Source organism: Callospermophilus lateralis, unplaced genomic scaffold (genome assembly GCF_048772815.1).
Source record: "Callospermophilus lateralis isolate mCalLat2 unplaced genomic scaffold, mCalLat2.hap1 Scaffold_43, whole genome shotgun sequence".
NCBI classification, from domain to species: Eukaryota; Metazoa; Chordata; class Mammalia; order Rodentia; family Sciuridae; genus Callospermophilus; species Callospermophilus lateralis.
This window is the reverse complement of record NW_027514380.1, coordinates 3763736-3907914: the sequence shown is the minus strand read 5'-3', so window position 1 is coordinate 3907914 and position 144179 is coordinate 3763736. Positions and strand designations below refer to the sequence as shown.

Sequence of the window (144179 nt, the reverse complement as noted above, 5' to 3'; positions counted from 1 at the left end):
TATCTGAGACTTATTAAAATAAGAAATCTGTTATAGATAATACATTTTAAATATTAACTCCTAAAAATGTTATGTAGTGAAAAATAGGACCACATTATTAACATTGCTTATTATATGCAATCTATTTATTTATATGCAATCTATTTCAAAGGAATTTTTCAATATTTTTCCAATTTTAGATTTTTCTTTTTAAATTTTTCTACTTATGAACTGGCTTTTAAAAAAGAAAACAAGGATTAAGAAATATTTTAGGTAACATTACAAAATGATGGATGAATTATTAGTTTATTTTTCCTACAAATTAAACTTGAACAGATGTGAAATGCAGGTGTAGATCATCAACACTTTATGATATGCCTGCTTTTAGTTTTCTTCTAATGCCTGATTGCTTACGAGTTAGTCATGTGTGGTGTTAGAAATTTTTGAAATACTGCTTAATCAGTTGTTAATTAAGAATAAATCATCACATTTTAGAGAGATGGTAAAATACCCTTTTCTGATGAAATGGCAATTGCTCTTTTTCTTTGCTTTTGTTGTACAAAATTGAGCTCCGAGATTTGGATGATTAGAGATTACCAGCCACAATTATGATGTTCTGTTTTAACATTGCCCTCTTTGTGAGATAGTATGACCTTGTTGATGCTTTTTAAAAGCATAAGTGCTTCTTTGATGTTTATATTATGAATATCGCTCATGATTGATATTTGGAAATTAGTTCAAGGAAGGCTTTACATGAATGTAACATAATTGCATTTCTTTGTGTCAATGGATTTTATCACTATATTTAATGGTTTGTTGCATACTTTGCAGGATAATGAATTTCATTTCCTTGCATTATCCTATAAATAACCTTAAACTTTTAAATTAGGATAATCATAGTTGCTTTCTTAACCTTGCAAACATGTACTGCTCCATGAATTTAAGAATTGGAATATATATCTAACTCGAACTACATCAAATATGACATATCCATATGTATGCATTCAAACTGTTTACTCAGAAAGACATACTTCATACCTCTTAGATAATGGTTTCTTCTACTTGTGTTCACTATTAACCTTTTGTCTCCATATTGCTAGAGATGCCTTTTTATAGCTCCATGAATTTTTATCAATTCATTTAAATGGATATACTTAACAATGATTTTTTAAATAAAGCAAAAACTTGAGCTTATATATGACATTCATTGACAGTTGCTCTAGAGATGTATAGAGTTTTCACTGATAGTTATGTTTGAGAAGTTTTTTTGGTTTTTATTTTTTTTATTGGCCTTGGTAAATATACTGAAACTTTGAAACATGCACATACACTTAAAAATTTTTTTTGAAGATTACCTGGGAATATACAAAACACTCACCTGCAAAACTTGACAAAACATTAACCTAAATCAAGCAGGCACAATTGAAATTGAGTATTTGGCAATTAAAGTACATATATTTTTTTTATATTACATCATGACCTTATGACCCTTCATAATCATTTAACTTGTTATGTGGTAACCGGAGCTCAGACTTTCCAGAATATAATGTTCCTATCAGTCCAAAGAAATGAAACCACTTGGTAAAACTGACAGATTTTAAGTCAAGGAGATTTTTCTTTTTATGTCATACATTATTTGGATGGGTAACTAATAATCACCAAGGATGTTAGTATTGATATAATAAATAGAAGCATATATTCTTGCTACTTGTTGTTGCCACGGGAAACACCCTATGATTATTGTTTTAGTTTTTAAATTTCAATTATTTTATTTATACATGTAATAATAAAATATCTCTATAGTAATAAAATTGAAATTAAAATAATAAATCCATTCCTTATATATTAACTAAATATATATTCAGGTTCACTGTAGGCAATTTAGTCTGTCCTTTAATTTACTTTTTCCATTTTTAAAATTAGACTTAGAATGTCCCCTTCTTTCTGATAAATTTTGAAAACCTAGCATGCTGATTTTTTCCTAAAACTTCAAGTTTTTCATATTGTTATGAATTTTTTGAATCATTTGTTGTTTTTCTTTTTTTTTTTTTTTGAAGTAAAGCATGGTCCTTTTTGTTTTTACTTAATGACTAACTAGCTAACTGAGGCTGCAACATAAAATAATACTGGTGTTTTTCCAAATGATTAGAGATACCCTTTTATATAATCTAAATATTTGAGCCTCTATACTATTCTACTCTGCTCCATGACCTATTTGTCTCTTTCTTCATTACTATAATGATTTTCTTTCATGGGAAGTATTTTAAGACAATTTTGTTTTATATTATATTCTAATAACTCTTACATGAATGCACACACCAAATAACAGTTTTTATTGCACAATTATCATAATATACTGACCTCTTTACCTACCTTATTCATATGAACACAAATTTTTAAAAAGTCACTATACATACATATGTACATGTATATATGTGTATATATATATATATATATATATATATATATATATATATATATGAAAAATAAATTTATCACACTAACCATTAAATTAATAAATATTGAATATACATATGACAAATAATAATTTTGAAGAAATGTCAAGAAAATAATTTCCTAGGCCTCAGTATATAAAGACAAACATTTTATAGTTAACAAAATGCTTAACTATGATAATATAATAATCTATATATTAAAAATTAAAAGATTAAATTTATTGAGTTTTATGGTAGAATGTGAAAATCAGAATTTTCAGGGCATCTTAAGTTCATTTAATAGGGCTATAGTTAATTCCTCAAAGATGGTGGGATTGGAGACCATGAGTTTTAGGGCTAGGTTTAATGGTAAACTTTACATCAAATTCAGAAACATTTATCCAAGATGTCCATTCCCACTCTGTTAGGGGGGAAATAGTTATTAAAATCTAGCATATTTTTGAGTTCTATTCCAGAAATAAGTGTCTTTCCTGACAGGCAGGTCTGCCTGGGCATATCAGGACTAACCCTGACCATTTAGCAAATAGTACCATATTAATACAAATTTATTACTGTTACGTCTTGGAATTCAATTGTAAAACTAAAGCAATAATAAACTACTGTCCAATTGAAATTAATTTAATGCCTTTCAAAATATCAAAGTAAGGGACTCTAATCCTCATCTGATGTTTTGACTGCTTTATTTGGTATGCATATTTCCTGGGAAATCAAATTTTATTTTTGCATTGCTAATCCATTTCATTTCAAGCTGTGTTTTGATTTTTCAAACCAGCAAACTTTCACATAGCTATCTAAATTTCTCATTTAGATGAGTAACTATAAAATAAATCCTAATTCGAATATTCCTGAGCAAATCTTATTTTAGAATGCATCAAAATAGGAAGCAGTATTCCTGAAAGATTTAACTGCTGTGTTTTAGGAAAGGAAAGATTGTGCTGTGCACACCTTGGGGCAGGTCAGCCGGTGAAAAACCTTTTGGCTTTGCTGAAAGTTAGTGAAACAGATACTGCTTCACCTTCTTTATTTATGTCAAATATAATATTGCCAATTTATTATTCATATATTCTTGGGAAGAGACCGTTCACATCTTTTATACCTTCCAAACATTTGCCAAATGAGAATATTCTAGTGATTTCTATGCATTTTAATTCATCTATGTGAAGCCTGAAAACATCTAGAACAAGGGAATTGAACTCACCCAGTTAATCAAAATTGATTGTTGAGGGCTTCCAGATTCTTTCTACTAACCTCTCACTCCTTGTGAAGGGATTTTATTGTCAGTAGTTAATATTTTATGGGAATGCTGTCAGCTTCTTACAGAGCCCAAAGGAGTTATATATTTTTTCTGAAATAATCATAATTCCCATCAGTATGTTTAATGTCAGCACCTGTAGGATTCCTTTGATTTTTAAGGAGAAAAAACATAAAGAATTCCAGGCTCATCAAATAAGAATAACTGTGAATGCTTCAGGAAATTCCTATTTCTCTGGGTGAATGCTTGGGGACCAGAGGGACAGATATGCAATGGATGCCTCTCAGTGGTTTACAGGTTAACCTGTTTTTTTCTTTGCCTGTTGAACTGTGCCAGGAAAGAGAATTTCATGTGATAGCTTTGCACATAAACACAAGTAATTTAAACTAAGGCAGAATGACACACACACACATGCACAATTATTGTGGATAATGGTGTTCAGAAAATTATCCCACTAATTATAATATCTCTGCAAAATACTATACATGTCTCAAAATACAAGACCACAAAAGAGTCTTGGAATATGTTCTTTGTTACAGGCTTTACATCAACTGGAATCTCATCAGTTTGTTTTGCTAAGTACCACTTCTTTTTTATTCTTTTTGCTGAGAACTGTGAAAAGAAGCATGAAAATGACCTGTAAAGGCAAAGGGGCATTTGGGTTGATAATTAATCTTTACAAATGACAAGCAACTGATTTAATAGTGAAAAATTATTCAGTTAACTAATATGATTGACCTTTTAGCAAAATTGAATGAATCATCCAGTTTTGGCTTCAAACAAACTCAAGCACTAAGCATATAGCAAATGTTTGATCTATTGTTGATTTTGCTATGAGAAATGTATGCTGGACCCTATTCAGCTTTGAAGATCTTAACAAATGTTTTCTTCTAAAAAGCATATGAACTCTTCACTTATCCGAAACTTCCTCCATCATCAGGTGTTTTTGTGTCAATCACTTGTCTATGTTTTATTAGAATCGGGTTTAAAGAGAAGTTCTGTAATTGGTATTTGTTTCGCAGATAGAATATTGAAAATTTAAGATCTCACTATGAAGTTGAGATATGGTCGGGGGGGTTATTAAATTTGACTTTCTAATGTAGGAACTTTGCAGTAGCCATTATCTCTATTTATGCAGAGAATCTTTTATTTCTTGCACAATAAAGGCCTTATTCATTATAAGATAAATGTTTGGCAGAGCAACTTTATTTTTCTATTTTTCTATGTAAAAATTCTTGATACTTTACATCATAGGATAGCATGTTCTATATTGATTCTTTTGAAACAAATTATCTATTTCCTTAGAAAGGCATTACAGGCCATGAAGATAAAGTTGAAAAAAAAAGATAAAATTTTAAAGTAGTTATTTCAGATATCTGGGAATAGTCTGCTTCTTTGATGAATTTAACAACTGTCCTAAGCCAAAGTCAACACCATAATTAAGATTTTAGAAAATGAATTATAACTTGGTTATGAAAAGTCAAAGACATTGTAAAAAAAAAACCCAAAACTTTACTTCCACATTTAACATTCTGACAAAGTAAATAGACATGACATGATTAAGAAGGGCCATCTTCATATTCATGGACATTTAAGTTATACACTAAATAAAACTTGAAATGATCAGCTGAAAAAAAATTTAAATTAATGAGAAAATTTAGTTGGGAGGTATATACAAAATATCGTAAGATGGAATGATTAAAACAGCAGTTTTAATACAAAAAAAATGGCCAGATCAGTATACTAAAACTTCCAAATTATGTTTGGGCTAGAGCTTGAACCCAGGACCACATATCTATAAACTGTTTTATTATTAAAATATATTGCATATTATGAAATATTTTAGATTATTCCAAGTGATAATATGATTTTAATATTGAAAATCATTAGTATAAATAACTGCATTGGTGGATTTTTCTGACATTAAATAATTGTGAAGTAAATTCTACTTAAATATATCATATTTTAATACACTGTTGGTTTAGTTTAGTTAATAAAAATTTAGGATTTTATAATTATATTCATAAACCAAATAGAAATATAATTTTTCTTTCTGCTATTGCCTACAATGATTTAGTTCTGTACATGGTGTAGATTAAAAGGTAGAAAATCCCCCATCTTTTAAAAAAGAAAAAAACTTCTAATACACAGTTTACTTAAATGTAGGCATAACCTATTCCAAAAATGTTAGTAAAACACATCTAAAAGTTCTTGAGAATTTTTTTAAAAATTTGGGGTGGGTGGAGTTCTGATTACCATTTCAAATTCTTATATGATTAAAATTTTATTTTCATACTCTATTTCTTGTAATCTACTTATATATTATTTTTTAAAGTTTTAGCTAGAATTTTAAACATAATAATGCATTGTTGCTAGTTTTATTCTTTAACAAAATATACTTTTTGCAACATCTACAGATATTTTTTGTTTTCCTTTCTATATTTTTTCATCTCCTCATCTCTTTGTCTTCGAATTTATGACAGGAATGTGTCTTCTCAAAGCTTATGGGTTTGTTATTATTTTTTTTTGTTTATTAACTTCATGTCCACCTCCTTCTTGCTTTAAAAAATCTGTTTGCTTTTGTAATATTTTCCACCTCTATACTTTTTAGTATATTTATAATATTTGCTTTATATTCATTTTCCTTTTACTGCATTAATGTTGCTTCTTCTGTCATATGATTTTATATTCAATGCCTTTCATTTTTAAAATGTTTGCCTTTCTTCCTACATTTTGTTCATGAAGATTCACCCTTGACTAGAAATGCCTGCTTTCTGGAGGTCCAGAATCCTGGGGCTAATTTTATTTCTTACTCAGAACTTCAAATGGAGTGGGTATCCTATGGAAGGAAAGCCTCAAGGACTGCAAACCTGCCTCAACCACTCTCTGCACATGCTCCCTTATATACTTTATAATGTACATTAATATTTTCATAAATATTAACCTTCTTGGAAAGATAAATAACTATCATAGGAAGATAAATAATATAGTACAATTGTCAAAATCAACTAGAAGCTTCATTGATATGTCCAAAGAACATAACATGTTCTTTTTTTGAATATTTTCTTTCCACTTTTAAAATAATATTACTTCCATATCATTTTATTAGGCTTAGGTAAGCATCGCCATTGCATTTCAATTCCAAAGTCCTGTGTGTCCTACCTATGAAATAGACTAATAAAGATGAGCAAAAACTCTAACTTGTTGATTCCTACCAAATATAGATGACCCTCGAACATTTATTGAAGAATCATGAATTGAATTAACTTATCGCTCTTAAAAAATTTACCCATTCCCAGTTCCAGATTCCATTAAAATAAAGAAATAATTAACACGTGGTGAGAAAAAAATATTCTTTATTCCATATGTTCCCTCCTTATTAGAGTTTTGTGTTCTTATTCAACCCTAATCTCATATGTGTTATTTTCAAATAATGCATTTGGCTTATTATAAACTACTACAGGAAAAGAGATTTTTTTCCTTATAGGGAAAAGAGATTATGATATTATATTGATGACTTCAATACTTCTTTATATCTAAAAGAGAACCATGAAGATAAAAGATAATTAAAATACCCATTAGTGATTTTTTCACTTGTCCTACAATTGTTGATTATAACAATGCTGACTTGTTTCTAGGGCATTTTTTTTTGTCATAGATTAATGAAGTTTACCTAATTTTGAAGATATTGAAAGACAATATTTAAATGGAGTAAGAGGAATTAAGTTGCACTTAATTGACAAAAAAATCAATTCAAGAAGTTGACAAAGTACCCAATAGGTGTGAGTCATACATGAAGAAATTCTTGAAATCCCAACCACACTGGAATAAGAATCCGTATCTATATCAACATAGAATCTCGGTGCTTTAGAATGTTGTCTCTTGGGTATTAATCTTTGATTAAAGATTCCTAATAAGAAAAGCATTAACTTCTATCAACATTTAGCACTTTATTAAATAATAGATTTTCCAATTTATGATGATCTTTCTTTATTATATAACTTTATAGCAGTTTGATACGATGAGTATTTTTCCCACAAAGTGTTCCAAAACAAAGAACTCTCAGTATAAATTTTCTTTTTATTGTAATCACTGAAACTTGGTATAGAAAACTGGGAGTATTTTAAGGTTAGAAATAAACAAGTTTGCTCATAAATGTATTTATCTGAAAAATATTTATTCCACCCCTGCCATATACCAGATAATGTTTTGAGTGCTGACTTATTTTCAGTGAAATAACAGAAAATGTCTGGCTATTATAAGCATCAGAGTATTAGAAAAAAAAGATAGCCACTCAAAAATTATACCCTGAATTATTTAATTTGAATATTGATACTAGTGAAAATGATAAAGCAGAGAGCACTATAAAAACATATGAATGGAGTGTGGGAGAAATTTACTAGCTGTACTCAGGCAGGAGACGTCCTCTTCAAAAAAGTACACATTAAACCTGTGTCTGAAGGATGAGGGAGGGTAGCCAGAGTTAGGGGGAAAGCAAACAGAAGAAGAAGTTTTTAATTCTCCCACTCTCCTTGTCTATACCCCTAACTACACCCCTAACTGATTCTCAGTAAGAGTCAGATCTAAGGGAGGCTCTTAGCTTTTCTTCCTGGCTTCAGGTTTTCCTTGCCAATCATGAGTCCAAGTAAAATGGGAAGATGTGACCAAATGGCATTTAATGTAGTCTACAAAGAATTAATGAATGAAAGCCCTAGGATCTCTTTTGTATTGGTGGATGTCAATTATCATCCTGCCAGGAGATGTTACTGTTTTCTGGGTAAAGCATTTGCTGAGTAAATGAGGTTAAGAACATACATTCATAATCTGTAGCCTTCCCAATCATACTGACTGACTGTCTCAGCATAGAGGCCAATGATTAAAAGGATATGGAAATTTACAGCTTCCAAGCAAGAGAAGGCCCCTTGCAATAATTTACAGCACCATGGAATATGCTTTGCCTTCTTGTTAAACCCTTATATTTAGAAATAATACCTTCTCCAGTCTATTACTTCTGAAGGGTAAATTAATTTAATAATTATAAAACAAAAGTAATATAGAGAAGAAAATATTTGCAAGTTTTATTATTATGATTGGCATAGGTTATTTTTAGTCATTCAAGCAAACACTTTGCAATCAAGTATAGCATAAATAAGCTGTACCCTCGTATTGTATTATATTCTTACTCAGGGTACAACTGAGTTTGTGATCATGCATTTAAATAAAATGTAGACAATAGCCTTGGCATTATCTTGTGTAAAATCTGGTTAAACTATTTCTAAAAGCTTCATTGGAAAAAGAGAGTGACCCCTTTAAATTAATGAAATGCAGGACAGCAACATTCTATAATACTGATGGATTATATATATCCAAGTCCTTGCTTATCAATGTGTTAAATGCTTGCTTCATTTCAGAGGATTGATTTCTAAAAGTTACTGTACTATCTTTACCATAGGTGTTATTAATAATGATATTTCAAGCACATTAATAAATATAGCTAAGATATCATGTACAAAATATTCATTGAACAGAAGAAGAAAACAATTATTAAGGAGCTAAGTATTTTGTTGTTGTTGTTCTAATGTTGTTCTAATGACAGTAGAATTCACTGTGATGATATTTCTATCTACAAGTTCAAATAGTACAAGAACGTTAAAGAAGCTATGGATGTCATTATCCCTCTCAATTTAAAACTGAATACATATTTTAATTATTACTCTTAAACTGTCATGTTATTTGCTCAATAATTTGCATTTGATATTTCTGAGATTTTACCTGAAATATCTACTGAAGCATTTACTTTAAGCATTTAAGATATTGTAACATTTAGCAAAATGTGATCAATATCATTGATCAGAATTAATTGTTTACTAGGACTTTCAATTCTAAGTATGTTAGGTAGATTTTTAAACTAAGATACATATAACAAACAGAAAACATTTATTTGTAAAATATTTGAACTTTAATAACACATGCTTCTCCGACAGATTTTTTTCATTATCCACCCATTTATGCATCTACTCATGTATTTATTAACCACTACTGTGTGACAAAATATTTATTAACTGCTTATTGGGTGATAAGTTGTGAGGATAAATAAAATAGGTAATGATAAGCATTAATGCTTAATAATATACATCTTGTATCATGATCTTCTTTAACTATTTTATGTATAATAATACATATGATCCATCAATACCTGTAAAAGGGCTGGGCATGGTGGGGCATACCTATAATCTCAGCAGCTTGGGAGGCTGAGGCAAGAGGATCATGAGTTCAAAGCCAGCCTCGGAAACTTAGTGAGGACCTGAGCAACTCAGTGAGGCCCTGCCTCTAAATAAAATACAAAAAAGGACTGGGGATGTGGCTCAGTGGTTAAGTACTCCTGATTTCAATCCCTAGTACTAAACAAACAAACAAACAAACAAAAACTGTATAAGACGGGTATCATAATTAACCCCATTTGTGCTGAGAAAACTCAAGGAAAGACACATGAAAGAACTTTTCCATACCAATATTAATTAAAGTGAGTAAGATTCAGATCAACTAGTTGAAAAATTATACAATTAATATATTGAAAAATTCTGAGTAAGAATGCTCTTAATTCATTAAGTTCTTGTTTCTCTAAGATGAACAAATCTCCATTTTTTTAAATCTGAAGTATAACATAAGCTTTTAAATTAATCTGGTAGTAAATATGAACACATAAGTAGATGATTAGAATTCACCATAATAACATCTATTATAATTAAATTCTAGAAGTATAGCAGGGTGCAAAAGAGAAACTGGGTATCCTTCAGAGAATATGATCTCATACAACAGAGATTCTCTCTGCCAAAAATGACAGTCATCCAATTACCAACCAAATCCTAAAACACTAAAAATAAAGTAATGGAAACCTAAATCATTTTACAGATATCTTATTACAGGGATACATATCTTAGTTTTAGATATTCTGCCAGGATTTTTCTTACTCTTTGATGCTGGATCAGTAAAAAATAAATATATACTAATATTCAAATTTGAATTATTAATCCTTTGAGATTGGCTATTTCACATACTCATATATTTGTCACTGTGGCTTCATAATTTAGTATATTTTAGTTATGATATTATATAATATTTTTAACAGATAAAACTCTTGCTACAACTATGTGAGGAAATTGAATGTTACCAATCTATCTTGTTTTTCAAGAGCATCATTACTTGTAGAGATCACCCATGAGTTGAATTGGTTTGGTAATTACTCATTGAATTCCACTTAAGGCTGAATGAAGTTTTGGTTGTTGTTTAATGCTACAGTACACTGTGCTATGTAAAATGTTCATTAATTCTTCTTTCAAGGAAAATAAAGAAAACTTAAAAAGTATTGTCTAAAAAGGCAGAAAACAATGATTACACACAGAAATAAAAGATGGGAATGGGGATCCATTTATCTAGTAAATTTAGGCAACTAGTTATTCTAATATCCTCACATTCAAAAGGGGAACTATAATTTTGTATATTTTTTTCAAATTTAATACTCAATTTTGCAAATATAGATACGCACTTCTATGATGTAACAAATGAGAAGCTGATGAAACTTGAATTACATGTCTTTTAGAAATTTACGTTTATTAAATAAGAAAGTCATTTTTTTCTAAATTCAAGGATTAAATAAAATTCTACCTATTTTAAAATTTAGTTAAATTTGTATATGGTCATAAGAGTTATCACTCACTAAGCCTTTCCAATTTTGATTAAGGCATGTAATTACACAATTATGACAAACCCTTAGTCCAACTAGAACTATTTGTAAAATTTCTTAAAAAAAAAAACCCACTAATTTTAAACAAAACTACATTAGCCTGGATAAACTACTGTAAGACAACTAAGCTACTTTGTTCAGAGAAGTATTAAAGCTAAGCCATATATATATACCTCATAACTGGAAGAAATATTTTACCTGTGGTTAGAATCCAGTTTAATCTCTGGAAGAGAGAAAAAATAATTCACCAACATTGTCCTTCAGATGCATTGGGATCAGTATTTCTTTAAAAATAAGGAATTACAGGTACTTGTCATTGGGAAATATGATTCTATAGGGACACACATATGTGATTGCAGCACTGACCAGATAAAGCAATCTTCCTAAGAAAATTCCTGACCTCTGCCGCAGGGTATATATTAAATCTCAGCCATTGCATTTGAAGTCATAGATTAAACATTCACAATGAAACCAGACACAATACTGTGTATTAGTTCTCCCTGTGCCTAGAAAATTTTGTTCTTAGATAACCCTTTGGCTAAGAAAATCTTATTCTTCAAATCTTTATAAATTTTCACTTTGTCTGCCCACCTACCATAACCCACCCCATTTCTGGAATCCTGTTTTATTTTTTACTTAACTGTTTTTCTATAGTATATGTCAAGATGTTGCTAGATTAAGCAAATAAAAGTAGAGTATATCCACTTAAATTTGAGTGTCAGATAAATAATAGATAAAATACATATTATATACATATACTTATAAATTTGATATATTTTCATATATTAATTTACACATATATGCAATATTAGGACAACTTTATAGTAAAAAATTATTCTATTTGCCTATCTGAAATTTAATTTTTAAATAAATTTGGTAGTTTTATATTTTAACTGGCAGCGATAACTTACCACCTCCTTAAATAGGATAGAATTAACTTATTGTGGTTATTTTTAATTTTTTATCTTCAGTGAGAACAAGGATCTCTGACTTTTTTCATTACTTATCTATTACCTAAGACAGTGCTGGGTTTGAAGTAGTTACTCAATAAATACTTAGAGAATAAAATTATTTTTATAAAGAGGATTTTTATGTTTTTCCCAAATATAACTGCAATGAATGAAATGTGTACACACATAGCTAATTCAATTTTTAATCATTAATTAGTAAATCATATTTATCTTTACTTAATTATTTAGTATAAAATGTATTCATTCATTGAATAACATATTTGTTTGATTGTACCTGAGTTGATAAGTGAATGGTACATTCTAAGCATCAGCAGCTCTTGTTAGAAGACATAAAAACTCATTCCAGAGTCAATAATTTATTTTTTTAACAAATGATGGGAAGGCACATACTTGTAGATTATTGTAATATTAAATTATTAAAGTCTTTCATTTAGATATATTTCATTAATTAATTGTAGTAAACAATTGATCTGCTAAGTCAGGGTGCAACTGTTGTGACTCTGTGTTCAGTTAATTGGGCTATTTGCTGAGTAGGATTGAGCAATGGAATTACTTTTTACTACTTAGTATCTATAGGGAATTATTCAGGTTAATTTATGGTGACTGGCTTCAACATTAGACTCCTAATAAAATGTAAAGTTTTTAAACATCTCAAATGTAATTTCAAATAACCTAAGATATGATTCCTCTCAGTGTTTGGGCTGCATTTACAATATGTGTGTACAATCAGTGATCAATGTTTGTGCGTTTATATATGAAAAGTAAGTCACAGATGTTGGGGAACATTAATTTACAATTGATATAAGCATTAATCAATTTTCCTTGTTTGACTGGCATTCCCATTATAAAAAGTTACATGTTAGCAATCATCCTTTCCGTTTATCTACAGTCTCTTTTTCAACAAAATCGAATGGATTCAGGCATTGAGTAAATGTAACTCAGACCTCTTTTAAATCTAGTAAAAATAACATAAATATCTATTCAGCACTTAAAACATCTTTGCAAAAATATAATACATTTTGTCTAGCAACTTAAATATATAAAGAAAAAAACCCAAAAGCAATCAATAATTTTTTTTGTCCAAACAAAAATTGCAACCCTTACATTTCAGTAGTTCTCCTTAAGCACTATTTTAGTCAGCTTTCTTGAAACTGTGACCAAAAGATGTGATAAGAACAATTAGAGGAGGAAAAATTTATTTGGGTGTACCGGGTTTAAGAGTTCTCGGTCCTTAGACTGCCAGCTTCATTGCCCAGGCTCAATATGTGGCAGAATGTCATGATAGAAGAGTGTTTTGGAGGAAACCAGGTCAGGACATGGACACCAAGAGGAAGAGAAAGAGAGATCCCCTCACCAAGGACAAAATATAAACCTAAGGCACACTCTATTGACTTGCCTTCTCCAGCCACACACTACCTGCCTACAGTTACCAAACAGTTAATCCCTATCAGTGGATTTGTGTACTGATTAGGTTAAGACTCTCATAACCTCATAATCTCTCCTCTGAACTTCATGCATTGTCTCCCAAGCTTTGGGGGAACACTTCATATCTAAACCAAAGCTAGCACTCAATGGGCCAAATTATTCAATTTCATACATTTTTGAAGTTGTAACAAAATATTTCAGAGGGCTGGGGTTGTGGCTCAGTGGTAGAGTGTTCACCTAACAAAATATTCCTAGCTGAAAAAGGAAAGACTGAATGCTAATACAAATTTTTCCATCAATTTTCTCACCCACTCCAATTAAAATTTCCTTTCTATTTGCTTTAGAAGAGTCCAATTCAGCTCAAATGTAAAACTTTTACTATCCTAGAAAGTGAATGGATTTCTGGCCTAAATGAATCTAGCCTGCCTTAAAACATATTTTCTCCACTGAGAGAGAAAATAAGTGAAATTCATCCTGAAAGGTTACAATTTGTATATCAATGCTCAATTATCAAGTCATTCAGGCATGCTGAATCATTCAACCAAAATGCTGAGGAAAGTCCTCCACACAAGCATCACTGAGAATGTATGTGAGAAATCAAATGTCCAAATATAATGACTATGAAGGGAGATGTATTTAAGTTTGTGCTTATCACTGATTCCCTAATTTTTTCCTCCCAAATGTCAAAAGTAAAGCAGACTTATCATTATTCAATAGAGTGATGTGGGAGGAACCAGGCTGGAAGTAACCTCATGCTGAGATGGAAGACATGAGGGTGAGACCTTGGGAAATAAATCAATGAGAATAATCACAACTTCTATCAGGTACCCAGGTTGAATGCAGTGCTCTCATAGTCATAAGTCAGCTGGGTCATGTTGGTGCTACTTCCTTAACACTGCATTTTGGTGAAAACTCCACTGATAATATTTTATTCAATATATCTATGTTTTCACTAGGCAGTGATGTAGCTTAGACTGTAGTTAGAATAGCTTTGAATTTCTCTATCTTCCACTCCTAATACAAGATCTGAGAGTTGGTAGGTACCAAAGGAATGCATTTAGTAAGTAAATATGAGATGTGAAACTCTGGGGGACAAGTCACCCCCTTTGTTTTCCTAAACTCATGAGAATCTTCTTGAGTCAGCTTTTGTTCCTATTCCCTACTTTGTCCTCTGTGTTTCAGTTCTTCTTGACAGTATTTAAAACTGCATATTCTGAGTTTGATGTAAAATAATTGATTTCTTAGCTGCGTTTTAATCAAAGATCATTCAGGTTAATATGTTTGTGGGATTTAATCGTCCAGTACTACAAAAATTAATTCTCAGCTCATCCATCTAGTCTCTTCATTCACCCTGCTATCCATCCACCCTCCATCCCTTCATCTACACATCGATCTATCCATTCTATACTCATGCAGACAGCAGTACTTGGCTTCCATTACTATGTACAGAGCATGGTAGAAAGTACTCCAGAAGATGCAAAGATGAAAGAAAAAAAATTCTGTTTCTGCAAAGAACTTTGTTTTGTGGCCTCAACTGATCTGTGTTCACAAAGGCAACATTATTATAGAAATGTTAAGACAATCAATCAGTGTTTCCACTCTTTTTTTAATGTCAAGAACACTTTAATATGATTATGACAGTTAAAATTTTTCTCACAATGATATATTTTGCATATGTACATTTTTGCATTTTTTCCACAAGGTTTATAGAAAAACACAATGGTGGAAGGATAAGGAAGATCCTCTAATATTGGTCTAACAAACAGATAGTATAAAGATTGAAAAAGGACAATTGAAAAGTAAGGTGTCTGCCCATCACTACTAATTTTTTGGGGGTTTTTTTGATGAAATTTATAAATTCACCTTGATATAGCTCTTCTTGCTGTACCTTACTGTTTCTTGAATAGCACTTGCTACTTTTCCCTGCCAGTCCATTTCCTGGGTTATTCTCCAGATATTCTGATCATCTAAATGTGTTTGTCTTTTCCAGTCCTTCACAAATGCTGAATAATGTCAACATCAACTTCATTTCTCTGAATCCTCCAACACTCCCACCACCCCAAAATAATGAGTTGTTGAAAATGCAAGAGCATCTTTCTCCCTTTCAAGTTCAATTTACTTACATAAAATTATTTATTTTATGGTAAATCACTGAGAACAAATATATGTTCATGTGTTCAAATTAGAATAAGCTAATTTTGATATGTCACTTAAGTAATTGGCCCAAATGCACCATTAATTACAAAGATTTAAAAATAAGACCCAAACTTTCTATTCTTAAATATATACATTTCTAACAAATTTCACCAAAATAGCTTAGTTATTTTTCTTATAGAATATACTTGATCTTGAGATATCCATGTTCAGCACAAATACATACTAATTAAGATAGTAGTATGGAGAAATAGTGTTAACTATTAGTGTCATGTGTGACAGTAATATAAAATTAATTGATATATGAGTTACACAATTATACTGCAGGTTATTGCTTGAAGGCCTAAATGGTGATCCCCAGCTTCCATTAGGTGACAGTTTTAATATTTGCCAGTTATGCTAATTTTATCTGTAGCAGCTGCGGGATCCTTCCTGCTTAGAAGAAGGATTTAAAAAAATATAAGAAAACATGAACCCCTACAAAGAATTCAGAAAAAATATAACAAGTGTATATAAATTTTATTGCATGAGTTTATTTAACGGATATATCCATTTCACATTTTCTCCCTGTTTATATGCCTGAAAAGTTAAATGCTTTCAATTACAATTAACAATGAACCTATACAAGTGTTTCCAAGTAGTTTTAAACTTGAATTTAATGCCACATATAATCATCCTAATAAATACCAAATTAAAGCAGTGTAAATTAAATCAGTGCATATAAATAGTTGTAATATTTTTACTTTTCCTGTTACAAACATTTCAATTCAATTTGCCTTTGGATTTAAGTCATTCTAGTTTCTCAAAAGGTAAATTTATATAGAGGATTCTTTTCCCAACTACAAACACTTTTTAGGCAGGTATTTCATAGTGTATGTATAGGATTTGTTCCATTGTATTATGTCTCTGGAAGAAAAAAAACAAATTATTCATTCTTTTGATTTTTTATCAGATATTCAACACATATCTAGTATTAAAACATGTCCATAAAAATTTTTCACTCTGATAAAATAATTTGGATAATAATTTATCAACTGAGATATGGTCTCTCATTTTTTATAAACTCTTAAAATAATAGATATCACAGCCCTGTGTTGTCTCAATTTCTTTGTACTAGAAACCTTTGATAATTAGTCCAAAAAATTCATTGCATAAAACAGAACAAGTCATACTAACATCCCATTCTTTCCCCCATGATTTTCACAAAACTTTCGTTCTTTCCTCTTTATTCTACTAATTCTTGAATTTTACTTTTGCCTCCTTCACTCATCTGCTGAGTCTGTTCTGTGTTTAATCTGATTGTTTTCCAAAGTAAATCAATTTCACTATTCTTCTTCCAATTCTGCATATCCTATCATTCTCATTACTAGCAAAAACAAAGCAAGATAGACAAACAGCTAGCTCTTAGACAAGTAGGCCGGGAGAGGATGAGGCATCAGCAAACACTGAATAGTGAAATGATGATATTTTGTCTGGAGGAAATATTACCTTATAAAAATATTGGCCATCCTAATTTCTCAAGAGGCTGAGGCAGGAGGATCTAGCGTTCAAAGTCAGCATCAGCAATGGAGGGGCACTAAGCAACTCAGTGAGTCCCTGTCTCTAAATAAAACACACACATACACACACACACACACACACACACACACAATAGGTCATGGGGATGTGGCTCAGAGTTTGAGTGCCTCTGAGTTTAATCCCTGGTATACCTGCCCCCCTCCCCAAAAAAATATTGGCCAAGAGTTTATAGTTGTAAAATCCTCTATATTTTACATATACTTTTTTATTCAGTTGATACAATATATATATATATATATATATATATATATATATATATATATATATATATATATATATATATATTCTTAGAATGCCTAATGAAGAGAAAACAAGGTAATTTAAAGGCATAGAACATGTACATAGAGGAACAAGCATCTAAACATGGATCCTACTGACTTCTTAAGATCCATGCCAAGCTACATGAATCAATGATACTGACCTTCTTCAAGCAATGATATCAATGATAATATATTTGGTGTTAGAATAATTTCCTCTAGGATAGACAATAGTTAGTGACACCCAAAACCCTATAAAAGTAGAAAAAGTTAGAAGAAGAAATAAATACTTTGATAGGAGTCTGAAGACAAGGGTAATGATGTTGTTCAAATCTTGGGAGAGAATTGTTAGAGTTTACTGAATGCTACCTTAGAAATATTAATTTAACCACAAAACAAATGTTATTACTGAACCAGAATTGAGTTATTTAAGAACATTGCATAATTCTCAGTTTCAAAAATATTTTAAACAAGAGCTGTTACAAAGTTTTACCCTGATATGCTTCTACCCCAATTCCACTTACCCTACAGTCAAAATAATCAAATAAATCCTTCAATTCTCTTCCACTCTACCACCGTTTTTAAAACATACTTTAACTTCTTATTAAAATGTTCTTCTGTTTTTCAAATATCATTTTTATAGATTACCTTTTTAACATTTTACTCTAATCTTATATCTATTAACTCCATTATGAGATTTCTCTGTAAAACATCTATTATATATCCTTGGTTTTATATCCTAAGTGTAAGATCTATTTCCATGTTTATTTTCTAGAAAAAAGGAAAGAAAGAAAGAAATATAATAAGTAAGCCAGAATATTCCCTCCAGCCTCAAGTCAATCTTATTCACCTGTATGTTCTTTTTTATTTTGGAAATGTCATTCTACAGTTCCTCTCTCATCTGCACCTCCTCAGGCTACTATAAATAGGGTTTTTCTTTTGCTTCACCGTAGTTATTTGAAGGTTTCCTAGTTTTCTCCTTTCCAAACGTGCATCATCAGTTGGTTCCAATCCTCCTTGCTCCATCTGTGAAATTGCAGACTGAACCACGCAAACAGAACTCATGATCTTTCCTACTTGTTTGTTCCTTTCACTTCCTGGCTCATTTAATGGTTCATCCACTCAGAAAAACACTGACACCACAAAAACTTGCTTTTCTGTTATGTTTTCCTACAGGTCCATATTGTGCCACCAGTTTTACTTCTGAAATGACCACTTTGTTTTCTCCTCTCCTATTTTAACTACCTTGATTTAGACCCTTCCCTGGGGAGGTATTGAAATACCTTCTTAAGGAGGTTATTGTCATGAAGAGTTTCTTTTAGATTTATTTTCCAAACTGCTCACCAAGTTATTTTGTAACATAGCCAGATGCTTCTTTAAAACACTGTTTTTAAATACTCAGTCTTTCTTTTCTATTGATGAAATAAAATCCAATCTAGTTAAGCATACCAAGCACTGTACTTTATAACTAGGACACCATTGTCTTGCCACATCTCAGAGCTTTGTCAAGCTCACTACACACATAAGTCTGGACCCCTACCTGGAGAGAGTGTGTAGTCTGTATTTCTGTAACTTTGTTTCAACTATTTCTTCTTCATGAAATATCTCTGATTTTTCCTAGTCTTTTCCCAGGGGTAGATTTTACCTCTTGTGCCATTCCCATCTAGGCATGAGAAATCCAGCTTCATCCTTCCTGTCCAGGCCATTTGTATTTCATTCTGCCTTTCTTTACCCTTGAAAGAAACAATGTGTACCCTCCTCTCAACACCCTAACCTTTTATAAATACTTCTATTAAAATGGCCATTTATGTATCTTTTTCTACCACTATTTATTGAATCCTTTTTATGTCCTAGGTGATGGAAATGTAATAGTGATACTTCTACTCTATTGGCTTGCTTCTGGAATCTCATATTGCTACTTTTATTTGATGTTCATTCTCATTGCTAAATTGTTCTTGTCTAAGGGTTATTAGGGTTAGTGTGAACTTAGGGAAGGATTTGACTCTAAGAAGCTATACAAATGTTATTTAAATGGTAATATAGAATTTCTCTGTCACTGTTTTACTTTACAATATGTTTGATGAGTCTTTCCCTCTAATATTCGTAATACATTTGGAATTACTTTCTCATCATGCCTGAAAATACATATTCAGTCCATTTTCTGTATTGTTGATGAGAGTTCTGTGAGAAAAAGTAGGCTCACAACTAATGGACTGTATTTCAGACGCGCTTTAATTTTCATGGCATTAGACTCTTTCTGTGATTTTGATTCTGCTCAAGAATCTTGTGATCACAGAGTGATTCAACTGAATGCATTGTCAAAATAGTCATCAAAATTATTTAAACTTAACGAAACAGTACAATCTTTTGAAACTCACAAAAAGACAGTTTGGAAGAGAGGAAAAGGGTATTTTTGTGAAAGACTATATTGCCATCCACTTGCCTTGATTTAAATAGTATTGTTTTTGTTTGCCAGTTATTCATTATTTGTTCTGTTTATTTAACAAATGTGCATGTATGTGAGAATAAAATTGCACCATTATTATAAGTCAATTTCAAAGTCAGATTTTGATTATAAACTAGAATTTTGCAAAGGGATTAGTTCTTAAGGAAATGATAAATAAGCTGGGGATAGGGGATGTTTAAGAAATGTATAGTAATCTTTCTAATTACCCTATCACCAAAAGCTACTATTTCTTATAAAAATAATGTGAAGAAGAAAGCTGATTAGAATAGAATAGCATATAGGAGTAGAAAAGACCATCACTGTATTAGTGTAAGGATGGGACTTCAGTGCTTGTCAAGCTACCCATACCATCAAAGTGACCATTGGCCAGGATTTCCAGGGTAGAAAGACAAGGAACTGAAGTGAGGTACCAAGGGGGGAGCAGGAAAAGTATTAGGATTTCTTAAGCAGTGGTTGGAAATTGAAATTATGAATGTATTCTCAGCTAGCCAAAGTTAATGTACTTTCAAGAACTGAGGAGATAAAGCTAATTTTTTATCTTGTAATAAGTATTAATAATATCCTTTCGTTTTGCAACCTCACAATTTGAATGCCACAGACTATGATGATTCATATGTAATGTTTTATAATTTTCAAAATGCAACCAGAAAGTACATATTATTATTCCTGTTTCATGCATAAGAAAACCAAATTATAGATAATTTAAAGAATTTACTGAATTCAGAAAAAAAGCCCCAACATATTGATTCCATTAGATTTTTTTTTCATTTCAGTTTTCTTATTCCTGTATGTACTTGTGCATTTATATATGTAATGCAGCATGATTAACAAAACATAATTCCTGCTTTCGTTTAGGCTTATGTTCTAGGAAGCAAAGTAGGTAATTAAGACAATTGATCAAGTGTGCAAGAGTGAGCTGTGATGGGGCTTATGAGTCACGTTCCACAGAAAAACCGACTTTTAATGGAGCTACAAGGTAGATCTGGTATGAAAGTGGAAAGGAGGGTGGTCTAAGCAAAACATATAAAATCCAAAACACTGAGGTGAAGAAATGCTTGAAATAATGAAAGACCACAAATAAGACAGGTTGGACTAGACTGCTGAGTTTGCAAAAGGAAAAGGGAGATAGTATGCAAGGTCTCAGATTAGAGGTCCTTGCTCTTTGTTTACACATATTGGACATTTTAAAATTCTGAGTTTATGAAGAATTTAAGTAGAGAAGTGAAATGGTCAGTGGTGAATTACATTCTGCAGAAGAATATTAAGAGAAAGAAATAGAACCAAGACTGAACTATATTGCCTATTACTTAGAAAGGTGAGAATACAAATGAGAATGAGTCAGAGATGAGAATTACTATGGACATTTTGGGAGTCTTATTTGAGGGAAATAAGGACATAACATGTTTAAATTGTGTTTAGTAAAATAATTATGTGACCCTGTGTATACTTCAGTTTTTCACCACTACTATGTAATATGCATGTAGCAAGCAGATGGTTAACTTCTACTCACTGGGTGGATTCTCCTAATATTTCAGCATGCAGGTAAAGAGCCAGAGGGCAGGTCACAATATGAATTATCTTAGTGGCACTTTATGGAGGTAGTGAAAAAGGAACAATATTTGAAAAGTAGAGTTAGAAGTTAATTTGTGGAAAATTCTTTCAAATCTTGCAGCTATTAGAGAGGTTTCCAAAAATTTGATAATCGTGTACTTTCCATGGTTTTTCAATAACATGTGATGAGATTTAAGGAAACTTTTCTAAGTCAAAGATGATAATAAAAACTTGATCAAATATTCAAGAGAAAAGACTAGATTAATTTTCTAATCACTTTGCAGCAAACATGATTAATAGACAATTAAAGTCACTTTAGGTAAAATAAATATGTGGAAAATATTTTATAGCGCTATATCCGTGAGTTAATTCATAAAAACATTATGTTTATTTTTTAAATATTTATTTATTTTTAAGTTTTAGGTGGACACAATGTCTTTATTTTACATTTATGTGGTCCTGAGGATCGAACCCAGTGCCTCGGGCATGCTAGGTGAGCGCTCTACCACTGAGCCACAACCCCAGCCCTGTGTTCATTTTTTAATTAATTGGTTTTTTATGTAATAGGATTTAAATTTTCTAATGTATTGTAATTTTTTCACATTTAAATAACTGTTTTTATACTTAATTTTTCATTTGAGGTCTTATATCCTTTCCCTTAAAGAATGCCCAAGTAACAGTAATAAATCAGAGCCCACTACACTTGGGTCTGTTTCTGTAGGAACTGATGCAATCTGTAAAGGAAAACATGGAAGAAGAGTCAATGGCAAGATACTAGACATTTTCCTCAATAGCACAATTGGGCTTTAGTGCCAATAATTGGGGTCTTTTATTAACAAAAGAGATCTAGTTGTTTTAGTTCAAGGATACTCTGAGTCATGTATTGAATTGCCTTAAATGTAATAAATATAATTTTTTTTAGAATAATGTCTGAATTATATAAACACATGATTTAATATTAACAGAGGAACATAGACACTGTGCATTAGAGATCCCCAAATTTTAATGTGCCTAAAGATTGCATGAAGACCTATATCAAATTTTGGTTTCTGTATCTTAACAGCAAGAGATGCTAACCAACAACCAAAAATTGCTTACTTAATCCACATTCCAGTGAATTTGATGCAGAGGATCTGAAAATCAAATCAGTGAGGAAGTACTTATATCCTGCTTGCCATATCTCTCTTCAAAATTTTTTTCCTCTGATTTGAGGAACTGAAGAAAGATGCCAAGTAAAACATCTTCATCATATTGTTAATAAGTAAATGTATTTAAAGTCAAAATAATAGAATAATATATGATTTAACACCAGAAACAATAACAAGGTTGTTATACATAAGTATATAAATTTGTAACATGCCAACATAAATGGTTTTTACTTAAAAATCTCTGGAATTAGTAGTGGTACTAAAAAAAAAGAGAAAAAAAAATCACTGCCTGATTTAAATTATATATATATATAATAGATGTATTGTAGGTTTGAATAATCATTTCAGCCAGGCTTCATCTCTTAATCCCAAATTAAATCTCTTTATCCCAAATTTTTAAAAGCATGTTACAATGAATATTTAAAAATTGAATTAAGAAACTTTGTCATATTTTTTAAAGTCAACTTTACTAAGGTATGATTTATATTGCCAGAATACTTGAATATATAAAGCAGTAGATGTGTTTTAATCCCTGAATTTGCAAATTAGTTCTTTGAAATTAAAAAAGTAAACAAATTAGAAAATACATAAATAAACTAGAAGTAATTTGTTCAAACACAAGATAAGAGCATTAAGTATGAATTTAATGTATCTTAAAAAACTAAAATTCTCTACAGAAAATTTTGAAAGAAAAAGTCAAACCTTTCATAATTATTCAGTGTATATGTATATACAGAACTCTATTTAAAATATATTAGCACTGGGAAGATTTTAGAGATGCCCTTGGCTTATGTTCATGTTTTTTTAATAACTTTATTTTATTTCTTTAACATGGTGCTGAGGATTGAACCTAGAGCCTCGTATGTACCAGGCAAGTGCTCTACCACTTAGCTACAGTCCCAGCCTCTGATGTTCACTTTTGTAGATGAGGAAAATGAGGACAGAGCCCTGAGCCACTTGCCCAGAAGAAAACCTGGGAGATCAGTTTGGAAACTAGTGTCCCACCCTCTCATTTATAAAACTTTTTTTTTAAAGTTACATGAAACTTTTGTGACATGGGTTGTATTAATCTGTTGATTTTCACATTTGTATCAATGTGAAAATCCACTGAGTTCAAACTTTTCATACTTACATAAACTAATGAATACTAGTGCAGGTGTTTTATACACTTAAATTATAGTCCCACCGAAGGAGCTTTTTGAGACATTAGGATGAGAGAAAGGTTTTTAGCTTTATTTCCCACTGTAAATCACTGAAATAGACAAATATTAAGGAGATGTTAAAACTCTTTCTGTAATTATGTGCTTACAACACATAGCATGTATTCTGAACTGGGTGACTGGTTGGGTTATTGTGAAAATGAGGCAAGGAAAAGACCACAGGTTATTAGAAGTCTGGATGTCCCTGGAACTGGTGCTTTTTCTTGAATTAGAGTTTCAGTTATATATATTTCTTGAGTAGCCAACTTAGGTTTGTAGAAATTTCCAAGGTTAAAATTTTCATCAGAGAAGGAATACTTACAGTTTATCATATCAATTAAGTATATAATTTGAATGTAAATAAACATTACATAAGCCAAGTGAAATGTGAATTTTAGTTTAAAATGTGGACTTTTATTCTTCCCTTCACACCTTTACATAACTACCCAATATTTTTCTGCCATTGACAGTAGTGTCATTTTCATTCTGTTTATTATAGGGCATTTGCATAAATTTGCAAACATTTGGCCCAACCCAAAAATCTCTCAAAATAAAATAATTTTCTTTATATCTTTGGAACTATAGAGAATATTTAAAATCAAATTGATGAAAATTTTTAATAATTAGTTTGGGCATAAGCAAGGTCTCACACATACATTGAAAATAATTTTATTGAAAACTATCTTTTAAATAGTATGAACTAAGTCAAAAAGTAAGATCTAAATATATCTCAATCCAGTTCCTTCTTTATATCAGTAGCAGAAGGACAAAAAAGACTGCTATACTCAAGTGTGTACCTTGTCAGAGAAACAGAGCAGTGGAATGCAGCTTCTGATAAATCACTTTTTCAATTATTTTCCTTGTAATTTTTATTTATGTTACACACTCTTAAGAAGAGCAACAACAATAAAGTGTATTTCTTACTTGAGTTAATTCAAGTACATGTGGGAAAAGAGAAATCAAAATCTTGTATTTGCAGCTAGAACTTACAGATACTCAGGAACAATTAGAAAGTCAGATTTGATAGAAACACAGGAATGTCTAAACACCCTGTTAACTCAGGTAATAGAAAGCAGTTGGGTGACAAAAATGTCATTAAATATCTAATAGGAGTAATAATAATACTAGCTAACATATATTGCCTATTTGATTTGCCAGGTAGTAATATTTTATACTTTATATACATTTTTTCATCAGTTTGAAAAATTTTTATAGGTTTCCAACTAAAATTTCCCCTGACATAGCTGAACCAAAATGATATAGCTAGTAAATAACTGACTCATGCTCATTTGATCCCAACTCTATATTTATTATTTGTTTTGTTGGTTTTGTTTCAATCTCATAGCTTCTGTTCTAGTTTACAACTTTTAAAATCTCTCTTTAGTATTCTGGTTAACTCCTTATGTTCCTACAACAGGGAGTATACTAGACAGTGGGAATTACTTTCTGTCATCCTTATTAGGTAGATTTTGAATTAGACTACATCTCTATCTTAGGTCATATGCCTCTCTGTTCCACTCACCTTTAACTACAGTGAGGCATCATGTGAAAACTGTGACAACACCTTATTGGGACCCAGGTAGAAATCAAGAGAAGGTGGGAGTTCTTTAAAGTAGGCCATGATTTTAACAGATATCTTGTGTCTGAGCTCTTGGAAATATTAGATATTCAATATTTTTTTCCCAATATTTATAGAAACACCAATTTCCATAACATCTGTTCCACACCTCTTCAGTTTCTTATGTAATATTTTATTGAGTAAAATTTTAGTTAGATTGTATATAGTGATATTTAGTGCATTCTCATTGCACATCAAGAAATTGAAATGTATTTTGTCTAAAAATATTTGAATTTCTAAAGTGAATTACCACATTGCTATCATTTAAATGAGACAGAAATGTGTTTCCTTAGTAGTTTTTAATCATTTTTATCATGATTAATTAAAATGTTTGTTGAAGAATGTCTAAAATAGATAATATTTACATAATTGTGTTTATAGTTCCACATCAAAGAAGTGATAAATGTCCTTGGGAAAATAGAATATAAACATATATAATGAATAATAATTAATAAGTTAGATAATTAAAGACATAATAAGATATTTTGTTAACTTACTGATTTTTAATTTGCAAGAATTAAAATTAATTTAGTCTTTTTAAATATAGATTATGGTTTGGGGAGTTCATAAATTTAACAAATATATATAACATGGCACTTATAAATTTTTTTAAAGAGAGAGAGAGAGAGAATTTTAATATTTACTTTTTAGTTTTCAGCGGACACAACATCTTTGTATGTGATCCTGAGGATTGAACTCAGGCCACATGATGCCAGGCAAGCATGCTACAGCTTGAGCCCCAGCCCCAGCCCCAGCCCCAAACACTTATAAATTTTTTATTTAATTTTTATTATTTAAATGTTAACTTTCCTTATCTCTCATTAAGTACTTTTTAAATATATTTTAAAATAGTTAAACATTTAAAGTACTTCAGAAATTATACTTAATTATAGTGGAAGATACTCACTTTTATCATATAGAAGTTAGGCATTATTAATAGGTAATATAAATCAAAGCATAGAATCTTCAAAAATTTGCTTTTGCTCTCATATTTGCTCTCATACATTATTATCTTCCTAGTCATCTGCTAATAATCCCTCAAAAGATAACTATTGTGGTATCCAATTTCCATTTTGTTTTATAATCACATCCATAGTGCTTGCTATACTTTGTTCTGCTGAGCACAGATTTTGTCATTTGCTGATTGGTACTTGACAACAAGCCAATGGATTTCTAAACTATACCCATTTATTCCTCAATCACTGAGAAGAACATGTAATTCACAAGTCACTTCCAAATTTGGCTTATTTTAATAAAAAAGCCCAATTTTTTATGGTATTCAGATGATTTTAGGAATGATTTCTTTTTTTTTTTTTTAACAACTTGCTGGACTCTGAATGGGAAAAAAAAATAAAACATAAATGTTGAAATCAAAAGAGGATCCAAATCCTTCACTTTAAAAGATTGAACTGACTAGAAGTTTTTGGCACATAGTGTTATATATAACTGAAAAAAAGAAAGTCTTCATTTCTCAGAATGAAGAGAACTTTGATGTTACATTTGCATGTATACATATATAATATATATTTTTACATATCTTTAAGGATTCATAAATATATTTATCACATAAAAATGTAGATGTATGAATGATTTATAATTGTATGATTTATAATTCATAAAGATAAACAGCATATGTACACGTGTACTTTTTAATCAGTACTTTGTGCCTCTGTGTATACATGCATGATTTTAAGGAAAGTATGATCAATATTACAAAGAAATTTAGCTTTAAGATATGCCAAAAGTTGCTATAACTCATTACTCTGAATGAGATTTCACTTTAAGTATGTTAATTGTAATGTAATAGAAGTTTCACAATATCAAATGAAAAAAAAAACACCACTTCTTTAATTCTTTAGTCTTCTATCAGAGTTGATGCTCAAACAAGATCTGAATATTGTCTGTATTTCAGTCCACCCTCTGTTGAAAGGGTCTTTCATTGTCAACTCTCTTGTGTTCCCTGAATAGCACTTCTCCTTTGTGACATTAGGCACCTGATGCTACAGATATTACCTAGGGTTTTACAATGGCCTTATACTGGAGGCTGGGTGGCAGAGCTAGGGGCCTAGCTTTTCCCAAACAGGGGAAGTATTTTGAGTGCTCCTCCCTTAACAAAACAAAACAAAACAAAACAAAAACATTAAAAGGTGTTTTTTGTTAGTTTTTTGATACAGATATTAAAACCAGGGGTGCTTAGCCACTGGGTCATATTCCCAGCCCTTTTATATTTTATTTCGTGACATGATCTCATTGAGTTGCTAAGGGCCTCTTTAAGTTTCTGAGGCTGGCTTTGAACTTTTGATCCTTCTGCCTCAGCCTCCTGAACCACTGAGATTACAGGCCTGTGCCACTGGGCCCAGCTCATAGAGAAATACATTTTCAACATTTTTGGGAAATCCTACTGAAGATTTCTTTGGGAAGTAAAGGACAAGGTTATTCCCATATATTGGACAGCTATATATATACTGCAAGATCATCTTGGAAGATTATTCAACAAAAGAACTTAAAACTATGCATTGGCACTGAAAGCTACCTCAAAGGAGCTCTGAAATTATCTTCCTGGTAAGGATTCGGCATTTTAAGAATCTAAACTAAGAGTGAAGTAACATCTTATTTAAAACTTAACGTTCCTCAAAACAAACAAAAAAAAATCATTGTTGTCATAGACATGAAGATATTACTGCATGGAATTTCTTCAATCATCTCTCATCATTTCCATTCCTTAAATTTAAATATTATTGAAAATGGTCAAAAATGTGAAGAAAATATTTGGGTTCAAATATTTAAAATGTGAATATCTATGGACTGTCAAAGATGAAACATAGTAAGTTTAGGATGTGAGAGAAAAGCATATTTGTAAGATGAATTTTGATAATATATTTGAATGGAAATTAGTATAATTACAAAAAATTCTACAAATACTTCTTTTGAGAAATATCAATTTTACTCAAATAGTAATTCATTTTAAAAATCAGACAAGTGGCCAAAATTTACTACAGAGCTTTTATATCTTTTAATTTTTGAACATTTAGTTTCCATTTTTTTAAAAAAAACTTTTCAAGAATATAAAAAATTCACATAATGGTTATTATGTCCTTCTTAAATTTATTACACAGAACTATAATTATCAATATGAAGGTGTATCACTAATTTTTGAGTATAAATGATAATACACTGAGTAATATATTTATCATTCTCTTGGAAAAAATCTTCATAATGTTATTCATTTTTTTTGTATAGAAAAGTGCAGGAATATGGAAAAATAAAATAGCAATCACTTATGTACTAGAGGTGGTATATATTAGACTTGATAATTTTCTATTTTGTGTATTCTTTATTTTTATTTTAATTAAATGTATTGTATGCAATTAAAATATTCCCTACTGAATATAATAACATTTCAATTTTCATATTATGGTATCATACAATTAGTATGTGTTTTGTTATATTAAAATATACTGTTATTCAGAAATTTCTTAATTATAGAAAAATGAAAAAACATTTCATGAGAGAAAATATGTACACTTATATCTCTTCCTTATAACATTATGAAGCTTAATTTATATTCTTTTAGTCTCATGACTGACTTTCCTAATTTCCTATTAACATTAGAATTTTACATTAAACCTTTTCTTCTGATAAAGTAATAATTACTTTCATTAAAACTCATTTAAATTCCCATGACATGTGTCTTCTGTAGAAAAGTACTTAATTATCTGTGTTACTTAGAGTTATGTTTAGGAAACCCATTGACCTTTTCTTCATATTTCACAATTACCCAAATAACACAAGCCCGCCTACCTAAGACCTCTCTGTCCTGTCACATCAACATAAAAAAAGATACGTTTCTCACTTTATCATTTGGGGTTTGCTTATGTATCTACAAAAGGGCAACCACTCTGTGAACACCAATGTCTTTTTTATATTTCCCCAAATAGTATTTGTTTGATGAAGGAGATGAAATTAAAGAGATGGAGCTGGTCATGGTGCTACATACCTGTAATCCCAGCGACTCAGGTAGCTTAGGCAGGAGGATTGCAAATGCCCAGTCTGGGCAATTTAGCAAGACCCCTGTCTCAAAATACAAAATAAAGATTAGAAGGGTTGGAGATGTAGCTCAGTGGTAGGGTACCCCTTGTTTCAATAACCAGTATTGCAAAAGTGAAAAGTTAATTACTCCACATTTAATTTTGGACCATGCTAAGAAAAGAGATTCTTGATAAAACAATAAAAAGGTGGACCTCTGCCACATTTTAGGTCTTCATAGTCAATGTCTTCATCTGTGATATTTGTACATGATTGTTCCCATCACCATAAATGCCTCTATTTATCTTTATTTACAAAATTATAGATAAATGATTGACCATGTTTACTTCTCCGAGAATAGTTGTTACCTGTATAGAGCTGAGACTCAATCACATGGGAGTGTGGCTATTATTAGAAAGAAAAATTTTTGGAAGGAAATATTGAGGCCTATTTTGAAACTATAAATTTGATGTCGCATGCTAATAGTTTTACGTGGGGTAGGTACTAGCAGTGTGTATATGATTTGCAAGTAGCATCTGTAGTGCATGTGCAAGTGTGTGGGGATGAACCATTTCCATTTAGTGCCTTTAGGTAGTGCTGCTAGACACACTCCAAATGTACAAGTCATTGCTCGAAAAATGCAGGTAAATGCCAGCCTGACAAAAATTCCTTCAAAGATTATGAGAGCAAGTTTTTTGTTAGTGATATGTTTATTTGTATATTGATCTTGCAGTTAAGTGGTATTTTAAAAACCATTTAACTTTCTGAATTGTCTTAACTAATGTAGATGCAAATATATATTTCAGTGAATATTAAGTAAAATGCACACATTGTTTAATTTAGTATGTGACGCATAATGAACATTAATACTATTTATGGTATTTATTTTTATCTCCCACACCAAAAATTATTTTCAAAATCTGCCAAATTAAAACAATGAAGAGTAAGAGGTTTGACTAGTTATGAAAAGCATATTGAAATATTGACTAGAGATTGGGTTTATTGCTTAGTGGTAGAGCACTCGCATTCTCAAAATGTCAATAACAAAAACAAAAAGTGCATTCAAACTCTGTAATCAAACAAAATAAACTGAATATTCAACCTAATTTCTGACTAAAACTAAGCTATATGAGTTACTTGATGTTCCTCTGATGCATCATGCTGCCCATTTGTGATCTTCCTGTTTTGTTTAGCTTGTTATTTTCCACCTAGCCAGTGTGGTAAACTCATATTATTTTATTATATTGCTTTAAAAAGACCTTTTCTGATGCTTCCCTGATGCATGCATCCATTACTTATAGTTGGTAGTACAATTTGCCAACTCACCTTGGCTAAGGAACAATAGGGCTGTTTATCATATAATCTAATAAAATGTCTTCAGAATGGTATAGAAGAGTGGGGTTGACTTCAGGGAAGTCCAAGAATATTTTCCAAGACCCACATGCAGAACATCTTTCCATTCGACCATTCCTTTTTTGGTCATCATTTTCTGGCTTAATTTCAGTATTCTCGAGATGGTATGTCTACCCCAGACTTGAACTGCTCACAATCAAGAGCCCTGCAGGAGAGTTTTCCCTTCATAAGTTTGCTCAGAGTAGAAAGGAAAACTTTCCCTGGGAGAGTCCTAACAGATGCCTTGCCTCTACTGTCACTAATCTATACTGAACCACATGTCCATGATTTAGTTGCAAGAGATTGGGAAAGCAAGCATGCCACCTTCCCTGCCTCCATAACAAGAAGTGGGCTTTTCAATACTGTTAAATGTTGTTATTATGCAATAATACCTTTGACACATCTTAACTCCTAATTCCAGGTCTGTCAAAGTATATTTCCTCTATTTTGATCCTCTTCCAAAAAACACATGAGCACAACTGCATTACTAACTACATCACATTTGCTGGGAGCCATCAGCCAAGTAGGTATGACAATTTCCTTGCCAGCGTACTCCCATGCTGTCTAGTGGAAGGACTCCTGAAAGGTGACCTTGTTCAAGAACCAGGGCGGATCCGTGTTTAGGGTGTCCCTGGTTTAGCATAATAGGAGATTAGGGTGTTCCCCCTTTAGAATAGGGCGTATCCTGCTGCCTGAGTTCCTCTTGAGTTCTTAGGGTCAGACAATATATTTTGGGAGACAGAAGCCCAGTGGAGTGGTGGATTTGGGCAGAGAACATGGATTCCCCCAGAACGTGTTTGTAGACGGCCAGTGTGAGTTCGGGAATAAAGAATTGCTGTTTGAATCTACAAGCTGTGTGGTGGCTCGTGATTTGTGCCGAGCCAGAGACTGCGGCAACATTAATGTAAATGTTTAGAATTTTGTAGACTTCTCTATTAAAACATCAGCAACTTGTGGGAAGAGAACCTATTGTTTTCATCATTATATTCTTATTGCTTTATATCTAATAAGTGTTTAAAACCCTTTAAATAAGTTTAAAAACTGTTAAAATAGATAAAAAGGAATTTATTGAATTAAATATTTTAAAGTCAAAATAAGAACTTGAGATAAGTAAAATTGTAATGGTTATAAAACAGCATAATGGATAAGAGATATTGCATCATCCCTGAAGGAGTCAAAACCTAACCATCTGCTTCACATCTCTCTAAGTCTAGAGATGAGAAAAAAAGATGTGAATTTGCTACCCCCTGGGAGATTGGATGAGGATCATATAGGATTTAGAGAATAGAACTTGCAGGAAAATGTCAATAATTTAGGTTTTCCTTTTGCAAAGAAGACACATCAAAATTTTACCCTTCCTTAACAATGTAGTGTAGATGAAATAATGATGAATCTTTTAAATGGACTTTTGAGAAAGGGCAGGTAAAAAAATAGAATATTTTTACAGGAATTTCAGAAAAGAACACTACAAAGTGTTCAATGATAAAAACTATAGTTAATCATGTTGAATGTATTAACCTTATTTTACCAAATATATATATTTGTCTCTTGCTAAAAAAGAAATGGACTTTTTACTCAGGGGTTTGTGTCTGTGTGTGTGTGTGTGTGTGTCTGTCTGTCTGTCTTGGTAAACAAACAGTTCTAAATAGTTCCATGCTGTATGTTTTATGATTTTCCATATCTCTGCCTAGAAAAAAACAAAAGAAATACACAAGTGTTTAAATAATCAAAGAAAAAACCTGACTTTCTCCTTGAAAATTAAATGTCAAATTGGATTTGAAATGCTTACAGAGGTACTTTTCATTTGTCCATTATGATAGTAATGATAAATGAGAAAAGCTCTTTCAGGGAATAAAGAATTTCTTCAAATTTTCAATTTAGTCTTAGTTTTATGGAAGATGGTTTTGTAAGTGTGAATTACCATTAGTAGCTCCAAAAACATTTTGTGCTTAATAAGGCTTAGAATGAGTAATTTGGTAATAGCCAATATAAAGTATAAATTTATATATGTATATATATATATATATATATATATATATATATATATATATATATATATAATTACATTTTTGGCATGAATATTGTCAATTTTTCCTCATCTTCCAAGTATAAAAATACATTCACAATGCACACACATACACACACACACAAACTTTACAACTCATTTATTACTCAAATAGGTCAGTTATTTGAACACTTATCATTTTTTATAAAATTCTACAATGACTTTCTAGTTATTATTGTTGACTTTAGTCCTATGTCAATATATTTTTGCTGACTCTTGACATCAAGAAGAAGAGAAGGTCTTTTACTTTAGTGTTGATGCTAAGGAAGAGTGACTTAAGAGAAAAAAGGCCTTTAAATTCTTGGAGTATTAGCTGACAATTTGCTTACTTCTGACTCATTTGATGAGATTTGCATGTGTTATATCTTGGCTTGGACTTGAACCTGTGGACCTAATTTTTTGATTTCATTTTGTTGGTGGTGTAACAAAACACCACAGATCAAGTGGCTCAGAGCAATACAAGTTTACAATATTTTTAAATTCTGGAGGTCAGTAGCCTAAAGAGTGTCCTCATGGATGAGCTCTCTTGGTGGCTCTGGGTGAGCATTCTTTTCCTTTTCTTTCCAAGTTTATTGGATCTGCCTGCATCCCTTGCCTCTATGTCCTCTCTTCAGTTGCTACAACCTTTGTTTCCAGGGCATGTCCAAGTATAATCCTCTCTGACCTCCCTTTTAGAAGAAACTTTTGGATACAGCACCTCAAAATCTGCTCTTTATCTCATCTGCAGTGTTCCTGGAAATGAGAATGAGGAAGTGGACTTTTGGGGGATGCCATAACTCAGCCCACCGTGTGACTATTACTCAGTTCTATTCAATTTCAAATCTTATATAATTTTATCTCTATCCATTTTAGTTTTGAGTATGACCAAGCTTTAGGTGAAAATGCATGCCAATTTAAAAATATAAGAACATGTGTACATATTGTGTGAGTATGTATACAAAAATGTCTAAACAGTAATTAAGTTTCTAAATTATCAATAATGTCCCAACATGACAATAAGAATTACTGATGAAATATCATGGTATAGTATCAAAATATGGATAGTCTTCATTATGTAATGCCCTTGTAATTTACAAGTGCACATGTTTTTCCGGATGGAGTTAGCAAAGATAAACAATAGCAAACATTATAATCTTCATAAGAAGGTTTATTTTTTTAATCAACCACTCATTTTAGAAGGTAATGCATGTCCTTGGGGAGGGGAAAAAGGTCAAAATTCAACCATTTTTAATTTACCTTCCCCCACCTCAACTACCACAAATATGCAGAATCCAAATCTAACATAAATGGTGAGTTATATTTTATCTTACTCTTAAAATTATATTATTCCTAAAGGAATCATTTTTTAAAAAACTACCATTAACATATTCAGCTAAGTTACCATTGCATACTAGCTATTGTACAATCTAATTTTCAGTATAGTATTTAAGAGCCCCAAGAGGATAACATTGAACTTCTCTCATGTTTGATTTTTAGTTTTCATGAATGCTTTAATTTTATATGGTATAATTTTTACTATTCAGTGTATTTTATTTGCACCATGGGAGAACTTAGTTTTATTTTAATGATCAGCAAAAAAAAGCTATGCATCATTATGAAAATAAAATAGAGAATATAGAATTATTTGGTTATTCTTTTTCGCCATATTTGTAAAAATGGTATAGAATTATACATAGAAAACTTAAGTTTTTTTCTACTGAGAATTTCCCTTTAATATACTTTTGGTTGATATATAATTATGCATATTTTCAAGGTGGAGTGTGATGTTTTAATTTTTATATACAATGTATAATGAGCCAATCAAGGTAATTAGCATATTGATCACCTTAAACTTTTATCATTTCTATATAGGAAGAGCATTTGTAATCCTCACTTCTATCATTTTTAAATGCATTATTATTAACTATATTCGTCCTACTGTGCAATAGGATACCAGAACTTTTTTCTTCTGACTGTAACATTATATCTGTTGATCAAATTTTCCCTCTCCCACCCGACTCCCACTTAATTAACCTCTGGGAACCACCATTCCATACTCAACTTCCATTAGATCAGATTTTCTAGATTATATATGTAAGTAATATCATGCATTGTTTTTCTGTGCCTGGTTTATTTCAGTTAACATAAATGTCCTCCAGGTCCCCTTATTTTATTAAAAGTGAAAATACTAAATCTTTTCCAGGGTTGAATAGCATTCCATTGTGTGTGTGTGTGTGTATATGTATATATATATATATATATATATATATATATATATATATATATATATATATATATATATATATATATATATTAGTGTGTCTTTTTCCATTCTTCTAGCGAAAGATATTTAGATTGGTTATATATCTTGGCTATCATAAATAGTACTGCAGTAAACACTGAAGTGCAGATGTGGCCATGACCTATTTAGCACAAATATAAAATTGAAGAAAATGTTCCCTGCCCTGTAGGAGCTCACCACTCCAGAAGTACAATACATACAGCAATGAAAAATTGAAGCTGTATGGTGTACTGAGAAGAGTTACACAAAATTAAGATAGACACACAAAAAATGAGGAATTTTCTATTAATGGAGGTAAAGTGTCACCAGACATTAGTGAATAGCTAGAATTTTTATATATGAGAAAGGACATTCAGAGCTAAGGAATGGGAGAATAAGGACATATAAGCGATAAAGAAAGGAAAGTGAGTAAAGCAACAAGGAGAGTTAAACATGTCTACTGAATGATAAATTGACAAGAGTATTAATGTTAATAACTTATTTAAAAATTATAACAATATTGTTAAGACAAAATAAATGGATTTCTTGGAATTTTTTCTTCAACAACATGTGCACATGTTTTTTGTTTTTTTTTTCTGGAATAGGAAAGTATAAAGGAAAGTAATTAAGGTAGCTTATGAAACTTGATAACTGGAAATATGCCTTTATCTTTGCATGAGCTTTATCAAAATCGGAAGCTTAATACTTTCTTTAACACTTTACAAAAATTTTATTATCTTGGCAAATGAGTTAATTGCCTGTTATATTAGACAAAAAGAAGAATAACCATATTTCTCTTAGCAATGATGAATAACATATTACTCACATTATTGTTAACTCTTTAATATTTTAGTAACAAGATATAAAGATAATAAATATTGTCAATGTTAACTAAATGCTGAAAGCATAAGTCAAATCACATCCTTAATAGTTCACTTGTTCTTAATGCTGTACCAATTATTTAACTTCTTATTTATAACATATTTTTAACATCATTAATCTGAGTCCCTAGGAATTTATTTGTTGAATGCATATGAATCCCTCCTTTATGTTTAATTTGTAAATAGTTAGCAGGATGCATCACTTTTATTTCCTTTAAATTTGCTTAAAGTGTCCTATTATGATTCAATAGACTTATAATTAATTTATTGGTAAACTATCATTCCCAGTAGAAATAACAAAAAGTCAACTTTTGAAAGAATTGATATAAAATTATTTGAATTAATTATGGTGAAATATTCAAGGATACGGAAGACATAGTTATTTAATGCATGCCTATTGAAAGATGCTTCAAAGTTTAATAGTTACTTTTTTCAAAAATAGCAAAATGAATAGTTCATTCTTATATTAAAAAGAGAAAATATGAATTAGCTACTCGGTGGCAATTTATATACACAAAATCTTTTAGTTACGACCATGTATGTTAAACTTACAAAATATTCATTGTAAATTATGATTAAAAAATAATTCGATGTTTTAATAAAAGTATAGAAAGATTAGCAATACTAAGCTTTTCCTTGTCCAGAATGAATCCAAACTCAGTAAACTCCATAGGCTATGGTTGTCCCAATCTTTTCATGTTTTTGATTGCAAGAACCTATTATAAGAGATAAACATGGTACTAGCTTTGATTTTCTTCCTTAGGGATGTAAGTAAAACTTCACATTCTCATAAGCTTCTTGTTTTAATTACAGTGTAAGAGCACTGTGTTTCATATAATAGGAAGACATTTAAAATGAGATTAGTTTTGCTATCTCAAAAATGTGGGTTGAAGCATTAAATAGAATAAATGGAAAACACACATACATCCTACATGTTTTGCTTTTGACTCAAAGAACTCAATCCAGTGAATATATTTTTAAATAAGCATCTCACAGTAGCAAAAAATTTGCTCATTTCAAACTATAAGCAATGCTTTTTTAAGCTGACCTTGAAATGGAATATCTGTTTGAAAAGTAAACAGATGTGTTATAGTAAGCTCTTCTCAACCGTTATTTCCTAAAGGGATAAATAAAACTGTCGCCCAAACTGCAACAATGCAAATTGTTTTTAAAGATTGAAGCTTGCTTAGCAAGCTGATAATACAGGCTCCCTAGGTAAATTGCCTTAAGTGTACCTTACTTCTATAACAAAAACAAAGTTAATTTTAGATTACAATGACTTTATTTATGTTTCTATGTATGGGGAGTACATATTGAGAATGATGGCTTGCAAATTTTCTCAAAGGATTTTTATTGAGGATTGTTTTGTATCTATGGCTCAACTTTGGTTAACATATAGATATTCAATCAAAATAAGATGAGCACTTAATTGTCAAATTGTCAATGAGAGCTGTATATTCATTGCTATTAGAAGGTAATCCTTGGTGCTGGGGTTGTGGCTGAGGGGTGGAGTGCTTGTCTAGCAAGTGTGAGGCACTGGATTCAATTCTCAGCACTGTGTATAAATAAATAAAATAAAGGTCCATTGATAACTAAATAAAATTTAAAAAAAATTAAAAAGAAATCAATCCTCTCACAGTTCCTAGTGGATTCCTAATACCACTTCTATAACAAGTGTTTGAAATTTTACCACCGTTTCCAGTTCTTTGGTCCTTATGTCAGAAATTAATTCTGCATCTTGGTTTCTTTAGAAAATATAATCAGAGAAAATGTCTTAAATTTTTCTTAATGATTTATCCACCATTTAATTTTTCTATTCTTTCATCCTTGGAGCAAATGCTCTTATGTTCTTGTTTAGGTTTGTATTGCATCAACAAGAGTATTCGGACAAACCCTTCCATTCCCATCTCCTTCTCAGGCCTCTTGACTCTCTCCAGATGCACCTTTCTTTCAGCAGGCACATCTACTCTGTCTGAAAGAATTCACTACACTTGAACTTTGCTATTAGTGGTACCTTCCCTGATTCAGTTCTTGAAATTGCATGGGGCATTAGTAAATGTCCTTTCCCCTTGCTCTTCATTCTTTAATTATGCATGAACTTTGTCTCACCTACTATTACTTTTCGATTTTTTCTCTTGAAAGTCTAGTCATCCTCCTCACATGTCTCTGTCCTCACTTTAACTTCACCTAACTTTAATTCCTATAGCTTACATTTTTTTCAGCCCCCAGTTCTATTTCCAATTTTGATCATTTTCCTGAATTTTAAACTTAAATACTTCACTGCCTAATTCCTTATAGATATCTTCAAAGCATCCCCAATTTGGTACATTTAAAAAGAGATCGAAATTCTAACATTTGGGTTCAGAACACCAAATTCGGGATTCTGACTTTAATGAGATAGGGTACATGATATTTGACTTCAGTTTACTCATAAAATACAATATTAACTTTCCACTCCACCAACATATTTATACACTCAACATCTCTACTCACCTAGATTATTCCAGTAACACCCTATTTGATTTCCCTACCTCCACCTTTACTTCAATACAATCTGCTCTCAAAACAGTAGCCAAAGCGATCATTTAAAGCAGTAAATCAGACTGTGTCACTCTGCTCAGTATCTTTCAGTTGTCTCCATCTTGATTTTAAAGTAACCAAGTCTACATCTATAGCCCCAACCCCATACTCTCTCATCTTGCCTCTTCCTAAATTCTCTGTTTATCCCACCACACTGACCTTTTTAGAGTCTCTTCTATTTTCTGGGCAAATCGTTGTGTTGGTCCTTTGACGCAGTCTGGCTGGGCACAAAATCATGAGCCACTCACAACTTTGTAGACTCAAACAGCAATTTTTTATTCCTGAACTCACACCGGCACTCTACAAACACGTTCAGGGGAAATCCACGTTCAGGGGAAATCCACGGTCTGGGCCAAATCCACGTTCTCTCTGAATCCCGGGAGAACTCAATGGGAACTACAGGATCAGGTAGGCCTGAGGCAGCAGGATATGCCCTATTCCCAGCAGGGTACACCTTAAACCTGGATCCGCCCTAAACCCTGATCCGCCCTAAACCCAGATCCGCCCTGGTCCTTGAGCAATTTTGAGACAGGGTCTTGCTAAGTGGATCAGGCTAGCCTGGAATTTGTGATTCTCTTGCCACATCTATCTGGGCAGCTTTACAGGAGTCTGCCGCCAAGTCTGGCAAGATTTTGTTTTCTTAACTAGTAAAATGAAGGTAGTAATAGGACTTCTTAGTTTTAATAATGTTGAAATAAATACCAAATGAGTTAATATGCACAAAATATGTTTAGCAATGTGATTGACATGCGGAGATCATTCAAATTGTCAGCTAAAATTGTTTTATTACTAGTTTTAAAAATGAGACTTGAGTTTAGCTAAAATTCCTAGGCCAGGAATGTAGAGATGATGATACCTGCAAATCTCAACATACTAGTGGTACTTACTAGACTGTTTCCTGTGTGGCTTGTAGTTAAAGTTTTCTTAAAAACCTATTTGTCCAGCATTAGAGATGTCCAGTGTCAGAATTTCAGTTTTGTTGGGGTGGGGTGTTGTTTTAGATTAGGGAACACAAAGGAGGAGACATAAAGGGTAATCGTAGTTCACTGCATTTTCGGTAGCATAAGGATTATGATGGAGTCTATGATATAAGTATCATGGGATGGAACAGCAGAGGCAGAAGCAGGCTTGTTGTGCCTGGGAGTCAGATACACATTGCATGCCATAGATATGGAACAGTAAGAATGGAACTGTCCTGGATCTCTTTAGAAGGAATACTGCCTTAAAAGCTCATTTGGCTTCCTAGTCTTATGATGTGATCTAGGAGTTGAGGAGGAACTTGAACTGGAAGAAGCAGTATTTCTTTCAGGATCAAATTTTTTACAGCAGGAAAATTTCCTTAAAATGGTCACCGAGGAGAGACTCCCCTTTGACTATCTTCCAGTCTTAGCAGAAAACCCAGATCAAGACCCAACCAGTCTTACAAAACCACACCCCTTGACTACTTATTCCATTGGCTTAATTTTGGTGAGTTGAAAATCATAGCCAGCTATTGAGAGATTATGAGGAGAATCTAAACACATACTCCTTCAACACTGTAGGTTTCCATACCTTTGGCAAAAATCAGATTGATTGAGGAGAAAACTAATAGCAGAATTGTATGAGTTTTGAATTTTAGTCATTTTCTTGAACTTAAAATGTCCTATTTCTAAAATTTATAATATTATGAGCAAAAAGGCATGGCAAATTAATGCTACTGCCTTAAGATTACATTGGGTTGCAGGGTAAAACTGACTTACAGATATTTCTTGAAGGAATAGTAGCAGATAAATAAAATCAAATAAAATATACCTAAAAAGATGAACATACGAAATATAAGTAAAATAATATTGAAGTATAGCTCTTCCAATAAAAAGAATCACCACTTAATATAATCAAATATTCTTTGAAAACTATATGACACAGTTGTAGGAGATAAATGTCTTGCTGTCCTGCCCTGTATAAGCCCAAATATGTTGAAAAACATGGAATGTTCTGGAAGCTAGGAATATAGAATTTTTACAGCACAGTGGTAAAAGCACTATACCTAGGAATTTTAATCTGCTACTAAAATTACCTGAGTGATCTATAGTAAGACTCTTGATATATCAGGGTTTCTTATTCCTTATTAGTATGATGTTATCTTCCTTTTTTTCAAAAAGTGATAGTATGAATCAGAATTGGTATATAATGATGAATAAACATAGCATGTGAATTCTCATGGTGAACAAGAAACAGAATTTGACAGATATGTTAAATGTTGATAGGAAGGAGAGTTTACTGTGACCTTTCATCAGTTGGGGGAATTTTTATGCCAAGGTTATCATCATTTCTTATTTGGATTTTTATAATAGCCTTTTCATAGAGCTTTGCACAAGAATCTAGAAAAAATGTTGATGAGCAAGATGATTAAAGTTTCTAAAATTTTTAGTCTCACCATGGAGGTAAATGATCAAGTAGTTAACCTTGTTCACAAATTTTTGTCAGGAAATGTGTCTTGGCCTAAGGAGACCCTTTAAATGTGCTACTTCTCCACCATTAGACAAAGGATATCAGGAGAATCATGTAAACTGAGACTGAGGATGAGTAAGTTAGTCATAAAGAGAGGAGCATGTTGGCTTGAAGGAAGGCCCAAAGAGTTTAATATTTTTGAGAAATAGAAGTTTTGAAAAATATGTTCAATAAGTTCTGGAGTGCTTCAAGGAATTTATTAATGGTAAGGGAAAATAAAAGACTTGGGAGTTGAATGTCAAAATATTGTAGGAACAAAGCATAATATTGGTCACTTGAGACTTGCTCCTAATATATGTTGAAATTTAAGCAATACTGAAGAAAAATACTATATTCAAGAATGTTATAAGAAAGCCTCAAAGAATAAATGTGTATTTGTAAGCTGTATCTTTAATTGATCAGATGTTTTAATTAATGGTCGACCCTACATATAGTGTATGATATTTTGGAATTGGTCTGGAGCACCTGATCTATTAAATTTCTAGATAAGAAAAACTGTTAAGAAAAAATTTTGGTTTAACATGAGTTCAGTACTATATAAGGAGGGTATACATTGAAGTTTAATTTTCTGGACAAGATGAATTTGAAATTGTCTCCTTAAATTACTGTTTCACAAGTTTAAGTCAGTTTACTAAATGTTCTCAGTTGCATTTCCATGATTTTGATATCTCCCTTGATTACTTAATTTTTGGAATATCTTGCTCACTCCCCCAAAATAACTTGCTAATGCAAAGTGTTTTGCTTTCTATCAATTTGTTGCCCTTTATTCAAAATTTATTTGAGTTCCCTGGGCAGTAAATCTTGGGTTTACAGAGTATTTGCTGAACAGATATTGACCATGGTGTTAATGATAAGGCAGATATCATTGTTGTTGTTTCTCACATTGGAGCTTCTTGCCTAGGGTTGGGGAATTAAAATTATTTAGTATTTGGGTTTTCTTAGTTATTTTATGAGTTCCTTCAAGTTAGCATAAACTTTTTAAAGGTAATAGTACCCAGTTCTTTGTAAATAAGTTGACTGGATAGAGAATATAGTGGATAATAGCTGATAACCCTACAGTCAGAATATGCTACATCTTGCTGATTATTGTGATTTGTACTCCCTTTCTCAGAAAGGATTCCCAAGAAATAATGTAAAATCTTCGCTCCCTAGAGCCTCCTGTGCTTCTCCATGTTCTCAGCTTCTTCCAGGCAACAGAGGTTATGTCATCAAAGTTGGTAACTGTATCTTACAGCAATAAAAAGTGTGGAGATTTATTAAAATTTATTTCTGATGTTTCAGTATACCTAGTGTCTAATAAATTACCTTTACCAAAAGTTTGAATTTATATGAAAACTATATTGGAGCTCTGTTAAAGATATCATTCTGCCCACTTCCAGATGAAAGTGTCAATTCGGTAGGATCCCTATATTTAACTTCAAAGAAGTTGTAGCCACTTCTATAGCTCTTTTTAAATGACTTTAGATGTCATTTCATGTTTCTTTTCTTAGACAGTGTGTTATGGCCACTGAAGTTGGAAAAAAGCGATTTTTTTATGTCGGGTGCATCACAAGACTTAGTTTATTATGGATAGATGGTTCCCACTGTTCTTAGCTTTTTTTTTTCCTGAAGTACTCTTGAGTGTATACTTTTATGTTTGCATTTACATATAAACTAATATAGATAAATATTCCTGTGTTCCCACTGATTTATTTTGATCAAATTATTTACATGCCTGGATCATGTTTTCTTTTCGATAGTTTTTTTTTTTCCTTTCCCATATGATCAGGACTTCAAGATTACTATTGTGACTTTGTCAGTGCTCTAAATTTTTTTTGGCACAATCTGACATAAAAGTACAAAGTATTTTTATTATTTATTGCTTGTGAACCAATAAATTTATAATTATAGTCTTAGCTACTCCTTCTCCAATGTACTCTTTTCAATACTCTTTTTCAGCTACTGAAAGTATACCATTTTTTCACTTACTCCAAGTTAGCCATTTTTAATCACATTTGAGCTATTTATTAACTGCAGATTTTTTATATGTAGTTATTTATAATTCATCAAACATTTATTTTCCTTTTATAATTTCATTCAAATATTTGTATTTTTTAAAAAAGCCTTTCATTTTTTTTTCTGAAAATGTTTATTTTACTTTTAAGATAATTTTTTCCTACATACGGAATCCAAGTTTGACTTGAATTTCAACTTTCGGTTTTCCCTAGCACTTCAAAGGTATTCCATTATTTCCTCCCCTTCATTGTTTCTGATGAGAAATCAGAAGTAATTTGTATCATTTTTTCCCTTATATTTATGTATGTATGTATGTATGTATTTATTTTTAAGATTTTTTTTGTATTTTTTACATGACAATAGTGGAATGCATTACGATCATAATTTTCCATTCACAGCACAATTTTTTACAAAGCCTTTCATTTTTAAGAGCAGTTTTAGGTTCACAGAAAATTGAGAGGCTGTTATTTCATTTTTAAACCCTCAACAATGGGGAAATATATAGAAGTGAAAATTGAGTTCTGGCCTTCAAGGAATTCAGTCTATAGGAGGATATTTACACTAAGAAATGCATATATCATGGCAAAGTAAGAACATTACTCTTATTCAAGCACTATATACAGCTTTCAGTGGATCATAGAAAGGAGGACATCTCCATCTTTGGGGGGTAAATTAGGGAAGGTTTTATATGAAGTCACATTTAAGCTAAGCCATAAATAGTGACTAGGATTCTATTTGTGGAATCAGTAAAGCAAGAGTATTCCAAACATAAAGGAATAGAATGAATGAAATGGTGGAACTGGAACGTGAGAAGGCAAGGTATGTTTGAGGATTAACAGCCACCATAGTAAGACCTGAAAACAACTTTAGTCTCTTACCTGTGGATAATGGGTAAAATAAAAAATGGTGTATGCATACAATAAATAGAATAATATTGTAGAAAAGAAGGCAGTTGTGCTACATTGAACAACATGGATGGGCATGGAGGACATTATGTTAAATGAAATAAGCCATTCATCAAAGGACAAATACTATATGAGTTCATTTAGATGAATATCTTGAATAGAGTCATTGAAACAATAGAAGGTTGGCAAGGCCCGACAGGAGGAGGAAATGGAAAGATGCTGTCCAATGACTATAAACTGTGTTATGCAAATGAACTCTAGGTATCTCGTCTAGCATAGTACCTATAATGCTGTCTGTATACTTAACATGAGATCTCCCCTATTAAATTTTTTAAGTATTTTTTAAACAATCTCTCTCTCTCTCTCTCACACACACACACACACACACACGCAAACAACAACAACAACAATAACAACAACAACAAACCCAAAACACCAAACAACCCAAAATGAAACCAGAGAAATAAACACAAATTGACCAGAGAAAATATTTGTAAGTGGTGAGGTGGTGAATGTTTGTCCTATACCTCAATGAAGCTATTTCAAAACAAAGAATAAGGATCATAAACTAAAAATATTGGAAGTACTCTATAGACAGCAATCATTTAAATAGAAATTTAGATCTTTGTCAAAATAGGGAAAATTATTATTCTTTATATACTTTACATTATCAAAGATAATTTACATCATCAAGGATAATTTACATCATCAATGATTATTAAACTTTTGTAAAAATGTTTATAAAATTTTTAGCTAAACATAATAACACCCCAAAATATTCTTATTAAGGGACTACTATGAAATTATTAGAGGATAGATGAATGAGGATCATGGAGACATGAGGTTAAGAGATTAGTTATATGAAATGAGCACACTGTGCTGACTCCCCACATGTTTGCTTTTCCAAAAAGCCATCTGCCTGCAGCCCTGCCTGGCCTGAGTGGACAGGATATGTCACAACTTTCAACAAACTGAGGCAGGGAGGGAGGGTCTGGCAGTCAGTGTAGGTAATGAATAAGGAGGTTGAGAAGATGAGGGTTGGTTATCAAAGCAAAGACAATGGGTTGCTAACAGCTAACACCACTGGGATGGCACTTTACAGCATAAGGAGTTGCTGCTCCTTCCTACCCTTAGGCACATATATGGAGAAGAATGAGAAAGTAGTTCGTTCTGGGGTCTATAAAAGAGCAAGATGTACCCACTCCAGCTCTGGGTCCCCTTCTCTTCAGAGAAGAATCCTGCCTCTGTGTCTTTTAAAGTAAACATGCTTTCTACACTTGCCTTGGTGTTTCTCGGGTATTTAATCTTCAACACCAGTGGGACAAGGACCGATCCTGATCTACAAGACTGGTATCAAAATGTTTTAATGCATGTATATATTATGTAATGTTTAAATCAGGTTAAACCCATCAGTCCCCTTAAACATATATATTTATTCTGAAAACTTTCAAAATCCTGTCTTCTAGCTTTTTAAATGCATAGTAAGTTATTAAATCATCTGCAGTTTCTGTCCTGTGGAATAGCATACCAGAACCTCTTGCTTCAAAGTGTAACCTAAGTACCTGTTTTCTTGACCAGCCTTTTCTTGTTCTCCTTCCCCTGCCCCCAAACACTGTCTCTGGCCTGTGGTAACTACCAATTCATGCTTAACTTCTGTAAGGTCAACTTTTAGATTCCACACACGGGTGAGAAAATGTGGTATTTGTTTCTGTTCCCAGCTTAATTTACTTTACACAATAATTTCCAGTTCTATCCATGTTGTTGAAAATGACAGGACTTCATTTTTTACAGCTAAATAGTACTCCACTGTGTCTGTTCCACATTTTATTTATTTATTCACAGTTGATCAGTTGTTTTCGTATCTTGACTATTGTGAATACTGCTGCAATGTACATAGGAATGCAGCTGTCTTTTTTTCCAAACTATTTTTAGTTGTAGATGGGCACAATACCTTTATTTTGTTTATTTATTTATATATTTTTTAATGTAGTTCTTTGGATCGAACCAAGTGCCTCAGGCATGCTAGGCAAGTGCTCTACCTCTGAGCCACAACCCCAGCCCCAGCTGTTTCTTAGTGTACTGATTTCATAAAGATCTGTTTAAATGGGAATATAAAAAAAAAACTTTTAGAACACTTTGGAGATTACTTGAAGGATATGCTATGTCCTTATTTGGTGACTGTGTATTGTCATTTTTCCCACCTGTTAGGGAAATAATGAGCTATTTCAAAAGTATGAAATAACATGAAACTTCTCAGTACTTTGAAGTAAACATGGATATTACATCTCTATTCTTTTGAATAGTGGATTATTTAGGATTCTTTAGAGAAACAGAACCAACAGAATATATATGTGTGTGATTACAAAAATGGGATGTATTTCACTGGCTTACAGGATCAGAAGCTTAATAGTCCCACGATGGCCTTCTGCAGGCTGGAGACCCAGAGAAACCTGTAGCTCCTCAGTCCAGGCAGCTGGAGCTTCAGAAGAGGCATCAAAGATGCAGCTCCAGTTCAGTACCAAAGGACTGAAACTTCCTAGGGAGTCTTTGGTCAGAGTCTGCTTGGGAAAGTGAAGGAGCAGGAGTCTGAGTTTCTCTGGGAATCACACTAGCAATTGGAACATCTGCTCAAGAATAATAGCCTTTGCATCTGTTTGGCTTCCTCCTCCTCTTTTTTGTTCCATCCAGTCCCCAACCTATTAGAAGTTGCTGTCCACCTTAGGCTGAGTCTCCCCTTCAGCTTGACTCTGTCATGCCCATAATTCCCGGAAACAAACTCATGGACATGACAAGAAACTTCTTAATTTTAGGCATCTCTTATTCCTATCAAGATGACAATCTGGATTATCCACCAGAGTACATACCAAAAACAAAAAGAACGTTCATTCAGTAACAAGATAATCGCATTGCTATTACTGTTTATTATAGTGCTGTGTTTATCTTTTTGTCTAATATGTGAGATTATTTTTCTTGCATTGAATGAATCCATATTCGTTCACAGATTTGTCATTGTGTTGTGTGTGTGTGTGTGTGTGTGTGTGTGTGTGCATGTGTGTGTGTTTCATCCTTACTGTGCTTTTCATTCTGTTACTTCCAGGTTTATTAGAATTGTGTGGTAATATGGAGTAAATTAAACTACAAAAAAAAGACTTTTTCAAAGCTCTAGCTCTTTATGTCTCCTTTTATTTTTTTCTGTGATGTTAGCAGCCATGGAAAACCATTACCTAAATATATTTATTAATTATTACTAGCAAATGGTGTAGCCTAATTCAGTCATTCCTTCTTAATTTATTAACTGGAATATTTCAATAAGAGAAATGTCCTTCATTAACTGTTTTGTTGTGTAGAAGTAGTTCATGGAGAAAAGGATAATAACATATTTTACTCTTTTCAGTTTACTTAACCAGTTTTAAAAATGTTTTTCTAACATCCAGCAAAAGTTAACACTAGGTATATAGTCAATTTGAATGCATGGATTTAAGCATATGTGAAGTGTTTCAGTCTCTTATGGTCATTAACCTTGTATATGCTCAAATTATTTATTTTTCATCAGTGGAAGCGTATGAAAGTTGATTGCTAAATCGTTTTGTTTTATTTTCATGTTGATATTTTCCCTATTTTCTGGGATGTGGGCTCTGAAATACCACCAGTGAAGTTGGCAGACCAAAAAAGAAAAAAATAAGTGAATCTGATCAAGTCACTAGATATAGATATATCTACCATCTAAAGAAAATGGAGGAAATGAGGGAGTTGTTCAGTGGTATTTCATGATCAATTAAGAAAACCTGGAATGTGGGACAAAACAATCTTTTTTCCCCTAGGAATTTGATTTAAAGTAGTGAAAAAAATAATTATTTAGTCATTAAGGGACATACATAATAAAACAACAAAGATACTTTATAGCACCTCTGTCAGAACATCTTTAAAAGGAACTGGCTAATACCAGGGCCTGATAGGTGAAGAAAATGTAAAACCATACATTCTGCTATGGGGTATGTAAAATTTTGTGGCCATTTTGGATTCAATTTGACAGTTTTTTTTTTGATAAGAATTCTCTGTATAACTCAGTAATATATCCCTAGTTACTTGCCTTGTAATAATGAAATAGGTATTTTAAAACTTTATACATGGAAATTCATAGTGGCTTCATATACAATTTTCCCAATTAGAAACAGTCCATATGTTCATCAAAAGGGAATTACATACACTGGAATCATTGTCAGAGTAAAAAGGAATTAATACATGAAGCCATATATATGGATCTCAAAAGCAGAGTGCAAGAAACAGGCTCAAAAGGCAACATGCTATATGATTTGAAATTCTGGAAAAAAAATATTATAGGGACAGCAATCAGACTAGTAATTTCCAGAGGATAGTATGGGAAAGAGATTCACTATAAAGAAAGGGTCACAAGAAGTTTGGGAAATATTTTATAATATATATAATAATTGAAATATTTTATAGCCTGATTGTAGCCATGGTTAAATGAATGTGGGGGTTTGCACAATTCATAGAAATGTGCATTTTAGAAAGGGTGAATTTTATAGCAAGTAAAACCAATAAGTAACTGGAAAATATAATGGGAGATTTAATAGAGGAATGCCAGCTCATTGTAATATATAGCATTTATTTGGAGTTTGATTTCCTGTTGATTTGAGACAGCAAAGCGTATTAAACATTGACTTGATATTTGACATTAAGGAATTATTGTCTATTAATTAAGATATAGTTAATATAAAAATATTTTAGAAAATAAATCTGAAATTTTTACAGATGCAATGATATAATTACTAGAATTTGTTTCAGAGAAATCTTTCAGTGGAAGAGAAGGTAAACACAGAGAGATAAAACAAGATTGACCATACAGTTGGTAATTAATAAAGTCACGTGAATATTATATGAGAGATCATTAAGCTATTATCTCTTTTGAAATATGTTTGGAAAATTCTACAATAAAAATTAAAAAATTATAACTTAGTTTTACAAAAGAAAATGTTTAGTACCGGTATTCTGCAATGAGTAAATGTTATCACAGAAACTTAATGATAGTTTCATATTCTAAAGTTTATTAGTAAAATGTACCATATAATGCTACTCAAGTGAAGCTATGGAATCCTTGCAAAGACACTAAAGAGTAGATGCCAAACGTCATAATCACATTGGCATTGTAATTTTTTTTTGAGCTCAATAAAACCCACCTTCTTTGCAAGATTAACTGAAATTAATGATGAGATATGAAAGCATTGTTTCTCAGTATAATCCATTGCCTACATACTTCTGTGGGGCCTGGGAATTAATAGATGAAAATATAGGTCTGATTATATCTATATTTCTCTCTCTATATATATTCTTTCTTTCTGGAAATACTGGAAACATCACAAAATCTCTAATCAGGCAGTCTCCAGCCCCTTCCAGCATTGTTTCCAATCTCCTACTTCAAAATAATTTCCATTCTTAGTCTCCAGAAATTGAACAACTCTTTTTAGTCATGTCTCAGTTACTTTATAGATGGTTTTCTAAAATAAAAAAAACATTTTCACTACATGTGATTGAAGACCTTTGTCTGGCCTAGCTCAAGCTTTATGTCCTTTGTGAAGCCTTCCTGAGCTGCTTTCTCAACCTTAGTTCAACTTAATTGCAAGAGTGCTATTTTAGAATTTTAACAGAATATGTGCTTACTATTTGTTTACATGTCTGCCTTGTTTTAAACCAGAGGGAGTTACTTTTTGTTACAAAAAAGGCACATAATTTTTGTTTTTGCATCCTTTATTAATTATTATATATCTAGTTATAATAATATAGTCTACTTTAAAGATAGCAGTTCATACTTTGCTGATAACACTTAAGGATATTTAATAACATAAAAACAGAAGTTTGTTGCCATTAAGATAATTTTTTTTAAGTAAAAAAGACAATAAAGTGGAGATACACAGAAGTGGTTTTATCATTCAATATCTGCTATAAAAGGCTTTTAAATAGTTTTTAATTACATTTAGGTTTAACAATGCTGAAATAAGTATGTATATTATTTTAAAATTATCACTATTTCATTTATCAAATCATTGATATTATCATATGCTAATATTAAATATGTAAAAACAAGTAATAAAATTATTTGGGCTAATGTGATAAATAATAAGGGTAGGTGATATTGATTTAAATAATTTAACATTTTTACAGAAGTTGAGAAATTCATCCAAGTCTTATTTATTTAATTCCAGTTGTGTTGCTAGATACGACAACTGTGCTGGGAGAACTAGGATGGAAGACATATCCATTAAATGGGGTAAGTTTAAATGTCTTTTAAAAATTATCATCCTTGTTAAGGTCTCTTGTAAGAGTTGAAGGAACAGTAGACTTTTGGTTCTATTTAATATGAATTTTGGCTTATAACTTAAATCCTATAGAAAAGATTAAAATATCATTAAACTGGTGATTGAAGGGGGTGATTCTAAATTAATGATTTAGAAGTCTTGCTCCTAAATTACATCTTATCCTTTAGTACTGTGTTTTATACATTGTAACACTAGAATTCCCCCATGTTTTCTTCAGAAATAAATTTTCATGTGTAGTTTTAGACACTTTTCTGTATGTTACATTTGTTAATCTTGTGTTTGTGCATAAACAAGCTCCAGAGTATCACAAATTTGGTTTTGAATAGAAAATATGTCTACTAATGCAGTATATGTTTAAACTTGACAAGATGATGTACTGTGTTCTTAGCTGGAAATAGTTGATTTTGAAGGTTTATTGGGATGTTTGATTTACAAAATACAGTTTTTCATGTACTGACATTTTAGCTATGGTTGTAGTTGACTTTTCGTTTTGGCCTGTTTTGCATTTTCAAATTGCAGTGAATTTCTACATCTTTTGTTGATATTAGGCTAATATAAAAAAGTGGTTTGTGAAGTTTTTACTTGATATTTTTCTATTTAATTAAACTATTCAATAATAGGAACAAATGTTTCAGCTATGCTTGAGTTAATCTTTTTTCATAGAAACTGTATTTCCGCATTCATAATATTCTTTGTTCATAAGTTTTTCATTGCTTCTACCACTAAATCTGAAATTTAAATTTGAAAGGAAAAGTTGATATTTTTGGGGGGGATGTTTACATATTGCTGTTGAAATTTGACATTTTATTTCATTAAAATATATATTTTCAACTCATAAAGCTTAGCATTAACACTTTATCATCCTATTTCTTACAGATTTATGTTCTGTATTTTTTCAATTTTCATTTTATTTCAATAAAATGCTCATCAGTCCATTTCTGAGAACTATATCTGTAAAAGTAAAATTATGCTTTTGTCATCATACTCTTCCATGAAAATTAATAAGCTTCAGTTTTGGGTTAAATAAACTTTGAGTTAATAACATCAGTTAATTAAGTATTAAATGGACCATGTTTATCATTAAGTAATAAAAAAAATGAATGAACATTTCTTTTAGAATATCATTCCAAGGTGTGTGTATGCTTATATACATATAATCATAAGAGATATACATCTATCTATCATATAGATATTCACAATGTATAAATATATACATAGATGTAATTTCTACAGTGTACAAAATGACTTATAAACACTTCCAAACATTAAGTAGTGTAAAGCTCTTTTTTCCATTTTCTGAAACAAATGAGAAAAAGCAATTAGAGACTTTATTCTTGGCCTCATGTAGTCAAAGCCAGGTATCACATGAGGAACAGAAGATATGAATTTGTTCTAGTTAATCTATGTATGGCTTGATCAGGTTTCATTTTTGAGGAAACTGCTAATGCAGAGACTTGGAGAATCATAAATGAAGTTGCTGCTGTCAGTCTTGTGATGAATTTTCTCTGGATATTATGAAGTAGATTTGGGAGTTATGGAAGAGAGAGGGCAGGATTGTCAGGAAAGGAGCCACTTAGCTCATGGTTTTCTATTTTCCAGACACTGTCCTCAGCGTATTTTGTTTTCACAATGGCCTTTTGAAGTGTGTCCTATATTTATTTTCTTGTCAGAGAATCCTAGTCCTAAAAAAGAGTGAGGAATAGAAAACAGTAACAAATTTTGTAATACTAACAGCCAAATGGTGAATGGTGGAATATAAAACTAAGATATTTCTGACTCTAAACTTGTGTCTTTCTGGTGACTCTGCTAAGAGAGAGGCATGAAATCTTCATGAAAGACCTTTTACAAATGTGCAGCTTTTACCTAATTGATTCATATTTCTTTTCTTTGATACACTTACACAGACACAAACAAACACACACACACACACACACACACACACACACACAATATTTACAGTTGGGACACTACTTAACTATTACCAAGAGGAAAGAGAGAAAGAATAGGGGGATGAGAAGAGTAAAATAGAAAATGAATAGATAGAAAAGATAAATAGAATGAAGTAGGAAAGTATTTGATGGTTATGTTTTACTGGACATTTGCCACATGCTAGACTTCACCTCAAAACACTTTACTCAGATCAGTCCTGTACATCAAATATAATTCATCCTCATTGGTACATGTGGAAATTGAGGACTCAGGTGCATTAAATAACATTCACAAGGTCACAAAGCTAGGAGGTAGTTCAGCAAAAGTCCTAAGCCAAATATATCCTAATATTGACACTTATGGATGGTCATTTCACAGCTAGTTACTTTTTATTTCTTCTAAGATTCTAACAGGTAAAGATAAAGGTCCATGACCAACATATTTAGACTGTGGAGGGAAAAGTAACATGTGGATTCAAACTTTAAAAAGTAAATAACTAAGCCACGTTAAAATGTTATCATTAGTATGGGCTATAATACTTTTAGGTTATCTCCCAAATAATAACCTATATTTACTAATTGAGAGCAGTAGGACTATTTGAATATAAAAGCTCCTGGATATATTTCACAATATATGTGGATGAAACTATATAAATTTTAAGGTAAGATCAAGGGAATTCAAGGGGAAAAGTAAAATGGATAGAAAACAGTGTTAAAGAAAATGTACAATTTAAATTATCTTCTAATAAGGAGGATAGATTACTGGTAAGTATCAAACTTAATGCTATTTATAGGCTAAATGAATCAAATATATGAAATATGATATGTCAAGAGCTATGTAATGTTTTGAACAACTAATAATAAATAAAAAAAATAAAACTGCTGGTCCAAAAAGATGGACCCAGGCACAGATAACTAAAAAAAAAAAAGAACTAATAAGTAAGAAGGAAGAACTTTGAAAAAAGACTATTAAAAATTCCAAGAATGAAAATAATCTAGACATAATTGTAGCTTAAATGACTTATAAGATCTGTGGGAACCATTTATTACTATAAAACATTTAAACAATAATTTCTAGTCACTTATTAAAATTGAAATTATATTTATTTGGATTTATAAGACTCTTGAGTTCTTAGTTTTACTGAGTCAGCCTAATTTGAATGAACAATTTTAACTATTATCTTTTTCAGGCACTAATTTAGGTAGTTTAATGAATATGTCATGTGTGGAAAAGATGATTAGATAATATAAAAAAGTATATCTAATATTTCTATTAGTAGATAGTAAATCTTGTATTTCTATTATTTCTATCTAACATATTCTACTATTCCTGTGAATTATGTGTTTCTTTGTAATAACTTTTTTAAATTGAAAGCTTTCTTTCTATATAAGAAACAGAACTGAGATGAAATACTAAAATGTACTATATAAAATAAAATAAATTTAATCAGTAATTCCATAAGTCTTTATTTTTTTCCTCCATTTTTAAGTTAAAGAAGCCAGATGACCAGGAGTGCTATGCTGATAGTTATAGGAGTAGGCATTCACAGTATGCCTGTGAATAGAATTGCTATGATCATTGGAGTAGGGGGTGAGCTTCCCTATTTTGTGAACATGGAAAAGGGATGAATAGTCTTGAGTGAATGACTTCATATCTTACAAAAGTGGAAACAGAATATGTTAGTTTTCTGAAACATTTGCTTGTATCAACATATAATTTATAGTTTATTTTCTTTTAACCATTTTCAGAATTCAATTTAACAAACTTCTTTTTTATGCTCTATGTGCCATGCATCCTGTTAAATGTGCTTAAATAACAGATTTTTCTAGCCTCAGGCAGTCTTACATTATAGAAATTATACTGCACAATCAGAAGGCCAAAGAAAGTGTCTTCACATAGTTTTGTGTAATGTTTTGTGAAAGAATATTAAGGGAAGGAGTAATTCTGGTGAGAGAAAATTGGGTATGAGAAGTGTTCTATCAGCTTTTTTTTTTAATAAAATGTGAAGGAATCACATATGGTCTGGAAGAGAAAATAGAAGGCACTGTCTAGGCAAAGGAATGGCTCCAGAAAAAACATGGGATTGTTAAACGTACGTTCTTAATGTGTATTATTATCAATTCTTATATATTAGTTCTCATACAATTCTTAATGTGTGTTAAGCTTCAGGACTGTTGAGACTCATTTGTCTCCTTGTAGTAGGGGGTTGCATTGAGAAATACAGCTGTCATCACAGGCTAAGCCACAGTGCAAAAGACAGAATTTAAGTGTCTTAGTTGATCTAATAGTGTGTATTTCAATTCTAATAAGTAAATGTGAAAATAAAACCTTTCTCAATTTACTTAAAAATTACTGAAGTTTTCTTTTGCTTAACAGAATAATGCAGGCCCTTGGAAATGAAATAGGCTTTGGAAAATTGGAAAGATGCTTTAAATATAAATGACATGACCTTCCTCAAATTATGATATTTGAAGCTTGATTTTAACATAATAAAATATAAAAGTCAAAATATATGCCTGTATTTTATGTGGGTGAAAATACTTTTTTAATGCTGCTCAAAAATTTAAATTTGTGCACATTTTTCCATTGATTTCCCTAGTATTCTGTTAGCTACTTTGCAAGACCTTAATCTTATCATCTTATTGTATTACACTGACAGATAAGGAATGGAATAAATTCCTAGAATAAAGTTCTTAAAAATTTTGAATTATTCTAAACATTGGACAGAACACTGTGTTAAGGCTTAATGACCATCGATTCCCAAACTCTGATTGAAATGTTAACTCTCATCTCATATGGACTTCTTTCCTTTTGAAGTTTTTACTTTCTCAGTTTACTTTTAGCCACTAAATAATTTTATAAACAAAGGGAAAATACAATTATTATAATAGGACCCATAGTTAAATGTCGTAACTGAAACCCCCTACTATCCATTACAGCTTAGACCCCATTTATTATCACACAGCTGTGAGTCTGTCATATTGGAGCATCTTGGCCTAATATTAATTCTAACTAATGAGAAGTAACTGCTATGAACCAGAAGATTAGAAGTCTTCTCACAATACAAAAAGGAATTTCATGATTTAAAAATCCAATCTTGTTTCCTTTGAGCTTTGATAATTAAATTTACATTACTTGAAACTTAATAGTTATATATTTTTAGTTTGGTTCTATAATTCAAAAGACAGCTGGCTCTTTAATACATACTGTTTAGTAAGAGTAATTATACCTAAATAAAGCTTGATAATTATAATATATAGAAATTTCTTAAGAAGATTTTCCTAAGATATTTATTTAATCTGTAATTACAAATTACTGTGATTGATAGAAATAATTTTATTTTTAAATACTCCATGAATTCATCTTAAATAGTAATTTGTTTTTATGTTTATAGTAATATTTTAAGCAAGAAAATAAATATTTTCTTGTCTCTGATTTATTTTCACTCTTTTGATTACTAAGAGGTAGTTATCTTTTAAAAGTTAGTCTTTAATGTTCAATGTTTGGTGGTGGATCATATCTTTGTTATGTAGTTGTCCTGGTATTAGATATAATTGTCCAACATTAAAAATCAAATTTGCATTTCAATATTAGATGATTTCAACTTTAACAAAAACTTAAGAAAAATTTAATGTTAAGATAAAAAAGTATTTTGGATGTTAGTTTGCATTTTATTTTAATGATGAAAATTAGAGATTGATAAAACTCTGTTTTTTCATATGTCAAATGTTGGTTTTAAATTCATTATATGTATTTTTTGTGTTTGTGTCTTTGATAATATTTAGGGCTTGGATAATGAAGCATCATGCAAATTATATGATCTTATCTGTTAGACATAGTCAGTTGATATTAGAGGATTTATCCTGAAATTCTTAGTGTATTAGAGTCCTCTAGAGGAACATAAAAAAAGGAGATGTTTTGGGGGTAGAGGATGTGGAGAGACTTCACTGACCCAAGCAGGATTGAGGCTTGCTATAGGACCTGGTTTATGTGATTATGATGGCTATATCTCCAAATGTGTTGTCTGCAAGTTGGAAAACAACAAAGCCAGTCATGTAACTCAGTCTTAGTCCAAAGGCTCAAGAACCAGAGAAGACAAGGGTTTCTCTCCAAGTTCAAGGACTGGGTATAAAGCTTACGAAAAAAGGTGTACTGATGAAATCAAGTCCAAAGGCCCAAGAACCATAAGTTCCTGTGTGTGAGGGCAGAGAAGATGGATGTCCTAGCTCAAGATATAAGAAGAAATTATAATTTCCTCTGCCTTTTTTGTTCAGTGGGTTCCATATTTGTGAGGAAGTACCTGCTTTGCTTGTTCTGTTGATTCAAATGCTAACCTCTTCAAGAAAAATCATCAGGGACACACCCAGAAATGTTTTACCAGCTGTATAGGTATCTCTGACTCTACTCAAGCTGACATAAAATTAATCATCTCAGGAAAATAGGAACACATGGTATTTATGTCTACATATTTGCTACAAGTGAACCTAGTAACTAAGGAATTCTATGATTAAAAAGCATACATTATCATTAACCTGTGTAAAAGCATACTTTTTTTTCACGAATAAGAGCATCATTTCCTAATATCATTGTTTATGAAATTTCAAACACTGAATATATTAGAGAATGTAGTATCTAGTAATAATTTTAATTTGATATTATAGTTTCTACATTTCATATAAGAATGAATTTATCATGGTATAAGACTTCAGTATTGCATCTTGATTTATTGATAATTCATTGAAATGTTTTCAAACTACCATATGTTTGAATTCTGAAAATATGAACTTTAGTGATAATTTATATTGTCAAAGTGAACTGTTACTATTTTCAAAACTGATATATCTAAATGGTTTTCCACCAAGAAACTTCACAGCTTATGTGGTAATGTTCTAAGTGTTCATCATGTTGATTTTAATTATGTTGTTTCATATTTGAAAAAAATGCATTAGGTTTCATGAATAAATTTCAGTGTTAGCATCTCAAAGCTATATAATTTCTAATCTCCATCCATACAAAGGGCAAGGTATGATAATAGTATTCATTTTATTAGATTATTGTGATGATCAGCTAATTTAATATATGTAAAGAACTTTAACAGTATATTGTTCATAATCAACATTAACATTATTACTACTACTATTACTACTACTATTGTTATTGCAAGAACCCTAAATATTTTGAAATGAAGATTTCTGTATAGACTTTTTTACTTTCTTACTTTATACTGAATCACAATTTCATAATGTATTGCATATTTTTTTCTTCTAGAGCCACAAAATATTACTTTTTGCAGCTTTTTATTAAATAAGTACTTTTATATTTTCATTTTATCTAAACATATATAAAATATAAATATTAGCTCATTAATATAGTCACTCATGGCACCCAGATCATAGGAAAACCATTGTGCTGAGTAGTAGAGGTGGTGGTTGGGTGGGGTTGTGATCATTATAAAGTTACTGCCTTAACGGTAGTCATGGTCTTTATCTGAGAAGTGCATTCAGCTCATTATGTATAACATATTTTGATGATATATGGCGAATTTAACCTCACACCCAAGGATTGCCAAAGCAAATACTGAGTACAAATACAGACTCACTAACTTTAGTTATGAGATGCTAGTATGATAAAAGCCCCATAAAAGTTGTTGAATTGGAATTACCCAAGAGATAAGTCTGGAGGACAGTTTATTCAGTTTAAAGTATTACTTGAAAGCAACTCAATAGGAAAAGAATAAACCTGGGATTCCCACTGGGAAGGGACTAAGGAACTACATGCAATTCTCACATTTTGTTGTTGTTGTTTTTGTTTGATGACTTTCATATATTTTGAAAGAGCAACCTGTAAATAAACAATCTGTGCTGGATGACTGCTGAGCCTTTTGATGAGGGTCAAGTGGAGTATCCAAGCATTCTCTTCTATTTATTCTGATTGAAGGAACATGATCTGAAAGCCACCTTTGCTTATTGGGATTGCTCCTTTCGAGGGCTTGTCCCTATTTGAGACACATACCAGCATTGGTGAGCTCAGAATTGCCTGGAGACCTCCTGTGGCACCTGTGGGCAAGAGAAAAGGGAAATTGGGCTATGAAAGATAGGGAAGTTTTTGAGGTTACATTTTCCTCTGCTCTTCCTTTAAGTAGCTCCAGATTTCTGAGTGTCTTTGTTTTCTTTCTTTCTGAAGAACTTCATCAACATTTTTTGTAAAGTGTGTCTAGTAACAAATCCTTTCAATTTTTTTGTCAGAAAATCTTTTTCTTTTTTATTTTTGATGGACATTTTGTAGGGTACATATTTTCAGATTTATTAGTTTTCAAATCTTTGTTTTATTGCTGAACATTACATATTTTACTCTATACTATTCTTGCATGATTTCTGGACAGTCAGATGTAATTTTATCTTTGCTGCTCTATAAGTAAGGTTTTCAGTTTCACTGGCTTTTTCCAAGATATTTTTTTTATCTTTGGTTTTTTTGAAGTTTCATTATTATGTGCCTAGGTGTAAGGGGTTTTGTTTTGTTTTCTGACATCTATCTTTCTCAGTGTTTTCTGAGCTTTCCGGATTTTTTGAAAAAAAAAAAAGGTAGAAGAGAGAGAGAATTTTTTGATATTTATTTTTCAGTGGACACAACATCTTTATTTTATTTTTATGTGGTGCTGAGGATCTAACCCAGCACCCCACGCATGCCAGGCAAGCACATTACCGCTTGAGCCACATCCCCAGCCCAAATTTCATTCTTATTTATTTATTTATTTATTTAGAGAGAGAGAGAGAGAGAGAGAGAGAGAGAAGAGAGAATTTTAAAATATTTGTCAGTTTTTGGTGGGCACAACATCTTTATTTTTATTTTAAGTGGTGCTGAGGATCGAACCCAGCATCCGCGCATACCAGGTGAGTGCATTACTGCTTGAGCCACATCCCCAGTCTAAATCTCATTCTTTACAGATGAATCTAACTCCCATGTGTGTGTGTACAAAATCATATTTTATTTGTCCATTCATCTGATGATAGACACCTAGGCTGATCCTATAACTTGGCTATTTGTTGTGCTGTGATGAATATGGGTATGCATGTATCTTAACATTAGTCTTTAGTATGCCAACTTTAATTATTTTGGTATTTACCAAGGATTTGGCATAATTGGATCATAGAGTAGAATTATTTTTAGTATTTTGAAAAACCTTCATACTGATTTCCATGTAGTTGTACTAATTTACATTTTCACCAAGGGTATGTAAAAGTTCCTATTCCCCTGCCTCCTTGTCAGCATTTATTATTATTTGTATTCTTGATGATTGCCATTCTTATGGGAGTGAGGTGGAATCTCAGTGTAGTTTTGATTTGCATTTCCCTGATGGCTAAAGATGTTGAACATTTTCATGAAAATGTTGGACATTTTTACTTATTCTTTAGTAACTTCTAAACTGCTTACAAGCTGAATTGAGAAAAAAATATTGTATTTTTGACACTCAAAATCATTATGTATTGGCTAAAATATTTGCTTAAAAGTTTCATGAATTGTAACTTCACTTAATTTTTGCTGACCTTTTTTATTTCAACGCACTAATTCTTTTCACTTTCTCTGCACTTCAATCTCTATTGGTAGTGGTAAACTTGATTTTCAAGTTTGTTGAATTTAAAAAATAAATCACTGTTAGAACTTTGTATGCAGGAATTATTGTCATTATTCCTAATTAAAAAAATACAGAAAGGCTTTGGAGTTTTTCTGTGGCGCACAATCTAAGCAGTAGAACATGACACACTCAGGAGCTCTTAGAAATTTAGTTCCTGACTTTACAGGAAGAACCATGTAAATTTCTGCCCTAGAATATTTAAGTTATTAATGTGGTGTTAGTCAAAAATAAGAACTGCACTGAGGTATTTTTTCATATTTAGTATTTTTTGTTTAAGCTTTGTAAATTTATGTAGTGTAAATATTTTTAGCACTATGTTATAGATGAAAAAAACTGACCCTGAGACAATTTTCAAAACCTGCCCAAGTTTGTAATAATAGTAATTAAAACCAGGGTTACCTCAATCCCAAATCTAGAACTCTTATCTATTATAAGATACCTATAACTATGGGTTGATAATTGACATTGATGCTGTGCAGGGTATAAAAAAACCTGTAAAACTGATCTAGCAAAGACTGAAAATAGTTTCAGTGTTGTTTGAAACAGATTTTGTTTGATGATGCACGGTTATAGAAAAGTACTGAAAGGTTAATTCATCTTTGAAAGCATCTTAAAGCTAAGGATGGTTAATTACTATACATATTTGTTTAGTGAGTTGAATAAGGATATTTGTTGCATGTTTGCATTGAAAAACTAAAAAAAAATTTCATAGGTGTGTCATTTTTAGTTTTATCTCTTTGTGTTTATATATTGCAACTATGACTTTATTACACACCTATTATTGCTATAATTTATAATTTAGTATAAAATATAGACAAATATAGTAAAAAACATACCATCCAGTAATAAGTACACTAGAGATATAAAAGTGTCTGTCACTCTCAAACCATCTTCTAAGTAAGTTATCTAATCAAAATACTTGCTAAGGAATATCAGTACCAGTTGGTGCTATAATGCCCTAGTGCATCAATCACATCTTATTTGAACAAAGATGGATACCTCAGATAAAGGCATCTCAACCACTGAGCTGCCTGTCACCTCTCACATGTGGATTTTCATAAATGGCTAACCTAATTAGATTCATTTTGTTAGCAATTCAAGATTCCTATGTTAAGCACCCAAGGAAAATCGAAAACAGAGTCTTCTGCTGTAAAGATGTACAGAAAGATACATGTGGAAGGGTTAGAGTAGAGGGACTTTGATAAACTAGTCATGCAAATGACAGTTCTGGAACAGAAAAGAGCAACAGTGAAAGGGCAGCCATCAGTAGTAAGACCAAAGTAAAGGTAGAAGAAAAGCCATGAGAAAAAGAAACACTGGGGTAGTCAGTAACTCTTGAGCTAATTATGTTGCTGCTGAATCTCCAAGTCCAGTTCTTTCTCTGATTTGCTCCTTACAAAATGTATACTTGCATTGAATCATCACTTTATAATGTGTAAGTATGTACAATACAAGCATTACATGTCAGTTTTTTAAAAAAGTGAGTTCTTGGGCTGAGGCTTTAGCTCAGTGGCAGAGGGCTTGCCTAGGATGTGTGAGGCACTGGGTTCCATCAGCAGCACCTCATAAAAATAAATAAAGGTGTTCTGTCCATCTACAACGACAATTGTTTTTAAAAAAGTGAATTCCCTTAATTTAGAAGGCCAGATTGTAAATGCAGATTGTAATACTTCCAGTGGTAGTAGTAATAAATAATAATTACCAGGAATGAGCTACTGGCACTATTTTGAGGCAGACCAATAAACAAGAAAAGCCATGGAAGGTAGAATTTCCTCAAGGAGAACAGGGGAGAGCCCCTGGCTTATGCTGTCAACTCATGCATGAGTAAATAACCTTTCCTGTGTACAGGCAATGTGGGACACAGGTGATTGAATGTGCATAGTTTATTAGAGTGGATGAACTTTAAAATATTTAATATCTAAGCAACTACATGATTCATGTCACTTCTCTCTCTCCTAAGAGTATTCCTTTCTGTGAAGCATCATCTGCAAAGAAAATGAATTGCTGCCTTAATTTTCATTAGCTGAAAGAGCATGTATTAGATAATGATGGGCTTAATTCTATGATAAGGAAGAGAAGTGATGGAAAAGCAGCTTATAGTGATTTAGGAAATCAGATGTGAAGTGTTCACTGAATCTGTGAACATGTCATTAGCCTCATTTTTTGGTCAGCTGAAAGTATAAATCTATAAACTTCATTTCTCTGGTATCTCTGCTATTATTTTATGTATGGTCCTGAAAATTTCTTCCTGTAAACATACATTGTTAAAAAGGTATGAACTGCTTTAAGCCACATATCCTTAACTTACATCATATAGTAGTTTTTTAATTCTTTTTATTTTTGCATTACTACTTCAGTAGTTTCACTTCAAGTCTCCTACTTCTAAGAGAAGTTCTCATTTTTTAATATATTTATTTTTTATTTAATCATATGTGGAGATGAGGATTGAACCCAGTGCCTCACAAGCAGTAGGCGGGCACTCTACCCCCGAGCCAATACCCTAGTCCCTGAAGTTTTCATTTTTAAAATATGGGTTTCTATAATATAAAATCTAAGATTGTTTTATAAGTGTTTTAAGTAGAATAAAATATAATATATTTCATTTTTAAATGAGTCTACATCTTAATCAAAAAAAAAGACATTCAAAACTCTAGGAGACCATTAGTGAAAGACCAGATAAAACATGTTAGACTAGATGATTTATAATCATTTACTATTTTAAGTGACCAGTTTCTTCTTAGACCCCCATATCTAGCTACCATATCTTGTTTATTCTCTTAAAACTCCTTCAAGTATCATCAGTTTCATCTATTACTCTGTTAATAGTTTGACTCTTAATTATTTCTTCTACATATTGCCATGATGTGTCCTAAATTGATCACTTGCTGTCTTTCTCCAGCCCTTTCTCCAGGCTTTTCAATACATACCTCAACCTGTTTGTAGAACTCATCTTCTAAATTGAATGTTTTATACCCATATCTCTGTCCTACCTCCTCCTACCTACCATTTAACCTGTAGATGCCTTTCTGTCTTCATCTTCTAACATCCTCTGATCTTGAACCATCTTGTTGCCAGCTATTCAGAAGCTGAGGGTTTCTTCCCTGAGATTTGTTTCTTGTTTCTGGATGAAGGATCATGTTATTGAGTCTGTCTGGAAAAACCTCTTTTATCTCTCCCTTTTTCAGTCTCTACCTTCTGGATCTCCCTTTCTCCTATTGGTCTTTAAAGGCACAAATGATTCTTCCCCTTTTCTGGAAATCTTTACATTGTTGAAGATGGAATTAGGAAACAACTTTTTTTTGGAACACCTGAAATTCATACCTGTCATTGCATTTATATCACACTGTTCTAATGTCTGTCTCTTACTGGATTCTGAGACCTTAGAATGATACTTTGTTTGATTTCTGTGAGTTAGGAGGCAGAATAACCACCATATAGCGGAAGCTCCCTAAAAATTGGCTGAATAGCTAAGTGGATTCACCAGAGGCACTATTTTAGATAGGACATTGCTTAAAGGGTGTATTTTGCAGTTATCTCTGGAATGGAGATAGTTTTGGAGGTATTATAATACACTGCTTTTTACAGAATCAGCTGTTTAAAAAGGTGAAAATTGAACTGAGTTCTTTTCATTTGTTTTGAGTACAAGTAGAAAAGTTAATGTATAAACTTTTATATTTGTATTCTAGACAATCCAATTCATCGCCTCATTATCAAATTTCTCACCAGAATGGGAGTTTAAAGGTGGAAGAAAAAGATATTTACCTATGAAATAAAAAAGACTATAAAAAAGCTTATAAGCTATTTAAGCAACACCAATCAAGGCATAATACACTTTCAAAGAATTAATGACTGGTTTAGAGCAGTTGATGATTTGAATCACATGTGGGAGATATTAACCCCAGAAGGTTATTAATCCTGCACCTTGTTATTAAGATGAGAATAAAAAGAAGAACATATGGATCTTTAATGGTTGATAGATGGACTGCAAATTTTAGAGAATTTATACTAGCCAGTCAAGCTTTCAAAAAGCCCAGGTCAGCGTTAAATGTTAAATGGGTTTTTATAATCTGTTTTTCATGCAATTAGTATTTTGAAGTAATGTACCATAGTAAGCAAAATAGGTTCTTAAAAGGGTTTGACTTTGTTTTATTTCAGCAAAGCAAAACCTATTGGCTTATAAATGTAATGCTTAACATAGTCTTCATCTCCCCCGTAATTAAGAAGCAATGTATATAAAAATATTTCAATGAAATTTAAGTCTTTCAAGTAAAAACATAAAACTAGGAGTGTGTGTGTGTGTGTGTGTGTGTGTGTGTGTGTGTGTGTGTTGCTTTGAATATACATTCTTAAAGACAGTGTTTTGGGGAGCAAGAATTAAATCCATCATTGAATTAGCTCACTTAGTAGTGTTATTAATATAATTCAATTATATGCTTGCCTTAAATTCAGTACTTTCCATTGCACATTAGAAGGAATTTCCTTATGTTTACCAGTGAGAAATTGCACTATGAAATTTCCACATTATAAATCTCTAGTAAAGAAAGCTGCACAGCCAAAAGATTATATTTATTTTTTTATTCCTGCTATTGGTAAACACTTTACTAATTGTTTGGATAGCCATAAGGTCTGGCTTGCCTGACAGAGTTCTGGTATATTTCAGTTGTCCTAGAAAAATAATGAATTGTGCCACAGATCATTTTTTAAAGTGTAAGATAAATCACAGGAGGAGGAGAATGCACACAATGTACTCCATGCTAAGGCCCAAACCTGACACATCATTTCTTACAGTGCATTGACCAGAACTAGCTGTATGTCAGTTCACATCAAGGGGAGTAAGATTTGGAGGAAATTCAATGAATAATTGGTGGGCATTTTTGTCAGTGCAATGTCAGCTCAAATCTCAGAATCCACTTTTAATTTTACGACTCAAGGGGTTTTCTTGTTTCTTCTCATCTAGAAAACTCTCAAGTATCATTCCCTCGTGAGTGCCATGAGATAAATGTTTGAACTTTTTAGTCTAGTCCCTATATTTCTTAAGTGCCCTTTCATGATTTTAAATTCCTTATCTCTCTCAGGTAAATCAGGATAAATAATTAGTATTGTATTCTAATGTCTCTGATTCTTTTTGCTGTCATCTCTTTTTTTTGCTTCAAATCATTCTGTACCCCCCTTTATATTTTCATTAAGGAGGTTTTTCTGTCATTGTCACTATTTGCATCTTACATGTGCTTATTAATCTTTTCATATTTATTATGAAATTATTTTCATCCATGTTTACTTTATGTTTTGGTTATTAACTCATTTGATTCACTTCTTTGGCCTTTTACTTTCTTTCTTCACGTTGGTTCAGTTCCTTGCTGCCAAATTAAGTCTGCAGATTGCTAAGCACACAATGTTTGTTTTTAACTTCTTTTAATGTGTTGAAGTGAGTAATGAAATGGCATATAAAGTCAGATGTCCAGCAGTAAGCTTGGCCCCTATCTGCAGTATCACATGATTGACTTTTGTGGTTTTTGGCCTGACAGAAAAATTAAAAGTCCCTGCTACCAATCTTGGTCTTGCTTTCATACCAGAGTCTCTGCAGGCCTGTGGCATCTAGTGTTCCTAGTGCTTTGCATTCGTGTAGTTTTTCTTCTATGATTTCTTATTTTGTTTTTATCCTGTTTGTATGACTTTCAAGTTTTGCATTTTATTATTTGTTGGAAAGGGCAATGGGCATAGGAACAGGGGATTATGGTATCACTTTGATGGGAAATTTTTGGATATGAGGGCCTATTGTCTATCTAGTTTATGCAAAGTTTTAATTCATTAGAATTGAATAGTGTAAGCCATTTGTTTAAAATTTTAGAACTAGCCCTTTTGCAAAACAGCACTCAAGATTATATTTAAAAGCAAAGAATGTGAACATTTCTGCTTTATCATTAAATAACTACCACAAGCTTGAAATATCTTTCCCCAAATATCATTATAGATTTTCAGGGAAAACATCATTATGAAAATATTTTAATTTTTTTTGTAATCAAGAAATATTAAAAAAGAAAGTTGTTTAGAAATATATACTATTGCTATTCCTTCAAAGATATCCACACTTGCCAACACATTGTTGATGAAATTTTTATTAAAACATCATTTGGCATTCAATGCCAGTAACCTATTTGATGTGTCATATGAAGCTTCAGTTCAGCACACATGCCATTTAACAAGATTGTTGATACAAAATAGTGATCTTGCTATGTGTATTAGAAGACCAAATTTCTTCTTATAGTACCTCTTTGAGGACTATCTTATTTGTTTTCAAGCAGACCTAGGTAGGTACTAAAACCTTACCATACTTACTTAACATACTTACCCTTTGTTTCTTTCTTTTCATTTTTCAGTTTGGAAACAGAAAGAATGGTATTCACTTTTAAATATATCTTTATGTATACTCAGCCCTGAGACTCACTCTCTGTTTGAAAAGGCAGTCTGTCCAGGTTGAGTCTCCTGAAAATATACTTTCCTGCAGCCTGTTATTCTGTATGAAACTAAATATGTCATTTGTCACTGAGTAGATGTTAACAAAGATAACAGAAACTCTAATACAGCTGCACATATAGAGATAATAGCAAAATAAATGGGGAGATGTGCTAATATAAAAATTCAGTTCATGACTTCCTTTATTTAATTTTTTTCCAAATGGGTTGCAAAATGTATAAGTATTTTTTAGTTTTTTGATCAATATTATCAATCTATTACAGAAATCTTCACAGAATATCTTAGCATCTAAGGATATGTTAATTTGATAATTTCTCTCTTTGACCACAGAAAGTATAGTGGGCATGATGGAATGATGAGATCTCATTAGTGAAGTAGTTACTACTGTTACTTAGTGCCAGGCATTTCTCAAAACCTAATTGTTAAATCCTAAAATCTTAAGATTTTCGACCTATAAATGAATAAAAAGGAAAATATTGATTTTTATCATGTTTTACATTACTTGGATTTTAAGAAATCACATTGTTTTTTATTTTGAAGTAAATATTGCTAAAAAAAAGGAAAGATCTGTGAAAAACAATGATGCATAGTTGAAATTTAACCCTTAAATGGGACACTACTGGAAATGAAGTTTAGTTCTTACATATTGTATTTTTTAGCTGTGCATTACTGTAATGAAATAACCTGAGGCAATTAACTTATTAGCAATTTGGCTCACAGTTCTAGAAGTGTTAGTCTAAAATTGGGTGGCTCTATTCTGCTGTGCATCTTGTGAAGACACCAGATGGCAATGGTAGAGAATGTATGGTGGGATAAGCCATTTGTCATGGGCCAGGAGACAGCAAAAGAAGGACCTTAATCCTCCTTAAAAGCATGCCCCCCATGCAGTGACCTAGTGACCTCCCACCTCCTAAAGTTCCACAGAACCTACCCATAGTACTACCCTGGGGACCAAGCCTTTAGCAAATGGTCCTTTGGGATGGTGGACACTCACCAAGCCATGACACATATAATAAATTTACATTTTAATATTTATTATTCCAAATATACTTAAAATATTAAAGTAATGAACTCTACCTGCATAATTACTTTTGAATATTTATATTGTGATTTAAATATTGTTAAAGGGAGCCATGCTAACTGTAAGAAATAAATTTATGTTGAAATAAAAAAAATACTGATAGAAGAACTCTGTTTTAACATACACAATAGGAGGTAATTTTGCAGCTTTGGAAATCTTTCCTCCTGCATCAATCAGGTTTCTGTAACTCTAACAAAATGCCTGAGATAATCAACATACATGGATAAAAAATTTATCTTGGGTCATGGTGTCAGAGATTTCAGTCCATGATCAAAGGACCTTTTGCTTTTGGTGGGCTGTTAGCAGTACACATGGTGAAAGCATGGTAGAAGAAACTGCTCACCTCATGGCAACCAGAAAGCACAGAAAGAGAAGGGGGCTAGTAGTGTTCTAATATCCCCCTCAAGGACATTTCCACAGGGACCTAACTTGCTTCTTCTAGGTCCTACCTCCTAAAGGTTTCACTAACTTCTAGTACTGCCACAGGCTGGGGATCTGGCCCTCAATACATGAGTCTTTGGGGGGTCATTCAAGCTCTTAACTTTAGCATCATTATCCACTAATTCCAGCTACCGTATTTCTCATTTGAGGAGTCGGTTTTCTCAAAATTTCCAAGGATTCTTAGGTTTCCACTGTTTTACATTCATAAATTATTTAAATAATGTATATGACCAATGAATCTTTGTGTACGCATGTAAGAAGTGTAATTTGTAGATAATTCTAATAACACATTATGAGTAATCAGGAATTATTTTATAATGCTATATCTTAATTTCCTGTGGCTAACTTGACAAAGTATCAGAAACTGGTTGTTTTAATATAACAGAAATTTATATCATAGTTAATTTCATCTAACTATGAAATTAAGTTATTGGTAAGGCCAAGCTAGTCTCAAGGCTCCAGGAGACTATCCTTTTTCTTCCTTCCAAATTTTTGGTGTTTTCAGCAATATTTAGCTTCTTTTGCCTAACTTAGCTACATCATCATCCTACCTTCTGTCTCTACCTTCTCATGGCAATATTCCCTCTCTGTGTGTAGGAGTTTTCAGGTGGCCTTGAAAGAACTGTAGTCATAAAAGTTAGGATCTGTTCTAGTTTATTATAATCTTAACTTGATTATATATGCAAAAACTCTTATTTAAAAATAAGGTCACATTTACAGGTTCTAGGCCGATGTGAAGTTTCCTGTGACACTCTTCAACCACTATATGTCAGATTATTAATTTTCATTGTGATATAAAATTTAAATTTATGATTTAAAGTATAGCAGTGTAACAATCAAATACATCAGCAGATTCAATATAAGGTTAATACTTTCATTCACTGTCTCTTCAAGGTTAACACCTAATACTCTGATTTACTCATTAAGGAAAGCTAAGGAGAATTAAACACATAAGCATTAATAAAAACAATAATAATAATAGTAGTAGTAGTAGTTATTTATCTGCTAGTGAAGTAATTAATTGTTCTGTGTCTTCTGTCCTGCATTTTATTATTATCAGTAGTCCTATTATCATGGTAGATGCCACCTTTAGTGAAGTCTGAAGAAATGCTATTAAATACAAGACACAGAAGAATGGAAACAAAGAGATGTTGCAAATTTTTCTCTAAGTTGATGAAATAATCTTAACTCACAACTTAGATATGGCCTCCAATAGCCCTTGCATGAAATTTGAAAAGTTTCTGAAATATGGAAATACATAATAATTTCTCAGTCATTACTAGTGGTCTTACACAATTCCCACTATGAGGCTTTGGTGTATTCTCTACTACAAATCATGAGAAATTAAATTATTATCCAACTTGTTTCTTTTGAGAATGAAGTGGGCACTGTTATTAATTACTCTGGGACAATTCATGTAAACAGAATGTTCAGTTCTGCTATCTATTTATTATCTACTAACTTTTATTGGAATAATATTTTTCTGTTACATGCTTTAACAGAGAAAAGTAATGACTAGATAAACTTTTTTAAATCATGGTCAATGAATCATAGTTTGTGAACGAACAAGAAAAAAAGGTTCTAATCAGTGGTATGATTGTGTAAATTGATGTTATCTGTTTGTAAAATCCCACAGAAGGTAGAAATTGCCTATGTTACTTGGAGGAAAATGTAAAAGTTCCTGTGTGCTTAATTAAATTCTACATATAATGAATTAAATATTTTTCTTACATGCAAGTCTTTTTGATCTCAGTTATATTACTGCAGATAAAATTAACTAGTACTGAAAATCATTAATATCACTGAAAGTACTTTGAAGGATAACTTAATTTTTTAAAAAATTAAAGAAAAATTTCCCCCCTTTAGCCAAGGTAACAACTCTTTCGGGGAGAAAGGAAAATTATTTTTTAAATTCTCTGTTTCACATGACTTTAAGTTCAGTTATATGAGGTTATCTTATTGAATATGAGTCTCCTTTAAAATAAATGGTATTTTAAGAGATAAATATTTCATTAATATATTTTTGAGTCCTCAAGTATAAGGTAAGATAGTTAATAGAGGGAAAAGGAAGAAGTTAGTGAATACAATGAATGTGAAAGTATAGGAAATGGGAAAGAAATAGGGGTTATGAGGAACGGAGAATTTGATGGTACTGGCAGGCATGGAAAAATATGTTTGCTTTTGGAAATTCCTCATTATCTTAAGAATGTTACTGAATAAGAAGCTTTACATGGAATGTCCTGGTCACAGGAACAAGCTGTGACATGTGCCAGTGAGATTAAGCATCCAATTCATCTCTGTCAATCGCATCTGCTCAAAGACTGATTTACAATAATAACTTGTTATGAGGAGGAGGACATGAGGAAACATTTGAAAACACAAAGGTTTAGTGACATCATCAGTCAGTCCTGTAGCTATTTTTACAGTGTGAGGAAAAGAATGGAAATAACTAGAATATCCATGAATTCCCTCTTTCTGAATCATATATGAACATAACAGGACATAGTTTGAATATAAATTTGGTTTCATGACGTGATAAGAAGTTGGTCCTATCTCTTTTATTCTAAAGGCAACTCACATGTTGGCTGTGGCTCCACATTTGGTTCAGAGTGGAAGAGAGCTTGTATCACTTCTGTGCATAAGTAGTGACATTGCGTGATTGGAGGCAGCCTGCATAGAGAGGCTAATGCTCAAAGAGATTGAATCCTTCTGTAAGTGTCAGTTTGGGCCAATTTGATGAGATTCATCATCCAGAAGATTCTGAAAATCTCTGCCCTGGGCCCTAAGTTAATCCTAGTATAATAATGTGACCAGCAGTAGGTCCAAGCATTTAAGGATGCTCACTGTCATAAAAAGGGGAGATTGATAGATTTATATGTACAGATTTGTGAGGGATAGTCATGATATACGTTTGGCTAAATAAAAAGTTATTTCAAAATGTATATATGTGTATCTCATAACCTTTGTAAAAACAATGCCTATAAAAATTTTGGAATTATTATGTTTGCAAAATATGCACACAAACATAAACAAATTATTTGGTGTCCTCTAAATTGTTTTATTATGAGAAGCCAATTATATCCTCGATTCAGGGTTGGATTTAAAGCACTCTGGGAGAAGATGGCTTTTATGTTTTTGTTATTTCTTAATGTAAATAACATTACAGATGATAGTACATACATTTATATACTTTTATAATAAGTAAAATGTTTGGACCTGCAAATTTATTAGAATTATAGCAGATACTAAAAACAAAACCCTATGATTTATAACTTAAACTCCCAATGAAGGGATAGTATCCCTCCCGTGTTGCCAACTGGATAGTAGTGTTTTGGTTCTTATGTATAAAAGAGAGATGGTGTTAACAAATGTCCTATTGAATGGAAAAGAGAAGATCTTGGCTTCATTTATTGCATAAAATTTTGCAAGTTATAGTAATGATTTTTAAGAATTCTCAAGTCACTGTTAATCACCTTACAATCAATCTTAGAAATAGTGGTATAATGAACTATTTGGTTCTTTGAAACAGTTAACTTATTGGCTATCAGAACAAAATATTTTATCATAGTTTACCTGTACATTGCAAAATCTCATAATTTATGTTTATTAACTTTGTAAGTATATAAAGTATGTTACCAATGTAGAAATGTTTGTGTGTATGCACACATGTATTCATCATATATGTGTGTATATATTATATAAAATATATATATATATATATATATGTTTTATATGGATATATATGGATCCATATATATGTGTGGGTATATATGTGTGTGTGTGCTTGTGTATACAGCATCCTGAATTCTTTTAATTAAATGAAAAAATACATATTTAAAAATCATATGAAATATTATGTCTTACTGCAAATGAAATAAATTCTAAATTTAGCTACAAGTGTTTAAAATAAACTCTTTCATATAATTTAAACTCAAAATCATAAAGACAACAATTTCTCCAGAAATTGTCTTGCTACATTGTATTAAATTTTAATTAATAGGTCTACTGAGTACAGATCATATTGATAAATCAGTGTGAAGACCAATTAATTATTCAAAAGATGTTTTATTCTTTTATTTAAAAATCTAATTATCCAGATTTAATTATCAAAATTTAAAAATTGCTCAGCATACTTTTTAAGAGAGAAGTGAGAGGTAAATTCTATATACCCTGCTTTCTTCTCCCCCTGCCCCCGCCTCTCTCTCTTCATATTTTAAGGTTCAGGCACCCTGTGTGCCACGTATTTGGTGCCTTATCAGATCTTGTTTAAAATATGTCTGTGTCTTTGTACCTCTGTCCAAAGTTTCCAACCACAAAATTTCTTCTTCGTCTTTACATTTTATGTTGCCTTCTGGGATTTATGAGACTACATAGTAGCAGTGGAGTTTCACAGTAGGTGTCTTAGGGTAACTGTTGAGTTAAAAGGTAAAGAATTTTAAGATCAGATTTTTCTCTGAAAATTTATGACTAGTACAGAATATGACTCACTGGAAGTAAATAGGTGTAACCAGAACATTGGAAAGTTTGATATGAGAAAGGACACAAGAATCTCTAAGGATAAGATTATTGGAAATAGTTTTGCAATTAATAAATGATCTCCGGAATCTGGGAGAAGTAATTTGGTATTAAGGAAACATTTATAATCAAAAGTAGGCCTCAACATTAGCATTTATAGATGATGATTTCCTATCACTTGTCTCACATTCCTGGTGAAATATTATGGAAGTTCATCATGAAAGAATCTGCAGAAATCAAAGGAATGGAGAATTATAAATAATGGGCATGGCTTTGATTTTCATTTTTTATACATTAAGATGTGTTTAGCACTATCTTGAAAATTTTATTTGCATGCAGGTCAATAATTTCTTTGTAAGTTTTTTAAGGTTGTCAATTAAGTATCTTATATTTTATTACAATGCATTGATTATTATTAAAAGTGTTAAAAATTTACTTTTATTTCTTTGGATTTTTCTGATTCATCATAATTTTTTCTGGTTCATCATAATTGTGGAAAACTTATAAACGAGGATTTATTCACTTCTGGTGACTAGCTGCTATTTCTATACCTTTACCTGTTGCTGATAACCAGGGAGAAAGCCTGATTTGATATTTGTCTTCTGTTGTTTTATAATTGCTGCATGTTTTTATTTTTTGTTTGCATTGACATTGCATCTTTTTCATGAATCTTACGTTGGCAGTGATAATTTTAATGTCTTTATCTTTCATACTTTGTGAAAGATATTAAGTTTTAGAAAAGATTTGGAGATAGTTCGTATTTTAACTTGACTTCCGGTAACTAATGGTTATTTTGTTATTTTTAAGCTATCCAGTAGTTCTCCCCAAACTTATGTATTTTGTGTGAATGGAGCAAAATGGCTCACAGTGTGTCTGGAAATACACAACTTTGAAAAATTATCATAGTTCATAGTACCATTCAAATGAATAGGGTGAAGTCAGCTTTCCTGTACTTGTCTTCCAAGAGTCCATAATACTTTTTAAAAATATAGTTTCTTCCCAACGATCACTTTAGCTTCATTTATTTAATTAGTTCCCACTTTTCTATCTGTATTATAGAAATAAAACTCAACGGTCAACGTTTTGCAAAGTTTTTCAGACACTTCTTGAAATATTTGTCATACTGTTTCACCAGTGATAGAGAATAACAAACAAAACTTGTACAGCTTTTCCATAAGCTTGGATTTTATATTGTCTACTTCTTACATTTTATGTACTTGGATAGATTATATTAGTTGTATCTGAGATTAGAAGGGTAAGATTGCAAATAGAAAACAAATGAAAAAATACACTTATCAGTTTTCATTTCATATTTCATATTGTATTTCTTGTGCTGAATTGTGTCTAGCTGTGGCTAACTGAGTGAGCGAAGTGCAGTGGAATCTAGGGGTAGCACAGCACAGGAGTTGGTTGGGTAAAATTATTGTTGTACATAGAAGGACCTAAGTATTTGAGTTCCTTTTGAAATTTTTTGAACAAAGAAAACCATTTTCTGTGTGTTCTTGTTATTGTAAACTGTAGATGGCTTTGAAAGGAAAAGCAATTTGGGTTGATTAGGAGGCTCTTTGACATGAAAAGATTGTCTTAATCTGATTTTAAGGGAATGACTTTGTTGGGATTAATCTCTGAGCCCAGAAATAGTTTTCAGAGCTTCATAATGTAATTGAAGCAGTTGGGAAAAGTGGAGAATAGGAGCTAAATTTTTCTTTTCCTTATATTGATTTGATTAGTGAGAAACAGTCTTTGTGGCTTCAGCAGTAAATACAGAGATGGAGACACTTAGATCTTTGATGGCAGATACAGTGTTTTTCATGTAATTTAACTGGCTATTTTTGCTCAACTCTTCTCTTAAAAAGTAGTTCAAAGAGATTTTTCAAGACAGCTAAATTTCATATAAACTTGGAATTCATTTTTAAACCATTATTATTAGTATAGATGACAGTTATTTGGGTCCATGTCCCATATAATTAAGAAAACTGCAATAATATTTCATTTTATAATTTAGTCTAGTAGAATCTTAATCTTTGAAATAGTTTTTAAAGTAAAGATAACCAGTAAAAAAAATTCTGGAAAAAGTAAAGAAAAATACACACGAGTTTTATTTCTCAAGCATCTTTCAAATCTGGTTTATTTTTATTGTTACTATCTCCTTCTCATTGGCTTTTGGGAATGCCAATATCCATATGTAAGATGTTAAAGTAACTGTAAAATGCATAAGTGTTGGTGATAAAGGAGTGTAAATCTGTGATTTTACCTACTGAATTTTTTAATATGTTGTCTCTTTTCGAAAAGAATATGTGGCAACTGATCATAATACTGTGATTTCTCTATAAATTACTTCATACATTATGAAATTAAAGATGAAATAATTTGAAAATACCATAAGTATTTCATCTTAGGCGTTCATTTTATGTTGAAGGTACTGAATATATATGCTGTATAAATGAGTGAATGAAACCAGAAGACATAATGAATCTCAAGAACTGAATAACTTTACAGTTACATTATGTGAGCAACTGCAGCATTTTGACCTAAAGCAACAACTTTCTTAACACACAACTGTAGATGGGAGTTGCTGTTGTCTCTGCTACTGAATTTGTGCCTGACCTTGAACAAGTCTTGTGTGTATCAAGGGCACATATTTCCTCAGTCACACAGTGTGATCATTGGCCTAGATATAATATAAGCCTCTGCCTTTCATTTGGTAGTGTTAGTAGTTTGTGTTTGCATAGCCCCCTAGCCAGTCCATCTTATATTGATCTAAAGAACTATCTTCTTATGTTTCACATTGTTCAAAAATATAGTGGGTGTGTCCTTGGTATATTAGTAGAAATTGTTGATAGATATCTTATATAGGGCTAGAGAGGGCACTCTGTTCTGGTTATATCTATCTATCTATATATCTATCTATATCTATCTATATCTATCTATATCTATATCTATATCTATATCTATATCTATATCTATATCTATATATATCTATCTATATCTATATATATATATATATATATATATATATATATATATATATATATATATATATCAAGAATAACAACAAAAATAATCTACCTAATGGCTCTGTCAGAGAATCTGTGATTCAGCCTTGGTTCCTTTATACGATCAAAATACAGCTTCAATCTCACATCTTAAGACTATCATCTTCATCCTTGTGTAGCACTAGTCTAATAATTGATCACTCTCCTGTTTCTTGACCTCCTCGCCCCAGCCCCCAGTAGGCACAATATTCCTTTATATGTTGATCATATGGCTATTTGACATAACACCTCCAATAGCTTCTTTTGACCCTTGGGACAGAATTCAAAGGACTTACTCTTTCATTCAAGGTTCTAAATGACTGTGCCCTGCCTAACTCTCCAACCCCTCATTTGTGACTCCCTCCATTCTTCACTCTGCACAAACCACATTGTCTTTTTCTTTCTTTGAACTTGACTTTAAACTTATTCTTCTGTTTGGATGCCCCTTGCCAAAGTTTTCCCACTTCATTCAATAGTTTGTTTGCTCAAACCTTTGTCATCTCCTTGGAAAAGGCTATACACAATCTGTCTACAATAACCTTCCCAATTTATTCTTCTCTAACCCCTATCCTTATGCTTTTCTTGCTGACACTAGATAATTGTCTATGTCTCCATAGTAATGTAAGCTCCATGAGGTTTATCCTGTTTACCAATGTATGCAGAATTCTGGCCACAGTTAGTAGCACAATAATTATTGGTAACTGAAAGAACATTATTTTTCTCTAAAATAATATTTTATTTTCCTTGCATTTATATTTTGTGCTTTCTTTCTTTTTTTATTGGTTGTTCAAAACATTACAAAGCTCATGACATATCATCTTTCATACTTTTGATTCAAGTGGGTTATGAACTCCCATTTTTACCCCAATTACAAGTTACAGAATCACATTGGTTACACATCCACATTTTTACATAATACCATGTGCTTTCAAATGCTTTATGAACTGTTCTATTTTGAAATATTTTCTTAAAATATAATAGTAACATTTCGACTTTTATCTGAAAGATCAAGCTGTATTTTGGGGGAAAACACTGGTAGCTCTTATATTAAAATGTTAGCTTTATAAATATTCAACACATATGGTTGGCTGTATTATTTAGCTACCATTTTATAAATTTTCCATTAAATCAAATGAGTACATATTGGTATTCATAAAAATTAAAATCAGGAATAAGTTGAATATATTATTAAACTCAAACCTTTCTTACCTATAAGGTCAGAAAATTAATGCTTTTTTGTGTTTGTTCAAAAATTCTTTAATTCAGAGACACTAAAATGTCCCAACTAATCACTCTCAGGATATCTCACTTTAATGTAAGAATATGGTATTTTTTTAATATGGAAGGCTTTAAGTTTCAAGAATATATTTAAGAGAAAAATTATAAATATATGTAATAAAATATGAAAAATGAACACTGAGTTTAAGATAGCAGTTACTTTTGCATATGCCGATGGAATAAAGCAGGAAATGTGACCTTTAGTGGTATTTGTAAAAGTTTATTTTTTAAAGCAAAAATATAGAATTAATAAAATCAAAGTTTAACATTTGTTCAAACATGGTACTAGGAAAATTCTTTCCTGTTTTATATTACTTATAACTTTTGATATGTTTAATATGCTTTAATAAAAAGTGAACATTTAAAAATAAAATTAATACAATGCCATTTAATCCATTAAGTCCCAAGTTTACAGTTCTGTGAATATTTTTTTAAATATTTATTTTTTAGTTGTATTTTAACATAGTTATCTCTATTTTATTTATTAATGTGGTGCTGAGGATTGAACCCAGGGCCTCTCACATGCGAGGCGAGCGCTCTACGGCTGAGCCCCTTCTGTGAATATTTATACAAAATCGATGTAGTTGTATTAAAATAGTTTGAAAATGAGCTAATGTATATTATTATATTAATATTATAATTCTGTTCTTAGTATATAATTATATTGTATATCATGAGCAATAAAATGCTTAAATTTTTATGTGTGTCCCACATCTGGAACAATGAAACAAAATGAGTTGTCAGTCTATGGCCTAGTAATGATTGGCTCTGTGTTTAGCTAGAATTTTGCTGTTAAAATTAGAACATGTATTACTGTAGTATAATTTAAGGTCTGGTATTGTGATGCCTTCTGCTTCATTTTTCTTGCTAAGGATCATTTTGGTGATTCTGGGTCTTTTTTTTCCAAATGAATTTCATGATTCCTTTTTTGAGTTCTATGAAGAATGTCATTGGGATGTTAATAGGAATTGCATTAAATCTGTATAGCACCTTTGATAATGCAGCCATTTTAATGAGGTTAATTCTGCCTTATCCAATAACATGGGAGATTTTTCCGTCTTCTAAGGTCTTCTTCAATTTCTTTATTTAATGTTCTCTAGTTTTCATTGTAGAGGTCTTTTACCTCTTTTGTTAGAATGATTCTCCATTTTTAAGCTATTATGAGCTTGTGAGCTATTTCTAATTTTTCATGGCACCAAAACAGACATTTAGACAAGTGGTACAGAATAGAAGACACAGAGACAAACCCATATAAATACAATTATGTCACACTAGACAAAGGTGCCAAAAACATACATTGGAGAAAAGATAGCTTCTTCAACAAATGGTGCTAGAAAAACTGGAAATTCATGTGCAGTAAATAAAATTAAACCCCTATCTTTTCCCTCAACTCAAAGTTGGTTAAAGATTTAGGCATTAGATCAGAGATCCTGTGCTTAATAAAAGAAAAAGTAGACCCAAATCTACATCATGTCAGCTTAGGAATGGACTTCCTTAACAAGACACCTAAAGTGTAAGAAGTAAAATTAATCAGAAGATGGGATGGAATCAAACTAAAATGCTTCTTCACAGCAAAGGGAACAATGAAGAATGTGAAAAGGGAGTGTACAGAATGGGAGAAAATCTTTGCCCACCAGCACCTCAGATACAGCATTAATATCCAGGATATATAAAGAACTCAAAAAACCTAACACCAAATAAATAGATAAATAAATAACCCAGTCAACAAATGGGCAAAGGAACTGAACAGGCTTCACAGAAGAAGAAATATGAGTGGTTAACAAATCTATGAAAAATGTTCAACATCTCTAACAGAGAAATGCAAATTAAAACTATGCTGAGATTTCATCTCATTCTAGTCAGAATGGCAATTATCAAGAACATAAGAAACAATAAATGTTGGTGAGGATGTGGGGAAAAAAGGACTCTCATACACTGTTGGTGGGACTTCAAATTGATGCAACCACTTTTGAAGTATGGAGATTCCTTAGAAAACTTGGAATAAAACCACCATTTTATGAAGTTATCCCACTCCTTGGTTTATAACCAAAGGACTTTAAATTAGCATGCTGCACTGATGCAGTTGTTAGGAGCCATCCATGGACTGTGTGTATGAGCTATTGTGCATATGAGGGAATAGGCTGTGTGTGTGAGCTATTGTGCATATGAGGGAATAGGCCTGGCATTATCGCATGGTGCAGGTGCACCTCCCTCTGAAGCTCTGCGTAAGACCCCACACAGCACCCAAGATGGTGTGATTTACCAAGATGTCTTGTGGTCAACAGATTGATTGACATCAGGAAGCAAGACTCCACTCTTGAAACCTTGTCCCCTGCCTTTTTTGGTAAAGAACATCCTACCAAACTCCTTTGTTAGTTCCCTATAAAAGTAGACGACCAGGTGTAGCTCTTTTCCAGTGCTCCTTTTTAAGCACAGAAGCTGGCCCTTAAGGTCAAAGTGCTGTCGTACCCTTAATATGAAAATTACTCTGTGTCCTGTGCTTTTTACCCATTTTCTTAAGCTTAATGTTGCAGCCATCTCTTTTTGAACCCAGTTCATATCATCTGCTTGGGTGGCTAGTGGGATGCAGACACATCAGTGTTTGTAGTAGCTCAATTCACAGTAGCTAAAATATGGAACCAGCCTAGGTGCCCTTCAACAGATGAAAGGATAAAGAAAATATGGTATGTATACACAATGGAGCATTATTCATGCACAAAGAGAAGTGAAATTATAGCATTTAGGTAAATGGGTGGAGTTGGAGAATATCATGCTATGTGAAATAAGCTAATCCTATACATTATGTATAGGATGTCTCAATTTGTGCCTTATAAATGGAGAATTCAAGAAGTATGAACCAGACTGTACCCATCTTAAATAAATTTAGATTATTTAGGAATAGAATATAAGTAAATGAAATACACTTAAAATATTAAGATTCACTTTTCATAAGTTTTATTTCTCTTTAACTTTATCATCACTGTGATAATCTTTTTCCAGGTCTTTATTTCTGACTTCATTTAGTTTCTCATAAATATATGTGTGTGTGTGTGTGTGTGTATATATATATATAGATAGATAGATAGATAGATAGATATATAGATAGATAGATATAGATAGATATTTTATATATTTTACATATATATCTATATGTATTTAAATATATGGATACATTTAACTTTATTATCATGCTATAATTATGGTATAATATTTGTTTGCCCCAGAAGAGTCCTGTCATGTTGAAATGAATGAAATTACTAAAGTAAACACTTTGAATAAATCAGGGTCTAATTCCCTTTCAGCAATGAAAACAGTAGACTTGCCATCATGAAATTTATCATCTTGAAGGGATTACTGAAAAGTGAAATTTCAATATTTCAGGAAATTTAAATATTATTATTCCTAAGTGTATTAATGTAAAAAATAGTAGATACTCTAAAAAAAGATAGAAGTGGTGTGTGTCCTAGCCACAGAAGTTAAGAAAATCTTATGAGATGTAGCACACAATGGAAGGCCATAATGGGTGAGTAGGATTTAGCTAGGCAAAAAAAAAAAAAGTGGAAATACAGAGTTTTAATAGACATCTTGGCAAGTACTTAAGCAAGAGAAAGCCCAGTGACTGAAAGAAGCATCATAGTGTTTACTGTGCATGTTAGTTTAGGAAGGGAGAAAGAGTGAAAGGTTAGAACTGAAAGTCTTGAGTTTTGAAAGACTTTGTGTATGCCACATAAGGAATGTGGATTTTATTCCATGGAAGTAACATCCAATTCATATTTAAAAAGTATTTTGGTGACTGAAGACCCTACTCCATTTATCTACTGTGATTTTTGTTCCCTCCATACTTTTTTACTGAAACAAATTAAACTTGTTTGAAAATCATCTAAATTCTTCTGTGAGATGAGGAGGAAGAAGTAAGGTAAAATAAGAAAATAAAGTTTTACTTTAGCAAAATTACACATCCATATTTTTTATTTAAATTAGGGGGAAAATAAGCGAGGCATCATGGTAGTTCACTTCGGTAATCCCAACTACTTGGAAAGTTGAGGTAGGAGGAACACCAGATCAAAGACAACCTGGGCTACTTTAGGGAGACCCTGTCTCAAAGAATAATTATATATCTACATATAATTATAAGATCTGGGCACATGAAGTTGAGTGGTAGAGCACTAGCCTTGTGTTTGCCAGGCCCTGGGTTCAACCCCTAGTACCACACAAAGTAAATAAATAATAAATAAATAAAAAGGAAAATGATGTCATTGTTTAGAAAAAAACAAAATTTAGACAGATGATTTAAAACATTTTGGTCAATAGTACTTAAATATGTGCACCATGATTATATGTAAGTGCTCATTAATCATAGACATCAAGGCATAGGCTTTTAAAATGTACATCTATAAGAATGGGGTACTAATTAGAATAAGATATATTTCATGCTTGTATAATTATAACAAAATGAATTCTACTCTCATGTATAACTAAATTAAAATTTAAAAAGAATAAGAAAAGTGCAGATCACTGAAGAAATAAGGTGTCACCTTTAAAGGAAAATGAAAAAAGTAAATAAACAATGGCAACTAACAATAATATTTAAAGTAAAGGGAATGTCACATTATTCAAATACTTGTTTAATTTTGTTTTGGGTTTTGAATTACTTTATTGATGTATATTAATTATTTATATCTGAGGGTTAGTAACAGGCTGCATGTTACAGGCTTACATTTTATGTTAGTGATACATGAAATACTGTAGGTTATTCATCTATCCCAGAAGAAAACCACAGTTCTCCAATGAAAGCTGTGAAATTATTGGCAGAATCGGGGAGAATAACATGTTGCTTGAATGGAAGGCAATGTGCAGAATAAATGTAAGGAACACTTATTATGTATCTGCTATTCTAACTATATATTCAAATTTAATTCTTACCAAAATGATCAATTTTTTATTCTTAGTCTCATTTTTTAAATAAGGAAACCAGCTTAATGAAGTATTAAAAAATTCTATAATACCAGCATCTCTTTTAGGAAGTCAGGATTTAAATAGAAATATGTCTTATTCTAATACATATTTTCTTTATGCTGCCTTAGCTCTTACATGAGGTTGGTAACAGTATCATTTGCAGAAGTAGCAGTATGTATTATAGATACGTATATACTTGTGGTACTTACTATGTTCCAGATACGGTTCCTATGCATTTTCTATATTTAATTTGAAAAAGAACTCTATGAAATATCTACTGTTTTGTCCCAGTTTTTTAACAGATGAGGGGAAAAAATCTGGGAAAGAATAGTAGGCACCATTACTATGTGTTTGTGTATAGTTTGTAGGGTTTTAGAGATGTAAAGTGGTGAAATGCTGGCCTTTAATTAAAAATTTACATGTGCTTTCTATTTCTACGTTAAAATATGTCCATCTTTTAATAATTTGCTATTTAAAATGCTACAAATCAAGTCACTAAAATGCTTACAAAATAGTCAATTCTTTAAAAAAATGGAGAGTAAACATCTTTATATTCCTGAATGGGTGAAGAAAGGTATGGACATATTTGAGCTTCTTGGGTCTAGGGGCACCTAAAAGGAGTAATTGATTTATCTGATGATTTAGAATCTTGAGACAAACTTTTGAAGGTGATCAGCATTGTGAACAGGTATCCAACTGGAGATAGAGGGAAATGATAATCTAGATTTCATCTGTGGATGGAAAGAGTGAGTGATGGCATCATTGGTTATCTTTATAATTATAAATTCGGGGAGTTGTGAACTGCTCTTTTAGACTTCACAATTAAAATTATCTTTACTACTTTTGTTAATATTAACAGAATGGTATTGTTGTCTTAGTTGTTGGTTTATAAAGGTCTTGCTGAACAAACTGAAGGAAAAAAAAAGTTACATATAGAAGTTTTGAAGCGACCCATAGAAAAGGCAGTGACAGAAGGGATGGGGGTTCCTGGGTGGAGTAAGAGGAGTTTGAAGGAACTATCCTCAAAAGGTAGGAAATGACATCTAATACGGCAGATCACACAGAAGACCATCTGATGAAAGGACTTGTTATTGCCTGAGAAGAACATATGATAACCTTCAAAAGAGAAGGCCAGCAGGTTCAAGATACCTGGCAATCAAGATGTACCAGAGACCTCACGCCATCAATGACAAATGAAATTTGCAAAATTAGAAATCAGTCTGTTTTATTAATTGATCCATGTAGTCTAGTACCAAGTAATTTCCTGAACAGTGAGAGATCTGATGTGTTTGAATCATGATAGTTGCCTTCAGAGGCTCTAATTCTATAATCACAGCTAAAGAACTTCTTTTTCCTACAGAACTCTTTTATTCTTCCTCAAAGTATCCTTAAAATTTTATTTTTTCCATAGGCAGATATTATTTCCTTTGTAAACCAGTGCACATGCATATGTGCACACACACACAGACCTATTATTTTGAAATAAAAAAAAAACAATACTTATCCTTGTTCTATCATAGCTTGCTTTTTCTAGTTATTTTACTTCTTTTCCTCTCACCTTGGCACTCATGACCCACCAAATTGTTTTAATGACCCAATCATTGTTGAAATTTGTTGTATATAGATGTTGGAGCACACAAGTTTATAATTTATAAAAAATTATTAGTAAATTTACATATATGCTAGAGGTTAAAATAGTTCTTGAAGAAAAATCTACTAGTGACCTACCTTTTCAACTGAATAAAAATTCAAATGTGAAATATTTGTAGTTTAATATTATTAAAACATGAAAAGGTATTATTTAAATTCTTAGCTTTAAGACTTAAGAGCTGGGGTGTAATTAATTAGGAGAATTTGTACTATCAGTTATAGCTAGTATATGAAGGCATTACTGTATAATATATGACGGCAACCACTTTTTTCAAATAGTGGAATTCTCTGAACTTTCAGTGATGGAAGGCATTGTTTAAGGCAGCAAAGAGATAAAAATAGGAAGCACATTAAAAATCATGTACAATCAATTTTATAATTTGGTTTCTTTACAAAGCTTTTTGAAATTGTGTTTGAATCATATTTTACTTAAGGTAATTTGTAGTTGGCTTTAATGATGTTTTAGTGAAAATAAATATGCATTTCACACTTTGAACATGGACTTGCAATGTGCATAAAACACAGAGAAATATCAGATGTTCCAGATATATCTGTGGACAAATTAGACAAAATATGTCCTAGAAACCCTTTTCAAAGGGACTTTGAAACAAAGCATTTGTGTAGATTCTCTTCATGAAGGTTAATGTTTGAATTTGATAAAGTCAAATGACCAGAAGAAACTCCTGTCAGGCACTTTCACTTCTACCCTAATGGAAAAAAAAATGCTGTAGCTATGTGATATTTAATCATTTTTTATTGCATCAATGGGACTACAATATTTTGTGTAATTGATAGTAAAGAAAGCATAAAGTTTATCATTCTTAAATCTTAAACATCATTTAGTAGTTTAAAGTTAAACACAGTTGTCTTATTTTTACAAATTGTGCCTTAAGAATTACTTACCATTTTTCATCATATTTTACCTTAATCTATTTTTATTAACATTTAATTATATACTAAGTTACTTAGAAATATTATTCATTAATATGCATGCATTTCAACTTGTATGTTAAGGACTACCAAAAACAACTGTAGTGATGTGAAAGCATAATATATTACATTTGATTTAGTATTTTATTTCACATTCTTAGATGCTGAGGTATCTGAAATAGACACAATGGTTTTTTGAGGGATTATGTTAAAACACATTATGAATTTAATGTGTTCCAGAATAATTTTTTTAAAGTGAACCCAAATACATAAATGAAGTATTTCTTTGATAGTATATTCATGTCACAGTTTCTTACCAGAAGGCAAATTTCATAGTTAACATAGAGTGAAATCTAAGATACCTCTCATTTACTTTGCTATGTTATTTATAGAAAATATGGGCAATTATAGAACATAGTCATTGTTTAATAAGTTTGTAATTGAAAAAGTCCTACTCATGGCTAGATTATAATATCTTGTAATTTTACACTAATATCAACAATAAATAATATCCCATATTAGAATACCATTCTACAAATGAGGGAAAATATGAGTTGTTATGAACTTCTCAATTTGAAAACCTTTTGGGGAACAATATATGCTCATAGATTGAGGTATGAGAGCAAGGATTGAATTTACATGTCTGTACATGAAGTATATAATAAAAGAAGTTTTAAGAATTCAATAAAAGTTTGTGATAGGATAATGAATTCCATAAATTCATAAAAGCACATTAATATTGTCTATAAAGGAATGTTGTCTCCTGCTTAAAAAATGACTCTTTTAGTTTCTTAAATTAATTTAGCTTTAGGGAATTTTAAAAATATATTTCTGTCTATTTCAATAAGCGAAACCATCGTTTTTCAGTCAATTGAGGCAGGGATTATAATTGACTATACTAATTTCTTGGTTTTGAATACTATTTAAAGTTTCATAGATATTAAAAAAAGCTATGCCTTTGGCCAGATAAGAAATGTATGTCCATCTCTAATAATACTTTTCTTACTATTTCTTCACTTGACAAATCACTTTGCTTCAAGCTTTGTGTGCTCATAAATACAGTTTGGATTATTTTACTTGATCTTCTCTTCAGTTTGGTTCAAAAGTATTATTTTAATTTATAGAAGAAGAAAAGGAGTGTGTCAAAACATGTATATTTCTGAGGGTACACCTGGAATTTGTAACATTTACCTGTTGGTTACCCTAGTATTTTAATAAAATAATCATTAAAATTAAGTTTTAGACAGAAGTATATATAGTTTCAGGTTTTATTCTACTAAGACACACACACAAAAGATATGACTTTGAGGTTGGCAAAGATTTCTTAAAGTTTGCTCATAATACTTGTTATAAATCCAGTGAAGAAAAAAGGCAAGTGAAGTTATTTTTGTTTTTTCATTTCTGGTCATCATAAATGGTGGGTGGAGGGAAAAATTTTAAAAACATTTAGTAAGACTGTTTTGTATTTATGTGAATGTTCTGTCAGTGACATCTCATTCTGCAACAAAAGATGTTCAGTTTTAAATTTCAAAATAAATTTAAATAAATACATCAAAAAGTGATTAACAGGGGATGGAAGTGAAGCCCAGTGGTAGAGTGCTTGATTAGCATGCTCCAGGCCCTGGGTTCAATCCCCAGCACCACCACCCCCATAGAAAAAATGTGATTCAGAACAGAATATATAAAATTCTCTTTAAAGTAGTGAAGAGAAGTACCAAAAATATTGAACAAAAGGAAAACATACCTTCATGTATTTATTGACTGCATTCACAATAGATTTATTGATTGCCCACTTAGAGCCAAAAATCTGCTCTTCATAAGATTCTTTAAAATTGTTGTTGATCGTCTTATGGCCAGTTAAGTTCTGTATACAAAAACAAACAAACCAGCAAATTTATTTGCATATAAAATAATTATCATCTTTGATATATAAATATTTCCTTAGTATTTTAGTTATTATTTTAGTTATTATAATTTTAAGGAAAATTTATCTTAATTGCATGTGTATGTCTATAACACACAATATTTTAGTATGTTTGCAAGTTTTAGGAAGTGTATATATGCATGTGTGTATGTTTGTGTTTTGAGAGGGAAGGAACTACTCCATTGATTTAAATAAATGCCTCTATAAAATAGCTGGAACTTAAGTAAATTTGTTTTATTTCTCTAATAAATATTTAAATAATTATAATTTACAGACATGCGAGGAAAGAAATAATTTGTTCTATGTACACTTTAAGAAGAACAAAATTATATTTATTTCAGAATTTGATGGATTACCAAAGGATACTAAATTCAGCTCTTTTTTTTTTTTTTTTTTTGGTGGTGGAAGGGTGCTGGATAGAATTCATCGAAAGATCTCATGCAGGTTAAGCAACTGCTGTATCACTAAGCCACATATCTAGCTCAACCCATAATTCTTTTTTTGTTTTTATTTTCAATGGGTGGGAGTACGGGGGATTGAACTCAGGGGCATTTGACCAATGAGCCACATTCCTATACCTACTTTATATTTTATTAGAGATGGAGTCTCACTGACTTGCTTAATGCCTCCCTAAATTGCTGAGGCTGGCTTTGAACTCGAGATCCTCCTACCTCAGCCCCCCGAGCTGCTGGGATTACAGGCATGCACCACTGTGCCTGACTACAACCCATAAATCTTTTTCTTTTATCTATACATGACAGCGAAATGCATTACAATTCTTACTACACATACAGAGCATAATTTTTCATATCTCTGGCTGTATACAAAGTATATTCATACCAATTCATGTCTTCATACATGTACTTTGGATAGTAATGTCCATCATATTCCACCATTATTTCTGACCCCATGCCCCCTCTGTTTCCCTCCCAACACTTTGCCCTATCTTAGAGTTTTTCTAATCCTCCCATGCTCCCCCTCCCTACCACACAATGAATCAGCCTCCTTTTATCAGAGAAAACATTTGGCATTTGGTGTTTTGGCATTGGCAAACTTCACTTAGCATTATCTTCTCTAACTCCATTCATTTACCTGCAAATGCCATGATTTTATTCTCTTTTATTGCCGAGTAATATTCCATTGTGTATATATGCCACATTTTTAAAATTCATTTTTCTATGAAAGGGCATCTAGTTTGGTTCCACACTTTAACTATTGTGAATTGTGCCGCTATAAACATTGATGTGGCTGTGTCCCAGTAGTATGCTGTATTTAAGTCCTTTACATATAGACCTAGGAGAGAGATAGCTGGGTCAAATTGTGGTTCCATTCCCAATTTTCCAAGAAATCTCCATACTGCTTTCCATATTGACTACACCAATTTGTAGCCCACCAGCAGTGTATGATTGTACCTTTTCCCCCACATCCTCGCCAACACTTATTGTTGTTTGTGTTCTTAACAGCTGCCATTCTGACTGGATTGAGATGAAATCTTAGAATAGTTTTGATTTGAATTTCTCTAATTGCTAGTGATGATGAGCAATTTTTTCATGTATTTGTTGATTGATTGCATATCCTCATCTGAGAAGTGTCTGTTCAGGTCCTTGGCCCATTTATTGATTGGGTTATTTATTTATTTTTTTGGTGCTTAGCTTCTTAAGTTATACATCCTGGAGATTAGTGCTCTGTATGATATGTAAAGGGTAGAGATTTGCTCCAAAGATGTAGGCTCTCTCCTTATCTCACTGTTTTTTTTTCCCAAGAAGAAACTTTTCAGTTTGAATTCATCCTATTTATTGATTATTGATTTAATTTCTTGGGCTTTAGGAGTCTTGTTAAGGAAGTGATGGCCTAATCCAACATGATGAAGTGTTGGGCTTACTTTTTCTCCTATTAGGCACAGGATCTCTGGTTTAATTCCTAGGTCCTTGATCCAATTTGAGTTAAGTTTTGTGCATGGTGAGAGATAGGGGCTTAATTTCATTTTGTTGCATATGGATTTCCAGTTTTCCCAGCACCATTTGTTGAAGAGGCTATCTTTTCTTCAATGCATGTTTTAGGTACCTTTGTCTAATATAAGATAATTTTAATTTGGTGGGTTAGTCTCTGTGTCCTCTGTTCTGTACCATTGGTATATCAGTCTTTTTTGGTGCCAAAACTATGCTGTTTTTGTTACAGTGGCTCTGTAGTATAGTTTAAAGTCTGGTATAGTGATGCCACCTGCTTCACTCTTCCTGCTAAGGATTGCTTTAGCTATTCTGGGTTTCTTATTGTTCCAGATAAATTTCATGAGTGTTTTTTTTTTATTTCTATGAGGAATGTCATTGGGATTTTGATTGGGATTGCATTAAATAGGTACAGTTCTTTCGGTGGTCTGGTCATTTTGATAATATTAATTCTACCTATCTAAGAGGAAGGTAAATCTTTCTTATAAGGTCTTCTTTGATTTCTTTCTTTAGGATTCTGTAATTTTCATTATATAGATCTTTCACCTCTTTTGTTAAGTTGATTCCCAAGTATTTTATTTATTTATTTATTTTTGAGGTTATTGTAAATGGGGTAGTTTTCCTCTTTCCCTTTCTGAGGATTTGTCACTGATATACAGAAATGCCTTTGATTTATGGATGTTAATTTTGTATCCTGCTACTTTGATAAATTCATTTACTATTTCTGGAAGTTTTCTGGTGGAACTTTTAGAGTCTTCTCGATATAGAATTATATCAGCAGCAAATAATGCCAATTTGAGTTTTTTCCTGTGTGTATTCCTTTAATTTCTTTTGTCTAATTGCTTTGACCAGTGTTTCAAGAACTATGTTAAATAAAAGTGGTGAAAGAGGGCATGCTCATCTTGTTCCAGTTTTTAGAGGGGATGCCTTAAAATTTTCTTCATTTAGAATGATTTTGGCCTGGGGCTTATCATAGATAGCCTTTACGATGTTGAGATATGTTCCTGTTTTCCCTAGTTTTTCTAGTGTTTTGAACATAAAGTGGTGCTGTATTTTGTCAAATGCTCTTTCTGCATCTATTAAGATGATCATATGATTCTTATCTTTAAGTCTATTGATGTGATGAATTACATTTATTGATTTTCTTATGTTAACCAACCTTGCATCCCTGGCATGAATCACACTTGATCGTGGTGCATAATATTTTTGATATGTTTTGTATTCAATTTGCCAGAATTTCACTGAGAATTTTTGCATCCATGTTCATTAGAGACGTTGGTCTGAAGTTTACTTTCTTTGATGTGTCTTTGCCTGGTTTGGGGATCAGGGTGATATTGGCCTCATAGAATGAGTTTGGAAGTGCTGCCTCTTTTTCTATTTCCTGAAATAAATTGAAGAATATTGGTATTAGTTCTTCTTGCAAGGTCTTGTAGAACTCGGCTGTGTTTCCATTTGGTCCTGGGCTTTTCTTGGTTGGTAGGGCTTCTGATGGCATCTTTTATTTCATCACATGAAATTGATCTCTTTAAATTGTGTATATCATCTTGGTTCAATTTGGAAAAATTATATGACTAGAAATTTGTCGATGCCTTTGATATTTTCTATCTTATTAGAGTACAAGTTTCCAAAATAATTTATAATTATCTTATGTATTTCTGTAGTTGCTGTTGTGATATTTTCTTTTTCATCATGTATGTTTGTAGTTTGAGTTTTCTCTCTCCTTCTCTTTGTTAGCATGGTTAAGGGTCCGTAAATTTTATTTTTTCAAAGAACCACAATTTTTTAATTGTTTCTTTTGTTTCAATTTCATTGATTTCAGCTCTGATTTTAATTATTTTCTGTCTTCTGCTTTTGGTGTTGATTTGTTCTTCTTTTTCTCTAGGGCTTTGAGATGTAATGTTTATAGTCATTTATTTGTTGACTTTTTCTTCTTTTAAGAAATGAACTCCATTAATTGAACTTTCCTCTTAGAACTGCCCTCATAGTGTCCCAGAGATTTTGATGTTTTATCTGTGTTCTCATTAACCTTTAAAAAATATCTCCTCCTTGATATCTTCTGCAAGCCAGTGTTCATTCAGTAACATATTATTTAGTCTCCCAGTGTTGGAGTAGCTTTTCTTATTTTATCATTGATTTTTAATTTCATTTCATTATGATCTGATAGAATACACGATAGTATCTCTACTTTTTTTATTTGCTAAGAATTGCTTTGGCATAGTATATGCTCTCTTAGAGAAGGATCCATGTGCTGCTGAGAAGAAAGTGTATTTTTTCATTGAAGGATAAAATATTCTACATCTATCAATTAAGTCTAAGTTATTGATTGTATTATTGAATTCTATAATTTCTTTTTTGTTTGGAAGGTCTATCTAGTGATGAAAGAGGTGTGTTAAAGTCACCCAAAATTATTGTGTTCTGATCTATTTGACTCTTGAACTTGAAAAGTTTGATGAACAATTGTTTGGGGCATATATATTTTATAATTGTTAAGTCTTGTTGGTATATGGTTCACTTAAGCAGTATTAGTGTCCTTCTTTAACCCTTTTGATTGACTTTAGCTCAAACTCTACTTTATTTGATATGAGGATGGAAACCCTTGCTTACTTCCACAGCCCATGCGAGTGGTATGATTTTTCCCAACCCTTCACCCCTTCACCTTCAGTCTGTGGATGTCTTTTCCTATGAGATGAATCTCTTGGAGACAGCATATTGTTGGGTCCTTTTTTTTTTTTTTTTTGGATCCAATCTGCTAGTCTACATCTTTTGATTGGTAAGTTTAGGCCATTAACATTCAGCATTATTATTGAGACATGCTTTGTATTCCCAGCCCTTTTTGTTTATTTTTAGTATTTAACGTGAGTTGGTTTTTACTCTGATTAGATTTTCCTTTAGTTTAATCTCTCCCTCTGCTGATTTTGATCATTGTTTTTCATTTTCTCTTCTTGGAATATTTGCTGAGGATTTTCTATATTGCAGGCTTTCCAGTTGTAAATTCTTTTGACTTTTGCTTATTGTGGAAGGTATTTATTTCATCACCAAATCTAAAGCTAAGTTTTACAGGATATAAGATTCTTGGTTGGCATCTATTTTCTTTCAGAGCTTAGCATATGTTGTTCCATGATATCCTGGCTTTGAGTGTCTGGATTGAAAAATCTGCTGAGATACGAATTGTTCATCCCCTACATGTGATCTGATTCTTCTCTCTTGCAGCCTTTAAGAGTCTATCCTTCTTCTGTATGCTACGCATTTTCATTATAATGTGCCTTGGTGTAGATCAGTTGTAATTTTGTACATTTGGTTCCTGTAAGCCTCTTGTATTTGGTTTTTCAATTCATTCTTCATGCTTGGGAAGTTTTCTAATATTATCTCATTGAAGAGATTGTGCGTTCTTTTGGTTTGAAACTCTGTGCCTTCCTCTACTCCAATAACTCTTAGATTTGGTCTCTTGATGCTGTCCGATAATTCCTGGATATTCTGTTCATGGTTTCTTACTCTCTTCATTATGTGATCAATTTTATTTTCCAGATTGTATACTTTGTCTTCATTATGTGACCGTCTTTCTTCCAAGTGATCTAGTCATTTGGTTATGCTTTCTGTTGAGATTTTTGTTTGGTTTCTATTTTTTTTTTTTTTTTGGTTTGTTTTCAGAGTCTCTATCTCTCTCGAAGTAATCTTTTGCTACCTGTGTTTGCTCTCTTATTGCTTTGTTGGGGGATCTATTTTTGCCTGTATTTGCTCATTTAGGTCATTCTTTAATTCACAGATCATTTTAATTATGAACCTTCTGAACTCCTTCTCTGACATTTCTTCAACTTCACTTTCCATGGGTTCTGTTATTATAGTATCCTGATTTGGTTGGGGAACTTTCCTCTCCTGTATTTTCATGTTGTCTGTGTCTTCCTTTCTTGCAGTATGGATATGAGATATTACAGTTTCTACCCTATATTCTTGTAGTACCCATGCAGTTTGTCTGTTCCTCACCTTGATGTTGGGCTGCCAGATCCTGCTGGTGTCCCTCAAGGTATACTACTTCAACTAAACGTGATGGCGGCAATAGCTGAGATAACTGGAGATAACTGTTGAGGTGCCCCAAGATGGAAGCAATGTCTTACAGAGATGGGGCCGGAAGGGTGGGCCTAACACTCTCTTTGGGATGCCTGCTCTGAGATGCAGCTGCTTCTAGGCCCTGTCTGATATCAAAAAGGAGCTACTGCATGGGGAAGGCTATGGTGGTAACTGCAGTGTCCCAAGATGAAAGTGGGTTAGGCTTAGGTTCCCAGATGGGGGGAGGGAGGTGAACTCAGACCTTCCCTGGGCCTGGGTTCTGCGCCAGTTTTAGTGGGAAGATCTAGGCTGGGCCTGGGCTCCCTTGGTAGTCTGCTGGTCCCAAGATATGGTCCTGTGCGGGAAGTTGGGCCCCTACTGATCAAGGAAAAGACTTCGGCCTACTGTGAGCCTGTGTTCCACACAGGCCAGTGTGGGTGGATCTGGGCCAGGCCTGACCACTCTTGGTAGTCTACTGGTTGGAAGGGGTGGTCCTGTGCTGGAGGCTGGGTCTGGTGGTGTCTGCTGGTGGAGGGTTGGAAACTAGCCTACTGTGAACCTGGGTCCTGTGCAGGCTTGTGTGGGTGGATCTGGTCCATTACTCTTTAAGGCAATTAATTATAAGAAATAAGTAAAGGAAGTCAATTACAATCTCTAATGGATTCATCCCATAATAGTGCCTTTTGTTTTGTTAGGCCTGTTATGTTATACTTTAGGACTAAGGATGTTGCATATAACTTTATAAAGATAAATATATAGGAGAATATATATAACAAAAACTCAGTTGTGGTTATATCTTTTTATTAATTTTTATTTTTCTTATATAATACCTTTATTTTATTTGTATGTGGTCTTAGAATAGAGCCCAGGGCCTCAGAACTGCTAGGCAAGTGCTTTACTACTGAGCAAAAACCCCAACCCTTGTTATTTCTTTTTATTTTTTGCCTTCCTGATCAGTACAACATTAGTTTCTAAATGTGAATAAAAACATGATAATTGAAAATCGGCAATATTATTCTTTTTCAGATTGTAAAAAAATAATTACTGAGGAGCAGAATAGTTAACTACAAAACATGTTCTTGTTTGTATTTATTATGACATTTTAAATACATATGTTTGATTAAATATTTTTCAAATTCTAAAATTTTCAGAAAATTATAGGTAGTACATTGTAATAATCATTACTTTTCTTCTGCATATGTTAAGATATTTGATTGTTATGAATTGGCAAAGACTAATATCTCAGCACCTTCATGAAGCCCTTCAACTAGAATAATTGAAAAATGATAAGTTAATTTTAATTGATGATCTTGAAATCAACTAAGTGTCAAAGTTTTACTGCACTGAATGTGTATTTGTAATAAGGCAGAAGTAGCTTGATGGGGCTTCTATTGGCCAAGATTTATAGATTTAAACATCATAAAGAATATTGACTAAAGCTGATTGTAACTTGTTAAGTGTTTTAAAATGCATGAATCTGGTTTGATGTTACACATGGGGTGGGGTGGGATGTAGGGTGGAGAGGCAGGAGAAGGCCTAAGTTTTGAAGTTGTCTATTGTATAAATCTTTTCTCTGAAAATTTGCAGTTAAAGATAAGAATAATTTATCCTCATTTTTCTGTAGGAACTCTTATTTCTGAGGAGCCAGATTGTTCTAGTTCATGATGAACAGATTTTCATCATAGAGAAAAACAAACAAACTTCTAATTAAAAACAGAGGGAATGATAAAATTAGATGTTGCCATTTTTCAATACCTAGTGAAATAATTAATTTACAAAGATTGGTAAAATCACTAGGTGAAATATCCACAGAAAGGAATGATTTAAATTTGGTAGAGACAATTAAATGTAAAATGTCCACCTTGAATAGATATGCAAGTGAATTTGAAAATAGAGTGTATATTTAGATAAAATTAAAGAATCAGTGTCAGTTTTATTACTTATGAAAACAGTATTGTGGTTACATAGTTATGTGGTTATGTAGGAGGGTTCTTTTCAAAAAATCTGACTACAATATTTACAATTAAATGTTAAGATATCTAAAATTTACTTTGAAATGCTTCAAATGGTAAAAAAAATATGGCATTTGTAATTACTGAATCTAAGCAATTAAATTTCTTTAACTTTATATCTTTCTATATACTATTTTGGTGAAAAATTTTCAAAATAAAATGTTAAAAAATCATTATATCATAGAGTTCCCCTCAATTATTCAGCCTACTATTTGCATTTTATTAATTTAACAAAAGCCAAGTAAGAGAGAACATCTTCTTAGTATTTACTGTGTTTACATTGCTTAAATACACAAAATGGAGATAATGAAAAAAATTAATATTCAATAAAAATAATCTGCAGATTTTAAAAGGAATTAAATTGCCTTAATACATCTTTATACTAATAATATATTTAATTATTTTATTTCTAAGTTTCAAAAGTTATAGACCTTAATTATTCGATATCTATTAAATATTTAGGCTAAATATGTTTATTAAAATTTAAACATTTTATTTTTATAATATTTTGCCATGGAAAAATATCTAGATAGCAAATAGTTTAGCTTTTAAAATTTTTATAAATCACCTCTGATTTCCTAAGTTTTACAAATGAAATGAGTTATGTTATGATAAAACTCTTGTACTATTTCATTAACATCTTCTCCCAGAAGTGGAAAAGTAGGAAAGATTCAGAACCATGTTGTGAATCATCATTAAAGCATGAGGTAGTTTAGGACATATAAAAGTTTCTTGAAACAGAAACTATCAATTATGAAATTACATTGATTCAGAGTAATTTTGTGACTGTGAATTTTAAATTGAAATTGGAGGAAAGCTAAATATGTGAAACATAACTACTTTTAGATTCAGGAGTCAGACAAAACATGTGAGTATTTAATATGTTTGGCATATAATAAATGACAGTGTGATCATATTTTAAATAACATGAAATGACCAGACAACAGTTTTCATTTATTAGAAATTCCTTTGTTACTATAGTGTATCAGTGACAAAATTTTATTACAATTGGTGAAAAGATTGCAGTAATTTAGGTGGTATAGTAATTTAATGTACAAAAAAACATAAATTGAAGATTTATTCCATCAAAAATTGTATTATTTACTGACATTTTGGCAAATATCAACAAAACTATGGCATTCTCCTTTCCCATGCATCCAGGTTTGAAACACACACACACACACACACACACACACACATACACACACACGTGCATACATGCATACACAATCTTTTCTTGACAGTTTGGTTTTCTGGAAACAGCTGAATTCATGCACATAACTTTAAAAGAAAGAACTTTTGCAAAATATATGCAGCAATCCACAAGAACTCTATAAACACCAATAATAATTTAAAATAATTTCCTCAATAAGCCCTACAAGTGTATTGTATTTAAATCCAAATAATCTTCAAATTGTAATACTTTTGATTAATATCATTGCTCAAAGTAAATGCTAAAAAAACTCACAAGTCTTAGTTTTTCTGAGAGATTAATAACTATACTTCCATGTAAGAATTTTCACTAGTATTTTTTCTTTAATAATGTAAAATTTGACAGTAAAATTGTTTTAAATTGTAAGAATATGTGTATTAGACTTTTAGAGAATGATTTTCATTTTATGCAATGAACTGTCCTTGGTCAGTTAATAAATTTGCTGATGATGTACCCACGTAATTAAAATACTTAGTTCTTTGCAACCAATCATATAAGATTTATATTTTTTTATCATTGAATTTAAGAAACAAAATGTGGATTGATCTACTTTGTCTAATACTTTGCTTGATAATTGATCATTGATATTTCCTTTTGATAAATTGATCATACCTTTTAGTAGTTCTCAGAATTTCTGAATGACACTTTCTTTTTAGTTATTTCTCGTGTTTGTCTCTGAACTTCTGTGCTACAGTATAATTTTAATCATCATTAGCGAAACATTTCATCCTGTGAGACAGGTTCTGTATCTTCATTTCACTTTTCCACAGAAAGAAAAAAACAAAAGCAAAAACAGAGTAGTATCTACCAGCAGTCCTGAAAGAGGAATGTCATATGCAAACAATGATGTTTCAAAATTGTATTTATAAGTTTACAGGGAAAAAAAGAGAAATGAAGACATGTCGTGAAATTCATTTGGCCCATTATAATATCAATACTTCCTGAAGTAGTCTAAGATGATGATGATGATGATTTTAGTTCTTTAGACTCGATTTCAATTCTGAAATATTTTCCAGTGTTCAATTCTCTTAATTATTTAGCAACTATTTTCTCTTCCAAAAACTTTAATACATTTTTTAACCATTCAAAAATGACTAATACTAGTTTTCAATTTGGTTTTAGAACAAGCAAGTGATGTCTGTAATTAAAATCTCCAATCTGTACTTTTAAATAGAAGCAATGGTATTTTTTTAAATCCTGCTTTAAATTTGCTGAGCTTCCTAAATCTGTGGATTTCTCTCTGATGAAACTTAGAAAAACTTTGGTAATTATTTTTTTAAATAATATATACATCATAATTTCTCTTTTCTCTCTTACTGAAATTTCATATATCTGTATGCAAGTCATCTTCATTCTGGCCTCAGGTCACTGAGGTTCTTTTTATTTTTTCCAATTTTTTCTTTTTTCTTTTCCTACTTCTATATGGATGGTTTCTGTTAGCCTGTATTTGAGGTTAATTAATTCTTTTTGCCAGTATATTTTTCATCTCAACTAATAGATTTTATTTTTCAGTTAATGCATTATTCTGTTCCAGAATTTATTTTTAGTTCTTGGTTTTGCTTTATTTTGCTCTTTTGATATTTTTACTGAATTCTCCTTATCTTCATTCATTGTGGCCATCTTTTCTAATGGATTCCTTAACAGATTTATCCTGATTACTTTAAGTCCTTTTCACTAATTTCAACATTTAGTTTGTCTCTTTGTTTTAGTTGACAGATTTTTTTTTTTTATTTAGTCTGAGTCACATTTTCCTGTTTGTTACTCTTTATTTCATACTGGAAATAGGAATATTTTAGACAGACTGAATGTTACTTTCCTCCAAAATCTTTTGTGTTTTCTTTCAGCTGGGCATTAATTTGCTCACATAGTACTTTGAAGGCTTGGCTTTAGACTGTGTTAGGGCATTTTCATTCTATTTTGGTTTGTTCTTGGTTGTAGAGACAATCCTTTAATCTAAAGAGAAAGTTTTCATTCCTAAAATATGGCTCTTCTGCCATCTCAGTGGAAAGATGGAGAGTTTACAAAGCCTTGTGAATTCATTGGGCTTAAACTACAAATTCTTATTTCCCTTAGAGTGAGGTGCTGAAATCTGTTGAGCTCTTTCAGGCTGTCAGCTGCTTTCCCTGTGCTGCTTTCAGTCTCTTCAGCACAACAGCTTGAGTCAGGTGAGGATTGTGGATCTGATATGCAGCTTTTGGATTCATCTATTTCACAGTCCTACCCTCCAACCTATTTTCCAAGTGCTCTAACAGCCAGAATATTCAACCTCTGATTCCTCAATATACGATTATTGAAGCTGCACCTTTCAGCTTGAGTCTATGTTTCATTGTAGACCTGCTTACCCTCATTGTTTATTGGGCAGAGTAGGAAATCCAAACTATCAAATATTCATAAATCTCATCCATCAAGGGTATTACCTCCTTTAATTTCTGCTTCCTTAAAGTCTCTCTCAAATACTCTCATTCTACCCCAGCCCCAGAGTTAATTTTTACCATTAGCCTAATATAAGTGAATCTACCATAATCAGAAGCTGAAAACATCTGTATAGTTCATTTTTAAGCAATCCTTTAAGAAAACCTAGTATCTAATAATAGCATTTAAAACTACAGAGCCACAAAATTTATGTATTCTTTAAAATTTACTCTTGAGTCTGTATTTGAGATGCTCTGCCCACCAGAGCATCTGCCATCTTATCGTGGTTTTACATTACATTCACCTTCTGCCAATATTAAATGGAGATATTTTTATTGTTGCATTATTCTAACTTTGTCCTTCCTACCTAGTTCCAAATATCTTTACTATCATTCCACACTGTCAAAAGAACTTTAATTTTATTATTATTTTTTTTGTTTGTTTGTTTTTTTTGGTTTTTTTTTTTTTTTTTTTTTTTTGGTTGTGACTCTAGGATATAGTACCTAGAGTGGGAAATTCCCATGGTTCAGGGGAATCCTGCAGTCTCATCAGATGACTCCCAGTGGTCAGTAGAGTAGTTGTTGGGTGGAATAGTGTCCTTTCCTTCCCAGGTTCAAGAACTGAGCTTTGTTTATATCTTCTGAAAGCATCTCAATACCAGTTGGCTTTAGCTGTGCCTATTAAGCCAAAAATAGGTACACTGATTTGGATTTCTAGGTTACCTGAGAGATACAGGTAATTTGTAGTGGCAACTGCTATAGACTGAAGGATTGTGCCCCTCCCCCCAAATTCACAGATTGAGGCCTAATTCACAATAAGACGATATTTGGAAGTAGGGCCTTTTTGGGGTCCTGAGTTGTCATGAATGAGTCTAGTGTTCTTATATGAAGACACATGAGAGAATGTCCTTCCCCCGTTTTTCCTGTTTGCCATGTGAGAATACAAGGAGAAGCTGGCCATCTAAAAACAAGAAGAATACCTTCACTTGACAGTATATCTTCCTTGATCCTGGACATTAAGCCTTCAGAATTATGAGAAATATGTTTGTTTTTTAAGCCACCTGGTCTCCAATATTCCATTATAACTGCATGAAAGAAGACAAATTGGTACTGAGAAATGGGATGATCCTGTGACAAATACCTAAGAATTTGGAAACGACTTTGAAACTAGGTAATGGGGTGGAGGCTAGAAAAGTTTTATGACAACATACTAGAAAAATCCAATATTTGTACAAAAGGATTTTTAAAACTGATTTTGGTGAAGTTTCAAAAAGAAAAAAAATTGCTACAGAGAAAGCTCCTATTTCCTTGTTGCATACATAAATAATCATGTACAGAATGCTGGTAGAAATATACACTATAAAGCTATTCTGCTGAGGTCTCAGACAAATGAGAACTATGTTATTGGTCAGTGGCAAAAAGAAAATCCTTATTATTAAGTGGCAAGTAACTTACATGAATTGTTTCTATTTTATTTAATTGCGGAAGGTAGATTGTGCAAGTTATTATTATTTCTTTTCCTGAGTGGATTTCAAAGTAAATTATTGAAGGTTCCTTCTGACTGTTTACAGGAACATGTGAATAGAAAGAAATGAATTGAAGTTGGAATTGTTAGGCAAATGCAACTGGAACTTAAAAGATTTGGAAAATTATCAGCCTGTCCATAATGTAAACAATAAGACAGCATGATCGGAAGAGGATGCCAAAGATGTGGCAGAGAGACCATTGGGTAAGGAAATTGGTATGGGTATGAACAACAGATTTAATCAGCTTCTCACCAGAAGCCAGGAATAGAGATGGAATTGTACCAGTGGAAAGATTGTCATTAGGGCCTAATGTGGGATAGAATAGAGGAAGGCTGAGAATATGTTCTGTTGTTCAAGAAAAAGGAAAGGAAAAACCCAAAAGGCAATTCAGAGATCATCAGGGCCATAATTTAGGTCACAGTAGGACAAATGGCCTTAAAAGAAGCTACGTGGAGATATGAGGGCATGACCCTTGCCCAGCAGAGACCTAAGACACGGATAGGGCTATTACAGAGAGCTGCCACGTAGGCAGAATTTTCTGAGCCATAATGGTGGCATGGCCATCCTATTGAGTCCCCAGAAGTTTTAACATGAAGCCAAAGAGGATTATTCTCAAGACTTTGGACCTCACAGAGCTTACTAGGTTTTTTACTTGATTGGGATGTAACCTCCTGCTCCCTTCCTATTTCTCCCTTTGTGAATGGGAACATCTATTATATATTTTGGAGACATATAACTTTTGTTTCACAAGTTGACAGCTAGGAATTTGCCTCAGGAAAAATACCCAATTTTATCTGCATCTGATTTAGATAATATCTAGATGAGATGCTGGACTTTAGAGTTGATACTGGAACAAGATAAAATTTGGAGGGCTATTAGAATGGAACAAATGTACTTCACATGCAAAAAGGACATCAATTTTCAGGACCCATGGGTGGAATGTTATTCCCCCCAATTCATGTGCTGAAGCCTAATCTTCAGTGTGATGGTATCAGAAGATGAGGCCTTGGGGGGTAATTAAGTCATCAGGATGGGGTCCCCATGACTGGGTTTTATAACTATAAGAAGAGAGTTTACTTTATCACTCTGTTCTTGGTTGTTATGAGAAAACGGTCATCTGTAAGCAAACAAGAGTGCCCTCACCAGAGACTGGGTTTACCAGTAGCTTGTTCTTGGAATTCTCATCTTTCATAACATTGAAATAAAAACATTTTGTACTTAAACTACCTGTTTATGGTACTTGGTATTGCAGACCAAACCAACTAAGAAAATAAGCTACTTGACAGAAAATTTTGCTATTTTTCTACCACAAGCATTGTCCATTGTCACATATACTATTTTTAGCTCCAGATCAATATTATCCAAAATATTCACTGTAGAGAGATGTTTCATGATGTATTTTGCCAAAAATGGGGGCATTAGGGCATTGTAGCACATCACCCCAGTCTTAGATTCTAATAAAAAGCACACAGTCCTGATGGCTGTTAAATGATGGTTATTTATATTTTTGAAGGCTGAAACCTGATATCAGGGTGAATTATCAGAATCTGGTGAGCTTGGTCTGTTTTGGTGAGGGCCGTCTTCTGAGTTTTCTAACAGAGTTTTCTGAGGTCCAATAATAAGGGCACCAATCCCATTTGTGAAGGCTCTACCCTCATGATCTAATTTACCAGAAAAGGGCTTTACTTCCTAATAACACCATATATGTGGTTAGAATTTCAGATATGAGCTTGGATAGTAGTAGAAGAGACACATTGCCTTCCAGCATCATTGGTAAATTTAAAATACTTTAATGCCAGATAATTGTGTTAGTCTTTGTTTTATACCATAGGAACACTTAATAATGTTCAAGAGCTTGCTGTCATTCTCTTGCTTCATTTGTCTATTCATCTTTGTATTTGAAGAAACAGTATGATTAGAAAACTCCACCTTCCTTTGAACTGCAGTTTCTAGTCTTTTAAAAAATGCTGCTTTAAATTGCCTGCAACAATTTTATGTATAGTCTTTAAATATTTGCTGATATCAGTACGCATGTGTTCTGTCTATTAATTTGAGATAATTATACTAAAACCATGTATGTGCTAATATGTCATTTTCCTCCTGTTATAGCACCTTGCTTAGTCTGTACAGACTGCTATAGCAAATTATCATAGGTTGGGTGGCTCATAAAAACAGAAGTTTATTTTTAATTATTCTAAAGACCTGGAAACTTCAAATTTAAGGCAGAGGAAGATTCGGTGACTGGAGAGGGTGTGTTCCTCATGCATAGATTGCTCTTTATTTTACTGTGCCCTCACATTGTGGAAAGGCCAAGAGTGTTTGAGGAGTGTTTTTTTAAGGGGACTGATTCCATTCATGGTGGTGTGTATGGTGGCAGAGGGGTGGGGGAGTCAATCCTTATGACCTAATTACCTCCTAAAGGTTCCATCTCCAAAAATCACCACATTGGTCATTGCATTTCAACATATTATTTTGGGGGACTGAAGTACCTGATGTTTGTTGAACATATATTCAGTATTTAAGTCAAGAAAAATGAAGTGATCATTAGTATCAGCTCTAAAATGTGCTTAGTTTATATATCTTATAACTGAAAAGTTTTCTCAGGGACTATTCTTTTTTCAGTGACAAAATTTTCCCTGGTTCTTTCTGTTGGTTTTCTTTCATAGCATGCTCCTTTTAATCTTTTGAATTTTGCTTTCCTGAAGAAAAATGACAACATGATTGGCAGAAATTGATGAGAGCCCTTTTTCAAATCAAACTAATCTTTCTGTTTTTCTTTGTTTGAACTGTGACTGCTTCAGATTTAAAAGATGTCTTTAACAGAGAATTCATTTAATAAACGAATTGGAAAGCTTTCATTTGCTTATGTTACAACTACTCTCTATGACATCTGACCTTAGTTTGAAGGGTTTTTGTCACAGCTGCCTATCTTTGACCACATTTTCAGTTCAGCAGGTTTTTTTCTGATTGTTTAGTGTTAAATTATTTTTTCTAAATATCTGCAGTATCATCTTTGTGGACATCCTCACTGTAGAATGCCGCAGTCTCTGGCTGGGCACAAATCACGAGCCTCCACACAGCTTGTAGATTCAAACAGCAATTCTTTATTTCTGAACTCACACCGGCCATCTACAAACACGTTCTGGGGGAATCCACGTTCTCTGCCCAAATCCACTCCACATGGGCTTCTGTCTCCAAAATATACTGTCTGACCCTAAGAAACTCAAGAGGAACTCAGCAGCAGGATACGCCCTATTCTAAAGGTGGAACACCCTAATCTCCTATTATGCTAAACTGCCCTATTCTAAAGGGGGAACACCCTAATCTCCTATTATGCTAAACCGCCCTATTCTAAAGGGGGAACACCCTAAACACGGATCCTGCCCTGGTCCTTGAGCAAGGTCACCTTTCAGAAGTCCTTCCACTAGACAGCATGGGAGTAAGCTGGCAAGGAGATTGTCATACCTACTTGGCTGATGGCTCCCAGCATCTCCCCCCTTCTGATTAATTAAACAACAAGTAATGTGGCTTAAGGACCCTGCCTGGTAGGTTGTCCAGTTCAACAGTAGAATTTTTCTGTTATTAAATCACCGTTATTCTCAATAATATTGTATTATTCATGCTAAAATACGCCATCTATAATGTTTCTCTTTCAAAATGTGCAATACATTTTCCTGTTTCAGTGGGTTTTATTTACAAGGAGAAATAAATTTGCACATATTTCAGCAAGAAAGAAAGCTGTTTGTAAGTAGAAACTTCACTTTGTTTAGTTTTTAACTTCATTAGTCAGAAGGATAGTATGAATTTCTGTCAGATTTTCCTTGGTTGCAATTATAATTCTCATTTCTGCTTTTAGATTTCATTTGTAATGACTATCTTGATTTAATTTTATTCTGACAAACTATTAAAGAAATTATATTAACACATTTGTAATTCCTAATTTTAGTTGTAAATTACCACTTATACAAGTGATAATTTGTTTTTAAAAACTAATTTTTTAACATACCTTATTATTTTATTAACCATGACTTTGAAATAGTCAAATACAGACTTTTAGAATAATCAGAAAAAATGTATCAGGAAAAATAATAAGCTCTGACAGATTTGTATTTTATTAAATAAAAGACATTGAGTAGGTATATTTTTTTTCTATATATGACTATGCTGTAGTCAGTCATGTGTAAGTAGATTTAGAAATATTTGTAAAAATTCATGTTCTTCATGTGATTTTTAACAGTAACACAAAATAATCACATACTTCAGATGTCCCTTTTGTAAAGGACTGTAAATCTTAAATATAAAAATATAGGTCGGTAAAAAGTCCTTCAACTATGATAGCTTTAAATTATTATCTTTCTTTGTAGCTTTGTAAAATTTAAACTATTATTACTTGTTTTTATTATTCTAGCCCCCCAAAGAAATGAGGGAGTGATATCATTTACAATTTTTGTGCACTGCATTCATAATATAAGGATTTAAATAGTGTTATTTCTTCAATGTTTACTCAAGCCTTGTGCAAGTAGTAATGATCCAACAACACTGAGAGCATTTAGATTAATGGTTACTATTTTGGCAAACTCTCTTCCTTAAATATGTATTATCATGTTATTTTTAAATAAAGCTAAAGATGGTACTCATATGAATAGCATTTTTGTATATTTTAGTAAAAATATTGTGAATATATTGAATCATCAATTGTTTACCTACTTGTCACATCAATATTGGAGAAAAATAAAAACATTTTTATGTTATAAATAATTTTAATATTTACTTGAAGAAATTATTGATCATGTATGATTCTATGATACCTTTTATTAATGAAGGTCAAAATATAATTAGATATATTTTAATTTGGGATTAGCACACACACACACACATATATGAGCTTTATATGTGTATATATATTAAAATATTCTATGTAGTACACATGGGAATACTTCTTATTAGACAATTCATCTCATATTTTTGTTTAAGAGCATATAATATTTAATAAGTCCAGATTATAAAGAAAGCCTAAAAAACTCCCAGATTGTCCTTAATCATCATATTTCATTTTGTATTAAAATACCATCCTAAATAGTTAAGCTTTCCCTAGAAACTGTATATATGTATGTGTAGTTACAAGGAAGCCTTTATTTAATTCACACATACATATTTTCAAATATATCCTAATTTGAATTAATATAATGTAATTTTCTTTATTTTGAGGATATTGTTAATTTGACATGGGAGGACTCATTAGTGAAAATGAATATTTAATGTCATACCACATAGCACCTTCACCATGCAAAATTGATAAAACAGTATGGAAAAAACCTCCTAAGGAAAATTTGATATAGCTTTCCTATGCTTTTCCAGACCTATTTTCAACACTGCTAAAAGGGGGGGAAATTCAAGAAGGCACTGAAAAGACCACCTCACCAGACCCCGATGTTACTTCTCCTCTGGATGTACATGCTGCAGCTCCATAGGAGCCAGGTTGGAAAAGTTTCAAGGAAAACAGAATATACATGTATAGCATATATTTTTAAGTAGAAATATTCAATTTCTATGGCAGTTTGTCATTTTTAGGCCCCAGATTTGAGTACATTAAAAAGTCCACATTTTAACTTGAACTTAACCTTTAAGGTTTTTTTTTTTTTTTAAATATCAGTGAAAACTTTTGGCTTCTCAAAAATATGTATTAAATGTAATGATTTTAAAGCATGCAAAATTAGCTAATCAAAAACATAAGGTGTTTGTTTTATGCAAACTTTTAGAAAAAAATTGTTAAGCTGTTAAGAATACATTATGAGAGCATGATGTTCAATTATAAATTATAAAATCTTTCTCAAAAATTTCAAGTTCTTGTATATTATTTAAACGACAGTAGGTAATTTCCATAGTTCTCTTTTTTGTATACTTCAAGTTCAAGGAAATTTATAGTAATGTTTTTGATTTTTAAGTGAAATTTTAGAAGTAATAAATATTCACATGTTGATCATTTGATAAGCTTGGATAGACTCTGGAGATAAAGTCAGGGATTTAGCAAAATGAGTTTGAAAGTATTTTATTTTCTCTTAAGACTTATCTCAAGACCTGAATTCAGATTTTTTTATACTTTTGAAAATAGAGTGAATCACCAAAACATTGAAGTCTGTTAAATAAAAAGGAATGATAGCCATTCTATGAATAGTGGTTGCATACAATAATTACAAGTATAAATAATGTATTTATGATGCACAGTTAGGATATTTTAAACATGTAATTGCCTAGAAATAAATTTATAAACATGAAAAAGGCAAAAAATTTTGACAACAGGGACATGAATTCACAACTAATGAATTCAGTTAATTTTTAAATAAAGGTCTAAGGAAGACATACTACATGGGACAACTGCACATCTACATGCAAAATATGAAGCTTTGTATTTATTCAATAAATACTATTAATAACATTGATCAATAATATTACTAATATTGATGGTGACATATTTATTGAATGATTTCAGTTGTCTTGTACTGGCTATTTATATGGCATTATTACTGTTTGTAGGAGAGAGGTATGGGTATTAGTGAACCATGACTATGAAGTGCTTGTTATTTCTATTGATAAAATTTAGAGTCTTCATTATTGATGAGATCCCAATAATTGTATTATTGAAAGTCATTCTTGTTTTATTATGATTATTAAGTTGATTATGAGAAGAAATTTAGGGAGACTGATTGGATGGAGATTGCAATGGTGCCAGCAAGAGATGGTGATGGTTTCATTTAAATTATTAGCAAAACAGATGGAGAAAATTGAATGTATGATGTCTGTGTTTAGCTCTTGAATAAATGCCACATTTGAAGAGGGGACAATAAATGAAGTATTTTCTTAGACTTTGGCCTTGGCTTTATGGCAGATTGTGGTTGTGTTTACTAAAATGGATAAGACTGGCCGGGTGGGGGGATGTGAGTAGATAGAATCAAGAGATCTTTTGCACCCATTATTCATGCTACATATTGGGCAGATATCTAAGTATGTCAAAAAGGCTGCTGTATACATAAATTTGGAATTAAGTGAAGAGTGAGGTGTCTAGGTATAAATCAGATAGTGAGAAATCATATACCAAGAGAATGTAGAAGTAAAACAAGAAGTGGGAAGAATTTATAGTTTTAGTTATTCCCACTCATCTGTTTCTTCATCAGCTAAATTTCCACATTATTCACATTGTCTTTATAATTATGCTATATAATAAACTTTCAGATTTACTTTCAAATAGTTACTACCAATCCCATTTGTATCTCACCTCCCATCTCCTGTTTCTCAATTCATATTTTAAAAGGGAATATCTGATTGGCTTATATATTAACCTAATGGTTCCTGACTATTACCTTACCAGCATACTTTCCTTCATTAACATGGATGAATCTCCTTTATTTTAGGAACCAATATTTTCAATATATAATGCATATTAGCTATTATGCTATGTCGCATGTTATTAAATTATTAGAATAAACTCTTGATTATAAGTATTATATATAATATATTTTGATTTTATTAATAGTTGAGAACCAAAATGAATCTCCCAGATCACATAGTTTTTATTCATATACTAGGTCCATAATTAACAATCGTATGTGACTCTAAAGTGCAAATTTAAGAAAAAAATATAGGGATTTAAGCTCTGAGTTGCGTAGCTGTATTTATATCCATGTGTATTAACTCCATGTACTGTAAGGGAGACAAAAGTCAAGAAATAAACACTGGAAACCAGGACTGTGTCATAACAGTTGACTTCTGGAATATACTTTTCCGTGAGACAGTCTCCTTCTTTTCCAGAAATATTACAGAAATAAGACAATTATTTTTTTCTCCCTAAGATTGTTCAGCTTTCAACTACACCATCTTAAATAATACAGACATAAGGTCCAAGAGGGAAAAGAGTGAACATTATGCAACATTGAATTCAAAAAGATAACTAATAAAGATAAAATTAATGTCATATGAGAGTCACAGTATAAAGTATACAATTAATAGGTTTTTGTATATTCACAGAGCTGGGCATTCATCAACAAAGAGTTTAAAAGTGTTTTCAGCATCCTAGAGAGAAATTCTGTGCTCATGAGGAGTGCCTGCTCAACCCCCACTTCCACCCTCAGGCAAAAAATTAACTGTTTTTGTTTTCTGTTTCTATGGATTTATCTCTTCTTGACATTTTATATAAATGGAAACATATAATAAATGCAGTCTTTTGTGTCTGGCTTCTTCCAATTAGCATAAGATTTTCAAGATATATCCATGTTGCTATATTTCTTTTTATTAGGAATAATTTGGCAGTCCTTCCAATTGACAAATACTCTTCAATTGTGTAAATATACCACATTTTATTTATCTATTCATCAGTTGATGAATATTTGGGTCTGAACATTTGGCTAGTATGAAGAATGCTGCTATAAATATTCATGTATAAGTTCTTATATGGAAATATTTTAAATTCTCTTGTATAGATACCTAGCAGTGGAGTTAAGGGGTCACATGGTAACATTATATTTAACATTTTTAAAGAACTGACAGATCATTTTCTATAGTGATTGTGCCTCTTTACATTCACAATAGTAATGTTTGAGGGTTCCCATTACTCCATGTTTTCATGAATACATATTATTGTCTGTTATTTTGTTTCTAGCCATCCCAGTTTGTTTGGAGTAGTTTTATACTTTAGTTTTGCTTTGGGCTTCTCTAATGGAAAATGATTCTGATAGCTTTTTATATGCTTATTAGCCATTTGTCTATTTTCTTTGGAGAAATGTCTATTCAAATACTTGGCCCATTTTTAATTTATTTAATTTTTGTTTTTTAGTTGACAGGACACTTTTTTATAACTAAGAAACCATTGAATAATCTAAAGTAAGATTCACTTCTGTGTTTTCAGATATTTATAGTTTTGGCTTTTACACATAGGTCTGTAAACCACTTTGCATTATTTTTTGTGTATGACATAAGAAAGAGGTCTTGACTTCATATTTTGCATGTAGATGTGCAGTTGTCCCATGTAGTATGTTTTTCAGTAATAAATATGTTGCTCAGGAAATAGAAAAAGAAACCAAATATCGACACAAACAAAACTCATATTTGATTGGAAATATTGGGAAGTTTTTATTTTATATATAGTTTCCTTAACTGTGAATAACTTTGAACATGTAGAGAGAAATATTAGGGTAAGAGAATTATAGGAATAGGTAAAAAGAGAAAGTAACAAAAATGTTATAGTGATTTCATTTTTCCCTGTTACATGCTTTGCAGAGAACCTGGAACCTGATACTGACAAAACGGCATAAAGACAATCATATCTTTGGGGTGTCTTAGTTATGCCATTCAGGGCATGTGAGCTGGTATAATTGTTACCCAATCCCCTAGGGTCCTTTGGTGAAGGACTACTTTGAGGTGTGTGTTATGGTAATGGGCTTGGGGTATGAGAACTGGTGCACTGCAGAAAGTAGTCTAGAATAGTGATTTTTTTCATTGTCGGAGCTGACAGCCTGTGATTGCATGTAGTCTTGAAATTCTTTGGTTTTGTAGGTCCTGCAGTACCCTCTCTGGCTTCCCATCTGATTAATTCCTGAGAATAATCTATTAGCTAATGCCACATATCCCTAAGTTTGCCACTGAAACTTGGCCACCTATTTTGGCACTTAGAATAATTTCACTCATCTTTTCTCTTCTGGTTAAGTCTTGCCTTCTGGCCTCAGATATTCCAAAATCCTAGCATTACTATTGACACTGGGGAACTACTTTTATAAGCAAACTCTCCCTACAACCTTCAAATCTGGTCTGTAAAGAACAACCAAGACTGTTTTTCAAGATGAAGGTGTTCTCCTTTGCACTTTTCTCCCACAATATCCTATTTCCTTCTTTTCCTTCCTTCCCTTCCTCCCTTTCTTCCTTCTCTGGCTTACCTGTTTTATGAAAGGGTTAGGCACAGGAACATAGTCAGCTGGCACTTCCCTAGTGTTATGTAATAAACCCACTCTTGTGCACTCCATTGTTGGACTCTTTTGAACCCATTATCTAAACTTTGAACAAATATTATCCTTTTGATTCTAGGTCATCATTCCTCCTCCCACATGCTTTGAAGAAGTATCCTAATAAAATAGTATATTATACCAACTCCAGCTCCAGCTTCCATTAACCCAGAGTCCTCAGTGAATAGTCACATATCATTCAACTCACTGTGATCTGCCTTTCTTTCCTCTATTGCCCAACAGTCTCAAGATCCATTAAAAACCATGGTTTTGCAGTTCTTGCCTGAATACATTGTCTTGATCCTTTGGTCCTTCAGATGAATAATCCCTTCCATTTCAATGAAGGCAGTGTATATCTATATTTGGTTTATACCCAAAATTGATCTTCATTATTGGTTTTGAACTCTTAAGTTGGGAGGGAAGGGACAGCTCTAATGGGGCAGATTTAATTTTGCCAGACACCTGACTGAGATGTTGCTTTTGAATGTCTCCCAGACAAAGAAAGGCTGCTGATTGTCTAGCAATAATGAGGGAGTCACATTTGTACACACACAGACTTCAGGAAAATCTCAGTGTTTAAATACAAATGTATCCATCTATAATCAATCTAGAACTTAAATCATTCCCTGTCCATCCTGACTTTACTGCAGGAGATACATCATGGCTAAACAGTCATCTTTCTCTACAGTTTGATTTATTGATTTCAACTCCTGATCTTGTTCTGCATATCCACCTGATATTATTAACACCTTCTGTGTCAGAATATTCCATGATTTGGAGGTTGGATCAGTTGAGTATGTTGTTGTTCTTTCTTCAGTGCATTGATAGCACTTAACAATGACCATTGTCCTTATAAATTACCTTTGCTATTGGAGTGTAGCTCACTCAAATCCTAAATATATTACTTACTCGAATGTTAGCCTCTGCCTATATGAAATCCCACTTTACCACAGAAATAATGTTGGCAGTTGAGATGCTTCAGAATAGCAGCATTCATTATTATCTCAATAGCAGTGGAGTCCTTGGCCATTTGGACAGTGAGTAATACAGTTACTGGGGTACCTGCTTCTGGGAATCATTTTCATGCCCACTGTCTTGTTCTAGGTCCTTCATAAACTAGTGCTGAAACAAAAATTTGGTAGTTTGTTTGGAAAATTCAGGGGCATGGATTGGGGAGGAAAGTAATGAAGAAAGAAGATGATGTCAACATTAAAGGGCACTTTATAAAACTGCTTGATATCATAGATAATTGGTGCTTAATTCCACCAGGACATTCAGGGAAATGGTATAAAACATGTCTCATTCACTAAATTCTTCTAATCATGTTTTGATGATTTTTTTCCTAGGGGTATTAATTTCTTAGCACTGCTGACCTGTCACGTATACAGAGAAAACTTCTATAGTTTTTTTTTTTTCTTTTTTTTTCAGGGGTTCAGCCTTCATACATAGAGTTGATGTTAACACATCCTGAAAAGTTATAGGAAATGGGCCGAACTCTGACAGCATCTGCTTCATGGAAGAAGTGAAATTAAACTTAACTGAAGTCAGCTCATGCAGCATCAAATGCCATTTGAAGAAGTATATGTAAACCTGATTTTCTTTAGAGAAAGAATTTGATTAGCTAAGAATTATGCCTTAGGAATATTAAACTGAAGTAGTTTATAGGATTGTTTGGAGAACAGGATTGGGTAGTGTTATGGTTTGTGTACAAAAAGTTCCCTGAAAAACTCATGTGGCAATGGAGGACAGGTCAGAGGTGAAATGGTAAGATTAGGAAAACTATAACCTCATCAAAGGATTTATCTTTCTGGTGGAATTATACATTACTGGTGGGAACTGCAGGCAGGTAGGACATGGCTGCAAGAAATAGGTCCTTGGCTCCTTGTGTTTGTTCACACACACTCTCTGTTTTCCAGCTGCAAAGAGCTTTGCAGCTTTCTTTTGGCATGCCCTTCCACCATATTGTTCTGCCTCATCTCAATCCCAGAGCAACAAAATCAGCCAGCCATGGACTAAACCTCCAAAACCATCAGTCAAAATAAACTTCTATGAGTTTTTATTGTCAGTTATTTTAGTCACAGCAAAGAAAAGCCGACTACCAGATAGTATAATGGAGAGGGCGTAACATGATGATCTTATTTCTATTTCTAGTTCTGACTGGGACCTGCTCACAGTCCTAATGCTAAAGCAGCTTCCAGAAGACAAGCATTCTGAGCACACACCAACAATAGTATTTCAGATGAAAGAGATTTCATTCTCAGAAGAGCTGAGAACTTAGAATGGAAGCAAACATTCCCAGATTACTTTTTTTTTCTGTTCTGTTTATTAAGATTCATGGGAAATCTTCACCCTGTCATTCAGACTTCAATATGCTGTTTGAGCTAAAGCACATTAACCTAAACAGAAACAGCCTTGTACAGAGAGAGTTAAGGTTGTCCTTGCCTGTGCTTTCTGGTAGACAGTACTGTCCAGTCAACTCTTTGTGACCTTTAGCACCATTTAGCAATACTTCATTCCCAGTAGTGGTTTACCAAGACAAAGGGACAGAAAAAAAGATAAGTCAGAGAACAAAGACAATGAAAAAGGATTAAGTACTAAGAAGCATTTTTTTTGACTAATCTGAAAGCTGCTTAGAAATAGAAGAGCAAAAACTAATAACATACTTCATATGTTAAGCACTTATCTAGTAATACTTGTATTAATTTATCATCCTCATATAAAACACCAACAGGCATATGTCAAATTAGTTTAACTTAGATACTCCCTTTCTTGCACAAGCTTTAATTTCCTACAAATCTTTACCAACTTCACCTAATTCTGAGGCTTGTAAAGACCTACTCTTTTCCATTGTTGAGAACCCATTCCTGGAATAGGTTTTCATCTCTTCTTTTTTTCTTTTCTTTTTTTTTTGGAGGAATTTTCTACCAGTATTTACAATTAATTGTAACAAAATCTATTGGAAAGAATTCTCCAGGGTATGGCTGTTTGCCAGATCTGCTTGGGTATTCCTGTATACACAGTGCAACTTGAGTTCATTTCCAGAAAAATTATATGTCATACAATGGGTTTCTTTCTGTTTTCTCCCACCTATTATGTAAAAGTGAACAGATAAGCCAAAATGAAAAGTTGTGGGAAAATACATGATTTACTCTGATCTTTCCTACTGTGTTTCCATGAAATAAACAGTAACATCTTTGGTTATTAGTATATATACAACTCTAGCTTTGGGTAAAACAATATCATCATATCCCAGTATATCATAATCCCATTTCCCAGTTTGCAGAGAATAAAAAAAGCATAGTCATTTCAAGTGGTATGCTTTCAAATCTTCAAATATCTCAGTGGATGTATTCATGCCCAATAGGTAACATCTAGTTAGTCTTATCACTTTTGGGAGACAGGTGTCCCCTGAGGTCTGGAGACCTAATCACATACCCCTCTGAATGACAGTTCAGTGCCTCCTTATCATCACTGCTCTATGCAAATCCTCATTTGCTTTATTTTATTTATTATTGCTGCTCTTTTACCATTTGACCGTTCTGTTGTGTTTGAGGTGATCACAGAGTTCATATGTAGAATTCTAATGTTAAACAAGGTTGTCGTATGAGAAGTCATTCCAGTGGGACTGAAGTCTTAAAGTTTTAATTTTAATATAATTGTGAAGATCTAAGGTATTTAAAATAACAAGAAAAAATATAACTGTGAAGTGTTAAGGCAACATTAGTGAGCCAAAATTTGACCAAATAAGAGAATCATGATCTTACCCTGAAAGATTCTCTACTAATTATTTTACTCATTATGTGTCTGCAATATGAAATAGCTCTTCTCCAGATTTCTGCATGAAGATGAATGCCATAGCAACATTTCATCAAATGTTTTCTTGTCTTGGCCACCAGTAACTTCTCTGTTAATAATTGCAGTATACATTGAGCTCTTTATTTTACTACACCTTTCAGCAGCATTTAATATATTTAAATATGTTCTCTTTTAGTAATCATTTTCTTCTATAACATGCATAGAACATCACACTTGTATCTCACAATTTGCATTAATATGTACAGTTTGAGTATTTTATACTTGATATTTGCAAGAATTAACAATTCATAAATTAATGTATTGAAATACTGTACCTTTTACTTAAAATATAAAATTAATTACAGTTACAGCTGTGGACGATGGACTTAATTAAAAGTTAGAGCAAAGATGGATGATTTGACAGAATCTATAAGTAGTCCTTTTTTATTAAAATCCTGCTCAATTAAAGGGTACTTGCCAAGCAGCCTTGATTGCATATGGCCTGCTCGGGTCACTATCTCTCCCAATGCAAACATATGTTCCTAAAATAATTTTTCTGTCCTCCTTCTTTGCTTACCTCCATTTTGAAAACACACACACACACACACACACACACACACACACACACATATGATATATAAAGAGGGAGAGTTCTAAACTTGAATTTTCTTCTACTAAATATCTTGTGCATTAGCATAATGCCCCAAAAGCCATTTGTTGTTTCTAGGCTTCAGCTAAGGCATGGCATCTGAATTATCTATAATCAGCTACATTATTCTGATATCTTTAAAATAACATTTCTGGTTTGGGAGAGTGCTAAAAGCTTACATATTTCTTTACATGTATGATATTTAGAATCTTGACCTAAGAAACAATAAGTCTCCACATTAGTAGATGCATTGAGAATTAATTTAGAATTCAAGCCTCGTGCTATTCACCTGAATATTCAACAAATATTAAGAACCTACTGTGAGCTTTGTAAATATTCCCTTGGTAAGGGGGATGCATTGATGAACAACACAAAGTCTCTACTTTTGTTGAACTAGCATTCTACATACACTTATTTTAATTTAAAGCTTTCATATGGGTCAGCATACATTTTCAGATACATTTGATGTTTAGTCTTGTGTTTTCTTTAAAATCTCAAGTGAGTTAATTTGTTCTTCAGGTCAGTTCCTTCATCTCTAAAACCAGGATTAAACGCTTCATACAAATGCTAATGTATATAAGATCAAAAATTAAATTAAATGTGGCTTGTGAGATAATTATTCTGTGCTTTCTATATTTCTGAAGTCTCATGAAACCTAGCATGGTCCTCAGGTATTGTTGAATATTAAGGCAGAATAATTTAGATGAATATTTGATATCTCTTTACTGTAGTATTGCTATAAATATTCAAAGATGATATTTGCAGAATTTTTATTCATTTGTTCAGTAAATTCTTGACTTCTGATAATGCCAGTTAAGATCTTTGGATATATAGAAGGTGGACTCTATTATCAGACATTTAATCTTCATGAATATTTGATGTTTTTAATGGGATGATCTTTTCTTCTTAGTGGAAATTATCCTCATTGCTATAATATTTTGGTTTTATTAATAGGAATAATCCACAAAAAGTAATAAATTTATTTGTAAAACTTACTCAGTCTCAGCAGTTGTCTTCTAGATACCAGCAAATTCATATCTTTTTAAATTAAATATCTTTGTAGTACTAATAAAAAAGTTTTATGTTTGCCCAAAGTGAAATAGAAATGTATCTGCACATGATACATTTTGATTCTCATTTTGTTCTCTGAAACTAGTTATCATTTAAATGCAGAGCCTTCGCTTTTCTGCTGCAAAAACAGATTTATGTTATTAACTACATGCCTAGCAGCAGTATTCAGGGCACTAATTTTCTAAGTTTATGTCAGTATATTGACTCAAAGTGAATTTTTAAGTGGTTGTGAGGAAAATATCATATTAGAATAAGAAGGCCCTTTAAGAAGCTTTTCATTGATAGAAAATATTAGATGTATATGCTTTAAAAAATTAAGCCACCACAGAGTTACATAATGAGCTGCCTGTGTGTTCAATAACTATAGTTTATTTTTTTTATGCAAGGGGCAGGAAGAATGTTCTGAACAAATCAGATAGACGTCATTTTACCAAATAAAAGCTTCTCTTCATTCTGAACCATTCTTTTTCTTAGGATGAATTTGATGGTTTACTTCTCTCTTGCTCCTTTTTCTAATAAACTTGATTATCTGTGGGACTAATTAGTTAAGTCATAGACTCAAAACACTGTGGAACAAATTACATAGGGAACCTGACGAGGAATTAAGGATTCATCAGGAGTTTGGTTTTGTTTTATTTTAACATATCTTTAGATAAGTGCTCATTGGGGAAAATGAATAATTTGCTTTTATTGCATTATTAATTAATCATCTGCCAGTAAGACTAGACAACTGGAAAGGTCATTTACTTTTTTGGAGTCATATCTTTGAAATGGTGCTTTGTTGTAGTCTTTTCTCTGCATGGCTTCCCTTTTATATGTTTATCACAACCACATGTTGAGGAATAAAAAGATAAGAAAAAAAACATTTCTCCACAAAATTTTTTTTCATTTTGGCATGAGTTGGGATCTGTTACAGTTTGCAGCAGAAATAAATTCAGGAATCAATAATTTTATTAAAGCACAGAGTGGAGAGGGAGGAAAAAGTTTTGATCTACATTTGAATACTTATTCTTTAGGAGGCAGAGGTAAAGACCAAAGTACTTCTGTACAGCAATGTCTTTCTCCAATGTTTTTGGAGTGTTTTCTGTCTCATTCCTTCCTATCAGTACATATAACATTACTTTTTACAGATTTTTATTTTTATTCCCCTTGAATCAGCAAACCCTGCCGCTGTGTATGGTCCTCAGATAGTCAGGGCATGACTTTCCTCCCTACCATGTATTTCTAGGGATACAGAGGTAAACCTATTAGTCTGAGAGTGATTGATCTTTTCCTTTGCTAGTTCTTTAAGTGAGTTTTCAGGACTTTCACTTTCTTTGAAAATTTAATTAGCTTTGCAGTAGTTCATTTCATTTTGAGAAATTATCTGCTTTTATCTTAAAATTTCAAAGTTTACTATGGAATAAAATTTATATTCCTGTTGCATTCTAAATATTTTTCAAAAGGAGGAAGATATACATTTGAGACATTTATATGAGGACTTGGATATATGGTCAGTTTAATCAATTTATTATCTGAACATTCCTTCCCTACAAAGGCTATGTGTTTGACTTATTTTAATATCTGTGAGAAAAGAAAGCAGTCTGATTCTTCAATGATATTTCTGCTTTAAATATTAATTTTCTTGTTCTAACTTTCTATTCTCAAAAGTAATTCAGTTTTTTGCCTAGTTTATTTGACTTGTTATGGAAACAAAAACTTCATATGTGGGTAGAGATGTTTTTTTAAAGAGAGCGCTCAGATATAAATGCACTACAGACTATTTAGAACTCTGTACTCCTGTCAGTTCTAAGAAATATTCAATTGAGATGGGAATGGCAGAGCTCAGCACTAAGATAAATGCCCTGTCATATGTATCCAGTGGGTAAATGCTGTTACCCCTAGTAAAACAAATATACTTATTTTCCAGCTGTGAAATGTTTAAATATACATGAACCGCCTAAATGTTGAAAATATAGGATGAAAATAATCAAACATCTCATTAGTTCTGCTATTGTATTGGTCAATTCCATCAGCTGTTTGCTTTTATATAGCAGGCACTGAAGCAAAACATACTGATTCCTCCTTCATGAATTCATTTTGCTCTTAATTTTTTTCATATTTTTCATGTAAGACTAACAGTATCATAATATAAAAGCAATAAGCCAATGTATAGTGCACAAAAAAGCTCAGAAAACCAAAAAAATCAAGTCACTGAAGCTTCTTCATAGTAGAGTATCTTATAAACTATGTTCATTCTTACAGCCTGTGTAAGTAGAACAAAGAAATTTTTTTTTCCAGTTCTTTATGAGTTGCTTTCTTTGGGTACAGGAGTGGATATATGAATTATAGATGATGAGTGCAAGTTTTGTCATGTGAACTATCTTGCTTAATGAAAACTGTTGCTTTAGCAAGAATGAGTTTTCCTTCAGAGATTTTCTGGGAAAGAATGTCTTAAGAGTCATATGACTATTTATTTTAAGAATGTGCATGTTGAATATGTTATGATATAGTTACGGTTGGATATGTTATGATATAGTTGTGGTGTCTATAGCAGGAAAAGTAATATGGCTTTGGAAGATTTATATACTCATGAGTCCCACAGAGGGAGTCTGTACATTTCTTTACTCATGAGTCCCACAGAGGGAGTCTGTACATGCCATGAAAGACAATAGAGGTTTTGGTGAGATGGTAGATGGCAAAACTCCAGGCCAGAAGTCTTTAATGAGATTTCCAAGGTAAGGTACTGCATAGTAGGCACTTCAGCATGGTTAGTTTAAATAATTCCTGTGGGATTTGTACTTTAAGAGTGGTCTCTAAATGCCTCATACCCAGCCTAGGATGATTTAGAACAAGAGGAATATTGGAATATTGGCTGCCTGTGTGAGAGTTAGATAAGTGGGTGTTTGGGGATTTAGACTTGGGGTTGGTTGTTTGGCATATAAAAGATTCACTTCAGGTCAGTCCTTTGCAATCTCTAAGAATTATCTAGCCCTGGGAGGGAAATTTTTTCATCTGCTCAACTCTCTCCAGCAAGCTTTATAAGATGCCAAAACATCATAGACTATGGAAAATCAAGCCAGAAGCCTTGGTTCATGGTCAGTACAAGTACAGCAATGAGCAATTACTTTAACTTGGGAGCCTTGGATTCCTTACTGATATCATGAAAATGAATACCATTAAGGTATGAAAATCTGTGCTACTACTACTACTACTTTTTTTTTGTCTTTTTTGGAACTGGGGGTGGAACCCAGGGCTTTGTGAATACAAGACAAATGCTTTTCCAGTGAGCTACATCCCAGCCCTTTCTATGCTACTTTAATGAGTATAAAGCTTTAATGAGTATAAACTCAGTGTATAGTTTCCTCAGAGGTCATTACATCCAAGATGAACATGTAGCCCAAAGAAATAGTCCTTTGGACTATACCTAATTCTTGCTTAAGCAAAACTTCTTACTGATCATGAAACTTGAAGTTTTTAACCTTTTCTATCGCTTCGTAATTCATCTATCCACAACTTGATCTAAAGAAAGGGCTTAAAAAATCAAGACAAAAGAATCTCTGTCCTACCTATGTTGGCCATAAAAACAGAAATGATTTGCAAATGTATGGTTTGGTTTACTAAGTTTTTTTCTACATTGTATATTAGCAAATTTTTATATAATGGTGTGTTAGATTTTTTTTTCACTGTGACAAATACCTGAGATAATCCAATTATAAGAAGGAAAGTTTTACTTTGGCTCACTATTTCAGAGGTTTCAGTTCATGATCACTTGACATCACTGCCCTTGGGTCTGTGGCAGCACAGTACATAATGGAATGAGCATGTGGCAGAGGAGCTTCTCACCTCATGGCAGTCATGAAGGGAAAAGAGAGGATGTGTGTGTGTGTGTGTGTGTGTGTGTGTGTGTGTGTGTGTGTGTGTGTATAACCAATATCTCCTTTTAGAACACTCTCCCAGTGATCTAATTTCCTTCTATTCGGCCAGTCTCCCCAAAGTGCTACAGATTAGCAATCAAGTCTTTAACATGGTGGAGATATTTCAGATCCAAATTACAGCCAATGAGTATACTATTTTATTCCAACATAAAACATATTTGAAAAAAAATTAGTATCAGGAGATTAAGGAATTAGAATATTTTGGGTTCAGTGACTGCAATGCAGCTGAAGCAAATTGTCAAATTAATGACAGAATTAATGGTGGTATGATTTGTATGTTTCTCTAATTTCTACCTTTATCTATACACATAGAAAATGAATTATGTATTTGTTTTGAATGAAATTTTGAAATTTAATCCATTAGATATCTGTGGTACAATCTTAAAGTTTTCTCAAAGTGTAGGCATGTAGATTAGTTTTATACATTAGCTTCAACATCTTCCCCTCTGCCTTACTGAATTGTTTTAGTCTTTAAGGTGCATGTCAAGTGCCTTCTTCATTGCCAATCCTTCCAAACCACTCCAATTCATGAATAAGTTCTCATTTGAGCACATACAATGTTTATTATATATCCCATTCCATTGTTACTTATAAACAAACCTATGCTATCAGTTACATTTTCTTATTTTTTTTATTTTAAAGATACAATAATATTTTCACTGAGAACAAGCCTTGTATCCTCATTTTCACACTTTTATGGAACTTGACACATACAATAAATTCATTAATTATTAACAAGTGACCTGTAAGATTCACAGTATATTTTATGAAGTTAAAAGTGTTTTGAAGTAAATGTTTACATTAACCGACTAATAGTGAGGTAGAACCTACTGGGTTCTTTAAATATTATATTTAACTCTGCATGTTAAAAAAGAATAATTATAATATTTTCAAATTCCAAATTGGGGTACTCTTTATCTTCCTGTCATCTTTAGACCCAGAAAAGGAAGGCCATGCTCTGTGTCTAGAGCTTTTCTTGATCTTGCCCTTTCTCTCCTCTGGCCTCACTCCTCTTCATGAAGCTCTAACCTTGAGGGATGAGGAGATTTGCCACATAAATCCTCTTTCATAAGACCACAGATAGTCAAAACCCCATAATTTCTTTTTCAAGCTCAGGTTTCCTTCAGGAACTCCATGTCCTTTTGAGGTCCATCCTCCAATGGAAATACTGTGCATTGTTCTGCTCATCTCAAGCTAAATGGAAGACCAAAGTTGGCAGCTTTGGGTAGCAGGAAAGGGGCACAGCTTGTACCTGAAGGCTTATAGCCCACCATATGGTGAAGCCCTCATGGATTGATATGGAGCTAGAGTCAAGGAATGGAACAGCAGTAGGACTGACTGAAGTTAGAGGCTAGCCCTCTGTGGACCACCACATACTTCCCTTGCTATTCTAAAAAATACACGTATTTTTGCATTGACCTGGCATCTGAGGTTGTTAGGAAGTTGTCTTTACAAAGTAAGAATATAAAAATTTAAATTTTCATCTTATTTAAAGTATGATTTACTATTTAAAAATATTTATACACTTTGTATGTAAGGCCTTAAACTTATATTCTTGTCTCAGGTCCCAATTTCCAGATATGTTAGTAAATTTCATATTCTTTTACAGTTGTACCAATCTTGAATTTATTTTCTTATTTTAGGAAATCAAATTCAAATTTAGAAATCTAATGTAAAGTATTTTCTCTCTTCTTGGTTAAGATGAAATTTATCAATTGCTTTGGTATTGAGTCCAATTCTAATTTCTTTATTTCTCTTTCTTCCTTTCTTCCTCCTCTTCCTCCTCATCTTTTTTCTGTCAATGATCGAAGAAACAATTTTTTTCACAAATTTGACATCAAGGATAATGCACAACTTTAAGTATCATTATATACTGTCTTTGAGTAGTTTCATATTTCTTGTGTGATTTTTCTGGCCCTTTTCTCCATGTAAACATCCCCCCAAAGAACCATGTAAATATTTTACTGAATACTGTAAAAAACATCATGATGTGATGTGGGGCAAATTGGATATGAGGACAGATGGGGAAAACAGAGAGCATATATCGTGGGTCTCATTGTTTTCTTTTCTTTTTTTTTTTTTAATCAGATAATGAATGCTTCTTTATGTTCTTTTAGTGTTACAGGAAATAATTAAACTGCTCTTTATGTATTTATGTAGTATATACTTTATAACAGTCCTATAAAATGGGTAATATTAAGTTTAATTTTACACTTAAGGAAATTAGAGACATTAAATAAAGTTGTTGTAGGTCATGCAGTTAATATGTAAGAAGGCAAGATTCATACAGGGATGGTCAATTGCAGAAACCATCCTTTCAACCAGAGGCTCATGATTAAAATGCTGTTGCATTATTGCTTTGAACAGCTTCATTTGTATCCTTTCAATTCACTTTTTGTTAAAACTTTTGGAAGTTTCCGTTTCACCATTATCATTTTATAATTACTTAATTTTTTTTCTTTTCACAGTGGGATGCCATCACTGAAATGGATGAACACAATAGGCCTATTCATACTTACCAGGTATGCAATGTAATGGAGTCAAACCAAAACAACTGGCTTCGAACAAACTGGATCTTACGTGATGCAGCTCAGAAAATTTATGTGGAAATGAAGTTTACACTAAGGGATTGTAACAGCATCCCTTGGGTCTTGGGGACTTGCAAAGAAACCTTTAATCTGTATTATATGGAATCAGATGAGTCCCATGCAATTAAATTCAAGCCAAGCCAGTATATAAAGATTGGCACAATTGCTGCTGATGAGAGTTTTACCCAGATGGATTTAGGTGATCGCATCCTCAAACTCAACACCGAAATTCGTGAAGTGGGGCCTATAGAAAGAAAGGGATTTTATCTGTCATTTCAAGACATTGGGGCATGCATTGCCCTGGTCTCTGTTTGTGTTTTCTACAAAAAGTGTCCTTTCACTGTTGGAAACTTGGCCATATTTCCTGATACCATCCCAAGAGTCGACTCTTCCTCTTTGGTCGAAGTACGGGGCTCTTGTGTGAAGAGTGCTGAAGAGCGTGATACTCCTAAACTATATTGTGGAGCAGATGGAGATTGACTGGTTCCTCTTGGAAGGTGTATCTGCAGTACAGGATATGAAGAAATTGAGCGTTCTTGCCATGGGAAGGAACATTTAAATAATTTATTTTGCATTTAATTATTTTTTAAAAGTAAACATGTTCTACAATAATTTGAAAATAGTAAACATTTTGATACTGCTCCTAATAGCTAATTACAGAAAAAACCGACTCCTATTATCTATTTGAAAAATGTATAATCTGTTTTTTCTTCCTGGGAAAATATATTATTTTTATTTTGATAAAGGAGTTAAACACTATGTATTGTGGTTTTCACCTACTTTTATAAAGAATACTAAAATAAACCACAGTAATAAAAACCAATGGGGATTCAAAATAGGATTTGCCTGATGTCCCGGTGTTGGTGGTTTAGAGACACCGTCATGTTGAAACACCATTAAAAAATGATTGCATTTTTCATGTTGAATTATAATAAAAGAATAGTATTTAAGTTTACTTAAACGGGTAATTCATGTGTTTTATTTTTTTAAAAAAAATAAGCTAGTTTATACAGGTGTTATGTGTTTGAAGGTTGAAGGTTGAGTATTGACCTTTTCAGAAATTAATTTATCCCTTGTTATTATTAAGTACACTTTCCAGCCACATGACACATTAATTATTTATTAAAATAGCAGTATTTGTATAAGTTCCAAGTATTAGGATATATTAATACTGCATAATGCTAGTTAAGTATAGCATTACACAGGGTTAGATAATGAAAGACCTGTAATTTTAAAAGAGAGACATTTTTCCTTTTTTATATGAAATATCTTATGAGGGTTTATTAATTTAATGAATCTATATAAAGATTTTATATACCCTTGATAAAGATCATCTATTCAATTATGTTTGTATTTAGTACTCAAAAACAAAACACATATATAGAAAAAAAGTTATTTTCTTGGTAAACTGTAGCATACTAGAGTTATTTCCTTCTCAGAGATAAATTATATACAGATGTTTGCCGGCAGTGCCATATTAAATTTTTTGACATCTTGGTTGATGCTATATTCACAGTCATTAAAAAATTCAGAGAAAATAAATAAGGAAAAAAATACTTGTTTTTATATAAGGGTCATGGGTAATATATATGAACTTTCAAAGGATTTATCTACTCATAAAATGTTTGGGTTCTTGATTCTTGAAAAGTTTGCTAGAGGCTCCAGTGATCCTCATGTTTTATAGTTGGAGAACATTAATATTGGCATGAAAAGTCAGTAGTGTGTATTTTATAAAGCATGAACTAGTCTTCTTCCACTATTTAATCACTCAAATATATTTCATTCAGATTTATCGATATAGATTGAACCTAAAATTTTTACTCACCTAAAACAAAGATTTATAATGGAGAAAAAATAAATCATAAATGATCCTGGATAGATTTATAAAATACTTTACACTTTTTACTATATTTTTAATACAATAAATATTTTATACATATGAAAAATTATTCAGTGAATGGGAGGGCAATTAGAACTTGGAATAAAATATACCTAAGGAACCATACTGTTTTGCCACATTTTAAAGTACATAGAAGTTACAGGCTTTGATTGATTAAAAATAATCAAATTTTAAAAATATTTTAAAAATTGTTCAATAATTCAAGGATTTATGTGATTAGCTTTTACTATATTTGTATTTTTATGGCATAGACCACATGATTAAAGTAACCAACCATGATGACTAGATATCTTTTTACTTGACATGCTTGTTGTGTGAAATTTTATTCTTTGTATATGCCTTAATATTTCTTTATTGTCTGGCAAAGGTGATTTTGGACAAATGATAAACATACTCAGATTGTCCAGTGCTTCTGCATGTCTATTTTTATGTCTTGTTATCTTTATTCTTATTTACCTGGTTACAGAAATATGAGGAAGTTGGGATAGTATAAATTTTCATCATCTTCTTGTACTATATGCCAGAAACTATAAGGATTGAACTTGAATTTTACGTCCATGGCTTACAAAGTTTAAAATAAGTTTTTGTATCTATTTGTTATTTTGTAATACTGAAAATAACCACATATGGTTTTAATTAAATATAAGGACATGCTGTTAGCAAAGAAAAGGGAATTTGAGTGGATGCAGAGACTAATTTTTTTATTTGTTCTAATTACTTACTCATGACATTAGAATGCATAAATGGAGTGTAATTTCTCATTCTTCTGGTTGTACATGTTGTAGAATCATGTCGGTCATGTAATAATATATGTACATATAGTAATGATGTCTTATTCATTCTACTATACTTACTACATCTATACCCTGCCTCCTCCCTTCACTCCCTCTCTACATAATCCAAAGTACCTCTATTTTGCCCTAACCACACCATTCCCCTTATTGTGAATTAGCATCTACATATCAGAGAAAACATTTGGCCTTTGGTATTTTGGGATTGGCTTACTTCACTTAGCATGATATTCTCCAGCTCCATCCATTTACCAACAAATGCCATAATTTCATTCTTAAGGCTTTGTAATATTCTATTGTGTATATATACCATATTTTCTTTATCCATTCATCTGTTGAACGTCATATAGGTTGGTTCCATAGTTTAGCTATTGTGAATTGAGCTGCTAAAAACATGGATGTGGCTGCATCAGTATAGTATGCTGATTTTAAGTCTTTTGGGTATAAACCAAGGAGTGGGATAATTGAGTCAAATGGAGGTTCCATTTCAAGTTTTCTGAGGAATCTCTTTCTGCTTTCTATATGGTTGCAACTATTTGCAGTCCCATGAGCAATGTATGAGTTTACCTTTTCCCCCACATCCTAGCCAACATTTATTGTTGCTCATGTTCTTGATAATTGTCATTCTGACTTGAGTGAGATGAAATCTTAGTTTTGATATGCATTTCTCTAATTCCTGGAGATGTTAAACTTTTTTTCATATAGTTGTTGATCTATTGTATTTCTTCTGTGAAATGTCTGTTCAGTTCCTTAGCACATTTATTGATTAGGTTATTTATTTTCTGGTGTTGAATTTTTTTATATATCCTGGAGATTAACATAGAGACCCATTTTTAAACTTTTTTTTGTGACACCATCCTATGTTCTGTACAAATTATTTGCTTACAATTCTGTAGTCAGGATATCTGGACTAGGTTCACGGGGCGGTTCTTATTTGGTCTTAAATACAACTAAAGTTATTTGAAGATTTATCAGAGCTGGATGTCTAAGAATGGCTTCATACACTTATAATTCTATATCTAGGATCTTTGAAGTTCTAAGGTTGCTTACTGTCTACATCCTAATTATACTCTTTTAGAGTGTTTTATTTCAGATAATTATTCTAGTATTTTTCTTTATTGGTATGTATATTAAAAGTGATTATTCCCAATAGTATTCAAGTGACTTCACAATTGGGCGCTGTTCTGTTCTTTTCCTAGCCTTGGATAATTCTGTGTGCTATTCTATTTTTATTATTTTTGAAACTTTTCTGTGCTTTTCCTGTCCCTTTTTTTCAAATTTTATTTAGCTGCTCATTGCCCTTTTCTTCCTTTTTCTGCAATGGCATTTTATTGATCCTCCGAAGTGTAGCAGAAATGTCCTATGTCTGGCTTTTCAATGAGTTAACAGCTCTCTTCTCTATGTTAACAGTTTTTACTAATTGTTTATTTGCATGTTTAACCTGGCTATCAAATAAAAGAGGTGTATTTCAACCTTGCCTGTGTAATAAAGGGTAGGAAACTGGTTGATGGGAATGTTTCTGTGGCACTGAGCGTGGACTCTCCTGAGTAAAGGTTTAGCTTCTGGTGGAGCTGCTCCCTGCACTGTTTATCCTCATCTATGAAACAAGAAAGCTCCTTTCAAGGAGGGTTTCAGTATTATAGATCTGGAAGGCCTTAGAAAGTACTGTCATCTGTCATTTTATGACTGGGCACTAAATTACTAAAAACGGAGCTTCCTTTTCTGGGGCCTACAGTAGTGACCAACCCTAGACTGAGAATTGAAGCTCAGATGTTTCTCCTATGGGCTGTTGTGAGTTTTTCCTTTCTTTTTTCCTCTATTCTCCCTTTCCTTCCTCCCTCCCTTTCTTCCTCTCTCTTCCAATCAGTGGTGCTCTTACTTTGTATTAATATTTCCTGTCTGCCAAGCCCAAAATAATGGAGGTCTGTTACACATTATTTAAGACCCCTTTCAAGCTGTTGTTTATTTTCTGTAGTCCAATATACTTATTGTTAGGACAGAATTGACACATCCATTCTGAAATTTAGGCTACCAAGAATAATGGAAAAAATACAGATTTATGTGGAACTTTGCAGATAAAGATCACAAATAAAAAAATTTACAGTGAAGCTTTGTATACTTTCATAATTTGCTTGAATTAATTTGAGAGCTCTATGCAGTAGACACAATAAGGTGGTTTAAAGTTGAATAAATTCATATATATCTATATTATCTGTATCTACTGAATGATATATAAGTACCATGTTTATATAATTAATTATTGTATTGTATCCTAAAGAATTATATCACTGAATGTTTGAATTAGTGATGCCTTTCTCCAATATTAAGGCACATCTAGATCCAAATTCTAGAAGCACAAAATGAGAAGTATTCTTATCCTTGTAGTATCAATCAAGTTTAAATAGAAACTTTATTATGGCAAATATGATAAATTTTAAAAAAAATGCAGGGATATAGGTTACTGTATTGTACCTAACAAGCATTATTATAATTTTGGCTTACAAATCAATTTATTTTTGATAACTATTTTAATTCTATTTCATAAGTTCCTAAGTGAAACTGTCATACTGGGCATATTGATATTAGACATATAATTTGTAATTTATTTATTTTACTTAATGTCAATTCTTGTTAAGGATTTGAATTAAAAATGAAGTTGATTGGACTAGCATTGGAAATGCTAATTTACATCAAATAGTCTTTCACTTTACATATCTAAGATTATTTTAAGACTATATAAGAAATGACTGGATATGACATGCAAAGTTGAATGCAATTTTTGTTCACTTGTCTGAGTCCTAAAGTGACATGAATCCCTAATAATCTCCTCTGGAACATTAATTTAAGATAATCTCATTAAGGTTGTAGCATTTCTACTTTGAGTTAAATAAAAATTGACAATTATCTGCATCACCTAAAAATTTTTTTTTAAATAAGAAATGTCAGTTTAAGTTTAGAGTTTTATATCTGTTGGGCATACATACATACTACAAGGATACTTTAAGTATAACATGATATGATTAAATAATATTTAGCTATGGAAATTATAGTTCTAAGACATTGAGAATTTTTCAAAACCTTTGCTTTTTTCAAGAACATGGTTTTATTTGTTTATTTTCTTTCTAGTGCTGCTTTACAATTCAGGAGGAAAGGATGGTGGCATTCCTCAGACCATTGCATTATTGTGCATAGAGGTGAATGGGATATACAAGGCCTTTAGTGACTTAGCTATTGATTTGATCTTCTGAAGAGTGTTGTTATAAAGGCTTCATGGCACAGTCCTCTGCTGCAGTTCAGAAACATTTATACTCTGAGTTTATGATCTTCTGTCTAATCATGGTATCAAAGATGACTGTGGAAGCAGAAAGCATAAAGACATTTGAGAGGCCAGGATTTGCTAGCATTAAATAAGGGGGTTTGAGGATATGATGAAAAGCTGGAAGGTGAGATTGGGATCAGAAAAAAAAGGGCAGACTTCCTGGCCCAAATAGTATTTTCGTTTTCGAAAGGCTTTCACATAGTAAATATAAACTCTTGCAATATGACCTTCGATTCCAAACACAGATGATTTGTCATGAAGCAATTCCAGGCTTTCGTCTGACTTGAGAAGAATATGAAATCAAGAAGTTTAAAGGAATCTAAAAATAGAAGGAATTATTGCTAAGTGAGACACAGTAAAGGGGAATAATTACATTATTCTTTGTTCTTTATCACAATTTTAAAAATAGGTCAAAATATAAACTGTCTTGAAATGAAAATATTTATGAACTTATTTAAATAATATTTAACATTAATTTTACTCCCTATATTGTTTTTCTGGCTTGAAAACTATAAATTATGTTTTATAGGGGTTATGCTTAAATTTTAAAATATTTTGAGCACATATATTTCTGGAAAGGGATAAATTGATCTAATATCTGTTCTTTTTCCAAGCATGAACTACCTTGCAACACACTGGAATTGTGACTTTCCTTGTGAATATTGCCTAGAATTTTATTTTATCTTTAAAACACACACACACACACACACACACACACACATTATTAGCTGTGTGGAGTCAATACTTAGTTACACAAAGACATATTAACAATTTTTAAACTCATCACCTTTCTGAATGTCTCCTTTTCTTTTCACTGAAGTATATTCTTTGGTAGTTCTTCTAGCAGGATTCTGTGAGTGGATATGCTCTTTAATGGATATCTAAAAATATCTTTAGGGCTGTGTGTGTTGCTCAGAGGTGGAGCACCTGTTAGGCCCTGGATCCAATCTGCACCTCCTAAAACACATGCACAAAAAGCCCTTTGTTTTCCTTCCCTGCTCAGTGATTGCTTATTTGGTCATAGAATACTAGGTTAGAATTGTTTTTTCTTGAGTACTCTGAAAAAAGTACTCCTTTTCTATGACAATGTGCTGCTTAATGATGTGCTGCTGTCCTGACAGTTATTACTCCTGAGATCTTCTGTAGGATCTGTATTTGCTGTTCTTCATTTTCAGGATGATGTATCAAGATGTATGTTTACTTTTCCTCCTGCTTATTGTGGGTTTTTTGTTTTTTTTTGTGTGTGTGTGAGGGGTATTGCTTTCTTCTGTTTTTTCTAGAATTCTTATTAAGATTTTTTGAACACTTTCACTCTATCCTCTTTGAAATTCTATTTTGAATATTTCAATCCCAGTACCAATTTTCATGAATTTTCACTTTTGACAGCACCTAGAAAAGAGTTTATTGTATCTATTGAGGCATTTTTACCTTCATTGGTTTTAATTTTTTTGATTCTCTTATTGTTTCTGCTCTGCATACTCTGTTTTGTAATTCATTTCTCTCTTTTATGGATTTATATTATTTCTGATAGATTTTCAAATCATATTGAAATAGATTTTGAGTCAAAATTAATCTCCTCATTTTTATTGAGGATATTGACCATATTTCTAAGCATTTTTGTCTATAATGTCCTTTGGATTTCTAACATAGGCTAATTTGTCTGGGAATTTCACATTCTGTTTTCTTTACTTTTTTTTTTCCTTTTCCTTTGTTGATTTATTAGTTGCATCAGCCCAGTCCTTAAATACAGAAAAAACTTAAGAGGCATAAGAAATTTACCAAAGAATTTATATTAGTATCCTGGTTGGCAGGTGGGTAGTTCCCCTTCATGCAGTGACTTGGGGACCAGACTTCTTGCATTTCTTAAGGCAGCTATCCCTGAGAGCTTGGAAGTGGTCTGTGTCCAGCTCAGAGACTGTAGGAAACACACGTTCCTTTTAATCAATTCGTATTTGAAGAGACACAGATTTCTTTCTGTAACAAACCAACAGTAAGAATTAATACATGACCAAACCTGGCTGTAAATAGGGAGTAGGATATTCTTAAATGATGTCCCTGCTCAGTAATCACTTTTCAACAATAGTTTCCAAACATGGATGAGAAAGTCTAATTTTTTCTATAAAATTGTTCATCTTTGAAACAGTCTGCCTCCTCTCTTACAAAATGGACACACTCACCTTCATATGTCTGATAATGCAGTGTTTTATCTATCCAGTTTAAATATGTCTTCTTGTCATCTGGGGATGCACAAATAAATGACAAGCCATCTATTACTAACATAAAATATACGATAGTGTAAAAAATATAGAATATTCCCAGGAAGAAAGGGGAATAATGCTGGAGGTTATGTTAAGTGACTAAATGAGATACAGGAAGGTAAACACACAATGTTCTCTCACCTATATGGATATTTAAAAACAAAATCACTTGGAATATATAATAGTGATTACTAGAAGTAGGGAAAAATGGGGGGAAGAAGAATAAAGCAAACTTTGGTAACAGGCACCTAAACACAATTAGAAAGAAGTTCTAGTGTTCTACAGCACAGTGGGGTGTCTGCAATTCATAGTAAACTTACATATTTTATGTGTAACTACTAGAGTGGATCTCAATATCTTCAAACACAAAGTAATGATAAGGAGATGGAAATCTTGATTACATTGATTTGATCAGTACATATTAAATTATTGAAATAATCACATTTTGCTACACAAGTATGTCCAAATTATGTTAAATTTTTTAAAAAAAAATGTTAATAGAGATGGAAATATTAATTTTCCTAATTTTATTATTTTATAATATATACATGTATTAAACTATTAAACTGTACCTCATAAATGTGTAGAATTAAAAATAAGTCAAATGAGGAAAAGGGGAACACACAGATGTGACTGCACCTTAGCAATGATGGACCCTATGGGGCAGGCACTATGAGGTTCTGAATGCTGATTCAGTGGTAGACTATTATGCATTGTCCTCAGTGTCTCCTGGCTCCACTTTGTGAGCTTTTTTTTTTTTTTTAATCATCATGACCATTTCTGATATATTGAAGGGCGAGAAGCTTTTATCATAATGCTCATCCATTTCTGGAGTGCATGAATTGTTTTACTCTGTAGCCTCTTTTAGTCTAGACTCATGATTTGTTGGCAGTAAGATTTCTTAAAATTCATGGCATCCTTTTGATATATTTGTCAATTCTATTTGCCAGAATCCACATACCAAGTCCATAGCTGTTAGATGTGCTCCATTTATTAACTTACCCATTTGCTGCTTTACTCAAACTCCTCCTTTAACTTAATGCAGCTAAGTTCGGGTCATCTTAAACACTATTTTTCTTATTTTTTTCTGTTTGATATTGAAAAATATCATCCTTTATCATCCTGAATCAACTCATGTTCAATTCTTTCCAGTTTTCCTTTTTTGTTTTTGTTTTTGCTCTTCTTTCCACTAGCAGCATAGCTAATTATTGCCTGGGACCTTCTCTTCCTGAAAGTATCTTCTTAAACATATATCAAGTAACATTCTACACACACACACACACACACACACACAAACACACACACACACACACACACACACACACACCCCATACTCTTAGCCTGCTTTCCAGCTCAAGATTTTTCCAAAAATATTATTATTACATAATAGAGGTTTGCATTTATTTAGCCTCCTCTTAAGTTTACTATATCGCTAGCCCCCTGATTACTGAGCTTAATGTCATAGTTCAAGTTTTTTTTACATGTCAGTTGAAGGGCATAGCCATATGTATTTTTAATACTTGAGTTAGGGTACTACTTAAGAGCTCAGGTAACAAAATCAAATTCTAAATCCTAGAATCTTAATATACAGAAGTTTGTTTTTCATTCACATAAGAATTCTAGGTGTGCCTGGTTTCCAAAGCATACATTTTTCATCTCCATTATCATCTATGGCCTTCCAATGAATGTAAAACTAACCTCATAGAAGACACAACTGTTTCTTAAAAGTCTTGGCATACATGTGTTATATAAGCTTGACAAAGTCATGATAGCACACTTGTAAAAGTTATATAATTAACAAGGTAAAGGTTCTGAGTGCAAGTAGCAATATTAAGCTCCATCCAGTGCAGGTAATAGAGAATTATCTTTTTTGATCATCCAACAAGCAGTTAACACATGTATAAATGTTCCATGAAAACACAAACTGAACTGAATATACATTCCTAATTAAACATTAAAAGTCATTTTTATAAATTTAACCTCTTTTCCATAGCAATAAGTAGGATTCAAGTCTTTTGAAGAAAGTGTGATTATTTCCATGTACAACCCACAAATAGCACCAGGGAACAGTTGGAGTAATTTGCTCACTAATATATTTTGTTGTGCATTGAAGGTTTAATGTCAAACCTTTAGCAAAGAAAACTGTCCTAATTTTATAAAAATGCAGTATAATATAATTGTAAAATATTGTACTTAATAAATATGTGCATATTAAAGAGTAAATGATAATCATCATACTAATAAAATTAATAATGTATTCCTGTATAACTAATAAAATTATGATAATTATAAAACTTAGGGGATGATTTGAAGTTATACGTTCTTTTTTCTCTTAATATTTTATTTAATATAAAAAGTTTTTTAAATTTTTTTATTTATATATGACAGTGGGATACATTATCATTCTTATTACACATATCTCTGGTTGTAAACAAAGTATATTTACACCAATTCATGTATTCATACATGTACTTTGGATAATAATGTCCATCACATCCACCATCATTTCTAACCCCATACCTCCTCCCATACCCTCTCACCCTCTTTCCTATCTAGAGTTTGTCTATTCCTCCTATGCTCCCTCTCCCTACCCCACTATGAATCAGCCTCTTTTTATCAGAGAAACCATTCAGCATTTGTTTTTTGGGGGATTGGCTAATTCACTTAGATTTATTTTCTCTAACTCCATCCATTTACCTGCAAATGCCATAATTTTATTCTCTTTTATTGCTGAGTTATATTCCATTGTGTATATATGCCACGTTTTTTTTTTTTTTTTATCCATTCATCCACTGAAGGGCATCTAGGTTGGTTCCACAGTTTAGCTATTGTGAATTGTGCTGCTATAAACATTAATGTGGTTGTGTCCCTGTAGTATGCTGTTTTTAAGTCCTTTGGGTACAGATCAAGGAGAGGGATAGCTCGGTCAAATGTTGGTTCCATTCTCAATTTTCCAAGAAGTCTCCATACTGCTTTCCATGTTGACTGCACCAATTTGCTCCCACCTGCAGTGTATGAGTGTACCTTTCCCCCACCCCACATTCTCGCAAACGCTTATTGTTGTTTGTCATCATAATAGCTGCCATTCTGACTGGAGTGAAATGAAATCTTAAGAGTGGTTTTGATTTGATTTGCATTTCTCTAGTGATGATGAACATTTTTTTCATATATTTGTTGACTGATTGTATATCATCTTCTTGTAAGTGTCTGTTCAGGTTCTTGACCCATTCATTCAGTTATTATAATAATAATAATAATTATTATTATTATTATTATTATAATTATTATGTTTAGTTTTTTGAGTTCTTGATATACCCTAGAGATTAGTGCTCTGTCTTATGTGAGAGGGGTAAATATTTGCTCCCAATATGTAGGTTCTCTATTCACCCCACAGATTGTTTTTTTTTTTTGTTGAGAAGAAACTTTTTCTCGTGAGTCCATCTCATTTATTGATTCTTGTTTTTAATTTTTGAGCCAAAGAAGTCTTATTAAGGAAATTGGGGCCTAATCCCACATACTTAACTAAAAAAAATATGATACTTATAAAATACAGGAGCTGATTTGAAGTTATATGCTTTTTCTCTATATTCAGAGCTAGCATTGAAACTACAGTGGTATGATTGATTGCATATATTCTATATGAACATTGAATAAGTTATTTTAGGATATTCTCACATCTAAGCTGTATAGAAGTATACTTAGAAGGACTACAGAGTTTAAGTTTCCAGTAATAGAGTATATAAAAACCAATGTAAAAATTGATAGAGAAAAAGAGATAGGTGGTTCAGGGTTTAAGAATAGGGTATATGATGTAAATACACTTTAAATGTTTATTTAAGATAAATTGTATCTTTTATGCAAAAAGAGCATTTTAACTTTGGTTATAGCTACAATTACTACTATTTTCTGGAACAGTATTCTGAAGGTAAATATATGTGTGTGTGTGTGTATATATATATATATATATATATATATATATATATATATATATGTCATATAAAATATATAAATATGTATTGTATATAAAATAAGAGTATATATTATGGTGATGGGGAGAGATTCTTATTTTAGAGTTCTTTGAGACAGTGACATAATACAATTTTAAGAAATTTCTTGTGTTCTCAGTTATGCCTGTGGCCTTTTAAAGAAGAAATTTTTGTACTCGATTTTTCTTCTATTTTGGTTGTAGTACTTTACAAGGAAAATTTTTACTATTATTTATAGTTTTCCATCATGATTTTGTGTGAAAAATAAATTTTGATAACTGATTACTATTTTCAATCTGAATTTAGTAGAAACCATCTGTTTTGAGAATGAGTCTCAATAAATATGGAATTACTACAAATGTTAGTCTATAACTAGAAAAGGTAATCTCAGTTTTAAAAGCATGAAAAACCATGGTGCAGTGATAAGTTTAGAGGAATGGAGATTTCCAGTTTCTTGTTGTTCTACAAAGACTATCACCACATAAAGAAGGATGGAATAGCAACAACTGATGGCAACTTTGGGAGCATAAAATCTGTTTCATCTTCAGCAGTTGATAAGGAAAAAGCATGATTAATTCCCATTATTTGATAATATTAAAAATAACTACAGTAAAAAATCATGAAGATCTCTTGAACGATGTAAATCTTTTGTGTTGGACAGAGATAATTACCCATTGTCTTGGACAGAATTCTATAATAGAATCATAGTACTTTTGGTCATTTTCTTAAAATGATTAATATCCCTTCATTTCTTTGTCTTACTTCTAATATTCCTCTGAAGTAAGCTGCTATACAGGATTGGCTATTTTGTATCCAAATGAACCAAAGAAGCCTATGTTCTTTGTATCAATGTTGACTAATAATTTTAATTCAATTAAGTATAAAAAGATTAGTTAATTTGTTAAACTTTAAAATTGCAATAAATGGATTATGTAAGAGCTTATTCTCAATTAATTTAATAATCGCATTATGACCAAGAGCCTACTCTTTTTAAAGTCTAATTGAATGTGGGTGTATTCCATGTAATTATAGATTGTTAATGTGAACCAATTTGCCATGCATATGAAATTCTATATTTAATTATGCAATTTTCAAAATTATCCTTTAAAATAAATAGCAAATAACACACACTACTGAGGCAAATTATTGAGAGTTTTCATATTTGATCATAAGTTCCTTTTTTTTATTTAGATGACCATTAAATTTCCCTACTTACCTATTCATGAATATGTCATATATTAATGTATTCTCTTAATTGACCCATATTTGATTCATAGAATAACTTGGTCTTGATGAAATATTGCTTTAATGTTAAATTATATATATTCTTTATAGAAAATCTGGATGAACATATTCAAACTAATGCAGTGAATCACAAAATTTTTATTAGTGATGTAAAAAAGAGTAAAATAATTAGGTTATTGAGTTCTTGGATGAGAAATTTAGATATTTGGAAGATACAAATGTTAATTGAGAGTTATGAACAAATCACATTCAATTGTTACTGTTTTGCCGCTTCTAAATCAGCAGAAATGACTCCAAATTTTATTCAAAATAAAAATGGAATGAAATGTAGAAGAATGTTGAAAAATAAAAAGGGAAAAATATCTGAACAATAATTCAGTAATTGAATTAAAATGTATTCAAGGGAAACTTGAAATGTATAATATCAACACCTCAAGAGAAATCTATATTCATAGTTCCAAGTAGAAAGGGAAAATAGGTTAAATTATATGAAGTAATTAAACTATGGTAAAATAGAGATCATTGATTAATGGAGAGAGACTAGATGTGCTAATTAATTCAGTGAATCCTACTTACAGAGATTAAGATTGGGTTGGGGGAGCAATAGTGATTTGGATGTGGGGATAGTACTGCCACCTCTTAGTAGGGCCCCAGAGGTGATGCCTTCATAGTTTAAAGCAGCTTTCTTTAGAATGTAGGATATTAGTATCCAGTGCAGTTCAGGGATCTATTAAGAGGCAGAGAAATACCACAGAGGATTTAGCATTGCAGTAAAACAGCTCTGAGGCAACATAGTGATTTGTAGGATACAAATTGAGGCTTTCATAGACATTTACAACTCTGACAAAACATTAACTTAAAAGAATCAAAAAGAAACATTACTAATATAATAAAACAATGTTGGCATAAATTTAATCCTTTATCTGTTTGTATTATTAGGAAGCAATCACCTAGGTATTTACTATGGATTATGATCAATCAGAGGAAACTTTTGAGAGCCTGCTTGCCAATCACAGCCTATTTTTGTAAGTGAAGGTTTTTTTGGAACACACCCACGTCCATTTGTTTGCATGTTATCTTTCCAGGCTTTGAAAATAAATAGCAGAATTCAGTAGTTGTGTGGGAAACTCTATGGCCTACATAGTATAAAATATTTGCTATCTGCTTCTTTACAGATACACTTACAGATTCTTGCTATATATCTGGAAATACAAATGAGGTGGTCAAATACAAATGAGGTGTTAGTTTTAGGAAGGTATTAATGTGTAACTTTTTTATTTTTTTAACAATTAAACATAGCATAAAACCTCTAGTGGAAATATTGTCCTCGGTGTTAGCTGTCTTTTTATTCATTAATTTTATTAAAGCATCTGTGCTTAAGGAATAAAATTCAAAAGTAATTAATAAAGGATTAGATATTGATCTTTTAAGATAAATTCTATTAAGAGAATCTGAGAGAAAAGAACATATTCATAAAATAAATCTAAAATGTGTGTGTGTGTGTGTGTGTACGCGCACAAATTTTTTCTTTGGGGGTTGTTGGTACAGTGTTACTGACTTAAGAGAGTACTTCAGAAAATTCTCCTTAGTACTAGCTGTTGTTTCATTCAGCAAAATATTAACTATTGTCCAAGCTAAACACTAAAAATGCATTTCTTAAAAATTGGTAAGTAACTTATATTTCTTGTAATAAAGGATGTAGAGAAGCAAATGATAACTAAAATTTAGGTTGTCTTTTACTTAAAAATTACTAGAAAATGGATTTATGTGAACCAAAGACTCAATTTTCAGTAGGTTTTCAGGTTTTATTTCTACCTTCAGATAATATTGAACTTTCAGCAATGTAAAAAAGCGTGTTTATTAAGGTATGACGTAGAAGTAGCAAAAATGTATTGCATATTTATCATACTCTGGAAACTACTAATTAACATAGTCCCTGTAAAATAATACACACATGCCATTCTATTCAATACTATTTGAATAATTTGCAGTTAGTTTTATTATAGGAATATATTTATACATATAATATATAATATGTATGTATATTATATGTATATATTATAAAATATATGATTAAATTATATAGATACAGATATTCAAATAATTCATCATAACTAAGGATTTGAAAACTAATTTGACAGTTAATCTTAAAATAATTTTCAGTATTTCACTGTGGACATTATTATCTCCTTCCTAAGTGTAAGTGTACCTTATGGTATTTGCCATTTGAATCTTTGTTCTTCAAACAGAACTCCTTCCTTTCTTTCTTCTTTTCTTCCAATATTCCACATATCCTAGGATACATATGCAAAATCTTAATAGATATGGAGTAGATTATTTGATTTATCCCTCCTTCCATTGAGGGTTTTTTTCTTTTTTTTTTTTTTTTTGGTGTGTGTGTGTGTGTGTGTGTGTGTGTGTGTGTGTATGTTAATGATGGATATCTGGCTTCCATTGGAAGGCAGTATGATTTTTGAAACAGATGCTAAACACAATTAAATGATCTGCTTATAATTTAATTATTATCATACCAACAATGAAATGCTAAAGAGAGTTCAACATTTGGAATGTCTTTTTAAATGAATATTACTTCAAAGGGCTAATGACCAAAATATTTAAGAATTCTGAAAGGAGAATGTGGTACTACTTTGAGAGAATTCTCCTTAATGTAATAGCAATGAATGTGTTTTTGTACTTACTGTCTAGTGGCGATGGAATTGTAGTATTTCATGAAAAATATCTTAATTTTTTTGTGGCAGCTTGACTGTTTTCCCAGATGGTCAACATTTCAGAATTTGCCTTTTATATATATTCATAAACAAGATGAAAGATTTAATTCTAATTAATACAATATCATTAGTAGATCTCATGAACTCTCCAAGGATAAATAATTAAACTGAAGTTTATTGAGAAAAATTTTGTTATTAGATAAAAAAAAATTACCAAATTATTGACTTATGTTTGTCAACATTTTCACTCCCTTTTCATAAGAAGTTATTAATTAAAATTAGGAGCAAATGCTCATGTAAAAAAGAAATTAGCATCATACATCAAAGGTATCAGAAGAAAGTCTTATTAGTTGACAACTTCACTAAAAGAAAACAAAGGAAATGTATACTGCATTGAAAAAATCAGTACTAAGGCAGCAATATGAAATGATTTTCCTGACTCTTTCTCTGAGTACGGCCACAAAACAACAGTGGTACTTTTCTTTAGAAACATTATATACATTTGTATCTTTTCCAACAAATATATAAGGATCCAGGAGTGCTTGCATTACTGGGAATTCCACTTCTAAATTAAGAAAGTCATTGGGACCTATCTAGTTCATTTTTCAAATGCCAAAATAAAGATAGTTTTAAAATTACAAAACTATTATAAAGGCAAAAAAGAAAAAATGCCACCACTTCCAATTTAATATTAAAAATATTCATATATGACTAATTAGTATGAACTGTGTGAAATCCTGTGAGCTTATATGTGATAACTGAAAGAAGTATGTTACTAGGTGTAGAATAGAAAGGGCTCCAGATGGGAGAGAACACTACTGGTGAGGTTGGTGCTTGAGGGAATGGCCCTGTGTCCAGGAAGCCTAGCTTCTCAGGAGTTACATGTGACCCCCCAATCCCTAAGACCTTTACCATGTTCACCCATCTCACAGAAAGCAGTAGTTTTAAATTTTTATTAGCAACAGGAAAACATCACTGATAGAAAATCTGTGGGAAGTGAAACTTTTCAAATAAGGGAAGACATTTAAGGAAATTCAACACTGTTAGGTTTTATTTCAGAATGGCTTGAGTTATTACCTTTCCTTGGCATACTTAAAGCTTTTCACAGATATGCAGGTTGTTCTTTCTTCCATTGTTCATTCTCTCTGAAGAAAAACTAACAACTTTGTTCAAGTACAATGATAATTCCCCAAATGGTGAATGAAGTAAACATTGAGAATGTGTATTGTACTAACCAGCTTATTGCAGGTGTTGGTGCTCTAGGATGTTTTTGCCTGTGATGGTTCATTTAATAAACACAGTGATTGGACAGGAAATCCTGTGAGGTCATTAATGAAGTGATAGTATAATAGTAACGAATTCGAAATAATTAAACATATGTTGTAAAATCTTATAGCTGTATTTTCTAATTTTTAATAGAATATCTTAGAAGTGATGGGTCTTAATTTTTGCACCTGGCTCATTAATAATTTCTGCCCACTTTTGTCGTTATATATGGCTTTTTACATTTGATACTTCGGATAGTCAAATAGTCATCTATATAGAAATCAAATTGTGCAAAATTCAGTATGACTTCAAATAAGTACTATATCTTTCAATATTAAATCAGCACTTATGGTTTTAATTTTAAAAAATCTGAATTTTCACATTGAATTCCAAGCCTTTTCTCTAAATATAAATATTTTCTACAGAATCTATACTTTAAAATATTCCTCTTAGATTGTTATTAGCTTCCCAGTCTATTTCATTTCTATCAATTGAAGTGAATTTTCCTTTTGAGCTTTCTTTTGGCACTCCACTTTTTAAATGAATAAAAACTATTTTACCTCCAGGTAATTTTGTTTGTTTTGGTACTGGGAAATGAACAAAGGAGAGCTAAGTGCTTGAGTGCTGAGCTATATACCCAGTTCAAGAATTTCTTGAGTTTTCTTAGAGAAACTCTTCATCTCAAGGAGATAATTGTCTAATTAATATGAACTTCCCAATTTTAGAAAAGAACTAAACTGATTACAAAAATTCTACTAGAATTATTTACATTATAAGACATTTGTTTTCTTTAAAGTACTGAACATTTAGTTAAAATTGAGACACATTTAAGGCTTTTTAATGACAGCCCTGCAAATTATAATGACATAAATTAAACTATACTTTTAAAGTAGTAATTTCATAAGCACTAACATTTGTTTATAGTTCTGAACACATTTTCACAATCGAGATGATGAACATATTTGTTGTTCCCAAATAATTTCTTTCTCCTGCTATTCCCTGTGGTCAGTCTCTGTGGCTTTATACATTAGTGTCTATACATTGGTTCACATTTTCTAGAATCTTATATCACAAGGTTATATACTATTTTTCCCGACTGCTTTGATTCAGCATAGTTATTTTTAAATTTTTCATGTGTTTGTTTATTTCAGTAATCAATTTCCATTTATTTGAGTGTAGAACATTGATTCGATACCAGTTTATTTGTTGATGGAAATTTTGGTAGTTTTCCATTTGGGATTGTTACAAATAAGGTTGTTAAGGATATTTGTATGTAGTTCTTCAATTGGACATATATTTTGATTTCTCTCAGGTAAAGAATTGAACATATAGGTTATAATGTATAATTACATTTTAAATACTTTTTTTAAAGTTGTTGATAGACCTTTATTTTATTTATTTATATGTGGTGCTAAGAATTGAACCCAGGGCCTCACACATGCTGGGCAAGTGTGCCACCACTGAGCTACAGCCCTAGCCTTGTATAATTACATTTTAAAGGAAATACCAAACTGTTTTAGTGATTGTTCATTATACATTTTCATCAGTAGAATAGGAGAGTTTCATTGGATCCATATCCTCAGTGGTTTGTCTTTTTCATTTTAAATATTCTGAAAGGTTATAGTGGCTTCTCATTATGTTATCAATTTTAATTACCCCAATGATTAAAGGTGTCTAATATATTTTCATGAGTTTATTTGTCATTTTTGGTAAAGGGTCATTTTAAATTTTTTTAGTTCTATTTATTGGGTTGTTCCTTTAAATATTTTTGATTACTTTTTTTCAGTTTATTTATACAAACCTATGAATGATTATTATTTCAGAGTTCTTGACATACTCCTTCATCAAAATTAGGAGTTAAATTTATTTTTCCTCATTCTATTTCCTGTCTTAAGAAATTTCCAAGTCTTAATTTTAATGAATCCCTTTAATTGATCTTTTTTTCTTTTATGAATCACTTTTTTTGGTAGTAGCTGATTGATTTTGTTCTGTTTTTTGTTTGTTTTGGGTAGTCTATTCTCTTTGCTGGAATTTCTGTTTTTGCTTCATGTAATCGTTCAACCCAAAGGCTACAAATGCTTCAAGGATGCTGTTTTCAAATTCCAAAGAAAGAACTTGGTTGGACTCAACAAAAAGGTCTTGGACATTTCATTACTTACTCACTCCTGGGTGATGGTGGGCTGGAATTTAATGGAGGGCCATGCTTGCCTTCAACCTGGGGGAGTATTCATATGATAGGTTGCATACACACTGTGCAGGTGGCTTTCTTCAGATGTTGTATGAGCATATTCCTTTACTTTACAACTAAGGTCACTCTCTCTTCAGTGCCTCTCCCAGGGACTGGAGATAAGCCAAGTGGCCAGCTATCTCCCCTTCTACATCTCCCTCATCACCACAGTCTTTCAGAGACCTTCTTGTCACTCTGCAAGCTTTCCTAGCCACTGATTGGTGTTTAGCCCAATAGTATTATGAAAAGTCTGTTGTTAGGTTCATAAATGTTTAGGATTGTCACATTCTCTTGATGAACTGATCACTTTCTCTTAGTGAAATGACCTTCTTTGTTCCCATGTGATTGTCTAAGGGATGTGTGAATACTGGTGTGATGTCTGAATATAGAGGTGATGTTTGAATACAGGATTCTTCATTTGAATTTTTGGTCCCTGTTATTAACCTCTTTGTGTTGTTTATATTGTTTCTCTTTGAACTTGGCAGTCCTTTCCATGAAGTGGCAGGAGTTTTTTTTTTTTTCCTGAGTCCTTGATTTTGGCCTCCCCTATGTATTTCAGAAAATGAAATGGAATATAAGTTATAAATGTGTGCCAGTTCAGAATCTGTGTCTCAAGAAATTTAGCTTGTCTTGACTTGTTCTTCTCTCCGTCTGTCACTACCAGAAGAGCTTTCCATGCATTTATTGGAACAGATTGATCCACCTACCCCATAACGTTTCATTATTTACTTTATTTACAACACAGCTCTTTGTACAGTTCTTCCTCAACTATGGTCTGTTCCCAGAATTACGTAGCTCTTCAGGACCATGGACCTGTCTGACTCTGTTTGCCTATTATTAAGATTATTATCTCAGAATTGGGCTTGACACATATGAAGCAATGAGAAAAACATGTTTTGAATGAATGTGTTGTCCAATATGCTACTTTATGGATATGACCATTTCTGGGTATGCCACAGACTTTAATAGAAAACAGAGCTTTCTGTTCCATGGTATTATCCAGAAAGACAGAACACAGTAATGTTAACCTGAGTATAGAAAGTACAGTAACTGATGTATTAAGGAATTATGACATGTTGTTATTTTAATAGGATAGCATTTTAAATTTTTCCAATAATTGCCCCAGCTATGTTCTTATGAGATTTCCCTTTTTCCTCAATAGCATCTTTCTTGTCTTCTTCTTGGACCAATGCCACAACTTTTCAGCTATGGCATTATTAGTTTATTCTATTACTTATTCATTTTAAAATGTCAATTTCAAATTTTACTCAAAGCTTTTTTGACATTTCCCATCTGTGATAACAGCTCTTGTAATTTCATGAGTACTTGGACATGGGTGGTCTCGAAGATAACTCTTTTCTCTGCCTCCTCTATGCCAGCTCCCTCTCTAATGTGACAGGAATGGTCAAATGTCTTGACCTGACTCGGAGAGATTGCAGTTGTCTTTTTGCTGGTTATTTCTGCTTCTCAAGTTGATGATCACTTCAGATGTCCTCAATTTGCCTGACCTTCCAGTGCCTAATTCTCTTGTGTATGTGCTTTCTGCTGAGAATTATGTAAGATGTGCCCATTTCATGGATCACTGGAGAAGCAGGTCAAGATTCAGCTCCATATATTTCATCTTTCTGTTCTTCATTAAAATCCAACAAATACTGCTGCTGGGGTACCTTTTCCCAATGGCTTCTGATTGAACGAATGTTAGCAGGTCAGCTTAAGCCCCTCAGCCTTATTCCTATCTTTCTGGCCCAAAGGTAGTTCATAGCCTTGCTTCAGCATACAGTGGGAAGGCAGGGTGCTCACAGAGCTCATTTTCTTTATAGATATAAAGGGAACTTCCAACTCTCTATTTTGAACAGTGTCATGACTAAGCAGCAATAAGTTGGTCCATTTACCCATCAATGTTTCAGAAGAGAAATCTAATTTAACAAGTCAAAAGAAACATTGTGTTAATTTACCTGAGATAATGGATTTGTTATGAGGAAAGATTTATTTTCACTCATAGTTTATAGGTTTGATCCATGGTCCTTTGGCCATTTCTTTGCACTTGTAGTGGCACAGTACATGGGCAGTAGTACATGTTAGAGGAGGCAATTCACCTAATAGCAGCCAGAAAGCAAAAAGAGCTAGGAACAAGGCCCAGTGAGCCCTTCAAGGACACACACCAGATGACCCAACTTCTTTCCACTAGTCCCTGCCTTTTGAAGGTTCTACCACCTCCCAGTAGTGCCACAGCTAGCAACTCAGCCTTTAACACACAGGCCTTTGGACCATCAATATCCAAACTATAGCAGACATTTTAGGCAACTTCAAAGATCTTTCACCAGATTGTACTCACATTATTCCAAAGTCCATTCATTGTTCCTTATTGCTCTGTTGACTGGGGATACTGAATCTGGCAAAACTTGATGAACAATTTAAGTTATCTCTTCCCAGGTATTGGACTTTGTGAATTGGTAGATTACTAGAAATGATCAACTTCAATTTGGTGTTTGTTAAAATTGCTGTTATGTTAGAGCACAATATATTGTTGTGCATATTTCAACTAAAATGGGTGTTTTTTATGAAAACATTTTCTACTTTTTACCCTTTTTATTTTAATTTTGCTAGTAAAATGATTCATACTTTTAAATATTGTGAGATTAAATTATTGTTACTATTTCATACCTTTCACAAGTTTATTTTTTTTTAATTTCTATGTTGATTTTTTTAAGTGTTCTAATTCC

General features: G+C 32.1%; 1 pseudogene; it reads left to right on the top strand.

Annotated features, from left to right (window-relative positions):
* Positions 1–41420: 41420 nt before the first annotated feature.
* Positions 41421–122314, top strand: LOC143389056 (ephrin type-A receptor 6-like; annotated as a pseudogene).
* The last annotated feature ends 21865 nt before the right edge of the window (positions 122315–144179 follow it).